At 40.0% G+C, this 126,441-nt stretch overlaps 1 protein-coding gene across 4 annotated transcripts; it reads left to right on the forward strand.

Moving 5' to 3' along the window:
* Nucleotides 1–16,432: 16,432 nt before the first annotated feature.
* TUBGCP3 (tubulin gamma complex associated protein 3) lies at nt 16,433–109,960 on the forward strand. 4 transcript variants are annotated; one of them, XM_036297521.1, is made up of 23 exons: nt 16,434–16,709; nt 26,565–26,672; nt 30,137–30,204; nt 33,749–33,826; nt 34,889–35,103; nt 37,471–37,643; nt 39,948–40,066; nt 41,128–41,253; nt 44,676–44,744; nt 45,375–45,507; nt 47,162–47,328; nt 65,460–65,570; nt 66,147–66,255; nt 73,730–73,919; nt 76,190–76,325; nt 77,399–77,467; nt 81,736–81,871; nt 92,335–92,423; nt 92,553–92,684; nt 94,107–94,247; nt 96,259–96,375; nt 100,081–100,151; nt 109,825–109,960. In XM_036297521.1, exons 1-23 carry the CDS (start codon nt 16,634–16,636, stop codon nt 109,853–109,855), a joined length of 2,664 nt encoding a protein of 887 aa, XP_036153414.1. In that variant the 5' UTR covers nt 16,434–16,633; the 3' UTR covers nt 109,856–109,960. The 4 variants fall into 4 exon arrangements, with proteins under 4 accessions (XP_036153416.1, XP_036153414.1, XP_036153412.1 ...); XM_036297519.1 differs by lacking the exon at nt 109,825–109,960 and having other exon boundaries at nt 100,081–101,203; XM_036297520.1 differs by lacking the exon at nt 109,825–109,960 and having other exon boundaries at nt 34,889–35,058; nt 100,081–101,203.
* The last annotated feature ends 16,481 nt before the right edge of the window (nt 109,961–126,441 follow it).

A 126,441-nucleotide genomic window follows, 5' to 3' on the forward strand; every position in this document is an offset into this window, starting at 1 on the left:
GCTGAATGTTTTCAGATTAAGATGGAAAATACATATGGCATCATGTAATAGAACTCTTGGACCCTAAAAAAATAGAGCACAACCCCTTTTTTTTAGTTTTTCTATCTATCTATCTATCTATCTATCTATCTATCTATCTATCTATCTATCTAGAACATTCATATTATAAAAGGATTTAGAAACCTTCTTAGGAATGGATCCATAATTCCAAGAAAGATCCATAACCTCTAAGGTACGAGGCATTGAATACCACCATGGACTTTAGACCCAGCTTGCCTGATTTGACCTCTCTAGCTGTCTGACTTTGGGCCCTCAATTAATTCTCTATGCCACAGTTACCTCATCTTTAAAATGGGGATAAAAATAGTTCTTACCTCCCAGAATTGTTGTGAGGATTAAATAAGTTAATATCTATAAAGCATTTAGAACAGTGCTTGGTACATAAAGACATGCCTAGATATTATAACTATCTATTCATCCTCTAAAATATAAGAATCTATATGTTTTACTTTTTAGTAATAAAGAATACAGAATCATTGATGCAAATTTATTTCTTAATATGACTCTCACTAAAATATGGAATGACAGAGAGCCCTATTCATTTCATTATCATATAAGTCAATTAATCTCAGCTACTTTATAAAGCAACCAGTCTAATAACCATACACCCAGAAGGTTTAGGAAAATCAGGGGCTGACAGTGAAGATATGTCCAGAAGGACAATTCCAGCATTCAGCTTAAAATGATCATGTCCACAGGGTGCTAACCACCATCAAAAGGACTCTTTGGAAGGATAATGGTAGAAACTATTAGAATTTGTCATAATCCTGTGACATCAAGCTTTAGAGCTGAGGACACTTAGTTCAGGCAGATAGGTAACTCACCCAAGATCAGACAACTTGGAAATAGTGGACTTGGACTTGAAACAAGCACAAGTCTGGCTCCAAGCCCTTTGCTCATTCATTCCCATGCTGTCTCCAGACCAAAGATGGCAGAGAAAGACTTTGGGAGTAGGTCAGGGGAACCACTCTGGTCTCCTGTTGCTAAGGCCAGCTCTGGTTGCTGGGGTAGCTTTAGAGAGAACAAGGGGAAATGAAGAGAGCTCTCAGCAAATCCTCCCATGCGCTCAGCACCATGCTGGATTTCTCATGGTGCTTAAGTCAACTCGGGGTGGGAACTCAGTCATTACTTATTGGCTGACTGTGTAGTTTGTGGGTTCACATCTGAATAGGAATGCATTGAGACTATACAACAAGCACAGTTTGCCATACGTTGTCATGAGGGGTAAAGACAACCATTGTGTTGGGGGATGAACCATTGTGTTGAGGGATGAGCTACCACTGTCCTGTCTTGAGATGGTCTTATGCAGTTCTTGTGAGAAAGGGCCCCTCTGTGGAATGTTTCCAGTGAGGAAATTCAGGCCCTGGGATACTTGTATTTGGAGAAGACAACAAACAGGCAACTGAGTGAAGTCCTCAGAGCTGCATCTTCACTTGGGGTGGGGGTGGAGTATTTCCAGATTCAAAGGCATGAATTCTCCATTTCCCAGCCCCAAGCTTGAGCATGTGGAGTCTGAGGGTGTAATGTTTGTTGAGCATGTTGTGGTTTGAGCTCCCATGGGACCTCTCCAGTACTTGGCCAGGCTGAGTCTTCTGTTCATTGCTTCTCCTCTAATCTTTTTCCCTCTGTAGGAAGGGTCATGCAGGCCCCCGCCCCGGTCTTTCTATTTCTGTCTGAATCTCAAGACCTGACAGAGGAGCACACATTTGAAGCAGGAGTGGTGTGCATACGTTCAGCCCTGTGGACCTTACAACAAAGACAGACAAGGCGGTTGGAATCTAGCCAATTGAAGTCAACTCCAGTCCCTGGGCTTGATAAAGCCACCTTACACAGAGGGTAGAAGTGAGCAGCTCTACACCTTGACTTAGCAAAGGACAAGAGGAAATAAACACATGGATTCAGGTTATAGTTGGAGAGAAGTTTCCTGGCAGAAATGATTCTTCAAGATAGGCTCGATGTATCCAGGTCGAAAGAAGGAGGTGTTCCAGTAAGAATTGATTGCTGGGTAAGGAAGTGGATTCACTTTCTCTGAAGGACTGTAAAGACAGCATTAATTTTCTCCTGTCTAGGATGGGTTAAATAGGTCCTTCTGAAGGGAAGAAAATGGATCAGAGTTGCTGTCAAAGTCCTTCTTAGCCCTAGTGATTCTGCAGTTTCTTCACCACTTGAAATAAGGATAGTTCAACTCTGAATGCATTTTGGAAAATTGAGAAGTCTGGATGGATTTTGCATATGAGGTGAGAAGTAATTCATATTATAGAATTATTTGGTATCTTATCAATAGCAGCTTATGAGTACAATGAGTACAACAAAATGCCTTAGGTCATCCAAAAAGGCATTAAAGATAAATGTAGCCTGGTCAGAGTGGCTCAGTTGGTTGAGGGGCATCCTGTGCACCAAAAGTTTGCCAGTTCAATTCCTGGTCAGGACACATACTTGGGTTATGGGTTTGATTCCTGGTCAATCAATTGATGTTTCTCTCTCACGCTGATATCTCTCTCTCTCTTTCTCCCTTCCTCTCCCTAAGCATCCCCTTGGGTGAGGATTTAAAAAAAAAGATAAATATTACACTTTAGCATATTTTAGGACAATATTCTAGTGTGAAATCCATTCCAGAAATACTAGGATAAGTTCCAGGCATGGAGGAAGCAAGAGAAATATCAAGGGACAATCAATTGCAATAGTCACTTCTTGGGGAAAAAAGCAGATTAGAAAGACAGTTATCAGTCTGGAAATAGGAAGCCTTCAAGGGCAACACTGAAGTCTGTAAAACCATGAAGATCAGAGGTAGAGTGCACTGACTGGTTGTTAAACTCAGGATCCCAGAACTGGGGAGAACCTCCTTTAATTTGGAAGAGGCAAATCTGCTACTTCTCAAAGAAGGTATTCGTTTTTCACAATTAGTAAATTCATGGAACTCCTTATCTGTAATTAGCAATAAGAAGATTTAAACAGCTTGAACAAAAAACAAAACAAAACAAAAAACAACTTAGCCTTGGTCAGCGTGGCTCAGTGGTTAGAGCGTTGGCCTGGGCACTGAAAGGTTGCAAGTTTGATACTCAGTCCAGGTCAGGACGTGTGCGGGAGGCAACTAATCGATGTGTCTCTTTCACATCAATGTTTCTCTCTCTCCCTTTCCCTCCCTCTCTCCTTCCCGCCCTTTCTCCCTCCTTTATACTCCCTCTAAAAATCAATGGAAAAATATCCTTGGGGGAGGATTAAAAAGAAAACAAGAAGATTTAAATGGCTTAAATGAATTGGGGGTCAAGTTACAAATTACCATGAAGGAAAGTGGGATATTTAACCATCTGATGTCAGCAGTGAGAACAATCACACCACTCACAATGCGCGCTTATACCACTATCCTAGGAGCAGGGAGCCCTGGGCTGGTGGACCTTGGGTCACTGCAATGATGACTTAAAAGCTCTCGCAGGTGGAGGCTGCCATCATCTCGGAGGAAACTGCGTGCATTTAAGGCAGGCTAAAGTCCTTGTCAATTCAAAGAAATAACTGTTTTCAAGTTATTGGTTTTATGCCAAACAAATGAATATCACACATCATTTATGTTATTTCACAAGGCCAAAATTAGGGGTAAAAGTATCTTTTCTTAGCCTCGTAAAGTGCTTAAGTCCACTTTGGTCGTTCCTCTAAATATTTATGATTCACAAATGGTCTTTCCCCTAAGTGCCTTTTGAATCGTATTTAATCAGCATTTATTTATTTATTCATAGCGAACACTTATTGAATGGCAATATATCGATATTGGGATATAGGTATTAATAAAATGTGGCCTCTGCCCTCCAGGAGTTCACAGTCAAACGGATAAATCACGGGATGACTGGTGAGGGCTGTGTCCAGAGGGTGCTCTCAGTGTCTGGCCCTCATCCCAGCCCTGACCGTTCCTGGGCACCTGAAACACCTTCCAGAGGTTGATGAAAGAAGGAACCATGGAAGGAGACAGAAACAATGATCAACTGGTTTTACAGGAAGATAGTAGTCTAATGCTGGGGAGAACTCCAATGGAATGAGCTCTGACCTGGGCAACTAGGAGATCATGGGTGACCTGGCGGACGTCGCAGAGTGGCTGTCTGTAAGGGTGAGAACAGGATGGAGTTGGGAAAGTATCTCACATGTGGGCATCATTGACTTTCCCGTGAGGTTTGTCCGTTGGAGTTAGTGCTACTGAGGCACAGAAAGAGTTAGGTAGATAGGGGCAGGACCACGGGAAGGGGAAGTAAAACCCAACGAGGTGGCGTTACTAAGACACCCCAACCTGGTGGGGAAGGAAGGGCCTGTGTGAGAGGCATGAGCTTTACAATGTTTGAACGTTAGTGGTGGAACCACAATGGATACCTGACATTCCTGTTGCAGGAAAGCACATCCTCCGCAGGCACACGGACTATTAGACTTTAATTAGCTTGGATGCTAAACTACTCTGCACGCTGGTAAATGGCACTTCCCATCGCCCACGTGGCTTATGGCCCTGTGGGACTCTACACATGGACTAATAGTCTTTAATTTGCATGAATGCGATCAATAAACTTTGCTCCCATTAATTGTTTTTGCCTTCATTCTTTGTTTTCGAGAGACAAGAATTCGGACTCAAACACCCACATTTTTGGCTCCACCACAACTTAACTACTCAGCATCTTTGCACTGACAAAACCATGTTGCATTTGTTGTACCGTATACTCATCACAGCCCCATGAAGTAGACAGGATAGGTATTTTATCCCCAGTTTCCATGGAGATAATTCACCATTAAAAAAAGAAAAGAAAAAGAGTGCTGAGTTAAAAATAAAATGACTAGCTGTTGTTTTCATCGCATTTTGGTAGAGGTCGGAAAGAAGAGTCAAAATCCAGAGGCAGTAAGAGCAAGGCCTTGTTATGAGGAAAAGCAGAGGGAGCCAGAAGCCTGAGGTTGGGAGAGGGGATGGAGGGCAGAGGGGTGGGAGCATCTCGTGCTATCCCCAAGGGATGAGGCCTAGGCTGCACATGAAAATCACTTGGGGAGATTTTCTTAAAAAAACACCCATCCTGGGCCCAACCCCAGAGATCCTGATGGAATTTTTGAAAGAATTCTTCCCACAATTTGTGCAGCCAGGATTGAGAACCATGGTTAAATGTGTCAGTAAGTACATTTTCAGGGATTGTTGTGAAGATAATTTATGTAATGTTCCTGGCACTTAGTAGGCACACAATAAATTTTGGTTTCCTCTCCATCTTTTTTACTACCATCTACATAATTTAAATATATGACAATAGCTTTGCCCCCACCCTCCAGCCACCTGCCACATATTCTGCAAGCCTTGCAAGAAATGTGTCCTTGCTTTCAAAATTGTGACCTATGAGATCATTGCAAAAAGAAAACCATTTTTTAACCATCATTTTCTTTATTTTGCCAAAATTGCACTTTTGAGTCTATTGCTGGCAGGGACCGCAGCATCATTTTTAAGCATTATCGCACAGTCGACGCTGGCATTGTGGAAACCTGACATAAAACACTCTTTCTATCCTGCTTTGATATTGATTTAATATCAGAAGACCATTTTCTCTTCATCTCGACCAGATGCTAAAAGGAACTTGAGGTGGATAAGAAGGACATTTCCTGAGCAAGATAGTGCTCGTTTAACCTACAATAGAAGTCAACTTTTTCCTTTCACTTGAAATATCTTGTTGCATTTTTATAGTTAGAAAGGGACATATAACTGTGTGTTAAGAGGCAACAGGATTCTGAATAATAAAGATAAATCTAAAGGACACATTTACCTATTTAATTTATATGTATCCTTCATTTTTCCAGTTTTATTGAGATATAGTTGATAAATAACATTGTGTAAGTATAAGGTGTACAGTATGATGATTTGATATGCATGTGTAGAGTGAAATAATGACCCCATCAAGGCTAATTAACAAATCCATTATTTTTTGTGTGTATGTATTATGGCAAGAACATTTACGATCTTAGCGTTTTTGTTATGGTTGCTTTAAAAATCTTGTCAGATAATGTTACTATCTGATTTGCTGTAGTGTTTATATGAATTCATTTCCTTATCAAGTTGTGCTTTTCCTGCTTCTTCTTTTTTTTTTAAAATATATTTTATTGATTTTTTACAGAGAGGAAGGGAGAGAGATAGAGAGTTAGAAACATCGATGAGAGAGAAACATCAATTAGCTGCCTCCTGCACATCTCCTACTGGGGATGTGCCCGCAACCCAGGTACATGCCCTTGACCGGAATCAAACCTGGGACCTTTCAGTCCGCAGGCTGACGCTCTATCCACTGAGCCAAACCGGTTTCGGCCTTTTCCTGCTTCTTATTATGGCAGGTGATTTTCCTTTGTATACTGTACATCTTAGATATTACATTAGAAGATTTTTGCTCCTATTCAAGTCTCTTATTTTATATCTTTTATTATTGATTTCAGAGAGGAAGGAAGAGGGAGAGAGATAGAAACAATGATGAGAGTGAATCATTGACTGGCTGCCTCCTGCATGCCTACATTAGGGATTGAGCTTGCAATCTGGGAATGGAACCACGTCCTCCTAGTTCATAGGTTGATGCTCAACCACTGAGCTATGCTGGCAGGGCAAATCTCCTATTTTATCAGGAAGTCATTCTTGGTTATGCTTAGTGCATAAGGTCTGGCTTATACTTACATTTGTGAGCTGTAATTACAATGACAATTTATTGTTCAGGGCCCTTTCAATGCTATTCTGGACTACTTCATATTTCACCAAGGTTCCAAATTTTACTAAGCATGCATTTACTTTCTACTTAGAAAAGTGAACCCTCAATATGGACATATATTTTATACCCCATGTGTTAGCATGGAAGACCAAATGATCACCAAAATAATGACCAGGATTCCTGGCTGGGAGGAGAAGAAGCAAATGAACAGTTCTGGAGTCAGAGGAGAAGCAGCAGTTGGACTTAATCCCAGGTAGCAGTTGTTTGCTGGTATGAGGTCTCTTGGTGCCTATGGGTTAAGATGTATCCATCTCAAAGATACTCTCCAGCATCTCAGAAGTGTTTGCCCAGTGGCCAAATGTGGATTCAAATGTAGGACTTCAGACTCTGGAGCCGGAATGCTCTTTCAGAAAGTAAGATATAAAACAACATGATCTGAATTCATTAATGAAATAGTTAACTTTACTCATTTAAAACATGGTTGCAGAAGTTTTCCCTCGTATATGTGATCTTGTTTGTGACTCATCTATTTCAAGTGGACGGTGATAGTTTAGAGACAGGTAGATAAACCTCTGTGCTTACAGAATCAATGAATCTCTACAGACCAGGCCTCTGATCATTGATTACTACTATTGAAATAATTTTACATGTTTAGGCTTTTTGCTACTTTTCAAATAATCTTTGATTAATTTTTAGGACATGAAATAATTCAATATTCACATGTGTGGAATGCTGAATTAGGTTTCATTTTTAAATAGATTCAGTGTGATAAAATGAATCTCTCTGTTGGTCTTTCTAATGTTTTCTTGAAAAAATTCATATATTGACATCTACTAATAGACCTTCCATAACCTCTGGTATATCTATGACTTCCTTTCTTTCTTTCTTTCTTTCTTCCTTTCTTTCTTTCTTTCTTTCTTTATTTCTTTCTTTCTTTCTTTCTTTCTTTCTTTCTTTCTTTCTTTCTTTCTTTCTTTCTTTCTTCTTCTTCCTTTCTTTCTAGCTATGATTTTTAAATACTCCCCCAGGTAAAAAAAGATGTTCATTTTATCTTAAGGATGAGAGAACTGGAATTTGAAGAAATAACTTGTTCAGAGTCACACAGGTAGTAGCAAGATTTGAACTGAAGGCTTTCTGAAGAACTTTGCAATATGCTTGGCTGCCTCTCACTTTTTCTTACTGACGGCAGAGTGGAGCAGTCTGGCAAGCATTCTGAAAATGAGATGGACTATTCCAACAATAGCTTTTTTCAGTAAAGCAAAGATTTAGGACTAGTATAGGAGAGACTTATTTGCAGAATTATGAAAATTGTGTTATTAACATAACACTTATTAGATTTGTTCTCTAAACCAATTGATCTGATTAAGCTCCAATTCCAGTGTCTCAGGGCTGCAATTCAGATCCTTTGGCCAGCAGAGGGCAGCACTAGGTTGGCTCATGGAGGCTGGTCCCAAGCAGGACCAACATCCTGACCGGACTCTACTAATCACCTGGTGAAGCTCATCTCAGGCCCCTGAGGGGCACTGGTGGCCTGGCTCTGTAAGTCATGAAGGGTCTAGTGGGCACGAGAATAGAAGAAGGGTGCCCTTTCTTCTTCTCCAGGCTTCCTCTCTGGTCCTGTGCATGTTTACAGAATGGAGAAAAAAGTTGGGACAATTCTGAACCAAATACACATTTTCTCAAGTAACTCATTCCACATAGTGATCCGGTCAGAAACTGATAGTGCAGGTTTTTTTTTTTTTTCTGCACCGAACACATTAATTGCTATCTTCAAAAGTATTTCTGACTGTATGTCCTGCAGCAAAAATTACAAATGCTTTCCTGGAAGCTAGATGAAATTACAGAAAAATCTTAAGTTTTTATGCAACACACCAGTGACTTTTGGGAAGAAAACAGTGCTCACCAGGGGAAAAAAATGCTGTGCTTTAAAAAAAACCACACATAAATAAATAGCAGCTTTGTGACATGGTAGAAGTCAATTGGTAAAGATTTTTTAATATACAATTTTATATTGAGTTTTTATCTCTTAATTTTTAATAGTATTAAAATAAGTATTAATATATTTATAGACCATTATTATTTAAATAGAGATTTTAAAATTAGATTTCAATTGGTAACATTTTCGATAAAGACATAGAGCGATTGTCTGCTCCAAATTCATGACTTTACAAATGGAATTTTGGAAATAGAGCTTAAGCAGTGACTTTTTTTTCCTGGAAATCTGTTAGTGCAGCGGTTCTCAACCTTCCTAATGCTGTGACCCTTTAATACAGTTCCTCATGTTGTGGTGACCCCCAACCATAAAATTATTTTCGTTGCTACTTCATAACTGTAATTTTGCTACTGTTATGAATCGTCATGTAAATATCTGATATGCAGGATGTATTCTCATTGTTACAAATTGAACATAATTAAAGCACAGTGATTAATCACAAAACAATATGTAATTATATATGTGTTTTCCGATGGTCTTAAGCGACCCCTGTGAAAGGGTTGTTCGACCCCCAAAGGGGTTGCGACCCACAGGTTGAGAAACGCTGTAGTAGAAGATTCTAGGGAGAAATGCTAATCTGAACAGAAAAGTTAGACAGTTTGACAGTTAAATAAGAGGGTTGGAGTGTACATCTGGAGCAGAGCAAGCAAACAAAATTCCCACCACGCAAGCAAAACCAATTTCTGTCCTTTCCTCCCTCCTTCTTGGGCTTCCTTCCTTACTCCTTCCTACCTGCTTTGCTTTCCTGAACATTACTTTTGACCCCATTCTTTTTTTTTTTTTTTTTTTTTCATAGGTCGATGATCAAGCACTGAGCCATGCCGGCCAGGCAAGACATCATTTTTATTTAGATGCTGCATCTGGTCCTTCCAATAAGGCTATTTATGGACACTGATATTTGAATTTCACATCATTTTCATGAGTTACAAAATACTATTCTTCCTTTGATAAATATTTTCAAATGGGGCATACTGCCTAATAAAATTCCAAATAAGGGTCTTTCCTCCATGTACATGAGTTGCATTCCTTGAACACTCAGTATAAATTGAACCAAAAAGGTACAGCCAGGTCTATGAACATGTTTTTTATCTATGTGAACATCTGGCATCAGACAGTTCACCAGATGTGTGAGCGATGGAAGACTTCTCTCCTGTGAGTGGCAGGACAGCAAGCATTTTCCCTGCTCACCAAATGTCAGCAGCCTCCCACCATCACTGTGAGGTGCAAGCAACCTCCCCAAATAGCCCGAAAGGGTGGACCCATCTCCAGAATTCCTGCAGCAGGAGACAGGTGTGGTTTAAACATATTGATGAGAATGCCTACCAGCCTCCCTACTCCGGTGCCAGTGGACATCGATGAGCTCTACAAACATTCACTCATTTCATCCTGCAACTATGCCGTGGGGCGAGTTCTATTACTATTCATTATTTTAGAAGTGAAATACTGAGGCTCTGAGCAGTTAATTACTGCCCCAAGGCCACAGAGTTCATGGCAGAACAGGGATTCCAACCCGGGCCGTCTGGCTCTACATCGGGCTCATAACCCCCACCCCATCCATAAGCTCCTCAGAGGGACATCCAGCATTGAGAGCATCCACCAGGGAGGCGTCCAGTTCTGTGCTGGGGTCCTGCCCCAGCATGTCCAGGGGTCCCCAAAGGTGTGGACGGAGTCGGCGAAGAAGGAATGACACGGAGACAGTGTTCAGTTGATCAGCAGCCTAGCCAGGATCTCCAGCCAAATTCTGGTCTGGATCTCCAGAGAGGTTCTGCTTAGGATCTCCTGCCAGGGTCTGTGTCCATGTTCTCTTGCTAGGTTCTCCAGGTTCTCCAGCCAGGCTCTGTAGCCATGTTCCCTCGCTAGGTTCTCCAGCCAGGTTCTGTCCAGGTTCTCCAGCCAGGTTCAGTCACCAGGTTCTAGTCAGGTTCTCTTGCCCATTTCTGTAGTCAGGTTCAGTCCAGGATCTTTTGCCATGCTCTCTCCAGCGAAGTTCCTCTGTCTCTAGAGAACGTTCTGTGTAGGTTCTGTGCCTAGGCTCTGTCTCTCTAGTTCTGCATTCTAAGTTCTGTATTCTAAGTTCTGGCTCTCTTGGTTCCGTATTCTAAGTTCTCAGACCCCATTCTTAAACCAAAGATGAAAAAGTTAAGTGTGATACATTTGTGAATGTGATTAACATTTTGGATGGTTATGTTGAACTCTTAGCAGCTTCTGAGCTTAAAACCAAAGCAAAATAAATTTGCAAAATAAATATAATTAGTAATTAAATAAAATGATCAGGAAAGAACAAGGACTAGCCCAGTTTGAGGTGAGGTACATTCCGAAACAACCTGCATATAAACACCAGGACAGCCTTGGAACCTGCAAAGACGAACATAGCTGTTACCTTGGAGTGTAAATCTGTGACTGCTGATGGAGGAGCCTGAAGTGTAACAAAATTAATAAAATACTAGTTTTGTTTTTCTGATTGGAAGGCAGGCCAGGAGAATTAAATGATTCCCCTTTGTAAGCAGCAGGGCCGCCCTGTCTTTGGTTTCAGTGTTCTGTCTGTCCTTTAAATCTGTTGCTTTGAAACTGCAAATTGAGTTTGGATACAATGGACTTTAGAATGCAGATCTTGCCTTGGGAATATCTACACAGTAATTTTATTTTATTTACGTTATATGCTGGCTGTTAATTTAGTAAGGGCTTGTCTAAGAGTGTAATTAGTGTAAGTTGAAGAGTGAACGTGTGAAACACAGGACAGAGGCACTTGGTTGTGATTCTGTACTTCATATGCTATAGACTTGCCTTTTCTATTCCTGCTGTATCTTTAAAAATACAGTAAATGAATTTTATGGAGAACGAACAAACAGTAGCGGTCGTGCATGATAGGGCTCTAGTCCATTCAGCTGTTTTGTGAGGCACAGCAAATATAAAAACGTGACAAAGGACGAATGTTGTTCTCTACTCTGCAGAGGTGCACTGAATTCTGCCGCTGCCAAGGTAATTTATAATAGATAATTATAGAAATAAATGAGCCGTCCAGTCACTCATGTGCTTCAAATTAATCACTGAGCACAAAGCTCCGTGCGCGGAGGGGACGGGGGCGTAAAGAGCCTCATTCAATGCCTGTGAGGACTCAGCTCACAGCGAGGGCTCCTGGAAGAGTTTGCAGCTGAAGGTTTTGTGGGCAAAAGAGGCTTCCTATCTCCTTCACATTATTAACTCGGTGAAGTATTTGCGAAGGGGGAATAAGCACTCTAATCATCCGTAAAACTAATTAACTTCTTTTTTTTTTTTCAAATGTCTTATCAGATTTCTCCTTTGTAGCTTTCCTCCAGTTCCTCAGGACTCAAGGACTCGAGACTCAAGGAATCAAAAAATGCATTAAGCAATCAGACATGTCTTCGAAGGAGAGGTGCCTTTGCAGCCCTGAAAAGCTCCAGTCTCAGAGGCTTGCACCAGGGATTTGAACCCTGGGTCTTCCCCCCGCTCTCATCTTGGATGGGCTGTTTATAACTTTAGCTTGAGTTTCCGCTTCTGTAAAATGGGGTGAACAGAAGTGACCTTGTGAAGTTGTTATGAAGATGAGAGATGTAAGTCTACTGTGCTTGACCCAAGAGCAGCTAGCACGACTGATGTAAAACAGCAATGGTGCACGAGGTGGTTCTAGTGGCCAAACAGAAGTGTGTGACCTGCAACATGGAGGACACAGAATTCCTGCAGATTTGGCCCCGAGAGGCCGGGGAGTCAGGAACTGGACAGAGATGGTCTGGGCCCCAGAATTTTATAAGGCTTATTTGGCACATGGTAAATACTTTTTTTTATTATTATTATTAGTTAAGGTATTACAAATGTGTCCTCATCCCCCCCCATTAACCCCCAACCTCCCCCCCACACACAAACTCATGCTCCCATCCCCCTGTTGTCCATGTCCATTGGTTTGGCTTATATACATGTATACAAGTCCTTCGGTTGATCTCTTCCCCTTACCCCCGCCCTCCCCTACTTTCCTTCTGGGGATTGATACTTTAATGGAAGTCAGGCATTGTTACGGGCAAGTCTGGTCCAGTGAGTGCTTCACCAAAGGTTTATAGGCCCTGGAAGGAGAAGACACGTAAGCCCACTGCATTTGCCTGGGGATGATGAGGTGAGGGTCGGGGGGCAGAGGAGCTAATCAGGAGGGTCTGCCCAACTGTAACTTCAGTGTGACTTCAAAGGTGTTGCCCTGTCCTTAATCTTGGAGGTAGGTTTAAACTTCCAACAAATTAGAACCTGGCCCGTGCCGACCTCAGAGCCCTACACGCTCGAAGCACGCAACAGCCTTCACTATTTGCTTTCAGCTCATTTCTTTTAGATAGAGAGTTCATTGATCCCTACCCCAACCCCAGACAAGAGCAAACGAACATTCAACCAGTTTATGAGTGAACTGGGAAGATAAAGTTCACAGTAAGTGCACTATTAAATGAGGGAAATATGAGAAGTGACAAGATAAGAGAAGGATTAAAATATTAGCCATAAAATCCTGTGTCCAAATGAAGATATTTCATCACCATTATGCAAAGCCATTTGTATTCTCTTTTTATAGTGTTTTAAAATTCATTAACATACTTTTAGAATTAAAGGAGCAATGTTGCCCTAGCCCAGGGGTGGGCAACCTTTTTGTGAGTGCGTGCCAAAACCAGCAAAATCTCTGACTCAAAATTTTTCTGCGTGCCAACCCTAATTTTTTGAGAACATGTTACGCCTACTTGATATCGCTTAACGTGTACATATGTGAAGAAGCTTGAAGAAATAATAAAATACATTTGAGTGACAAAAACAGTATATGATGATGAAAAATACATTTATTTTTTAATGTATACATGTACACTGATAGTCCGACAGAAAACTTAATGACTCTGTTTGATATTATCAGTGGGACTTTTGCTGCTGCATCACTGATGACAGAGATTTTACATCAGGTTTATATTTCGTGACCTTCAGAGATATGCACGAGCTACTACTTTCATCCGTCAGGCTACTCCTATTATGAGACTTAACAAAATTCATCACTGAGAACAAAGATTCACAAGCGTATGTGGATGAAACCAAAACACTGGACGGATCTAGGAAGGCAGGGAGAGTTAAGGCAGAGGCATAGAAATTGCTCTTCCCCTCTCTCGTCAATCATGTCTATGGTCTTTAAGAGAACTTGTTATGTAAAATTATTTATTTATCTAAGATGCACCTACACTGAATTGGTCTGAAAAATTAAAAAGTTGATATTAAGAAAAAAATTGTAAATGGAATATTATAAGAGAGGGTTTCACATGCCAGTAAAAGTTACTGGCGTGCCATATTTGGCATGCATGCCAGGGGTTGCCCACCCTTGCCCTAGCCAGTTTAGCTCCATGGATAGAGCGTCGGCCTGCAGACTGAAGGGTCCTGGGTTCGATTCCAGTCAAGGGCATGTGGCCAGGTTGTGGGCTCAATCCTCAGTAGGTGGTGTGCAGGAGGTAGCCAATCAATGATTCTCTCTCATTATTGATGTTTCTATCTCCCTCTCTCTCTCCCTTCCTCGCTGAAATCAATAAAAATATATATTAAATATAAAGAGGCAACGTTCCAGTTGAACACCATACTAAAAAATGTAATATGCTTCAAACATTCTAAGTATATAATTCTGAGCAGTAAAAACAATACAGGCAAAAACAATTATAGAAAAGAGGGGGGTAGTGGCTTTCCTTTGCTAATGTGGAGAGATAGGTGAAAGCAATATTTAACCCCAGTGATATTTAGAGGAAAGCCTTGTCCAAAGTTAACCTTGGAAAATCAATTTCAATTTTAAAAAAGAAGAAACACTACATACTCAAAACAAGATAACAGAAAGAACAGTGGTTCAAAAGACTTCTTGACTTCAAAGTAATTTATTCATCTACTTACAATGTTTAAATGACATTTTCCGGAAATATATGACTTTTCAAAGCCTAATTGAAGTTTCTTTCTGTTGATCTGATGTCAGAACAATAAATCATTATGATTGAGAAAAAGAAAAGTTAATCTTAATGTGTAAAATATTTGTAACTTGAAAGGTTGTCCACTAGTTTTAGTCAATCAATCAGAACATCTATACTAATAAAAAGGTAATATGCTAATTAGACCAGGAGACCTTCTGGGAGACCTTCCGGATGTCCTTTCAGACAAAGCCATGGTAGCAGGGCCAAGGCAGGGGCAGTTAGGGGTGATCAGGCCAGGAGGGGAAGGCAGTTGGGGGCAAGAAGGCCGGCAGGCAGAGTGGTTAGTGGCAATCAGGCAGGCAGGCAGGTGAGCGGTTAGGAGCCAGTGGTCCCGGATTGCGTGAGGGATGTCTGACTGCCGGTTTAGGCCTGATCAAATTTCGTGCACCGGGCCACTAGTCCTCCTTCCTATATTATAAAATCATAATATGCAAATTGGACGGTGGAATGACCAGTTGCTATGACTTGCACTGACCACCAGGGGGCAGACGCTCAACACAGGAGCTGCCCAGTGGTGGTCAGTGTGCTCCCACAGGGGGAGCACTGCTCCGCCAGAAGCCGGGCTCATGGCTGCCCAGCTCAGTGGGGCAGCAGCAGGGAGCCGGCCTAAGACATCAGTTGAACATCCCCTGAGGGCTCCCAGACCTCAAGAGGACACAGGCCAGGCTGAGGTACCCCCCCCCCCCCCCCCCCGGCCAGTGCACGAATTTCGTTTTAGTCAATCAGAACATCTTTACAATAACTGAGTTGGGTACTGATATACTCCCATGTCTTCTGAAGGCTGAGGCTTGGAATTAGAACAGATCTTCCACTACATCTCAAAAGGCCCCCTTTAAAGTACCATCTGACATCGCTGCGCTCCAGCAGGATGCCTCAGGGTGGTCCTGTTTGTAAGACTGGGCATTCTCCTCTCACCCTGGAAAGTGAGATGTAGACATTTTTCTCCTACTCAGCTCACTTAGTTGTTGAAAGGTGATTTTTTTTTTTTTTCTGTTATAGTTCAGGCCATGTAGAGATATAAGTTCTTTTTATCTTAATCCCCAAATCCCTGGAAAGAAATTTAGGTTGGTCCAAGGTGGGATAATCTACTGTAGCTTCCAGGATCCCACACCTTGATCAGTTAATGTGTGTATTGCGTCATTTGTTCCTGAATTGGGCAGTTCCCAGTACCTGTGGGTTTTCTCGCACTCACGTTTAAGTGTCTATAATTGTCTTTAAAATTACTTGCAATTGTCTGTTTATCCGTTTCTCTTTGGGCCTTTCCCTTCTCTTCATCTGACTGCCTCCAATGACTATACCCTAGTTACCTGGGATTAGGAGAGTGAGGAATGGGGCTGGGGATGGTGAGAAACCACATCCTGCTCTTGTGAAAAGTTGGATAGTATAGCAGGATAATGTCAGCGCCCAACCAAATGTTAAAATTATTCAATCCTATATATCTTTAAACAGACTTCTTACACCAAAAGTGTGACTCGAAACTTTTTTTTTTTTTTTAATTATGGACTATAAAAGCGCTCCTGGGCACCAACCAGTTTCACAGCAAGTCAGTGACCGCACCTTTTGGGGCCAGAGCACTTGGAGCAACACGTGCAGTCAGCAGCTGGGCGGTTGGTGCCGGAACTTTGCGCGCCAGGCGGCGGTCAGCGCGGGGAACCTTTAGGCTAGCGCACAGGCGGCCCCGCGCGCCCGGAAGAAGCGGGGCACTGTGGGAAGCGCCCGCAGTTTCGGCGGGTTCCGTTAAAATGGCGCCCTTGTCGCCGGCGGTTCCCGCGGGGCCTTAGGTTTTTGGGGACACCGGAAGCCCGTGGGGCACGTGGCGGGCACAGGCGGCGGGGCCTCCTGAGCGCGCCGGCCTCGAGGCTGGCGGGCTCGGGCCGGCGGCTCCGCGGGGCCCCCGTGGGCAGTCTCCGGCGAGGATGGCGACCCCCGACCAGAAGTCGCCGAACGTCCTGCTGCAGAACCTGTGCTGCCGGATTCTGGGCAAGAGCGAAGGTAGCGGGGCTGGGCCGGGCGGCTCGGGGTCCGAGGCGGGGCCTGGAGGCCGCTCCCTGCGAGTGCCGTTCGGAGGCGTCCCAGGGGCTGGCGGGGCGGCCCCAGGCTCTGCAGGCCGGCAGTGGCGGAGCGGGAGGGGCGCGGCCGGCCGCTGGGGTGCTGCTGCCTCCCGGCCGAGGGAGGGGAGGCCGGGGTCCCCGGGCAGAGGGAAGGAGGGCAGGGCCTGGCGTGGGCTGAGTCACCGCTCCCCCCGCGCCCAGATCCCGGGAGGGAAGCCTGGGAAGACGTCAGCGCGCGAACCGCGTCCACCTTCTCTGAAGCCCCAGGGCGGGCGGGCGGGCGGGCGGGAGAGCGGCGGGCTGGCCCCGCCACACGTCTGTGACCGCGCTGCGTGCGGCCGCGGAGGGGCTGTCAGGCGGTGCGGCCACGTCAGGTGCCCCTTCCCTTAGGAAAGGATCGCAGGTTTGAGTGTGATGCACAGTGGGTGCTTATGACCTGTCCCTGCCATGCGTTTCTATGAAGGGCTGAGGGCTGGATTTCATGCAAAGCTATTTCTGGAGAGCGCACAAAGCGAGCGAATACTGCTACCCGCACCCAGTTCTGTACAGTATGCAAAGCCATTCTGTGGTCGTGGTACTGTAAACAAAAAAGGGGGGGAGACTGTATGTCGTTTCTTGATATAATCTTTTTTTTTTTTTTTTGGCGGGAGGGAGTGGGGAGTGGGGATGCACCATGAAGGAATTTTCTGGGTAATCGTAGCAACTAGGTTACTTATTCCTTAAGCACCATAATGTGCAAAAGAAATCGTGCAGTGTTTTCGAGAAGACTTGAAGCAAAATTCCGTTTCAAATAGTAATTTATGATTGTGTACATACTTGTGTCACGATTTATGACAGTGCACATATTTTATTTGGTGTTCTGTGATAATGTTATGGGCAAAAGATGGCATTTTGGGGGGTCAGTCTGTTAAATGGCACTGACTTCACATATATCTTGCTACTTATGTGAAGGTTCACTCTGTCGAGAACTCTTTGGGCACCCCCACCCCCAGGCACTCCGCTAGGTGCTGGCGAGGCAGAGCTGCACAGACAAGGCTTCCCTCTTGCGCGCTAGTGGAGACCTGGTACAGTAGGTAAATGGATAATGTTAAGTAGTGATAAATGCTGTGATACAACTACAGTCGTGCAGAGGGGTGCTGGGGGAAAGCCTGTGAGGAGAGACTTAACGCAGACCTGAGTGGAGGGAGGGAGAGAGGGTGGGCCCCGGGAACACCTGGGGGGGGGGGTCTGGGTGGAGGGTGCAGTGGCCGTGTGATGGGTGTGAATGTGCGGTGTGGGCTGCGTGTCCTCCGAGTTCCCCGTCTGACTTGCTGTTTCTAATCGTGGAAGAAACCAGAGAGCGAACGGAGGCTGTTGGTTGTGATGCACTCACTTTAGCACCAGTGTTTGCCTTATGCCGTGGACCTTAACTTGTTCTCAGGGATAAACCCCACGTTCCCCGTGTTCACAGCTGGACTTTGGAGGCACTCAGGAGGTAGCATGATGTTTCTGAATTTTAAAAGAAGTTAACTTTGAGACTTCTTTTGGTTGACTTACTTTCTTCTCTTCAAGGAGGTTGAAACACCTTTAGCAGAGTGCTGCATCTCTATTTAGAATTGTGTCTAAGTTAAGAATAAATAGGCTCTCTAGGATATTCTGAGGGGATCCATTAACGATGATGGTCTCTTTGCTCTGGACAAGTAGGGTTGTCAGTCATTATATTTGTAATTCCAAATACTGCTATTAATAAAGAATTTACAAGTATTTATTAGCTTGCCTTGTCCTATTTTAATTCATCCTACCTTACCAAAGGAGCAATATTAATTGCTGCCTTTATTATTTTGACATTAAAATTTTTTTCTTTTCATTAGTGTGTATTTTATCTGGTAACTAAGTAGAATATTTGATTAATTTCTTCATTTTTTAATGACATTACAGTTTGCCTTATGCTTTTTTAATACTATGAAATTGGGGTATAATAGACACTTGTTACTTTTAATGTGAATTTTATGAGTCAATTTTTTATAGATAATTAAAAAAATTTTTTTACAGTTGGTTTCAAGAGATTCAGAAACAAACCACCTACCTTAAATAGTGCTTGACATTTTTATAAAGTTGTATAACCATTATTTCCTACCTTTCCCAGCTTACAACAGCTGTGAATTTGTTTGAAACAATTTTGCCAACCAGTGACAGGAAAATTCTCTCTCCACATCCCTGCCCCTTCCCCAGAGCACATTTTACTTATTATATCTTTGGAAACAATTTGCTTGATATTATAGTGTTTCAACTCTGTCAGAGGCAATACTCCTTTGCATACTTTGTAATTCACGTTCTAGCTGCAAGAAAAAGGAGAAATAAAGGAATTTTTATTAGATAAGTATTTCAACATAAATGCTTAAGTACGACTGTGGTACACTACATATTAAAGTAAGGTGATTGCCCTAATCTGTAACACCTCTGAGTGTACTATGAGCCATGGTTCAGACAGATAAAGGAAGGGTGTCATGTTGATTCATGGACCCACAGGAGAGGGAGAAAGAGATAGAAACATCAGTGATGAGGGAGAATCATTGATGGGCTGCCTCCTGCACGCCCCCTCACCGGGGATTGAGCCTGCAACCTGGGCATGTGCCCTGACCGGGAATTGAACTCCGAGTTGTAGTCCATGCTCAACCACTGAGGTACACCCAATGGGCTTAAACAAAAACTTTTAGGGTTCTTCAATCATAAGAGTATAAAGGGACCCCAAGACCAAAAAGTTTGAGGACTGCAAATCTAGAGCAATGTTTTTTATTTTGTTTCAGTTTTAGAGCATTGCTTTTCAACTGAAGCTGTGCATCAGAATCATCTGTGGTTACACAAGAAACTGGTAGCATTGATTGTGGCAAGGGGAACTGGTGACTAGACAGTAGTCCAGGAAAGAGGACGTTATTTTATTCTATCTTGGTGCCTTTGGGATTTGAATTCTCTAAATGTGATACTTATTCAACATTAATTTTATGGATCCCATCTCCAGAGATTTTGATCCTCTAGATCAGTGGTTCTGAACCTGTAGGTCGTGACCCCTTTGGCGGTCGAACGACCCTTTCACAGGGGTCGCCTAAGACCATCCTGCATATCAGATATTTACATTAGGATTCATAACAGTAGCAACATTACAGTTATGAAGTAGCAACGAAAATAATTTTATGGTTGGGTTACAACATGAGGAACTGTATTTAAAGGGCCAGAAGGTTGAGAACCACTGCTCTGGATCTTTTTGTAGCTTAGCATCTGAAACATTAAACACACAGTCATTCTGACCTTCGTCTGGCATGGGGAATTGCTGGTTTATGTGCTGGACAGTGTTAGTTGGCTTTCCTTTGCAACTCACTGTCCCTTTTCCTGTCCTTTAGAAAAACAGCATCATGTACAGAGGAGATGCAGGATGGCAGAAAGTTTTCTTGCCAAACAATTCAACTTTCCCCCCATCACTTTCTGAATCCCTAGAAAGCGTACAGTTGTAGAGTTTTTGTATTCACTTGAGCTGTGCTTACTTTTGTGCATTGAGCTCAGTTGTCTTCTTTTCCCTGGGATACCAAAGGCAACTGTCTTTCATTTACAAACTCTTGGGTCCATATCTAAATGTTGGAGCCTTCACATTTGGGACTGATCTGCAGTTCCATTGCATTTCTTGCCCTGGTTTTGCATTTCCTCTAGTTCAGTGGTTCCCAACATGGGGCACATGCCCCAAAGGGGGACAATTTAATTTTAAGGGGGGCAATTCCAGAACAGTGAATTTTTTGAATTTCTTATGATTCTAGGGGCCTCATATTCAGTATATAAATATATATTGTGACATATTTATGCATTATATGTTTTGAAACTTTATTTGCTACTTTTTCATATTACTTCATATTATTATTATTTTTTTAAACAATTTAGTGATTTCTTCCTCAGTACTTCAGCTGTCCTTATGTTCTTTTATTTTTCTCTTTCATGGATGCCATATTCTTAGGAAGCTTGTTTAGACCAAGTTAATGGCTTTTAGGCTTCCTCCACATGAATAGGAGTTTACTTTTTGAATAATAAGAATTACATGTCACAGGGGGGCATCAGGATTTTAGAGATGCTTAGGTGGGGCATGCCCCCCCCCCAAAAAAAAAAAAGTTGGGAATCACTGTTTTGTTCCTTTTCTGCTTTGCAGCCAGGGGTACTTTCTAGACAACAAATCTAATCAGATCTGTTAAAGAGACTTAATTTGTTCTCTATCTGTAATCTATAGGATGAAGACCAAATTATTTTGCTTACAGTTAAAAACTATGGGTGCTTTATTGAGTTGTGATTTTCATGGCTATAGTAGACAGCATGCACTTAAACAACATTTTCAGTTTAATAAAAATAACATTTATTGAGTATACTATATTATTACACTCTGAGATAGTGTATTTAATTTACAAATGACTCAGGGAGGTTGGAATAATTATTGTTAACCTCATTTTATTGGTGAGGAAACTGGGCCTTGGAGAAATTAAGTAGTTTGCTCACTGTCACCCAGCTAGTGAATTGTAGGGCCAAGATGGAACCCAGGTCTCTGATTCCAGAGCCTGTTATCTTGAATGAATTCATTCCTACTCTTCTGTGTAGAATCTGACTGCTTATTTCTCATTGTGCTGACTGAGGTGGGAAAGTCACAGCCCTGCCGGAGATGGCCTCTCTCCTCTGCCCTCATCAGCTTGTTTTGTGTTAGCAGCACATCTGCCTCTCTGGAACTTGTCACACAGTGTATCCTTGATTTCACTGGTGTCCAGTTCTTAAAGAAATGTTTTCAGAGGCTTGGCAGAGGACTATTACCTGCTTCCCTTTCTAGTCTCCTGATAATCACCCACCCTCACACATTCCAAGAGCAGATTGGAGGTGAAACTATAATACATTCCTTTGCTACTTTGTGGTCAAAACATTGAATACTTTAATTTTTAGTTTGGATTAAAGAGCTCCTCATTTGGAGCTCTTGTTGAAATGACTTCGGTTTTTATGGTTTAGATTTTAGAATCCAATGGCATTGGCCTCTTTTGAGGAACAGTGTACCAAGTAGCTCTGTGAGTCTTAATATTGTGTCCTTTTCACCGGTTTCTTTGGCTTTTCACAAGGCAGGCTCTACCTCTTTTAAAATTCACTTCCTTAGAGAGGCCTCCCCAACCAACCTATTTCATGAAGTCTTCCCTGTAATTTGCCACCGTGGTGTCCTGCTTGTTTCCTAAGTAGCTCTTATCACAATCTAATTACCTTCTGTATTTATTTGCCTCCCCCCCCCCCTTTTTTTTTGGTAGTCTCATTAAGGCCTTGTTGACCACTATTTCTCTTCTATTCTTTGGGCCTGTGTGGTATTTGGCATATAGTAGGTGCTTAGAAATTATCCATTGAATTACAGATTGAGTTTAGTTATACTTAAAAGCTGAACAATACTTTGGTAGTACTAAACTAGAAATTTGTAGTTGACATTGTTTGATATTTCACACTTTAATCTCTGATGAAGTCCAATTTATCAAAATTTTAATGGATCACAATTTTGCTGTCTTATGTAAGAATCTTTGTCTAACGAAGTCACAAAGATTTCTTTCATCTCCCCGCCCCCCCCAAGAGTGTTGTAGTCTTATGTTTTACAGTTATTATCATCTGAGAGTTTATTTTGTATATGGTGTGTGTTATAGGATGAGGTTCTTTTTTGAGTTTACCAAAGAAAGCATTTTTGTTTTTTAACATTTATGTAGTTTTTACCTTTTAGACTAAAGGTTTTTAAATTGGAGTTTTAAATTGATACCTTGGCTTCACTCCAGACCAAGAAAATCATGATTTGTGAAAGATGGGTTTTAGAATATTTTTAATGAACTTTTAATTTTAGAATTTCAGATTTACAGAAAAATTGTAACAATAATAAAGAGTTCCCATATACCCCACAACCTTTCCCCCATTATAAGCATCTTACATTAGTATGGTATAATCTATACCGGTGGTTCTCAACCTGTGGGTCGCGACCCCTTTGGGGGTCGAATGGCCCTTTCACAGGGGTCGCCTAAGACCATCGGAAAACACATATATAATTACATATTGTTTTTGTGATTAATCACTATGCTTTAATTATGTTCAATTTGTAACAATGAAATTGGGGGTCACCAGAACATGAGGAACTGTATTAAAGGGTTGCGGCATTAGGAAGGTTGAGAACCACTGATCTAGACTAATAAAAGGGTAATATGCTAATTAGACCCAATAGACCAGACATCTTCCGGATAACCTTCCTGACAAAGCTGGGGGTGTGGCCGGCCTGCAAACTGCCGGTGGCCCCTCACCCAGTCCCGCCCCGCCCCCCAATGGGGACTCCCATCCCGATCCGGGGTCCCTTTCAGGGCAGGCCAGCTGACCTCCACCCATGCACCAGGCCTCTATCCTCCTATATAATAAAAGCCTAATATGCTAAGTGTCCGGTCGTCTGGGCCTCCATTTAATCAATCAAAGCATAATATGCTAATGATATGCTAAGGCTGCTCAACCACTCACTATGACATGCACTGACCACCAGGAGGCAGATGCTCCAACTGATAGGTTAGCTTGCTGCTGGGGTCTGGCTGATAAATCAGGACTGAGCGAGATGGCTGGACACACCCTGGAGCCCTCCTGCAGTGTCTACCCAGCTGGCCCTTCCCAGCCCTGATAGTGCACCGGTGGGGTCCCTCGGCCTGGCCTGTGCCCTCTTGCAATCCGGGCTGAGGGACACTACCCCTGAGTGCACAAATTTTGTGCACTGGGCCTCTACTTGTATATAATAAAAGGGTAATATGCAAATTGACCCTAACAGCAGAATGACCACTGGACCACTCACTATGAGGTGCACTGACCACCTTTGGTCCCTTTCCCTGTCTGTCAGGTACCAATCACCTGATGGTGAACGGGGAACCGGGGGTGGGTGGTGGCAGGGTGCGGGGCCAGCTGTGGGCAGCTGGGGAAGATGGCCCTGATTGCAGGCCAGGTCTAGGAACCATATCCGTGCATGAATTTCGTGCTCCGGGCCTCTAGTTGTTATAATGATATATTTATATTAACTAAACTTCATACTTTACATATATTTCCTCAGTTATTACATAATGTCCCTTTACTATCCTAGGGTTTCATCCAGGATGTTATGTCACCTTTAGCTTTCATGTCTCATTGGGCTCCTGTGGCTCTGACAGTTTCTCAGACATTAACAATATTTTTTTGATGACCTTGACAGTTTTGAGGATTGAAAGTCAAGTATTTTGTGTCATGTCTCAATTGGGATTTGTCTGATGTTTTTCTCATGATTAGACTGGGTTTATGTGTGTTTGGGGGGAAGATCCCAGAGGTAAAGTGCCTTTCTCATCATATTGTATCCAGAGTACACACTATCAAGGTGGCTCATTGCCATGGATCTTGATCTTGATCACTTGGTTGAGGTGGTATTTGTCAGGTTACCCCACTGCGTAGCACTCTCTCCCCTTTTTATACTCTACTCTTGGGAAGGAAGCTACTGTGCAGCCAGTTATTAAGGAGGGCGTGTTAATATTTTATACACCTCCATGAGGGGCTAATATCTACAAAAATTTTTTTTTATATATATATTTTATTGATTTTTTACAGAGAGAAAGGGAGAGAGATAGAGAGTTAGAAACATCGATGAGAGAGAAACATCGATCAGCTGCCTCCTGCACATCTCCCACTGGGGATATGCCCGCAACCCAGTTACATGCCCTTGACCGGAATCGAACCTGGGACCCTTCAGTCCGCAGGCCGACGCTCTATCCACTGAGCCAAACCGGTTTTGGCTACAAAAATTTTTTAAGTTATGTGGGATCAATGGTAATATACCTCTTTCATTCCTAAGTTTGTTTCTTTTCTTATTTTTCTTGGTTACCAATTTATGTTTCTCAATTCTATTAATTTTTTTTTGGTTTCACTGATTTTTTTTCATATTTTTGTTTTAAATTTTATTGATTTTTGCTCTTATTTTTATTATTTCCTGATGCTTACTTTGAATTTAATTTGCTTTTCTTTTTCTAGACTTTATTGTATAAGCTAATATTATTGATTTGAGACCCATCTTCCTTTTTAATAAAAGCATTGTATATTATAAAGTTTCCTCTAAACACTATTTTAGCTGTATCCCACACATTTTAATGTGTTGTATTTTCATTCAATTAATGATATTTTCCAATTTCCCTTGAGACTTTCTCTGGCCAGTGTATTAAGTAGTAGTGGATTAATTGACTTTTAAATATTTGAGGATTTTTTTAGATAACATTCTTTTATAGATTTTTAAGTTAATTCTATTACTGATAGGTAACATATTTTGGATAATTTCAGTTATTTTATATTTAATATGGCTTATTTTGTGACCCCCCCCACCCCTGCCCCCCAAATGTAGTTTGCCTTGAGGAGTGTTCCATGTGCATCTGAAAAGAATGACCTTGACCTTTGTTGATGGATGGAGTGTTCTGTAACTTGGATGTAGTTGGGTGTTGTTGTTGAAGTCGATATGCTGGCTCACTTTCCCATCTATTTTTCTGACTACCAAGAACGGCACTTCTCATAGTGGAGTCTGTGGGCTGGGGATTTAGTTTTGTTACTGGTTTTTATTTGGTGTAGGATTTGGCAGCACTGCAGCGCCGTTGAGCTTTAGTGGAAAGGTGGAGCTGGATGTAGGAATTTTCACTCCCAGTGTGGAGGTGGGGGTGGGGAGGGAGCTGGATCCTTAACGTTCTGTCCTCTACTTTTATTTCATATTCTTTTCTCTCTTGGTGTTCCATTCAGACCCTGTTTGGTTTGCTTGGGTAGGGCAATCAAGCAGTTGTCAAGGATCCAGGAGTCAGTTTTCTATCCAGACTTTCAGCCAGTCCTCCTTCTGCCCTACTTCATCCACATCTTCTGAGGTACTGAGTTCCCTTTCTGGAGCCTCCCTGGGCTTCTTTGTTTCTTGGCCTTTGTCTCCCCTAACCCCCTTACCCCAGCAGGCATGGAGCTTCAGGTTTCACTGTCCCCCTGAATCAGCTCCCACCAGCCCATTTGCTTTCCAGCTTCTCACATTTTGTTGACTTCTCTTTTGCATTGTTTCTGCCTTGTTTTCTTTGCCCTTATTGATTTATGACTTAAAAAATACGAACAAACTTTGGCCCTGGCCTGTGTCACTCAGTTGATTGGAGTATTGTCCTGTGCAGGTGAAAGGTTGCTGGTTCAATTCATGGATTAGGGCACATACCTAGGTTTGGGTTCAGTCCCTGGTGGGGGCGCATATTGTGACTTTTCCTGTTCCTTTAAAAAAAAATGATTATCAGTCCAATTTGTTTTCTATCTCTTAGAAATTTTTCAGATTATCTGGCCTGCTGCTGTCTCCCTTTCTTATTTTATAGAACTGTTATTTAGTTTATTTATTCATTTTGATTTCTCAATAGCTCTTCCACCCTCTCATTTTAAAACCTTGGGAGGGTGGAAGGTAAGTACATGTGCCAGTCCACTATCTTGAACTAGAAGCTTCAGGTGATCAAAAGTGATTGGTATGCAACAGACCAAAGAATTTCTGAGGGAAGGGGGTGGGAAGATTAACCAAAGAATTTATATGCATTATGCGTAACCATGGACAGAGAATGGTGCAGTGAAGACCTGGAGAGGGGTAGGGAGTAGGATGGAGGGGATCAATGGGAGAAAAAAAGGATACATCTGAAATCCTTTCAACACCAAAGATAAATTTTTAAAAATTAAAAATAACCTTCAAGACAAAAAAAAAGTGATTGGCAGTAATTTGCATTCTTTTATTACCTTTCAGCTGATGTAGCTCAACAGTTCCAGTATGCTGTGCGAGTTATTGGCAGCAACTTCGCCCCAACTGTTGAAAGAGATGAATTTCTAGTTGCTGAAAAAATAAAGAAAGAACGTACGTATTCTTCCTAAATGTTAAAATGTGTTGGATTCATAAACTTGCCAAACCTTAACGTGCACGCACACACACACAGGGTGGGGCAAAAGTGGGTTTACAGTTGTTGGTATGGAAAATAATACATTAATAAATAATAATACAAAAATAAACTCTGTACTCACCACTGTTAACCTACCTTTGCCCCACCCTGTATGTAGTTCCTAAGGCACTATTATCTATTTATCTATATGTTTCTATGTATGTATATGTATATATGTGTGTGTGTGTATGTTAAAAATAAAGACAATTTAATTCTGTCTTTTGTTAGAACATAGTGTAAGAGAATTGTTTAAATACTATTATAACAACACTAGAGTCCTGATGCATGAAATTTGTGCACAGGGGCGGGGGGGGGGGGGGAGGGGTTCCCTCAGCCCGGCCTGTACCCTCTCCAATCCGGGACCCCTTGGATTTGAAATGGGCTTTGGCCTTATTTCTAAGTGTGCTGGCAAACCGGTAATGACATCTTCTAGATCTGTTCTTGGCACAGTTTCCCACCCTAGCTCTTGTATTATTAACTATTTGGCCACTGATCTGTGTGGATGTCCTTTTTCAGAACTGTGTAACTGAGCTGGATGGTGAGGTAGCAGGTGCTAGAGTTGAGGCTGGGGCATGTGAGTAACTGGATCTGGCCATGGCTACATTTACATGTTTAGAGGTTGATGAGCAATGCAGGTCTGAAATGATGATTCTGCTGATATGAGTCACTTAGTGTGTATGTCTTATTTAAGGTAGAGAGGTAAAAATGCAGTATTTATCCAGCTATCTATATATATAAAAGGCTTATTTGCAAAGTGTCCCCTCGGGAGTTCGACCGGGAGACCAGGAGTTCAATCGCTTGCTATGACGTGTGCTGACCACTAGGGGGCGGCATGAAATGAAGGAAGGCCCTGGCTGGCAGCCGGGGAAGGGAGGCCCCAGCTGGCAGCCGGAGGACGGCTCAGGCCAGCAGCTGGAAGACCCTGATCGGCCCGATAGCTGGCAAGGCCTAGGGACCCTACCCGTGCATGAATTTTGTTCAGCGGGCCTCTAGTTAACTTGTAAGAACTTATTTTTCTTTCTTATTATAAAGCTGATATACAAGAACACTGTACTCTGTTCTTAAACACTGATGATTATTACATTCTAGATTATTTTTACATTTTAGGTTATTTTATATTTTGTATTATTAATGAGAACTCCATCTGTTTATTGGATACTACTTTAACAGACCAATCCTTTTGCAAATTTACATTTCCAGGCCTCCTGGTGAGCATGCTACACATATGTGTAGTAGCTAAAAAAAAGTTTGAAATTCAGACTTAGAGAACTGGCAGCTACATTGTTGCAGTATATGGCAAGGAAGTGTTGGAATTTCTTTTTTTAATAAGAAAATACTAACCATGTACAGTCTTTTTCCTGTGTATCTTCTGTGTTTTTGAAATAAGACTTGCTGTATATTGACACAGTTTGCCTTTCTGCCCATTCCCACCAGGTGTTCACAGCTTCTGTTAGGTACCCCTGCCATTATCCTCCTGGAGTCCCCAACACTGATGTAGCCCAGCTATAGTTCATAGAATGTTATTGATGGCCCTCTAATGTAATGGTCATCATTGATCTATCATTTTTCAATAATTCTTACACATAGTTTTTATTTGATTAGTTTTTAAAAAAATATGTTTTTATTGATTTTAGAGCGAGAGGAAGGGAAGGGGAGAGAGAGATAGAAACATGGTTGAGAGAGAAACATCGATTGGCTGCCTCCTGCACAACCCTGCTCTGGGGATAGAGCCCGAAACCTGGGCATATGCCTTGACTGGGAATCAAACTGGTGAACTCTGGGTGCATGGGTCAACACTCAACCACTGGGCTACAACCAGTCAGGCTGAAATTTGGTTAGTTTTTATTGGATGATTGAGTTACAGTAGTTTTGTTCTCTGGAATAATACAAAAAAGTTAAATTTTCCATTTTATGTGGCTCATGTGAAGTATGAAACGCTAATATGTTTTATATTGAAACAAATTGCAAAACTTATCATGTGTGATAAAATTTAACACCTATTAGTTTCTTAATTTTTCACATTGGTGAGTGGAGTACATTGTAACTCAAGGTTCGTTTTGCTATGTTTAGCAATCTATTAGATGAAACTTTTCTTTTTTTGGTAAATATTCTGTGTTCATTTTTATTTGTATTGGTTTTGTTGTCCTGTGACTAATTTTATATCTGGAATTAGTGTCAGTCTCATTCTATAGAAATGCATTCTTTAATTTCATGGTAGTGTTTATTTGGAGTATTTTTTATATAAGCTTTAAGAGATAGTAAAGTATATTAAATTTTAGTTGCATTAGTTTTGTTGAATGCATTTTGTAAGAATGCATTTTAAAGATAGTTTTACCTTTTGGCATAGGAAGACTTGAAAGTGGAGATGAGATGAGGATGATGTAACCTCTGGTATGTGGTTCATATAATCAGTACATGATACCAGCACCATTTCCTAGCTAATAAATATGAGAAAGTGTTGAATGTAAAGTCAGTCATGGTCTTTCTAAAAATGAATTTGAACATTCAAAGCTCAGTGAGTTTAGCTGATGAAATTTAAGAAAGCAGTCCTACTAAATTGGGATAAATAAACACAAAGGTTACTTGGAGAAGCTCTTAGCTCTCTTTTAAAAATGGTGCCTTTTCTTGTGGGTGTAACAGGGCTTCTTAGAGAGAGATGGTGCATGAGTATTATAGATGTGGGTGAGCGGGGTCTCTTCCCTCAGGGATCCAAATCCTGTGTGTAGTCTTCTTCATGGAACAGAGTAGAGCATGGACTTCTCATTTGTAATCGGGAAATTTGTAAGTGTAGTGGCAAGCATCTGAAATGCTTACTAATAGAATGAATTAATGGGTGAAAATTAGCTAGTAAGCTGTTTTGATTTTGATTTTGAAACAGTAATTGGCTATTAATTTTGCTGTATGTGTTAACAAAAATGCTTTGAATGTATAGTTTTAAGTCAGACTATTATGAACGGTATATTTTTTTGTTACTACCCTTTGAATTTAGGGTTCCAAAGATGTTTTTACTTCACATCCCTCCCTCCAGATAGCAATTATTAACTATGGTAGTTAAACTGATGGTAAGAAGAACTACATTGTACTATTTATTCATATTTGTAGATAGAAACTAAAAGGTCTCATCATTTTTTTACTTGAGTTAATTTTTACATAAACTATTTGATTCCAAACTAAAGTTGTCCATATTTTCCAAATGTCATAGAGATTACATGAATTGACCAATTCACAGAGCTGAAATGTCACTCATTGTCTAGTTTTTTTTTGATTCTTAAGCTCAGGATTCTTTTCAGACTCGAGTTATTTGTTACTATAGGTGAAATAGTATAAAAATGAATTTTGCTGTATGTGATTAATATGCTTATTTTCTTTTCTAACTTTACAGTTATTCGACAAAGAAGAGAAGCAGATGCTGCATTGTTTTCAGAACTCCACAGAAAACTTCATTCACAGGTATTCACAAGTATTCTGAAAGCCATTCCAGTAATGGTGAGGCCGTGAGAGTGATCTGCAAACATCTGAACATTTTTCTGTGATATCATTAAACTTTCTGTATTGAATAATGGCTTTTAATTGTGGATGGAGTTTGCTTTTTAAAAGATTTTCAATGCTAGAAGTGAGTTTTAGCTGTATTTAGTGATACATTGCTTATAGAGTTGAAAAAGGCTACATTGGGAAAGTAATCAGACTTATATACACAATAAGTATGTTTTACAGAAGCCTTAAATCTGTTACTGGGAGGAAGCACATTGGTATAGCAGCAAAAGCTTATCTTGTTGATACACTTCATTGTTTATCCAATCCTAATTTGTACTGGTACAGTGAATAATTTAAAAATTGATTTTGAACATTTTGTGATTGGACGTTGATACTTGCACACAGTGGTTTTTCTAACCTATTTTTATAAAAGACTGCCAGCCTATACACCAATAAATTAATTGAATAATAGGGTGAGATTTTTGTGATCCTAGTTTATCTAGCTGTCTCTACTTTTTATGGAGAAGAGAGTTAAATCCAGAGAAGTTTAGTATTTTGCTTAACAAATATTAGGGTATTACAGCAATAAAAATCACTGAATTGCACCTAAGGCTGCTCATAATTAACTCATTATTTTTCAGGTCTTTTATTTATTTGTAAAAATAAGCTTAATTTATTTTGCTGACCACTTTGATTCCTTAATTCAACTTGATTTACCTAGATTCACTGTTTTAATTATGCTTTTTCATCTCTGATAATATTTACTTTGCTGGTAGTAATTCTTACCTACTTCACCACCTCTCGTTTCCCTTTCCCTGTGCAGTTGCATCTCAGTGTGCAATCCCTCTATCAAACGCTCTTCAGCAGACTGACCCTGGCTGTTGAATTACCTATTCTTCTATGTTAAAAAAAAAAGTTGACACCACCTTTAAATATGTTGCTTACTAATGCAGTTTTGGGGGTTTTTTGGTACTTTCTCCACTCTCCACCCCGTATATATCTTTGTTTTTCTGAAACAGCTGAGGATCTAACCCAGGACTGTTGCTGCACAGGTAGAACATCTGCCGTGTTCTTGATGCCTACTAGGCATTTTTATGTAGCCGCTCCGTAGGAAACACTCATAGGGGCTTGCAACTTGGCATCCTGGGAACTGAAAGGATCATACTTAAAGACTTCATACTCCTAGGAGTCCATTCACATCCACCCACATTAAACCTGCTTCTCTTTCCATGTTCTCCCTTTTGATGAATGATAACACCATTCATCGATTGCCAAAGACTAGAAATCTGGATGTCATTTTGACTCTACCTCTCTCCCCAAATTTGATCTGTTCCCAAGTCTTATTGATTGTTTCTCTTATCTGTTCCTATGGAGTCAGGCAGACCTGGGTTTGAATCCTGGCCTAAAGCTTTGTGGTTAAGTTATATAACTTTCACCTCCGCTTCATTTATTTATGGAATGAAGAGAATAAAGCTGTGTCTCAGTGTGGTTGTGATGATTATGGGATATGATGTCTGTAAGGACTTGTCCCAGCAGGTCTCCTTTAAATGACAGCTGCTGTTGACTAACTGCCCTCTAACGCTTAAAGGAAACGGGATTGGTAGAGAGAGCCCCAGAGGCTCAGCTTATGGGGTTTGTCACAGTTACCTTAGCAGATAGTCAGAGAATCCCAGCTGAGCCTCTGGTCATTTCCTAAGGAGGGCCTCTGTGTCTTGGTTTTATCTCCCCTGTAGTCCATTCTCCATGGGACTGTCAGTAAGTGCATCCTTCCTGCATGGAATCCTTCAAAGGCTGCCTATTGTCTTCCCTTAAAAATCCGAATTTCTTGGTACAGCATACAAGGCATCCTTTGATCTGATCCTTCATTCAGTTTTCAGTTTCTATTCTCATGTCTGGCTTCAGCCAAAATTATTTCTTTCAGTTCCGTGAAGAGGCCATGCCTGTCCCCCTTTTCTACCTTTGCATCACCCATCTTTCTTTTTTTAAAATTTTTATTAAATATATTTGTATTGAATTTAGAGTGAAAGGGAGAGGGAGAGAGGGAGAGAAACATCAATCATGAGAGAGAATCATTGATTGGCTGCCTTCTGCATGCCCCCTAACTGGGATCAAGCCCACAAACCAGGCATGTGCCCTTGACCAGAATTGAACCTGGGACTCTTCAGTCCGCAGGCAGTGGTCTATCCACTGAGCCGTTTTGGCTAGGGCTGCATCACCCATCTTTCTGAGAGATTCACATTTCCTCTGGGACTCCTTTCCTGAGCCTGGAGCACTTGAATGATCCTCCTATGCCAAAATGTAATTTGTCATACTGAAATAATTTGCCCATTGTCAACTTACCACTGGACTGAGGACTCTGTCAGAACTGGGCCTCTTTCTTCCTGTGCTGTCCCAGCTGGAGACTTCGTTGTTTCTGCAAAGTTCTGTGTAAATCAATTTTTAAAATTAGGCAATAATTTAAATACCCAGGTTGAGCTTATTCTTTAGAGAAACTTTCAAGGAACATTTTATATAATGAAGAACTTGCATAATGTAAGTAACCATCCCATAATTTGTTTTGTAAATAAATATATTGATATATTCTAGCCTGTGCATAAAAAAGGTAAGGCTATATGAATAAAGTAGAATGCTCTGGAAATTTGGATGAAACATATTGAGGGTGTGCTGCTGTTAATGGTTGTGAATCAGGGCAGAGGGATAGGTAATGGAAAATTAATGAAATCTGTCGGATAACCTTACATAGAAACCTAGGAGTTAATTATCCTGACAACTAAGATCTTGAGTTTGGGTATGTGTGATGCCGAGACTTATATCTTGCACTTTTGAATTCTTTAAAAGAATTTTTTTCAACTTACTACGTTTTTAATCCTCGCCTGAGGATATGTTTATTGATTTTAGAGAGGAAGGGGGAGAGAGAAAAAGAAAACATTGATGTGAGAGAGAAACATCCATCGGTTGCCTCCCATATGCATCCCAAATGGGGATTGGATCTGCAATCTAGGAATATGCCCTGACGGAATTAAGCCTCCATCCTTTCCATGTACAGGATGATGCTTCAACCAACTGAGCCGCACCAGCCAGGGCTAAAATAATTTTTTGTAACACTCTATTTTGTGGCCTAAATGGGACATTGATAAGGGTAGGAGCAACACGAATTTTATGATGGCATTTTTCTTATAATTACTATATTTGGAAAGTTGGTTATTATAAGAATTATTTCAGAGGGAAAATATTGTTATTTAGGAATAGGGTAATTTAAAAAACATGTTCTTATTAGGGACTTTAGAATTAGTTTTCAGGGGATTAAAGGTTCCAAAGATACTACCTCTTGAGAACATTATCTGTAGCCTTCTGATGGATAGTGCTATTTGCAGTGCTTGGAAAATAAATTTAGATTTGATGTTACTATGTGAATTTTAAAATATAATTCTATTTTGGAAATAAGGATAATTTAGAAGAAACAAGGGTAAAACTGGGGAGTAGTACAACATTGTCCTTTTAATGTTTTCTTTCTAAACAGGGAGTTTTGAAAAATAAATGGTCAATTCTCTACCTCTTGCTAAGCCTTAGTGAAGATCCACGCAGACAGCCAAACAAGGTGAGAAGCTATATTTTACCAGCTCAATACCTTTATAAAGGACACTTTCCATTTGTGGTTGGGACAGTTATGCCAAATTTTTATAGAAATTGGGCTGTTATACTTAAGAAAATAGTATGAGTAAAACAAGCTGATCTTGTATTTTGGGCAGTCATGGAAGGCTAAGAGATTTTTTTCCCCTTTTTTTTTAAAAGGATAATTTTAATCGTTCTGTTTTCTTAAGATGTTTTGCAAAATTGTTATTTGAATATAACAATGTTCAATTAAAATAGAGCATACACTAGCAGTTTTCAAATTTTTTACTGTTGTGACGTTATTAGTATCAGCATAGCTGCGTAATTCTTTGAGTTAGGAGACCTTTTATAACTTTTTTGTGTTTTTAGATATCATTATGAACATTAATTAGTTATACCAGTGAAAACTTTGTTGTCATACAGGTTCAATTTTTGACCTGTGCACTGTTTGAAAAAGCAATTTGGCTGCTCCATGTGCCAGCGTGCTTGTTACAATAAAATGCTCTACTACATTCTCTCTCTCTAAAAAAAAAAAAAAAAAATCAATGAAAAAAAATATTATGACTTCCTCCCTCATTGATGTTTCTATCTCTCTATCCCTAGCCCTTTGTCTCTCTCTCTAAAAAGAAAAAAAATCAATGAAAAAAATGCTCTACTACAGAAATTTGAGTGCTTAAAAGTTGAAGAGTATGGATGAAAGAGTCATATTTATATCTAAAATCTTATTCTGAGTAATGAGCATTCTTTCATTATAAAAGATTGCCAAACTTAAAAAATTTGAGTAATGAGAGTTTTAGTTTGCATGGATTCTGAATAAAGTGTTTAGTTCTCACATCGCATAGGAGTTTTATTGTTCAGAAAACTTGTAAAACGGTATCAGTTCTGGCATATTTCAAAAGTATAACAACTAATTTATTGTCTGATAAGTGCAAAATTCAGTTACAGAAATAGATCTAAAATCTAAACACACATTATCTTTGTTGATTTGGGAAAAGTGTTCTGTAATTTTATATCTCCATATACTTAATACATTTTAATTTATTTTCAGGTTTCTAGCTATGCCACGTTATTTGCCCAAGCATTACCAAGAGATGCTCACTCAACTCCGTACTACTATGCCCGGCCTCAGACTCTCCCATTGAACTACCAGGATCGCAGCACCCAGTCAGCACAGAGCTCTGGCAGTATGGGAAGCAGCGGCATCAGCAGTATCAGCATGTATGCCCTAAATGGCCCGACCCCTACACCACAATCTGTTCCAGGGTAAATCAAGTCTACATGATTGATCCCTGAAATAGTAGAAATAGGAAAGTCCTCAGGATTTAATCAGGCATTTTGTGTTCACTGAAACTACCTTTAGAAGCTTGTACGAGTATGTGTTGGAAATGTTGTAGGCACTGTGTCTGATATGTTTGGTATTTGGATATTACTCTCCCTAAATACTCAGTTTCAGATGGGAATTCTTTCCACTTCTAATCTTAGTTGACTGTAGATTTTTGGCCAACTCAAGCTATTAATGCAAATGCATATTAGTTCACAAGCATGATGTGCAGAGCCTTCCACTTTGAGGTAACTGATTGACATTTCTCTTGCTACATTCTCATATTTATCTATCAGTGAACATTGTCCCCTTAATTGATGTATGCGATTCTCTTCATTGAGTTATTTTGAGTAAATGTAAATTAAAATAAAGCTGTCTCCTCAGATTCGAGATCTTCAAACTAAGAATTATGGCATCTTAAAGTACAAGTGAATTAAGATGAGAAACTACGGAACACACAATACTTTGCAGCTTAACCTGCTGTTACATCTAATTACATTTTGCAGAAATATAGAATTTATGGTTGAGAATACAGCAGATACCAGAATTTCAAAGTGTACTAATGGACTTAGAACTTTGGTTGTTTATTTTTACATACACATTTCAATGCACAGTTCATTCCTGGAAATCGTATTAAAGTAGACTATTATAAAATACCAGAAGAATAGTGACCAAGGATTCACCATCAAATGATGTTTTCCACATGAGCATAATATAATTATAAATCATTGTTGACTTAATAAAATTATGTTCAAGTTATTAGAAAATAGAATGTACCATACACATGGATTATAAATGGAGTCTAGAGTTCTAGAAAGACAGCATTACACATTCTATAAGTTTAATCTCAAACTTGTATCCTGGTTAAAAGAGTAGACACTTTCTCATTTTTTCACCTTAAAATTTGAAATAATTATTGTCATGATATGAAAAAAAAAACTTTGTAGAGAACTTTGAACTAAAGTGGTTTTTTAGAATTTTTCTCTTAAATTTAGAACTGTATTCTAAGACATAGTTTTGGTAGTTATTTTCCCCATTGAAAATAGAAAAATGTAAGAGCTGTTTCGGTTTTTGCTTTTCTCTCTTACTTCATCAGTGGATTATAGATGGACCCACTAGTATTTTACCAGTAATAAATCAGCTCTGCCACTTAGAGGAAGCAGTGGCATTGTTGAAATTTTTGTTTTTGCATTTTTAGTCTCAGGAAGTGATAATTTTGTTGCAGTTTTCAAAACATATGTCATTGGAAATCAGCTGTCATGTTCTTAGATCTTCAAAGAGCATCTTTGACATAGTCTCCCAATTATTAAAAGTTAACTTTTAGACCTTGGATGTGTTTTTTCCTTAGATTTTGTTTGTACATTTAAAATGTATTTTTTTTAATATATTTTATTGATTTTTTACAGAGAGGAAGGGAGAGAGATAGAGAGTTAGAAACATGGATGAGAGAAACATCGATCAGCTGCCTCCTGCACATCTCCTACTGGAGGTGTGCTCGCAACCAAGGTACATGCCCTTGACCGGAATCGAACCTGGGACCTTTCAGTCCGCAGGCCGACGCTCTATCCACTGAGCCAAACCGGTTTCGGCTGTTTGTACATTTAAACAATTAATTATAAATTAGGTTTTTCTTTTCCTATTGAGCACCGTGAAGGCTGGGAGACAAATGAGGTCAGGGAAGAGAGACATAGTCCAAGTTTTATCACTCCTGTGCTCAATAAATGTTGAGTGGATGAAATGGTGTTAATATTGAAGTTAAGCCCAGCCGGTGTGGCTCAGTAGTTGAACATTGACCTATGAACCAGGAGATCATGGTTCGATTCCTGGTCAGGGTACATCCCAGGTTGTGGGTTGGATCCCCACTATGGGGTGTGCAGGAAGTAGCCGATAAATGATTCTCTCTCACCACTGATGTTTCTATCTATCTCTCTCTCCTTTCCTCTCTGAAATCAATAAAAATATATTTTTAAAAAATATTGAAGTTAAAATTAGTAATGAATTTCAAAGTGGTTTTAGAGGAGTAGTGTATGTTATATGTTTGTAAAGAAAAGTCAAATAGATTTTGGTTTTAATGGGAAATATGTGTGGAGGTGGCAGTAAGAGCTTGAATGCCAGCTAAGGATCCCAAGGAGACTTTGGATTGATCATTGTTGTTATATTTGGATATGGTTAAGTCATTCACCTGTCTCAGATTTATAAGATTATATAATTCAATGTAGTCATATAAGAACACTTTCTGGAAGTGTTTTTGTCTCTTCATTGACTAGCCTGGGTATTTGAAGATATAAAATGCGCTTTTCTTTTTTTAGACAGTCTCATCAAGCTCCAGGAGTAGGAGACTGTCTTCGACAACAGTTGGGGTCGCGCCTAGCATGGGCTTTAACTGGAAACCAGCCTTCTTTACAAACCACTACCTCAAAAGGTATACCCAACACTGTTTCTCGCAATGTGACAAGGCCAAGGAGAGATTGGGATGCAGGTGGTGAGTAAGGATATATTTTAATGTAGCTTTTTTTTGAACATTTAGAATTTATGCTTCACTTGTTTTAAAATACTGATCATAACTTCTGAGTGGTTTCTGGTTCTCATGATGAAATTCAGAATCATAAATATTGTCTGTGATACTTGGGAAGTTTGGTTTTGTCACCCCATGTTACCCTACCTTGTATTCACCAGCGTCATCCACTTTTTGGGTCATTGTCTTAGTGTTTTTCTCTGTCTGGACCTCTCTCCCCTTTCTTGTCACAGTCCCCTTATCTTTTTATTCTGATTTTCTTCCTGAGAAAGGGGGCTGGATTAGGCCCCCTGGTAAAAGTGACCACCTTCCACCACAAGTCCAAGTTCCATGAAGGAGGGGCATTTCTGTCTTGTTCACTGTGCTAGTAACTAGCATAGTGCCTAGAATGTTGAAGAACCTAGTTGAAGATTTATTTGGTGGGTTAATTAAATGCCTCATTGAATTTTAAAGTTCTGTTAGATTCCAAAGAAAGTTTGAATTTCTTACATGAGAACACACAAATAGCGATATTTGGAACATTATTATCCTAAAAAATAGAAGAATGGGTTTTATTATTGGTTCATAATCTACTGATTCTGAAATTCCTCTAGCTATTTTCTATCCTTGTGTAGGATGGGAGGATGAGCTGTGCCTTTTAGACTTGTGAGGACATTCATACACAGCTTGGCCTGTCCCCGTGTAGCTGCACTTACCAGCCTCTAGCTGTCCTGTGACATGTGACAGGTGTGTGCTCTTGGGTGCAGAAGCTAGTGCCTAGACCAGCGGTTCTGAACCTGTGGGGTCAAACGACCCTTTCACAGGGGTCGCCTAAGACCATCCTGTATATCAGATACTTACATTACGATTCATAACAGTAGCAACATTACAGTTATGAAGTAGCAACGAAAATAATTTTATGGTTGGGTCACAACATGAGGAACTGTATTTAAAGGGCCAGAAGGTTGAGAACCACTGGCCTAGACGGAGTCAGAGTGCCCTTCTCTGCTTCTTTATTTTTGTTTGCTATGACACCTGATCCCTAATCAGTGCCTTCAAATCTGTGTTCTATACAAAGCTAAGAGGTAAAAGGACTTAAAAATGTACTTGATTAATCCAAAAGAGCAGAAGAAGTACAAAGGAAGAAAACGGTGGGATAAATAAAAAACATACCAGAATAAGGTACATTTAAATGCAAGCATATTGGTAATTACATTAAACTCATGGGGATAGATACTTTTTTCAAAATATTTAAAGAAAAAAGAGACATTTTAAATATAGGGACACAAATAGGTTAAAAGTAAAGGGATGAAAAGAATACCTCTTATAAACACTAACTAGGAAAAAGATGGGTGACTATATTATTAAAGTCGATAGTGGCAGGAGTGTTAGAAAGGACAGGACATTTCATAACAATAAAAGAATCAGTTGTTTGGGAAGAAATAATGCTCCTAAATATATATATATATTCACCTACTGACAGAGCTTCAGATGCACAAAGAACAACTGAACGAACTGCAAAAAAACCAGACAAATCCATAATTACAGTTGGAAAGTTCAACCTGTCTCTCAGTAATTGATGGAAAAAGTAGATAAAAATGGTCAATAATGATAAGTAAGGGTTGAGCTATACTACTAGCAAATTGATGTAATTGATATTTACAGAATATTTTCCCTACGACTGAAATACAAACCTGTTCTGACTGTGCTTTCTGGGTTCTGAGAGTGCTGATCTCTGACTGTATATTCTGACTGTGCTGCCCTCGTTCTGAGAGTGTTGATCTCTGACTGTGTACTCTGATTAAGTTTCTCCTATCACTGATATAGTGGGTATCCGGGCATTGCTTTTGAGTAACACCTAAGTTCTGACTTAGCTTTTGTTCCAAGGTTTCTGGAAATTATAAATAACTTTCCTGCTGTATTGGGAATGGACAAACATTGGTACACTTGCTGTATAGTAAGCCAGTTTTTCCAAACACCATCTATGAAATAATTATTCATCCCTTTGTGATTGATTTGTGCTGCTCTTTGATTATATATTAAGTTTCCACATGTTGCATTGTCCTTTGAAAAGACTTCTGTATGAGGACTTTGTGATCTCCATATTTTTTTCAGAAAATTCTTGTTTCTAATAATTTCATGCTCTCTTTTCCATTTTAAGCTTGTTTACTTAGTTTTAAATTTTTGTCCTGAATGCAAATATATAATCTGGAACTAATTGTGTCATAAAATTCATTTCATTTAAAAAATGTGTTTTTCAGTAATTGCTCTCTTATAAAAATCATTTTACAGGTACTTCAGAAGTTACCGAGGCAGCCCTTGTCAGAGACATTTTGTACGTATTCCAGGGCATAGATGGCAAAATCATCAAGATGAACAACACTGAGAATTGTTACAAAGCAGAGGGAAAGGTACAGTAACTAAAACCCCTTCTAAGATATTAAAAAAAAAGAGAGAGAGATAAATGTGATTAAGACCAAATAGGAGCTATTAATTTGTGAGGTGTTATTGTGGTAATGAGGGCTGGACTTACAGAATTGTGTGTACCCCCTCCTCCCCCCCAGCTGGTTTTGCTCAGTGGATAGAGCATCGGCCTGCAGACCAAAGGGTCTTGGGTTTGATTCTGGTCAAGGGCATATACCTTGGTTGCAGGTTCTTACCCCTCCAGGTCCTTGTTGAGGCATGTGCAGGAGGCAACCAATTGATGTATTTTTCTCATATTGATCTTTCTCTCTGTCTTTCCCTCTCTCTTCCATTCTCCCTAAAAATCAAAGGAAAAATATCCAAGGGTCAGAATTAACAAAAAGACCAAAAAACAAAATTGTATGTACTAATCAAGTTGCACTATTAAATTCTTGTTTATATTTCCCTGTGCAGTTTGTGACTTAGGTAGTCTTGTTACAAGGCCCTTGGTCAGTCTTTCCTATCCTTTTGCATCCTTTCCCTTGCATTTCTGTCTTGTTTTCACTGATGCAGTCCCCCTAAGTTGATTTCTGTATCTCGTGATGGTGATGTCGGAGGTACCTGAGGGACAGGATATGGCTTGGCATCTCTGCTGCTGGATATTGGCTTCCAGATAAGGTGCCTTGGCTTGCTTTTCCTTCACATTCTAGAATCTGCCTTTTCCACAGCCCCTTCTTGTTGATGGTGTGTTCTTCTTGACTCTCAGCTATTTCACAAGGTGACTGACATCACAGACTGTCCCTGCCATGCTTGGGGACCCTGACCAGTCACTCCTTGGGGTGATGCTGCTCAATCTTAACATTTACTCAGAGGTGTTTTACTTCTCTGACTGTCACTTGAGGCTTTTGTTTTTCAGAATCTCATTGTTCTCACTTTAATGATGGCATATTAGTTATTTTTAAATTAAATATGTCGAAGCCCAAGAATCATATTAAAAGTACAAATGGTTGAGAAAAATAATAATTAAAATTCTAGTGTTAATTTTTAACTCTTGATATTTACTTTTTAGGCAAACCTGAATAAATCTTTGAGGGATACGACAGCCAGACTTGCTGAGCTGGGATGGTTACACAATAAAATCAGAAAGTACACGGACCAGAGGAGTCTAGACCGTTCATTTGGACTTGTAGGTCAGGTATGTTCATTATTACTAGAACGTTTGGAATGCCATTCACTTTGGGAAATGCTTAATCCACTTAAAATCTTATGAAAATAATTCTTAAGAGGGTTCTTCTTAAGTAAAGAAACTTTGGTAATGTCTACTGTATCAGTCATGATCCATTCAAGAAAATAGAAATCACAGTAGGTATTGACAAAGATAATCAAATATAGCACATTGTTTCCATAGCTATTGGAGGACTACAAAAGCAAAAGAATATAAACCAGTGATGGCGAACCTTTTGAGCTCGGCGTGTCAGCATTTTGAAAAGCCCTAACTTAACTCTGGTGCCGTGTCACATGTAGTAATTTTTTGATATTTGCAACCATAGTGAAACAAAGACTTATATTTTTGATATTTATTTTATATATTTAAATGCCATTTAACAAAGAAAAATCAACCAAAAAAATGAGTTCGCGTGTCACCTCTGACACGCGTGTCATAGGTTCGCCATCACTGATATAAACACTAGTTAAAACAGAGGTAAAACTTGGGAGCAGAGAGAACATGTTGGGGTTATCAGAATACAGTATGTTGGAAGAGGGGCTCCCAGTGGACACAGCTCTCTGAGGGGGTCCTGCTGGGACACAGGCCTGTGAACTGAGACACTCCCAGCTGCTGTGTGTGCCCTGGGCAGCACAGTGAGACTGGATTGGGAATGCTCCAGAAGTTAGAGGGAAACCAGCTGCTGCTGTTGACCTGAATGGTCACAGCTAGAGCAGTGTCTAATTGGTCCTCTGGATCCTGACAGGAGGCAGCCAACTCCTTTAATGGTTAAGCAGCATAGGATTTTGCCCTCAAATTGATTTTTGAGCAGTAATTATTTCTAATGAAGTCTCAAAAAATTATTGAGGGGGAGAGAGAGAGCTGAAGTAAACTGCAAGACAGCACAGCACAACACAGCGATGTGGCTGGTGATTAGGAGCGTGGCTTTAAAGTGAGACTGCCCAGGGGTCATGATGGCTTCACCTTTTAATAGTTATGTCATCTGGCACAAGTTACCTCCCCTTGGCCTTAATTTTTGTGTATGTAGAAGGGAGGTGATGATATTAGGTAAAATGAAGATAATCTCCAAGGTGGTTAGCATTAGGAGACAGTGCCTAGAAAGCTGTTTTCCCGAGGCTAGCACTGCTGTTAATACCATTCACCAGTGTAGAGAATTGGCGAGATGGGTCAGGGACCCTTTCCTCTCATTGTAACACAGATGAGTAGCAAGGCCTTCAGGACTCCTCCTGAAGGTTTTAATGATAAATGGAATTTGCAAGCCAGTTGAGCTCATTGGCCATCCCTCCCAGCTGCATGCTTTGATTTCTGTGAGTTGTTGCACTCTTTTCAGAAGGGACCATTTTATCATATCTTAATATCATTCTCTCATGAATGCAAATTCCACTGATATAGCCTAGTCAACTTATTAGATATGAAATAAAACAAACCCACAATGAATACAGGAAAGTTAAATAACTATTACATAGATGTTCTATTAAGCAAATTGCTAATCACTACAGTAATGTCATATAGTATTTTATATTGCTGTATTTAAAAGCCTTTTCTCTCATATTTACTTTGAATAACAGCCCTCTAAAATTAGCAGGGCAAATGTAATTGTCCCCATTTTACAGATATAAAAGTTGAATTTCAGAAAGTTTAATTGAGTTGTCCATGTTGTCTTGACTAGTAGAGGCAGATATGGGATCAGAATATGATATGTAATTTCTACTCTGTAGTTCTTTGCATTCCACTCTCAATTTCTGTACTACCTGGGCACTGAAGAAGTAGTGGTTTAGCTTATTAGAAGAATCATTGAGTGCTCTTTTGGAGTGGTCATTTGTTGCAGTTAGCATGGGTAATACTAATTTGTGCCTGTTGGTCCAGAGTAATTATTATTAGTCCCCTCTTACTCTCAGAAGTGTCCTGGCTCTAGACATTCTAAATAGAACAGATTTTATTTTTAAAGGAAGATATTGATTCCTAAGTATGCATCTTACATTTGCTCTATAATAAACCAAGATGAGAACAACTTCAGTCAAATCAAAACCTTTCGTGTTGAATACACAGGATTCTGAAATGCTCAGATTGTAATTCTTTTATTTTGGTGGGAGAGTTCTTATATGCTGATTTGTATACTCCTCTGTATATTTATGTTCTACATGATGAATTATGATTTATTTCTACTGATCAGCAGTTTGGTTTTTTACTTTTATGTGTTTGTGCACATGTCTTTCTGTCTTAGACACTGGGATGGGGTTTTTGGAAAAAGTGAGGTTATGCCTGAAAAGATGCCATGTTGTTTTATCTGTAAACGTCACTTAGCTGACTATTGAAGTATTCCTTTGAGTCTGCAAAATTTGTATATAAAGTTTTGTAAAATTTTTATAGTTTATAAGGGAGGAAATGTTTATAATAGATAAAAATCCACAAAAAATACAGTAAAAATAAACTTAATAGATGACTGATTATGTATTGCCTTAAAATAAGCAGAAAAGTGTAGAGAGTGATACTTAGAGAAAACAGGTTTTATCCTTTGCAAGTTCTGTTCTAGGCTGTCTCGGAAACCAGAGCTTCCCATTGAGTATCCCTGGGTTTACATCCCACAGGTCATTCCAAAAAGTTCTTGTCACAGGGCTATGTGAAGATCCTCCTTACAGCTTCTGATTTGAAACCTTTTTAGCATTTAAGATTGGAGAGATACAAAAACATTTTTAATAATATGGATGAGAAAAATGAGCAGTGCAAACCAAAAAACACTGGATGAAAATTGGCATTAAGTTGGCAATTAAAAATTTTTTTCAATTAAGAGCATAAAAGAATTACATTTTAATGCTATAAATTTAGAAGGGGCATAATTTAAAAATAAAGAATCATTATCTAAAGTGAATATACTTTTAGCTTTATGAAAAACATACTTTGTTGTTTTTATTTCTTTTCTCTTCTGTAAAGTTCATGCTAAGGGACAACACTTCCCTATCATTATTTAAATATTTAAATATACTATATATTGTGGAGGTTAAACCTGCCAAAAGACCGTTGATAGAAAGAGAATATAAGGCACGCAGAACACCTGAACTTTGTCTTAAAGCAGTGGTTCTCAACCTTGGCTGCACATTAAAATCACCTGAGAATCTTTTTAAAATTCTGATTTCTGGGCCCCATCCTCCAGAAATTCTGTTTCTTTGTTACTAATGTTGTGGCCCCACCCCATAACAAACAGAATTTCCGGAGGATGAGGCCCAGAAATCAGAATTTGAAAAAGATTCCCAGGTGATTCTAATGTGCAGCCAAGGTTGAGAACCACTGTCTTAAAGCATTGTGCTTGTGCAGTTCAAATGAGTTGATGTATAATGACTGTTGTGTGTAAAGATTATGTTGTGCTTTAATTATACTTACCCCTTTCTGCACAGAGCTTTTGTGCTGCCTTGCACCAAGAACTCAAAGAATACTACCGATTACTCTCAGTTTTACACTCCCAGGTAAATACCTTATTTTTACTTGAATTTCTTCATGATTTGAAGTGTTACAAAATGATAGTTACATAGAACTTTAAAGTTTTTTACATATTACTTTTATAAGATAAAAATCTGTTTGTTAATACTGTTTGTGAGGTCTGGATATCTATAAAGTTTCACTGTTTTCCTATAGGCAGTTAATTGCTAATTTTAGGGTCCTGTCTACCATTTAAACAAATCACTTGTAGTTTGAAGGAACTATTGTTCTTTTTTTTGAGTTTGAACACTTTTCTTTCTTTTTAATATATTTTATTGATTTTTCACAGAGTGGAAGGGAGAGGGATAGATAGCTGGAAACATCAGTGAGAGAGGAACATCAATCAGCTGCCTCCTGCACACCTCCCACTAGGGATGTGCCTGCAACCAAGGTACAAGCCCTTGACCGGAATCGAACCTGGGACCTTTCAGTCCGCAGGCCAACGCTCTACCCACCGAGCCAAACCGGTTAGGGCAAACTATTGTTCTTTCAGAGGGAAACTTTTGCTTCGTTTTTATGAGAATAAACCTCTCTCCATATTTACTTTACCTGGATTAAGAAATGGTTGACATATTTAGTGACCTGTACTTACACATTATATCTTTATTATTTTTTAGCTACAGTTAGAGGATGATCAGGGTGTGAATTTGGGCCTTGAAAGTAGCTTGACACTCCGTCGCCTCCTGGTTTGGACATATGATCCCAAGATAAGACTGAAGACTCTTGCGGCCCTGGTGGACCATTGCCAAGGTTGTTTTGCATCTGATGGACCTGCTTCATCTCAAAGCAGGATATAGGGAATGTCATCTGGGTTTATTTTTGTGCCTGTTCTTTTGTATCTGTTTTATAGCTGTTTATCTATATTTCTCTTTTACTTGACTCTTAGCCAGAAGGCTTTTCTAGAGTTTCATTCCTCCTGAGATTATGTAGGAATGTTTAGCTATATGTTACAAGTTCCCATGTTTGTATGTCTGGCTTAGTTCTCTCCTGGACTCTCGGTTTGTGTTTCTAGTTGCCTTCTGGACCTTTTTTCTTTTTTTTTTTTTTTAATATATTTTATTGATTTTTTACAGAGAGGAAGGGAGAGAGATAGAGAGTTAGAAACATCGATGAGAGAGAAACATCGATCAGCTGCCTCCTGCACATCTCCTACTGGGGATGTGCCCGCAACCCAGGTACATGCCCTTGACCGGAATCGAACCTGGGACCTTTCAGTCCGCAGGCCGACGCTCTATCCACCGAGCCAAACCGGTTTCGGCTGGACCTTTTTTCTTATTCTTTGTACTACCACGGCCAAAAATCTCTCTCTTTTTTTTTCTCATTTGTGACATTGGGGCACTAATAGTCTGTACCTCTTGAGATTATTACGACTGTGAGATGTGAGATGCCAGTCATCTGCTCGTAGTTCATGGATCAGTGTTCGACGCTGTTCTCCTATTGGATGATTCGTAAAGACCTTAACTTCAGCATGTCTAAGTCCAAGTTCATCATACCGTCAGTGCCCTGCCTCCTCTACCTTTATTCTCCTCCCAGTCCCCTCTCCCCCACATCTGTTTCAATATCCAGTTAGCCACTAAAATCCTGATACCTCTAACACCTTCATAGGTCTCAAATCACTGCCTCTCCCAAATCAGTGTCCTCAAACAGGATTCTGTTTGAATCCTGCTCTTTATTCTCTCTGTGCTATTGTAATAACCTGCTCACTGACTCTGTCCTCAGTCTCATCCACCTCCATTTTTGTGTATGCATGAAGAATCTTATTAAAATCAGATCACCTTAGTCCCTCTCTTAAAATCTTTCAACAGTCTAATAAATTCCTGAATTCTTAACATAAGAAATTCTTCACGTGCTTATATTTTTGGACTTGATTTTTGCCACTCCCAATTCATTATATTGAGCTATGCCCCCAGGATACAGGGGACTGTAATCTCAGTGTAGTGTAGTGTTTTTAGGAAGTTGAGATTAGCATATTATATCACAAGAGAAAAGGAAGAAAATAGAAACTGTTAATTAAAGTGTAAGTATTGTTTTGTAAACATATATATATTTATATTATTTGTATACTGGATTGCAGTATAAAGTGTGAATCTTAATATGTTTCTCAGTCAAAAACGTTGAAAAATCATGTTCTGAATCATATAACAAGTCAAGTTTTTACTACTAAAAAACTCTGTAGGGATCATGGAGAGTTGAGTGACTCGCTCTGACCCATGTAAAGCCAGGGGAAGACTCTTGCTCTCTTGGCTCTTGATCCATGACATGTTTATTGCTGCTTCTATGTCCAAAGTGGTATCAAGAAAACAAACATACTTTATCTTCATTACTTGACCATTTTGGTTAGTGTTAAGTTACTGGTTTCTACTCTGAGTCTAAATTTGGGTGTTTTTCATGTATTCCCCCTCAGGAAGGAAAGGAGGTGAGCTGGCCTCAGCTGTCCATGCTTACACGAAAACGGGAGATCCATACATGAGGTCCCTGGTGCAACACATTCTCAGCTTAGTGTCTCATCCTGTCCTGAGCTTCCTTTACCGTTGGATATACGATGGGGAGCTCGAGGACACCTACCATGAAGTAAGGAATGCTACTCGATTGTCAGACTTGGATTTATGAAGCATGAACACCCAATTACTGTTTTTCCCCTTGTGATTACTGTTTTCCCTTAACGGTAATGCTACCACACTTTATTCGAATGCTGTGGATATTTTGTACAGTGCTTAAAAACCAATTATCTCGTTTTTTGGCAGAACTGTATTTGGTTAATGGAAAATTGTTATCCCATTTTTAATAGTGTGAAACTCAGCAGGGTCAAATCACTTATTCAAATTTACTAGCAATATCAAGTTTACGGCAAAGTTAGGACTAGGTCTCCTAAGTCTTAGTCCAGTTTTCCTTGCAACACAGTATTATATGTTCTGTTGCTTTGCATGATTACATGAAACTAACTATGGTGCTAACAATTTTAATGAAACAAGTTACTTGTATATGTACCCATAGTACAGTTAGTTCTGCTATAATGCAATGTGTGTTCCTAAAACAATCACCATGCTAAAACCACAGAGTAAAAACCATAGAACTTTTGACAAAAGGTAGAATGAAGGGGGCATCACACTAAAAATTCTTATCAGTGGTGTTAAATAAAAAAGTGTATAAGAACTTCATTGAAGTTGTAGCACAGTTTTAAACACATATTAAATTGTCAAATAATATATAAATTCTAGAATAAATGTGGTATTTGCCTTGAAAGACCCCTAATGTAGGCTTGTGGACATGGGCCAAAGGAGGCTTGTCTGAAGTGGAACAGAAAGTTGTGGTTGCTGACACGCATGATGATGGATTAAGGCAGCTGGTGGTTTGAGATGTGTCTCTGTGTGCAATTTGTGGATTCCTGTGTGGCTGGGTTACTATTTTCACCTAGTTTCTCATGGAAGAAATTGCCCTTAAAATAATCATGAAATTTGTGTTAACACTCAAAGTTTCCTAATTATCAATGATGCCGTAATAAGTTTTAAAAACACGCACAATAGCAGAACCAACCGTATGTGGTATTTTGTGGTGCTTTTGGAACACATAAGGGGTGTTCTGTGTTCTCTGTGCATATGTATTGTGCAAATCACTCAGTATGTCTTGTGGCTCTTTCCATGGCAGTATTATAGTTGTACTTTATTACTGCATGTTATTTCACTGTATGGACTTAATATTTTACTTAGCAGCCCTCCTATTGATGGTGATTGTGTTCTTTGTAGTTTTAAACCTTACGAATATTATTAAAATCAACCTCCTTACATGTGCCTCTCTGTGCATATTTGTGAGTTTCTCTCAGGTAAGTATTAGGAGGTGGGATTGCTGGGTGTGGGGAATGCATACTTTAAATTTTGATTCTGCCATTTGAGCTCTGGAGTGGCTCAACCAGTTTTCCTGACAGTCATCAGTTTCCTGCTAAGGTTCTTGTTCCTCCATCTTCATTAGCATTTCATATTACCTAACTTTAACAAAAGTGTTTTTAACCTTAAGTATGAGATGTAGCATCTCCAGTGGTATTTATTTGCATTTTACTGGTTACTAGTGAGATTGACCAGCTTATCATGTTTATTCATTATTTTTATTTCCTCTACTAATTGCTATTTATATTCTTGCCCAGTTTTCCTGTGGATTTGTCTGTCTTTTTAGAGTTGAGTCATGGAATAATTTTATACATTTGGGTAACTCATTTGTAGTGGTATTTTTTCCCTTTAATTATTTTTCTTTTAACTTTATTTTCACATTATTCAGATTGAGAGAAGAGTTGTTAGATAGTACAAAGAATCATAGTCTTGACCAAAACTCCCTGAATGTTTTGCCACATTTTATATAGTAAATTCCCATATACACTTGAATCTGCTTCTGGACTGTTTTTATATTGTTGGCTATTTGTCAGTATTATTTAAATAACTATAGTTTTATGGTTTCATATCTGATAGGAACAGTTTGTGCTTTTTATAGCTTTCCTGTCTGTTTTTGCACATTTCTACTTAGATGTGAATTTAGAATCAGCTTGTCAATTCTGCCAAATTAAAAAATATATAGGGATTACACACTGATTTATAGATTAATAAGAAATATTTTCATGCTTTTTGTGTTCTTTTTGTTAAATGAGCTGTATTTTTAAACTATGAATTGAAAACTTTGAAAGGTCTGATATATATGTTTTCATTTGACTAATGATTACCTTTCAATTTTTCAGAACTTTCTTTAACCTATATTTTTCTAAATGCTAATGTTAAGAATAAAAATCTGTTCCTACTTTTAAGGTAAGGAATTTTGTGTTGCCTTAGATTCTTTTCTGCCATGCAATTAATTTCTATAGCTTTTGCTGTGCTGTATTATTTTCAACATTTTTGTATTCAATTTGTAAAAATTTCCTGCTCTTTTAAGGTTTTAATTTATTTTACTTTGCCTTTAGATTTGTGTCACTTATTTAGACTTACATGTTTTCTGTTTAACTGGTCTTATTCCTTACCACTAAGCTCAATTATAATTTCCTTTATTGAGATCTACATACAGAGGAGTACACAAATTATAAGAGTAAAGCTTGATACCTTATTACAAAATGAGCTACCATCCAGATCAGGACAGTATCTTATCGGCACCCTCATTGTATGCTCTCCTTCCCACTGCCACCCACTCGCTGCCCCTTTCCTTATTCCTAAAGGTAAACACTTTCCTCACTTCTAATAGCATAGTTTTGTCTTATGTTAAATTTTACATAAGTGGAGTCAGATTTGGTATATGCTAAAATACATTTTACATGCCATTTGAAGGGAAGCATCTTTGTATTCATCATCGTTAAATATGAATCTTGAAGTTTAAATTTCTGGAAAGTGCTATATAATTGTTTTTTAATTAAAACTTTAAATCAAACAAATATTCAAGGTGAAATGGAGACTTTAATTCTTGTGCAGTTAAGTTTTTATCACTTTTGTGATAAGAAAACTTAGGGAGTGCTTTCATTTTGATAAGAGTGAAACATCATTTTCGATTAATTTGAGGTCTGTTAGTCTGTAATTACAGGATGAGGTGAATTTTGGAAGCTGTTTTTACAATGCATATTTTACTTTTGAGGTTTATCGATTTATCACCCATTAAAATTATACCTATATAACTAAAAAATAATCTTTTAAGGCAGCCTTCTAAAATTAAATTGTTAAAGGATGAAAATTTATTTGTTTATTTATTTTTATTATTAGATAGGATCTTTATTGTTCAGATTATTACAGTTGTTCCTCTTTTTTCCCCCCATAGCTCCCCTCCACCCGGTTCCCACCCCACCCTCTGCCCTTACCCCACCCCCACCCCCCCACTGTCCTCATCCATAGGTGTACGATTTTTGTCCAGTCTTTTCCCGCACCCCCCACACCCCATTCCCCCCTGAGAATAGTCAGTCTACTCCCTTTCTATGCCCCCAATTCTATTATATTCACCAGTTTATTCTGTTCATCAGATTATTTATTCACGACTTTTAGATTCACTTGTTCATAGATGTGTATTTGTTGTTCATAATTTGTATCTTTACCTTTTTCTTCTTCTTCCTCTTCTTAAAGGATACTTTTCAGCATTTCATATAATGCTGGTTTGGTGGAAATGAACTCCTTTAGCTTTTTCTTATCTGTGAAGCTCTTTATCTAACCTTCAATTCTGAATGATAGCTTTGCTGGGTAAAGTAATCTTGGTTGTAGGTTCTTGGTATTCATCACTTTGAATATTTCTTGCCACTCCCTTCTGGCCTGCAAAGTTTCTGTTGAGAAATCAGCTGACAGTCGTATGGGTACTCCCTTGTAGGTAATTGACTGTCTTTCTCTTGCTGCTTTTAAGATTCCCTCTTTGTCTTTTGCTCTTGGCATTTTAATTATGATGTGTCTTGGTGTGATCCTCTTTGGATTCCTTTTGTTTGGGGTTGTCTGCGCTTCTTGGACTTGTAAGTCTATTTCTTTCACCAGGTGGGGGAAGTTTTCTGTCATTATTTCTTCAAATAGGTTTTCAATATCTTGCTCTCTCTCTTCTTCTGGCACCCCTATAATTCGGATGTTGATACGCTTGAAGTTGTCCAAGAGGCTTCTTACACTGTCTTCATACTTTTGGATTCTTTTTTCTTTTTGTTTGTCCGGTTGGGCGTTTTTTGCTTCTTCTTATTTCAAATCTTTGACTTGATTTTTGCGATCCTCTAATCTGCTGTTGGAGCTTTGTATAATATTCTTTATTTCAGTCAGTGTATGCTTAATTTCTAGTTGGTCCTTTTTCATATCCTCGAGAGTCTTACTAGATTTCTTGAGGGTCTCACTAAATTTATTGGCGGTTTCTAGAAAATTCTTGAAAAACCTTATGTGTGGTTTTGAACTTTATATCCAGTCGTTTGCTTTCCTCCATTTCTGTCATTTGTGACCTGTTTCTTTGTCTCCACATTTTCTATGCTTCCCTGTGTTGATAGAGTGGCTTTCTGTGCTAGGTGTCCTATAGGGCCCAGTGGCTCAGCCTCCCCAATTACCTGAGTTGGACACTCTTGATGCACCCCTTTGTGGACTTTGTGCACAGTCTTGTTGTAGTTAAGCCTTGATTGTTGTAGGTATCACTGGGAGGAATTGACCTCCAGGACAATTGGCTGTGAGAATCAGCTGTGTCTACAGTGGGAGAACTTCTGTGCTGGAGACACCCTTCAGGAGCAAGACTTGCTTCAGTGGGGCTTTGGTGCTCACTGAGTCTGCCCCCTGGGTGTGTCCCTTATGGATCTGAGGAGTTGTAATCTGGATGGTCCCACTCTGACCACTGGGTAAACTGGCTCTTGGATCTCTAAGGAGGTGCTAATCTAGCCTTTGCCTGAGGCTACCCAGCAGTAGCTATGGAGAGATCTGCAGATTCCTCTTGTTTGTTTGTGGTTTGGAAGTGCCCAGATGAGGCCCAGCTGTGAAGCAATGCAAGCTGCTGTGGGGTCTTGGGCCTTCTTTTGGAAGTTCTGGGTCTCTCTGACTCAGCTGCAGTTTGTTAGGTAATTTTCAGATTGCAAAGGGCCAGGCCTTTCATATGCAAAAGCCTCTGCACACAGCTTGGGTAGGGCGGAGTCTCAGGGAATCAACAGGGTTTAGCAAACAGCTATGGCTGATCCTCAGTCCTACCCCAAGAGGCCCCACGTCTCAGTGTCCCAGTCATCGCCGCAAGCACCTCTGAGAGAAAGCTGCTCTCGAGTTCCGAACGATGCCAGACAGTCCAGTTTCTCCCCGTATGAGTTTGGGTCCCCAGAGACTTGCCCGGAACTGGAGTTCAGAGCAGTTGGGAGCTTGAGACTCCCTCCGGATTGAAAAAGACAACCACGTCCTCAGTTGTCAGCCCTTTCCACATGTGCCTCCGTACCTCTGCACTTACTTCTGCAACTCCTCTGAGTCTTAGTGTGCTTTTCTCTTTCCTTCTAGTTGTAGAATTTCCACTGAGCCAGACTTCCTGTGGTTCTGGATGATGTCCGTTTTGTCTTTTAGTTGTATTTTTGAAGTGGTTGTGCGAGGCAGCAATTTCCGGTGTTTACCTATGCTGCCATCTTGGGTTTCCCTGAAAATCTTTTATTTAATAAAAAATATATTCTAATCCCTCCCTCATCCAGTAATTATAATATGTTACTTATAATATGAATTTGTTTACTGCTATGAACTTCTTAAATAGCTGCTGGTCAGTTAACTTGATGAACCTGGTTTTCCTCAGAGGTTGGCTTGGGAATTGCCTGATATATATAGTGCTACCAATTAAAACAAAAATTAAAGCCACAACTGGGTTATTATCTTTTTAAAGTTCGGTGCCTAATTTCTACTTTTGTCTTTTTTCTTGAGAGTAATTTAATTCGTATTGTCTAGCAACCAGATTTTTAAAGTAGTCCTTAATTATATTACTAATTCGTTATGGACATCTGTGTTTTTTAAAAGAGTTTTAAAAGTACCACCAGTTTTTTATTGATTGTATGCCTTGTGGGTTATTCAGCCTTATTTATTCACTTATTTTATTGATAGTAATTATAGGACTTGAATTGATGTAAAATGTAGAGAATTGGACACAAACTTCCAAAATTGATTTTCTTTTGGACTTTTTCTTTACTATTTCTGAACATTGGTTCACTGAGGTAAAACAAACTTTTTAAGACTAGTATAGCTTAAATTTGGTGTACTTTTTTTTTTAAGAAGTCTTGTTTCATAGAACATGTATAAGGCAAAGTTCCAGGTTTTATTTATTTAAAGATAAAATACAAAATAAGTATTTATGACTGTTGAATACAATATTAGCATTAGTAGCTCAAATGATCAATCACTTAAACTTATCTCAGCTTGCCTCATTGGTAAAGTTATTTATTTTTAGATGTCTTTATTTAACTGTAGACTTCTGGAAATGTTGGAAGAATTATAAAAAATATTCCCAGGTACCCTTTCCTCAGATTACCTGAATGCTAACATTTTACTGCAATAAATTTATCTTTTTAAAAAGATTCTATATTTAGTGGTATTCATACTTAGGATCTGAGTTTAAATGGGACTTTAGGAAATTAAAGATTTGTAAATTTTTATTTTTTAAAATATATTTTTATTGATTTCATGGGGAAGGGAGAGGAAGAGAGAGGTAGAAACATCAATGATGACAGAGAATCATTGATCAGCTGCTTCCTGCACACCCTCTACTGGGGATCGAGCTTGCAACCTGGGCATGTGCCCTTGATTGGAATCAAACCTGGGAACCCTCAGTCCACAGGCTGATGCTCTAAACAATGAGCCAAACCTAAAAGCTAGAGCTAAAGATTTGTAAATTTTTAATTTGCTAGTATTATACCTCAGATGTTACTGCTTACTAGTTTTGCTTGTGGGATTTTAAAAAATTCATTGTGATTGATAGAGCTAAAGTTAATCCTTCTTGACAATATATTTTATGTTCTTTGTGATGGGCTTGCATTGTTTAGTTCTGCTATGCCATTGGCTTTATCACTTAACAGTGTCTTGTTATAACTCATCTGCTTTATTGCTGTGGGGTAGAGCTTAAGAGCTCAGGTTCTGGAATCATATAACTTGGTTTTGACTTTCACCTTCAGTTTCTAATGGCTCTGTATCCTGAGTGAGTAATTTAGCTTCTCTTGGCTTTACCTTCTGCATTTTTATATGTGCAGAATAGTAGTGCCTATTACATGGGATTTGGTGTGTGTATGAAGATTCAGTCAGGCAAATAGTAAGCATGCAATGTGTTATCTGCTGATAATATAAGAAAAACATTGCATACAATTTGAATATCCAGTAGCCCTAAGATGTCGGTGGCCTTTCTTTTATTTTCATTGTTCTCTGACTTGTGTGTTTTCTGTTGAACCCTAAATTTATAAATATTCATTTAAGTCTCTTTAATTTATTCTGGGTTCTCTTTAATTTATTTTAAATCATATGTTTACCATAATAATTTGGTAGTTTAGACAATTGTATTCTGTGTTTGATCCTTAAATAATTAAAATTTGGGAATTATTTTTTTCTTCGGTTTCTACATGGGCTAATTTTTTCTTAATTTGCACAATGAGTTATAACTTGGTTGTAAAATCAGTTGTCTTCAAGTGTATGTATAGTTAACTCTAAACTGGTATACATGAGCTTTATAACAACCCATTTAATAGTAATTTATTTAATATTTGCATAAAATTGCTACTTTCTAGAACAAAGAAAGCACAGAATATGAATAAGCAGATAGTAAAAAAGGAACCAAATAGAAATTTTAGAGTTGAAAAGTACAATAACTGAAATGAAAAAAATTATTCTATTCATGGGGCTCAACAGCAGGATTCATGGGATTCAAACAGAAAGAACAAAATAAGCAATTTGAAAATAGACCAGTTAAGATTATCCCGTCTGTGGAACCGAAAAAAAAAGGTGGCAAGATGAAAAGAGCCTAGGAAAACTCCTGTGCTACTGAAATTTGATGAAAAAACATAAATCTCTACATTCTGGGAGCTCAACAAACTCAAAGTAGGATAAACTAAAAAAGATCCATAGTCCCAAGTTCGATTCCAGTCAAGGGCACATGCCAGGGTTGTGGGCTCAGTCCCCTAGTAGGGGGAGTTCAGGAGGCAGCCGATCAGTGATTCTCTCTCATTATTGATGTTTCTATCTCTCTCCCTCTCCCTTCTCTGAAATCAATAAAAATATATTTAAAATAAAATAAAATAAAAAAGATCCACAGTAAGACACTTTATAGGCAAACTAGGAAGACAAAGAGAAAAATCTTGAAAAACCTCAAGTGAGGAAAACTCATCATATAGAAAGGATCCTCTGTTATATTTAACAGCTGATTTCTCGTAGAATCCACAGAGGCTAGAAGGCAATAGTATGACATATTCAAAATGCTGAGAGAAAAGGGCTGTTATTTAGGAATTTTGTAGTCTATAAAAACTCTCTTTCAAAAATGGTAAAGGAGATATGAAGATATTTCCAGGTAAATAAAGCCTGAGAGAATTTCTAGAAATTAGCTCTCAAATGAAGAAATAGAAATTGTGAATAGATCTATATAACAAGTAAAGAGATTGAGCCAATCTAAAAAAACTTTGCAATAAAGAAGAGCCCAGAATCCGATGGCTTCTCTAGTGAATTCTACTAAATATCTAAAGACCTAACATTAATCCTTCTCAAACTCTTCCGCAAAATAGAAATAAAAGCCAATAAAATACTAAGCATAAATTTAACCAAGGAAGTATAAGACTTGTATGCTGAAAACTACAAAACATCATTGAAAGAAATGAAAGAAGACCTAAATAAATGGGAAAACTTTTTGACTTCATTACTTTTGATTTAATGTAATCTGTCAAAATTCCAATGGCCTTTATTGCAGAAATGGAAAAGCTGATTGTCAAATTGGCATGGGAGGTCACAGAGCCCCAAATAGCCAAAATGCTCTTGAAAAAAAAGAACTAAGTTGAAGGACTCATACTTTGTGGTTTCAAACATATTAATAATGCAAACTAATCAAAACAGTATGGTACTGGCATAACTATAGTCTGGTAGATGAAGTAGAATTGATTCTAGAAATAAACTCATTCATTTTTGTGGACTTGGTTTTTAATAAATGTCCAAGATTACTTAATGGAGAAAGAATTCTTTTCAACAAATGGTGCTGGGACAACTGGATGTCCACATTAAAAGAATGAATTAGGACCTCAATTGCATTCCACATATAAAATTAACTCAAAATCAATCACACACCTAAAGCTATAAAACTTTTAGAAATAAATATACATATAAATCTTTGTGACTGTGGATTAGGCAATAGTTTTTTTTAAATATATCACCAAAAACATGAGCAACAACAGAAAATAAATTTTATAATTAAAAATGTATGTACATCAAAGTACATGATTGAGAAAGTACAAAAGAACCCACAGAATAGGAGGAAATATTTATAAATCATATATCTGATAAAGGCCTAGTATCCAGAATATGTAAAGAACTATTATTACTTGACAACAAAAAGATAACCCAATTAAAAAATAGGCAAAGTACTTACAGATATTTTTCCAAAGAAGATAGACAAGTGGCCAGTAAACACCAGAAAAAATTCTGATCATTATTAGTCCTCAGGGAAATGTAAATCAAAAACTACAGTTAGATACCACATCACACTCACTGGGATGGTATTGAAAATATAAAGCAAAATAATAGTTCATGAGGATTTGGAGAAATTGGAATCCTCATACATTGCTGGGGGGGAATATAAAATGGTATAGTCATTGAAGAAAACATTTTGGCAGTTTTCAAAAGTAAATAAATGAAAACATACATTCATATAAAAACTTATGCATGAATATTCACAGTATTATTTATAGTAGTCAGGAAGTAGAAACAACACCAGTACTCGTCAACTGATAAATGAGTAAGCAAAATGTATATCTATACAGTGCAATATTCTTCAGCCTCAAAAAGGAATGAAATTTCAATACGTTCTTCAACATGGATGAATCCTGAAAATATTAGGCCAAGTTAAATAAGCCAGGTTCCCTTGTATAATTTCATTGATAGGAAATGTGCAGAACAGGCAGATTCTTAGAGACAAAGCAGATTGTGTTGTCAGGGTTGTAGGGGAGACAGGTAGGGGAAATCACAGCCTAGTGAATATGGAGTTTCTCTTTGGGTGGTGAAAATGTTCTGGAATTAGTGGTTGCACAAGCATATTGTGAATAATACTAAAAAGTATTGAATTAACACACGTTAAAATGGTGGCCTTTATATTATGTGATGGGTGCTAGCTACATCTGGCTCCTAAGATTTAACTTTCTGGCTCATTTGCTTAGTCTTCTGCCTCATTGCTGGTTAAAGGAGTTCCTTGCTATCCACCATGTAGTCTCTGTGCCTAAGTAGAGCTCAGTGGTTCTGAATCTGCATGTCCCTTTGACCCACACTTGAGAAACTCGTAGGGAGTTTAAGAATTTCCAAATCTCCGTGGTGTTTGTGATATGTGGCAATGCTTGACCTGGTATGCCCACCTTCTGAACCCCCGCAGTACCAGCCAGACTTGAGTGGGACATCTGCAGAATTTGCCCCAGAGATTGGGGGTTACAAAAGGGAGAGGAATTCAGAGTTCCTCCTTATTCCACAGCAGCAATCATTTATAGAAACTTTCCTTGGGAGTTTTTCTGTGAGGAAAAAAAAATGTTTATAGTCAATTAAGAATAGGAAACAATGCATACTAGAGAAATTCTATAGTAAAGAACTTTTATCTAGTGTTTCTAAACTTAATATTAAATTAGTAACATAGTAATAATGGATGTGTGTTTTTTTTTTTTAAATGTATTTTGTTGATTTCAGAGAGGAAGGGAGAGGGAGAGATAGAAACATCAGTGATGAGAGAGAATCATTGATCAGCTGCCTCCTGCATGCCCCCAAGTCCGCAGGCCTACACTCTATTCATTGAGCCAAACCAGCTAGGACTGGATGTGTGTTTTTATTAACATTCAATGAGAATGCTTAGTGGCTATTTTAAAGTATGTGCAACGACTTAACGTGCAATGTGGAAATACATGTTTTCTATTGGTGACAGAGTCACAGGAACTGTTGCTTGTTATTTGAAGGAAAAGCCACATTTCAGATAGAGGATAATGCAAATAAGGTGTAATAAACTTCCTAGTCACAGACCTCTCTGCATTCTGTGTTTGTGGACTCCCAAGTCCAGAAACCCTTAGTTAGAACAGAACTTAAATAACGCCTCGAACTGGCCCTGACACCATGGAATGGAGCTAGCTTTAAAATATATATATATATTGATTTCAGAGAGGAAGGGAGAGGGAGAGTTATATAGAAACATCAGTGGTGAGAGAGAATAATTTTTTGGCTGCCTCCTGCACGCCCCCTACTGGGGATCAAACCCGCAACCCTGGCATGTACCCTTGACTGGAATCGAACCTGGGACCCTTCAGACTGCAGGCCAACACTCTATCTACTGAGCCAAACTGGTTAGACTGAATGGAGCTAGTTTTCTGCAGAATTATCACAGGGGTGAATGTGAACATCCATCTCTAGGTTTCCTGCCTTGGAACTGGTGGAATGCCAGTCACATGTGGATCAGGGAACCCTTGTCTGTTTTTGTTGGGCTTCTTGGACCTTCTTTTTCTGTGGCCCAGCTGTGCACTCCTCAGTAACTTTCCTGCGTTAGGCTCTCTATGATGGCTATTCAGAGTTCACTTTAGGTGTAAGTAGCTTTGTTGCTATTGGCCTGGGAAGCTCTTTCAAATGCCCAAGGTTACCTGTTTCCAGGAAAGGCTTTCTCTTCCCTTCCTGCTGCTGAGTGATGCTCGGTGTCCTGCCTTAACTGCTTCCGGGTTTGGCTGATTTGCAACCCAAGGATGAGTTTTTGCTCTTTTTACCTGAAATAAAAACTTCCAGGTGGCCTCTGAGCATTGCTCTTTCTGGTTTGGCATCATTAAAATTGGCCTCTCGGTCCACTAGTTAGGATTTTACTTTTAATTGTTAAAAATATATTATTCCCTAGCCCAGTGGAACAGGGACTGGTGTCCAACTTTTATTTATTTTTTTGTATAAAATGCAAAGGCAGGCAAAAATAGAAGGCTATAATAATTTACAGATGTTCTGAACGATTAGTGTAGAAAGTACTTTCAGCATTTGGGGAGAGGTTTCTATTTGGCTTTTTAAGGGTAGCACTGTAGAAGAAAACCAGTCTTTTTTTTTGTTTTTGTTAGTCTTTTTAGTAGCTTATCTGGATTCTCTCCATGATAATATGAATGAGGTAAATAAATATGCCAATATGTTCAAGGTAAAAACAAGATAGCTTAGTGTTAGTTATTATTATTATCATTACTACTACTAGAGGCCCGGTGCACGAAATTCATGCAGGGGGTGGGGGCGGTTGTGTCCCTCAGCCCAGTCTGCACTCTCTCTAATCTGGGATCCCTCTCACACTCCAGGACTGCTGGCTCCCAACCGCTCGCCTGCCTGATTGCCCCTAACTGCGTCTGCCTGCCAGCCTGATCACCCCCTAACCACTCCCCTGCCAGCCCGGTCACTCCTAACTGCCCTCCCCTGCAGGCCTGGTCCCCCCTAACTGCCTTCCCCTGCAGACCTGGTTCCCCCCAGATGCCCTCCCCTGCAGACCTGGTTCCCCCCAAATGCCCTCCCCTGTAGGCCTGGGTCCCCCCAACTGTCCTCCCCTGCCGGCCTGGTCACTCCTAACTGCCCTCTCTTTCAGGCCTGTTCCCTCCCAACTGCCCTCCCCTGCAGGCCTGATCACCCACAACTGCCCTTCCCTGCTGGCCATCTTGTGTCCACATCGGGGCAGCCATCTTTGACCACATGGGGGTGGCCATCTTGTGTGTTGGAGTGATGGTCAATTTGCATATTACTCTTTTATTAGATAGGATGATGATGATGATGATGATGATGATTGGCCTGGTGCAAGAAATTCACGCACTGGTAGGGTCCCTAGGCCTGGCCGGTGATCAGGGCCAATCTTTGGGGTGACTGGTCAGGGTGATTGGGCCCCCGCTCACACCGGCCTTGGTGCTGCCCGCTTGCTGGTCCTGTCCCCTGCTGCTGCCACTGGTCACCTCCTTCTGCAGGGTGACCTGCGGGGCGTTTGGGGGGCCCCACTTGCACCTGCCTTGGATGGCCTGGCGCCATCAGTTCAGATGTGCTGGTGGTTCTGATGTTCGGTCGATTTGCATATTAGGGTTTTGTATAGATAGATTATTGCCTTTTGAATAAACTTGGCAGAGCTGTATAGGATAAGCGCCTCAACTAGGAGCAGGAAAAGAAGAGAATATTAGAAGTACGATCTCTTGCTTTCAAAATTAGAAAATTTTCTATTTTGCTTCAAATGTTTAAATGCTCTAATAATCTCCATCCTTGAATTAGAAGGTCAGTGAACTATAGATAATGTAGGGACTGCTTTTGGGATTATCTGTCTCTGTGGATCCATTAAGCTTTCATTATTTTGTTCCTTTTATACTTTTGCTGATAATTATTGAAATTTAAAGGTTTCCCATATACATATTTTATTGTTTTGGTCCTTTTATGCTCCACCACTGAACTAGTGTAATTTATCAGTTTACCTTGTCAATTCCCTTTTCAGGCTTCCTCTGACTCAGAGCCTTTTTAGCTTCTCTAGGTGTGGATCTCTTGGTATTGCCTGCAGGATTGACAGGTTGAAGTTGGGTCTTTTGTGGTCTGTATTAATGGATCTGGTTCTTAGAAACTAAGTTCCTTGCTAAGAAAATTACCCTTTTCACTTCTGTTTCTAGTAGGGAGGCCTTGGCATTTGTCCAACAGTTAATGAGAAATCGTGGTACAATTATGTTTTATTTTTCCCCTCAGTTCTTTCTGTGGTTGACATAATGCTGAAAATTAAAGAACCTTGAGTGGAAAATGCATCAATAAAATAAAAGCATATTGCAATTATATTCTGACCTTGATTTTTTCTCTATAACTATATATTTTTCACAGGATTAATTAAATTCTAAGATGTGCCCATTCCTCTCAGTGTTTGCTACTAGATGTTTGCTAGTAAAGTAATTGCATGCTACTTTGCCCTCAGATGAAGTGATGCTTTCATAACTTCTAAAGAAGACAGAATTGTCTGAGGTTCTTATCTTTGAAATTAAATTTTCTTATTGTTCATACTGATAAAAATCCTGCTGCACTCCAACTCTCAGGATAAATTGGTGTGTTGTCTGGAGAAACTAGCTCTTCTAACTGAATAACAGATAAATGCACTTTATATGCAATTAATCTGTGAATGGCAAGCTACAGAGCAGTCATAGCATGGTGATTGAGTAACCTTTTAGATTAGTACTCCTGGTGGATTATAACATGTTTTTATTTCTATCAGGGATAAATGAAGTATATGTTAAAGTGATGATGGTCTCATTATAGTAGTATTGTTTATCCCGTAGAAACATCATTAGTTATGTGTTTAAAATTAGAAAGGGAATATAAATTAAAAATTAAAAGATAAAAGATCAATAAATACTTTAGTAATTTAAATTAGTGCCTAATGATAGAAATTTGAATTGAAAATAAATATAGCGATCTCATTGTGGTCATAAAAATGTTGGCATTTATTCAAATGCCTACTTATAACGGAGACTGTACAAAATTGATGCCATCTAGCCCTAACTTACAAGGGTCAAATATAAGATTTTGACATTAAAAATTCTGTTTCCTTAAATATTTGCCCTTGGTATTACATTTGTGTCAACAGAAGAAACATCTTTTTTAGTTGGTTGCCCTGGGAAAATGTAGTTGCTAAAACAATTCCTGCTGGTATTATATATTTACTCACTGGCTTGAATTACTCAGTTTTTTTTAACAATATTTTTTCTAATTTAAAAGTATTTGTGTAATTACAAAATTTTTGAGCATTTAAACAGTAGAAAAGTAAAATTTATTAGTAATCTCACGATAAACAGATAACCTGTGTTAATATATATTCCTTTTTTTAGTTTTAGTTATACATTTCTGTATGTATCATACCATGCATAGCATTTTGTAAACTTTTTTACATGAAGTCAATAATGAAATTAATTTCTTGCCATTAAATATTATTCTTTTATACCAAGTCTTCAAATATAATCTCTGAAACTCCTGAGTAGTACATAGGGTTATATGTTTTTGTGGATATATGCATTTTTCCTGGGAAAAAGATATGTACTTGTTATATGGTTCTCAGAAGGGTTTGTGATAGTTAAGAACAAACTTTAGTTGGGCTGGCGTGGCTCAGTGGTTGAGCATTGACCTATAAACCAGGATTGATCCCCAGTAGGGGGCACACAGGAGGCAGCCGGTCAATGATTCTCTCTCATCATTGGTGTTTCTATCTTTTTCTCCCTTCCTCTCTGAAATAAATAAAAATATATTTTAAAAAAGAACAAATTTTATTTTAAATGACTACATAATAATGTTTTATAATTCATTATATATTTCCTTGCTTGTGCCCTGACCAAAAATATTTTATCCCAGTAATGCAAGGGTAATATTTTATTCAGAATTTCATCTATATTCGTAAATGAAACTGACTTATAATTCCATTTTGGATATTTTATCAGATTTTGCTAGTGTTATACTGGATTCATAACTAGCATTCTGTACATTTTTCTGTGATTTAGAATACTTTAAAATAACAAGAACGATAACTTAAAAAGTAAGCTCTTAATTTGTTTTTATTATACTTCAGTTTAAAAGTCTGGGTTTTAAATGCCTTAGTGATAACATCTAAACATATTGCTCTTTTTAGAGTCTCCCCTCTCCTTTTTCTTGGGTTAATTTTGGTTATTTAAATTTTGCAAGGAAACCATTAATTTTGTATTGCTATGAAAATAATAAAAACATTTTTAAAATTATTTAAATCCATTTAGTATCTGTGGACACACCTTCCTAGTCAGGTTTGTGTGTTTACCTGTTTGTGATTTGGAATTTATTAAGTATCACCAAAAAGGCACTTTAGGTATTTATGACTTAAATGGACTTTACAGTCTGCTTGGGGAATCAGGCCGCCATATATAGCAGAGCCAGTGCTGAGCCTCACACTATCCAGCTTCCAACTGAAACACCTGTCAGGTACTGAGGTTGTGGTCCAAATGCCATTTCTCCGTAAAAGGAACTAGAGCTCTTTGGAAAATTGACTGGATGTAGGTCTGGTATAGAAACAAACAAGATGAGCCAGGAGCACCTGCTAAACCAGAAACAAGGAGGACAACTCAGGTGAAGTCTGAACAACTCAGGAACCTGCTTGAAGATGCTCCCACATCCCAATCAGGATAATAACTCATGGATCGAAACTCCAATATATGTAAATTCATGTTCATGATGATAAAAAGCTAATTAGTCACCACTGGAGGATGGTAAATAACATCAAATATCTCCTCTTGATCTCTTGATATAGTCAAATTTCCCCCCTTTCAATCTATTGATATAGTTATAATGGTAATTTCTGATGAGACATCCCTAGCTCAGAGGAAAGGATGATGTGTATTAAGTAAAAGTTGCTGACCTGGCCATTAAAGAGAAAATTCTGTAGAAGGAAACACAGTTCCCTTTATCTTATTTTATCTAAGATAAAGTTTGAAGGAAAGAAAGATCTAAATAATAAAAACACAATTGGAATACTAAAAGAAAATAAGGGAGAATATACTGTAATCTGGGAATGGGAAGGTTTTAGGAAGATAGGAGACTCAGAAGCTATAAAGGAAGGCATTTACCTACAAAACACAAAAGTAGAACAAAACATAAACAGTGGCAAATCATTAACTTGGAAAAATTAAATTTGTAATACTTAATGATTCACAAACGGTCACCATACCTAATTAACAGTCTGTTGCTAAGAAAAAGACAATAGCCAGTGATGGCGAACTTATGACACGCGTGTCAGAGGTGACACGTGAACTCATTTTTTTGGTTGATTTTTCTTTGTTAAATGGCATTTAAATATATAAAATAAATATCAAAAATATAAATCTTTGTTTTACTATGGTTGCAAACATCAAAAAATTTCTATATGTGACACGGCACCAGAGTTAAGTTAGGGTTTTTCAAAATGCTGACAATGCTGAACTCAAAAGGTTCGTCATCACTGCAATAGGTCAAGGACCTAAAAAGAGTTCACAAGAGAAGAAAAGCAAATGGCAATCAGCATTGTGAAACATGCCCAACTCCCTTTGTTGTCAGTAAAATTGCAGTATAAGCAACCATGATTTTGCTTAACTGACTGGCAAAATCTAAATGAGCAAGGATGCAGAATATCGAGTATCCTGCTGGTAGGAATATTAATCGACAGCTATTTGGAAGAGAAATTGGCATAAAAAAATAAACATTTGACTCACCAGTTCTGCTATTAGAAATTGAGTTTATAGAAATAAAAGCACAAGTCTATTAGTATATATGACTAAAAAATGAGAATGGCCTCATTGGAATAGCAAGCGAACTGGAAACAATAGCAATTTAGTTTTCTCCTTATCATTCCTTGTTTTTTCTGATGTCAACTATCAGGCTGGTTGGTGGGGAAAGCAAATGTGAGAAGCGTAGTAGACAGGGGACAAGCTTCTGAGTATGGGTGGTTCTTGGGCAGAGCTACAGTAGAAAGTCACTTCCTGTTGTGCCATTAGGTACACTGGTGCTGGCCATTCCCCTATGTCATGGTCGACCTGTAGCCGGCAGTCTGAGCGGAGTATGTTAGCCTAGGCACCTCTTGTTCCTGACTCCGGGCTCTGCAAGAGAGCCACAGAGGGCTGGCACACTGGTAGAAGAAGACACAGCTGAGTAGATGGAAGTAACAGACGGAAAGCTATGAAGCAGGCTTGAATTTAATATTCAAACAGCTCTAGAAGTCGGTATGTTTTTACGAAAGTCCAAAGCAGATTCAGTAGTCCTCATACTTAGATCTTTGCTGATACATGGTAGAGGCCATAATTGATACTCATAATGAAAACCATGAGTCTTCAAGAGAGCTTAACTTGTTCTCCTTATACTTTGGTTTTAAAAGTCTGGGAAATATGTGATTTCATTTGGAGAGATCTATCCAAAATGCTTTTTAAAACAAATTTTAGTATATAAACGGTAAGTTTCCCTGTATTTAGAGAACTTTGCTTTCTAGAATAACATTCTTCGATATTGCTGTTAGATAATATTTTGCCATGCATATAGCTTATTAATGTTTCAATGCCTCTTTGTTTTCAGTTTTTTGTAGCATCAGATCCTACAGTTAAAACAGATCGACTGTGGCATGACAAGTATACTTTAAGGAAGTCGATGATTCCTTCATTTATTACGATGGATCAATCTAGGAAGGTAGGATTAGAAGAGATTTTTGGGATTTTGATATTTTAATGCTATCTCAACCTGGATCATGTGACAAAATTGATCTTCAGTTAAAATTTTGTTGCATTTTAGGATTAGCATTCTTTTTTTAAAAAATTTTATCTTTATTGTTGAAAGTATTACAGATGCCAGGACTTCATCACACTATTATCTGGGTCCATGGATTATGCATATATGCATATAAGTTCTTTGGCTAATCTCTCCCCACCCACCCACCCCAGCCTTCCCTCTGAGATTCATCAGTCTGTTCCATGTTTCTATATGTCTCTGGATCTATTTTGTTCATCAGTTTATTTTGTTCATTAGATTAGATTAGGATTAGCATTCTTGAGGCGAAGTATATATTAATTGGATACATCAACATATTAATATGTGTTTGTTAATAACATCTTTTCAGTTCCTAGAATTCACTTTATACCATCCCACATGTTCTTGTTATTTAATTTTTAATCAGTTAATTTGTTTCTTATGAATATTTGTTATAGTTGGATGATTGACCATTTTAATTTTATATAAAGGTGACTCTAGGATATTTTCCTTTTTTAGGTTCTTTTGATAGGAAAATCAATAAATTTCCTGCACCAGGTTTGTCATGACCAGACACCCACTACAAAGATGATAGCTGTGACCAAGTCTGCAGAATCACCCCAAGATGGTAGGATGATGGTCGTTGTGGTGATGGTGGTGGGACTGTGATGATGGCGGTGGTGATGATGGTGATAACGATAATATATATTGCTTGAAGTATTTTTTGTTCAACAGGACTAACACATTTTCTAAATTATTATCTAAAAATACCTTAATACAGGTACAATGTGTATAAAATGTTTATTACTATTTAAATGTTGCTCGCCTTTTTATACGGTTAAACAATAAGTGGTGGAATAGGTGTAAACTGTTTTACTCTCATTATTTTTTAATCCTCACCAGAGGGCATGGTTAGAGAGGGGAAGGGAGAAAGAGGAGGGGGGGGGTTGGAGGGGGAGAGAGAGAGGGAGGGAGGGAGGGAGGGAGGGAGGGAGGGAGGGAAAAACCACCGATTTGAGAAATATTGAGAAACACTCATCAGTTGCCTTTAATTGGGGATCGGCCCTACAACCCAGAAATGTGCCATGATTGACAGTTGAACCGGCATCCTTTCGGTGCACAGGACATTGAGTCAACCGACACTCCGGCCGGGCATGTATTGCTTTTTTTATGTAGTGACAGTATGCCAAAATAAGAACATAAAGAAAAAATGTTGCTAATGCTAGCCACACTTTGAAACTCAGAGGCTTGTCCAGAAATCAGCAAGGATTTACAAGTGTTTATTGTATTGAAAATGCTAAGTATCTTTCTGCCTGCATTAAATGACTTATGGTTATTCCTCATTCACTGCTATTTTCTATTTTTTCCATTTGCTGCCTGCCTCAGCCTCAACAGTTTCATGGTATTTTGTGTCTTGTCTGTATTTGCTCTTTAGATTGTCATCTTGGTTCATTCAAGTTTACTTTTCATATGACATTGTGGTAGCTATAGGGGAAATAATATAAATTCTCCATGGCTGTGACTTTCATTAGCTTTTAATCTAAATGTGTAATAGAGGCTGTTTGGACCTGAGTCTCGTTTTCTTGCCTTCCTCCCTTAACAACATGAGCTTCAGCAGCCGCTCCAGCTTCTCCACCAACTGCTGGACCCTGGGCTCCATGCAGTTGTTCAGCCACTGGGCCCAGCGAGCCAGCAGAGGGTTCAGCATCTATGCAGGTGCCAGGGACTTGGGCTCCCAGATCTCTGTGTCTCACTCCACCAGCGTGTGGGGCAATTGGGGGTCCTAGGGCCTGGCTGCAGGGATAGCTAGGGGTCTGCCAGGCATTGGGGGCATCCAGAGCAAGAAGGAGGTTATGAAATGCCTGAATGACCACCTGGCCTCCTACCTGGAGAAGGTGAGAGGCCTGGAGGCTGACAGTCGGAGACTGCAGAGCAAAATCCAGGAACACCTAGAGAACGAGCGACCCAGGTCAGAGACTGGAGCATTATTTCAAGACCATGGAGGACCTGAGGGCTCAGATCTTTGCAAGTTCTGTGGACAATGCCTGCATCTGGGTGACATCCTAGACAACAGCAACTCTATACAATCCATCCAAAAGATCGTCACCTGCAGGATTGTGGATGGCAAAATGGTGTCTGAGGTCAATGACACCAAAGTTCTAAGGCACTAAAGGCAGCAGAAGTGGGGTACTCCTTGGGGGAGGGGGCAGGAGGCCATTAAAAAGTTAAGAAATTAAAAAAAGTGTGCAGTGAAGTAATAAATAAAAGAAAGAAAGTGATAAATGAATTGAGATGTACAGATAAAGTGTTTTAAGTATATAATACAGTAGAGAAGAATATCCTTAATTGTAGACACCATATAGATCACTGTATAGACTTGCTATATAGGTCACCAGATCTTATAACCAATGTGCTACTGTTTGCTTCTCTGAGTTTAACTATTTCAGATTTTGCATATAAGTGATATTGTTCAGTATTTGTCTTTCTGTGTTTGGCTTATTCACTTAGCATAATGTCCTTCAGGTCCAACCATGTCACAAATGGCAATTGCCTTTTTTAAGGCTAAATAATATTCCATTATATCTATAGATTACATTTTCTCTACCCATTCATCTGTCACTAGATATTTAAGTTGTAATTGTAAATACCTTGACTATTGTGAATAAGGTTGCAGTGAACATGGGAGTGCAGCTATCTCTTTGAGATTCTGATTTCAATGCCTTTGGATAAATATCCAGACATGGAATTAATATATCATATGGTAGTTCTTTTTTTTTTTTTTTTTTTTTGAGGAACCTCCATACGGTTTTCCATAGTGACTGAATTAACTTACATTTCCACCAATAGTGTACAAGGATTCCTTTTTCTCCACATCTTCACCAACATTTGTTACTTTGTGTCTTTTTGATAACAGCCATTCTAACAGGTGTGAAGTGGTATCTCATTGTGGTTTAATTTGCCTTTTCTTGATGATGAGTCATATTGAACATCAATTCATGTACTTGTTAGTCCAGTGTGATTTTCAGTATCTTAGAGAACTCACTAGGGCAGACTTTCAGAATGTATTGAAAATGTAAACTTTTACAAATGGAAGCATAAGATATGCCTGAATCATCCTATATAATAAAAGCCTAATATGCTAAGTGTCCGGTTGTCCATTCAACCAACCAAAGCGTAATATGCTAATGATATGCTAAGGCCACTCAACCACTCACTATGATGTGCACTGACCACTAGGGGGCAGACAGTCAACTGGTTGACCAGTCGCTATGACGTGCACTAACCACCAGGGGGCAGACACTCCAACCGGTAAATTAGCTTACTGTTGGGGTCCAGCCAATCGGGACTGAGTGAGATGGGTTGGACACACCTTGGAGCCCTCCTGCGGTCCCTCCCCAGCTGGCCAACCTCCCACATCCCTCCCTGGCCCAGATCGTGCACTGGTGGGGTCCCTTGGCCTGGCCTGCCCCCTCTCGCAATCAGAGACCCCTTGGGTTTCAGCCTGATCCCTCTCAATGCAGGAGCGCGCCACTCAGCCAGAAGTTGGGTTCACGGCTGGCGAGCGCAGCAGCAGTGGCGGGAACCTCTCCTGCCTCCGAGGCAGTCGGACATTCCCTGAGGGCTCCCGAACTGTGAGAGGGCACAGGCCAGGCTGAGGGCCCCCCGCCCCCTGAGTGCATGAATTTCATGCATTGGGCCTCTAGTTAAGGAATAAGAATGTACAGGGAAGCTCTGGATGGTATGTCTTCTGCTAGGCCACTTTGGACTAAAAGTTTTAAACTTTTTCTTTGTAATGAAAATCTTTAGTGATTCAAACAATGGTATAGTAAAAACATTTCTGGGAGAAAACATCTGGATTTTTTTGTTTTGTTTGTTTTTTTTAAAAAAAATATTTTTTTATTGATTAAGATATTACATATGTGTCCTTATCCCCACGTTACCCCCACCCCCCCTGTTGTCTGTGTCCATTGGTTAGGCCTATATGCTTGCATATAAGTCCTTTGGTTGATCTTTCCCCCTTACCCCCCACCCTCCCCTACCTTCCCTCCAAGGCCCAACAGTCCAATCAATGCCTCTCTGTCTCTGGATCAGTCCTTGTTCATCAGTTTATGTTGTTCATTATATTCCACAAATGAGTGAGATCATGTGGTATTTATCTGCTCTCCAGTTCCATCCATGCTGTAGCAAATGGTAAGAGTTCCTTTTTCTTCTTCCTCTTCTTAAAGAATACCTTTTAGCATTTCATATAATACTGGTTTGGTGGTGATGAACTCCTTTAGCTTTTTCTTATCTGTGAAGCTCTTTAGCTTTGCTGGATAAAGTAATCTTGGTTGTAGGTTCTTGGCATTCATCACTTTGAATATTTCGTGCCACTCCCTTCTGGCCTGCAAAGTTTCTGTTGAGAAATCAGCTGACAGTCGTATGGGTACTCCCTTGTAGGTAACTGACTATCTTTCTCTTGCTGCTTTTAGGATACTCTCTTTGTCTTTTGCTCTTGGCATTTTAATTATGATGTGTCTTGGTGTGGTCCTCTTTGTATTCCTTTTGTTTGGGGTTCTCTGCGCTTCCTGGACTTGTAAGTCTATTTCTTTCACCAGGTAGGGGAAGTTTTCTGTCATTATTTCTTCAAATAGTTTTTCAATATCTTGCTCTCTCCATTCTTCTGGCACCCCTGTAATTCGAATGTTGGTACGCTTGAAGTTGTCCCAGAGGCTCCTTACACTATCTTCGTATTTTTGGATTCTTTTTTCATTTTGCTTTTCTGGTTGGGTGTTTTTTGCTTTTTCAAAATTTCAAATCTTTGACTTGATTCTTGCGATCCTCTGGTCTGCTATTGGGAGTCTGTATAATATTCTTTATTTCAGTCAGTGTATGCTTAATTTCTAGTTGGTCCTTTATCACAATCCTTGAAGATCTCACAACATTTATCGGCGGTCTTACCAGTCTTTTCGAGGATCTCACTACATTTATCGGCGGTCTCACCAGTCTTTTTGAGGGCCTTACTCAATTTATCGGTGGCTTCTAAACAGTTCTTTAAAGACCTTAAAAGTGTGGTTTTGAACTCTATATCCAGCATTTTGCTTTCCTCCATTTCTTTCATTTGTGTCCTGTTTCTTTGTCTCAGCATTTTTTATCCTTCTCTGTGTCGATAGAGTGCCTTTCTGTACTAAGTGTCCCAATTACCTGAGGTAGACACTCTTGGTGCACCCCCTTGTGGGCTTTGTGCACAGTCTGGTTGTAGTTAAGCCTTGATTGTTGTAGTTATCACTGGGAGGAATTGAACTCCAGGCCAATTGGCTGTGAGAATCAGCTGTGTCTGCAGTGGGAGAACTTCTGTGCTGGAGACACTCCTCTGGGGCAAGACTTGCTTCAGTGGGGCTTTGGTGCTCACTGAGTCTGCCCCCTGAGTATGTCTTTTATGGTTCCACAGACCTACAAACTGGATGGTCCCACTCTGACCTCTGGGCTTCCTGGCTCCTGGATCTCTAGGGAGGTGTTAATCCAGCTTTTGCCTGAGGCTATCCAGCAAAAGTCTCCTTGCAGGGCTTGGGCGGGGTGGGTCCCATGGGATCAACAGGGTGGGGCTAGCAGTTATGGCTGCTCTCAGACTTGCCCTCAGAGGCTCTGCTTCTCAGTGTCCCGGTAATCGCTGCAAGCCCCTTGGAGAGAAAGCTGCCCTCGGGTTCCGACCGATGCCAGACAGTCCTGCCTCTCCCGTATGAGTCTGGGTCCCTAGAGACTCGCCCGGAACTGGAGCTCAGAGCCTGAGACTCCCTCCGGATTGAAAACGATAACCACACCCTCAGCTGCCAGCCCATTCCGCATGCAACCTCCGCACCTTAGTATTTTACTTCCGTACTGCGCCTCCTCTGAGTCTCGGTATGCTTTTCTCTTTCCTTCTAGTTGTAGGATTTCCACTCAGCCAGCCTTCCTGTGGTTCTGAATGATGTCCGTTCTGTCTTTTAGTTCTCATCTGGATTTTTAAAACTACATAGATCAGTGATGGCGAACCTTTTGAGCTCGGCGTGTCAGCATTTTGAAAAACCCTAACTTAACTCTGGTGCCATGTCACATATAGAAATTTTTTGATATTTGCAACCATAGTAAAACAAAGACTTATATTTTTGATATTTATTTTATATATTTAAATGCCATTTAACAAAGGAAAATCAACCAAAACAATGAGTTCGCGTGTCTCCTCTGACACGCGTCATAGCTTCGCCATCACTGACATAAATCAACAGAAATATTCACTTTCTCCTTAAACTAGGTACACAGCTCACTGAGTAGTGTCCTCATGTTATTGCATCATCGTACTTCCCCTTCTACAGAAAATAGGTTCTGTTTTCCTCAGTGTGGGCACCCTGCTTTTCCCATATTAATGTGTAATTGGAATAGTGGCAATGCTAAAATAGGTCCTTTTTTCTCTCTCTCTCTTTCCAATTTATTATGCATCCATTTAGAAATATTTGCCTATACAATTTTTTATGTTTATAGTTCCCTCTTTCTGGCACATAATTATACATATTTACATATATGCACACATGGACTTTGTACTTTGAATTTTCTCATTTAATTGTATAGCTTGTAGTTTGTTCCACATTGCACAAAAAAATCTATCCTACTCTTTTTAATGGATGTGTAATAGTCTATTGTATATTTGTATTTTTCTTTTGTTCTCGCTCTTTTTTTTTTTAGTAATTGTTGTTGAAAGTATTACATATGTCCCTCCCCCCCCCCCCCATTAACTTCCTTCAGCACCCCCACCCCAGGCTTTCACCACCCTATTATGTGTGTCCATGGTTCATGCATATATGCATACAAGGTTGTTGGTTGTTTGCCTCCCACCCACCCACCCATCCTCCCCTGCCTTCCCTCTGAGGTTTTGCATTCTGTTCCATGCTTCCTAAAATAGGTTCTTCTTAATGGGTCTATTATTTTGAAGAACAAATAAAAACAATTCTAAAGTCTTCTGGTATTTTCAAATTGATAACAGGTAGTGAGGGAGACTTAACCTGAACTCTGCGGACCTTGCCTCTTCTTGTTTAACTTTGAAAAGTAGTGTTCTACCTTTTTATTTTTTTAATGTATTTTATTGATTTTTTACAGAGAGGAAGGGAGAGGGATAGAGAGTTGGAAACATCCATGAGAGAGAAACATCGATCAGCTGCCTCCTGCGCACCCCCTACTGGGGATGTGCCCGCAACCAAGGTACATGCCCTTGACCGAAATCGAATCTGGGGCTCTTCAGTCCACAGGCTGACGCTCTAGCCACTGAGCCAAACTGGTCAGGGCTGTTCTACCTTTTTTGAAGCTTAGATTGTTTCTCGACATTGGGATTATTTGCTAGCTCAAGTGTTAATTATAGTTTTTATATAAAAGTAAGTATATAGATATAAATGGTTTTGTGATATACATTAGCATTAAAAAGCATTGCTAATCTTTACCTGTGATTTCTTTTCAATTTAAAACTGTGGAAATGATGGGTTTTTGTTGGTTGTTGTTGTTTTTTACATTACTGCTTACAGTTTGACTTCTTTGTTGGTGACAATCTGCTCTTATTACATGTCCCCTGGAAAATCTTCAGGTCTTTCCTTAGTTTACTCTCTGATACTCTGCTAATGGCTTTATGACAACAGCACCTAACCTTTACACTGAGTTGCACAATCCACAAAGCTCATTACATGTGCCATTTTGTTTATTCTTCAAACTAGTTTTGAAATGTCTTATAGGCATTTGTAGGTGTTCAACTTTGACCCGCCATGTTCTCTTTGCACTTTTCAACAAAGTGAGATTTTTGAGTTAGTTCCATTGTAAAAGGTAATTTGAACTTTTTAAAAAATCTGTGATGAACGGTGCTGTTAGGGGTTCTCCCGTAGGTCACAATGCAAATGTCTGCTATAAATCCAGCCAGACATTAGTATTTTCAGTTTCTTGGGCTCGGGACTCTAGTTTGCCTCCCAGCCCATGACCTGTTTGGGCTGCCACCAATGCCATTTGCAGGCATTGGCAATGACTTGTACGTGTGTGTGCCTTCAGTTTTTCCTTTGTTAAAATACAAATTACGTATGTATGTGTACTTTTCCTTTTGTTCTTTACAGCTGCAGACTTATTCACAGATTTGGAAAATGCATTTCAGGGGAAAATCGATGCGGCTTATTTTGAGACCAGCAAATACCTATTGGATGTTCTCAATAAAAAGTATAGCTTACTGGACCACATGCAGGCCATGAGGCGGTACTTGCTTCTCGGTCAAGGAGACTTCATAAGGCACTTAATGGATTTGCTCAAGTATGAAAACCATTTTGATTTTCATAAATATACAGTAGATTTCAACATAAGAGTCTTACAATTTTTGTTTAAAGAATAAATGACATTAGAGGGAAATTTGTTGCATTTCTATACAACATGGTAAGATAAAATCAGGAAAAGAAAATTGTCACATTGTCGTGTGAAAGTGTCTTTATTTTTGCTTGTTCTGTGCTTTGTCTCAGGAGAAGCCTGTGCACTTCACGAACACTGTGGCCCTGGCAGTCTAGTGTATGAGGAGCACACAGCATAGTCACAATTTGCTTAGCCTAACTTTGAAAGTAGTCGTAAAAAGAAAATGTATTTTAAGACTGAACTTTTTAAATTGCTTCTTGTCCTAAAAGTAACTCAGGAAAACAGCGATTACTACTCTTTTTGTTTTGTTCCATTAATTAAATGTGCCCTTCCCCTCTGTCCATCGAGATGCAGACAGCTCTGTACCAGAGCCCGTCATGCTCCTGGCTCTAGAGTAGACAATTAGACCCTCCGGATGCAAGCCGGGGCTCCCAGGCAGCACTGGTGAGAGTGAGCATGCGCGTGTGGGCCACAGCATGGGACTAGTGATTTTCCCAGGCATGTAAGGATGGAAATTACTATTATTTTTTTGGTGTTCCCTTTAGGACACTTAAAAAAGTATACTACTTCTCAATCATATCTGTGCTAATCAAGCAGTTGTTTCAGAGTCCCTTAAGGGGCTTGTTGAAATGGATCGCTGGACCCACTTATAGAGTCTGGTTCTGTAGATCTGGGGGAGAGCCCAAAAATGTGCATTTCTAACAAGGGCCCAGCTGAAGGTGATGCTGCTATGTGAGAACCCCTATTTCAGTCACATAAGCTCCTGTAGCCCCACCTCTAACTAGAAATCAGTCTAGTTATGAAAAATAATCTAGATTTTGGGGGCATGTATGACAATAACTGACCTGCATGCTCATGGGTAATGTTTGATTGATTAGCTCATGAAAGAGTTGATTATCTGCTAAACATGAACTCTTTGTGATTATACTTACTCAAATAGCATGTCTGCACTGTAAGTAGAGAAGGGGTTGCTTGTTAGTTAAATACTGGTCACGAGGCCACTGCCTGTTGGAAGGGTGAGTGGTGGTGAGTGTTTTAAGGGGAAATGTTCTTTAAATGCCAGAAGGGTAAAATGGGAGTACATGTGAGGATGTGGGATGAGCAGACCCATTGGTGTAGCTGTGCACGTTGACATAGAGGTAGAGATTAGCAAGGTGTTTCTTACAGTTTAAAGTTAAAGCAACATTTAGAGGATGGCAATAATACAGATCAGATCATTTAGCTGATTAACATATTAAAACTATGGTAGGTTTTAATATTTAGAACAGGGGTGGGGAACGTCTGGCCCAAGGGCTGTATAAGGCCTGCAAAATCATTTGGTCTGGCCCTTCCAAGGCATTAGGGGAGACTTAATTAAATGTTTCACCAAATATAGCAGGCTAACTTTTAAGTTGGTAATTTTGTGTGACCCACAAATGATGTTATGAATATCCAAATGGCCCTTGGCAGAAAAAAGGTTCCCCACCCTTGATTTAGAGCATCTCATTTTTGGTATTAAATGAAAAATTTATTTCTTCTCAACGGCATGTTTTAAGTCTAGGGGAATGCCATCAATGTCTCACTTGCCTCATATTTATTTGAGTGAAGCTAAGGCCCCTTTTCACCTGTCCTGCCTGGTCTTTTAGTGCCGTGAAGGCCTGCAGTGGATAGGGTTAAATGCACACGTGGGGATGACAGGCTGCATTCTTAACTTGATCAGCTCTCGGTCACAGTTTCATACTTGGAAACTGAGATATTAATACCCTTTCACGAATGTTTACTGATGATGAAGTAGTTTTTAGCCTTTAGAATCATGACACCTACCTCTATCTGATTGTTTTGATTTAATGAAGACCCTTCCTCCCAGTGGACCCATGTAGGAAATTTTACACTAGTTCATGCTACTATTGGCCAGCCTCTAGTTGGAAAACTTTATTTGTTAACATGGATGGCACTTTTAAATATTTTTCATTTAAGCTGAATAAAAATTAATTTTTTTTTGAAATTTTAAGGAAATTTATTTCCCCAAATACTTGGTGAAATCCTATTTACAGTTAATTCTGGGAAAGTTTTGTTACCATGTCATATTGGTTCCATTTGTCTTTGTTTTTATAACTTGAACTCTTTTTATAATTTTAAGTTTCTACATAGCTCATTAAGAATTCAAGTAACATTTTCTTTTTAAAAAATCTGTTAAGACCAGAACTTGTCCGTCCAGCTACGACTTTATATCAACACAATTTGACTGGAATTCTCGAAACTGCTGTCAGAGCCACCAACGCCCAGTTTGACAGTCCTGAGATCCTCAAAAGACTGGATGTGAGGCTGCTGGAGGTACTGTAGCTTCAGGGTCTGTACAGTCTGCACAAAGCAATGAGCTCTCCCCTACCAGCAACTTTCCCCTGATGTTTTCCATGTTGTTTAAGGCGCGGCTAGTCTAGTGGGGAAGAGCCATTACTGAAAGACTGGGCAACCTGAGTTTGAATCCCCAGTATGTCGTCTGTTATGGCGTTATCTTAGATAAGTCACTGCCTGTCTACACCACACTAGGTTTCAGTTCTCACCTTACAAAGGGCTCTTGGGCAGAGAACATGCAACACTTAACACAGTGCTTGGCGGCCGTCATGGATGCCCAGTAAATTGAGGTATGGTTAATGGTAACGTTGATAGGAGGCACAGTGATGAGGTAGAATTATAATAATAATATTTATCAAAAATAGATGTTTTTAGCCCAGCCGGCATGGCTCAGTGGTTGAGCATCAACCTATGAACCAGGAGGTCACAATTTGATTCCCCGTCAGGGCACATGCCCAGGTTGCAGGCTCAATACTAGTGGGGGACATGCAGGAGGCAGCCAATCAATGATTCTCATCATTGATGTTTCTGTCTCTCTCTCCTCTCCCTTTCTCTCTGAAATCAATAAAAATATACTTAAAAAAAGATGTTTTAGTTTTAGTTTGATAGAAGATAACATTTCTTAAGGAAATGAGTATCATAAACATCAGATACTGTTTGTTTAGCTATGGTAAAGGACCATTAGCAGGACCTGTTGGGTTTTTAAAAATATATTGATTTTTAAGGATTTGGAACATATAAGGCAGTAGGTTTTGTCATAAAGAAATGGTGATGAATTTTAAATACATTTTATATATTCATTTAAAAATATTCCATTCCAAAAATATTTGTAGAGCACCTACTGTGCACCTATCATTGTCTAAATGCTGAGGATCCAGGAGGTACAAAGAAATGCAGTTCTCTGCTGTCATGCAGCTAACACTCAAAACTGTTGAGCAGTTTTTAAAAATTGGGTTTTATTTTATTACCTTTACTTTGAGGATTTGACAAGTTCTTTGGCATTAAGCTTAACACTGGTGGCAAGTCCTGCAGTTGTTTGTTTTTGCTCTTAGGTGTCTCCAGGTGACACTGGGTGGGATGTCTTCAGCCTGGACTACCATGTTGATGGACCGATTGCAACTGTAAGATCATTCTGGGTATTTTTATAATAGTCACAGCTATTTAGCTTGCTAAGCATTTTGCTGTTTTAGAATTGGCTTTCTTCTATAAGAACTTCTAATTAAACTAATCACTTGACATCTACGATATACTCAAGTGAATGAATATTTAAGCCCAAATTGTGTGTGTGTTTTAAATAACCATTAATGAGTGCTGAAATGGTGTATTATTTTAAGAATTCTTAAAAATATCAGTTGTTCCATCACAGGTTTCACCAAGTATTTAATAAATGGATATTCATTTTGTTCCGTTATTCTTAGACTGTAGTAACTAATTTAGGATAACTTGAAAGGAACTATAAAATGTATTTTAGGGAAGTTGTATTTTTATTTAGATAAAGTTTGATATTTAGTATTCATTTCAACTGATGAGGAAATAACAGCACTATTGTTCATAGTGCTTTTACCATGCTTAAAGGAAAGTACTGTTTCTTTTAACAGTTACCAGATCATGAAAGATTGACCAGCAGAGTTGCCTTTCTTGGGCCTGCAATTTAAATGCCCCTTCTTAAGTGCTCATTCTTTCTTTATTCAGACTGGCATGGAATCTCCTTGGCTGAGATACCTCTTTAAACTTATTTCAGCCATTTTTATATCTGAAATATTGAGAAAGGACATTCATTTTTTTAATTATTAGGAAAAGTATTCTGTTTAGAAGTAATATATTTTGGGTCTAAAATTTCTCCTTAGTGGTTCTTGCAGAGTTTTGACTCCATGGCTGTTCTGTCTCTCAAGGTATAAGCCACATATGCTGCTAAAATACTTCCATCAAAGCCATACCCTCCCTCTTTTCACTTCCAAGTTAACAGATTTGCCACTGGCAAATGGCTCTATCATGTCTACTGTGAAAGGTAGCTACTGGTGCAGTTCTTTTTACAAATAAGTTACTAATGTTTAAACTTTACCAGATCAAATCTATCAGATTTTAAATGCGTAACTGCTCGCAAATTTAATTTTTGGTCATATTCAAGTTAGTTTTTAAATTTTTTTTATTATCAACCTCATACAACAATTTTTCTAGTTTATCAACACATACATGTTTAAAAGTGATATCTTTACCTAGCAAATGCTAATTTGGTCATTTTGAAGGTCAATCTTCATATTTTAAGAATTCAAACTTGTCTTAGCAGAGTAAACAATAAGCTAAGTTAGTAAAATATTTAAAAGATAAATACCTTGACCAAAACTATAAATCAGTAGTTAAACAGGTTTCTGCAACTGATCATAAATCTCAAACTCCATATTTTAAACACACTTATTTTTTTAGAGGCATGGAACAGGCCAAGGATAGAAATAAATGTTTTCATGTTTGACTTATATCCTAAACAGTTTTAAATAATTTTAATATCCGAAACAGGATATTTTAACAAATTATTTAAATTAGAAATTTTCATATTATCTAATTTATTAATATTGTATACATTGCATATTTTTTCATAGTATAAAAGATGCCATAGTAAAAACAGTTGTATCAATTACTTCACAAAATGTAAGTGCCTTGAGTGATAAAGTGAAAATGGTCTATAAAACTGAAATGGTTATTTCATAATATTGCAGCTCTTACTAGTGAGTATCAAAGTTCATGCATTGCAAACTGTGTATACACTATTAAGCGTGCAATATTTAAAAATTTTTTAGAGTTTTGAAAACTCTAGTAGAGTCGAAGGAAGTTTATATAATATTTATTAAAAAAAACAAATTAAGGATATATTCCTTTCTATGCCCAATAGTTACCAACTCCAGTGGGTTGAATTGGGAAGGAGAAAAGGATCTCATAATTTGATTAGCAAGGCCTTCCAGAGATATCTTATGGGAAATGATCCCTGGAATGTCTGGTCTTTGCTGTTCCAGTCTTAGGGTTAGTTTATGTCCTGGGTTAGTATATTTTCAGCTAAATGCTTTACCTATAGTCATATTATTGTACAACTGCAGGTATTCAGACTAATACTAGAAATTGAAATAATTTTTAACTATCAGATTAAATTTTATGCAGTGGTATGCAGAAATTACAGGAAAGGTAAGAGAGGACGATTGCATTTAAAAGTATACTCTTAGAGTCAAATTTTGAGAGAGAATGGTTTTCTGCTTTTTCCCTGTTAAATTAAATTACAATATTATCCATTCCCTTTCTATTCTCATTAATTGAGATTGTCATTTTTGTACAGTTAGTTATAATAGGTACATATCTTATATTAGCTATATAATTACATCTTATATAACATATAATTTTAGCTTCTTATTAACTCTGAAAAGGGATGTGGAAAGATTATCTTTAATCTTCTCTTTTTGATAATGGGCAGGATAAAATCCAGTTATTTCTGTCATTGGTCTCCAGGGTATTAGATAAGGTATCAGAAGCATATTTGTTTACTTTTATCTAAACTTTATTTTACAAATAGGCGATGAACTGAAAAAATATATACCTAGCAAAACTAAAATGTGAAGGATGTTTTCCCCTGTGTAAATGCAGTGGAACATGAATTGTTATTAAACAGAATTTCTGTAAATCAGGTCATGTTAAATGTGCTCGGGAAGTTTGGTACTTAAGGGAGCCCTGTAAGATATTATTTGTATAGCAAGGAATCCTTTAATTTATTTGTAAAATTATTTAATTTGGTCACCCTTCATTTAAGTAATTGCAAGAATATTAATAGTGTAAGCAGCACATTAAAATGGGTAATTTCTAAAACATTCATAGTTGGTGTTGGAGTCTCTCAAAGCAGCTCCTAATCACTCCTATTTAGACATGTCATCATTAGTATTGAGCATCTACCAAATACTGGCACAGAAAAGCATACAGAAGAATAAACAGATAGTCTTTGTAAAAGGTAAAAAGTGCCAAGAACATACCAAATAAGACAAGGTAAAACATTCTATAATTAAGTGCTAAAATTGTAAGGGTCAAGCAGTAAAGAGGGGAAATGGTGAGACCAGGGAAAGGTATGGCCTTTGTCCTTGAGGCACAGGTGGGGTTTGGGCAGAAGAGAATGATGGGCTAGGTCAGTGATGGCGAACCTTTTGAGCTCGGCGTGTCAGCATTTTGAAAAACCCTAACTTAACTCTGGTGCCATGTCACATATAGAAATTTTTTGATATTTGCAGCCATAGTAAAACAAAGATTTATATTTTTGATATTTATTTTATATATTTAAATGCCATTTAACAAAGAAAAATAAACCAAAAATATGAGTTCGCGTGTCACCTCTGACATGTGTGTCATAGGTTCGCCATCACTGGGCTAGGTCATAGGGCAGTGATGTGAGTCAAGACCCAAGGACGTGAATGTACAAAGCTGGGCACAAGAGTGAGACGCAGACTTTAGGAGAAGAGCGCGCACTCCTGAATGCTCAGCCTTGACCTGCTGCTGAGTGCCAGGCCCTGCTCAGACCAGTTACTTTCAGTAACACATGTAAATGGGTTCTCTGTAAATCAGGTCATGTTCAATGTGCTGGAGGCATTAGAAAGGGATGAAAATGTGCCCATGTCGGTGCTGCACACATATGTGTGTCAGAAAAGTGTTGGACTGAAATCTGCAGAAAACCCTGTTACCTTTATGCATGGGACATACTTACACTAGAAAATTACTTATGGTTTATCTGACATTCAAATTTAACAGGGTGTTCTGTGTTTTTATTTGCTAAATCTGGCCACTATAGGAGGGAGGTCGGCATAGAAAGCAGGCCTGGCCCTATCCCTACCCACAGAGCTTATTCTCCCTGGTTGTGAAACTACTGTCTTCAAAAGCAATAAGTACATGTGTTCAAATAACCTGGAGGCCTCTTTTCAGACGAGAAGATTCTTCTTGGTCCTCCTTCCATGAGATTCACCACCCTCACCTATCCTTCAGGTGGGTGGGGGTAGAAAACACTGCTATGCATTTGGATTTGCTATGAAGATGAGGGTTAGGCCAGGTTTAAAAATCTCACTAGACCATTTACTAGCTGTGTGACCTTGCTTAGGTCTCTATTTCCCATCTGTAAAATTGGCATATTATTGTGAGTTTACTTGGCATGCTGCTTAGCATGTAAATAATTAATGTCGTTGTTATATAATGATACTTTCTTAAAATGTACTATATTAGTTGCTTACATACTATTTTGCATCTATTAGAGTTGATTGTGTGTTCTCTGCTCTGGTTTTTTTGTTAAAAAAGAAAAAATTATTGAGACCTGTACTGGGAGAGTCCTTATGTCACAGAATACTATCATCCTGTCTTCTGCTGTTCTTTTTAGGTGTTTACCCGAGAATGCATGAGCCACTATCTAAGAGTGTTTAACTTCCTTTGGCGGGCCAAGCGGATGGAATATATCCTCACTGACATACGGAAGGGGCATATGTGTAACGCGAAGCTCCTGAGAAATATGCCAGGTAACTTCCATCAGAAGGCAGTCAGGTGAACTTTGCATCCCACCTGGTGCATGCATACCAGCAACTTCACCCTCTGTGTTGTGTCCAGCAGTTTAGCAAAAATGAAAGTTGTCTTAAAAGTAATTGAACTGAAAAGTGCTTCGTTATTGTGCTTTTGAATTGGGCTTTTGTGATAAGGTTCACTTGTAATACTGCTTATCTTGATCTCAGTGCAAATCAGACAAACAACAACATTGAGTCAAGTTAGATTTTTTTTAGACCATGAAATTTATTTTAGAATCACATTTGTTTTTCACTGTAGTATTCATATGTGTACTTTAATTTAAAAATAATTACTTTTAAGGAAAGAAAGTTGTTTAATAAATCACTGACTCATTTAACATTCACTTAGTGTTTTAATTAAAGTCTATTTGTGTATTGCCTTGATGTTTTGTTTTGGTTCATAAACCAGAAGATGGACATATTTTATAATATTATTTTGCAATTAATAGCTATAGTAAAAATTCTCATGTCAGATAGTCAAAGTTTTAATGTTATAAATACTGAATGATTTCAATTATGAATAATTTTGAAATCTTTATATTGAATTTGAACAAAGCCTTTGAGAAAATATTTCAACAAGTATGTCTTTAAAGAAGAAATAAGCTATTATATTCTTAATCTTTTAATTGGTAAAAGTAATTATTTAAAAAGAAGCAGTTGTTTAAAGGAAGGCGGACATGACCTCTGCTTGTTATTTAGGTCAAGGCTGGTCCTTGAGCCAGCTCCAAAGCTCCAGGATAATGGCATCCCAGAAGCCTGAGGTCTAGAGGGCACCTGTCCACATGCTGACATATGGAATAGGCAGTTTTTACTGTGTCCGTGTTTTCTCTGTTGCCAGCAGGTCTTTTCCAATGGATCATGATATTCCTGCTCTTGGCCTAGCTTCCTCTGGACTCATTTTATAGAAAATTAATCATAGGGATCCTCTGAAATAGCTGAGAAGGAAGTGAGGGGGACATTTTCTTTTAAATGCTGTAATGGTTGTGCACAGTAAATACTGCCTTCAGCAGGCACTTTCTAGTAAATGTGGAGTGACTGGCACGTGGGTGCCTCTTGAAAGGAGGCAGAAGGAGGAATCAGTTGAGGAGAGAACCTCGCACTGTCTCCCGGCTCTGCATCTCAGGAGCCTCTCGTGGTGTGTCACAGGATTACTCACGTATTTCCTGGGTGTGCACTCGCCAGTTACTCAGTTTACCTGCAGTGCTCCTTCTCTGCGTTCTTTTTAATACTGTTGAGTAGAGCGGTTCTTAACTGTCACTTCTCTGTGCCAGCATCTTTCTTGTCTGATTTAGATCAATCCCAGGTGAAGCAAATACTTTGTCATTGTATCACTCTTCTCCTTTCAAATAAGCATTAGTATTATGTTTAGCCCTGGGAAATCTAAGCTCTATAACAATTTTAAATATTAGCTGGTTCTGATATATTTTTCTGATTTGAATATCAGCTTAACAATGTCTGTATAAATTTGCTTTTCTCTTGTATTGAGTAATCAGCTATGAGTTTTGTTTTCTTTCAAAGATAACTAATACATTTGTTTGATCAGTTTTCTATGTATGGGAAAAATATATTTATCTTTTATAAAATCAATAACTTTAATTTTACTTGATCTTATTATGTGTAGTTTAGTTTCAGCTTCTTTCACTAATCCCTTTTCCTTAATAAAACTTCTAGCTGGGCCAGGGTGACTCAGTTTGGTTGAGCATTGTCCTGTGCACCAAAAGGCTGCTGGTTCAATTCCTGGTCAGGGCACATACCTGGGTTGCGGGTTTGATCCCCAGCCTGGGAGTGTACGGAAGGCAACTGATCGATGTTTCTCTCATATGTGATGTTTCTCTCCCCTGCCCCAACTCCTCTTCCTCCTATCTAAAAATCAGTAAAAACATATCTTTGGGTGAGGATTAAGAAAAAATAGAACTTCTAAAATATTTTTAATAGTATAATACTTTCTTTTTAGTTGAATGTGTAGTCCTTTTATTTAATCTTTTCCCCCCACTAATATAAATAATGCCATAAGCTTTTTTTTTTTTGATAAGTGTATATTTATATAAGCCTCTGAATATTTCTTTAGAATAGATAAATTGGAAATGGAGAATTGGGAGGTTAACAGGCATGAATTTTAGTTTTACTTTATACCTGCTAATACTTAGTGTTTCTATTTTCACTTTATTGGTACGTATTGTCTGTTTACATTCAGGAAAGTTACAATTAATTTACTTCCCCATAAGCACAGCTCTCCCTGCTTGAAAGTTGTCTGCATTGCTATTTTTGTGGCTAACATTGGATTATTATATTCAAACAAATTATCAGTTTGATAGGTGAAAATGGAAGTTCATTTTAATTTTAAAAATGCCTTTAAAATTATTGATCAGTGTCAACACTTCTTTTTCTCCTCCCCTCCCCTCCTCTCCACTCCCCTCCCCTTCCCTTTCCCCTTCCCGTTCCCCTTCTCCTCTTTCTCTTGTCATTTGTGTTTCTTGAGGGAAGTTGTGTGGTTTTTGACCTTGTTTCTCTTGGGGTGTAATGTTCTTACCTTTAGTTTATAAGGAAGTGTTTTAAAGTTGTTAGTGGCCAGGCAAGTTAATGCACAGAAATCAGCCAGGTAGTTAGGCTTGTTAATGCAGCAAATTTAGGAATGTCCCGCCAACCATAAATCTGAGGCAAAAATATAAAAAGATTCTATAAAGTACTTCTGTAAACATCCTTTGGAATTCTACATGCATGCACAGTGTGTGTAGGTGGTTTGATCATATGTATAGTATCAGTAATCATCACTCTAGGAATCATTTTAATAATGTTCATCAACATAAATGGGTTGGAGTAAATAGTTACCCTTGAAAATGATGTGTTTAGGACAAGCGTTTTTGATAATGGTCTACCCAGATATTTATACCCATTTTTATCTATTTCCCATTCAACTGAACAAAAAATTGTTGTTGTTGTTGTTGTTGTTTTAAATTAAATCTTTATTGTTCAGATTATTACAATTGTTCCTCTTTTTTCCCCCCTTAGCTCCCCTCAACCCGGTGTCCCTCCCGCCCTCTGCCCTCCCCCCTCCCTCCCCCACTGTCTTCATCCATAGGTGCACGATTTTTGTCCAGTCTCTTCCTGCATCCCCCACACCCTTTCCCCCCCAAGAATAGTCAGTCCACTCCCTTTCTATGCACCTGATTCTATCATAATCACCAGTTTATTCTTTTCATCAGATTATTTATTCACTTGATTTTTAGATTCACTTGTTGATAGATGTGTATTTGTTGTTCATAATTTGTATCTTTACCTTTTTCTTCTTCTTCCTCCTCTTAAAGGATACCTTTCAGCATTTCATATAATACTGGTTTAGCGGTGATGAACCCCTTTAGCTTTTTCTTATCTGTGAAGCTCTTTATCTGACCTTCAGTTCTGAATGATAGCTTTGCTGGATAAAGTAATCTTGGTTGTAGGTTCTTGGCATTCATCACTTTGAATATTTCTTGCCACTCCCTTCTGGCCTGCAAAGTTTCTGTTGAGAAATCAGCTGACAGTCGTATGGGTACTCCCTTGTAGGTAACTGATTGTCTTTCTCTTGCTGCTTTTAAGATTCTCTCTTTGTCTTTTGCTCCTGGCATTTTAATTATGATGTGTCTTGGTGTGGTCCTCTTTGGATTCCTTTTGTTTGGGGTTGTCTGCGCTTCCTGGACTTGTAAGTCTATTTGTTTCACCAGGTAGGGGAAATTTTCTGTCATTATTTCTTCAAATAGGTTTTTAATATTTTGCTCTCTCTCATCTTCTGGCACCCCTATAATTCTGATGTTGGTACACTTGAAGCTGTCCCAGAGGCTCCTTACACTATCTTCGTATTTTTGGATTCTTTTTTCATTTTGCTTTTCCGGTTGGGTGTTTTTTGCTTCTTCGTATTTTAAATCTTTGCCTTGATTCTTGCTCTCCTCTGGTCTGCTTTTAGGAGTCTGTATAATGTTCTTTATTTCAGTCAGTGTATGCTTAATTTCTAGTTGGTCCTTTATCACAACCTCGAGGGTCTCACTAGATTTCTTGAGGGTCTCATTAAGTTTATCTGCGGTTTCTAGAAAATTCTTGAAAAACCTTAAAAGTGTGGTTTTGAACTCTATATCCAGTAGTTTGCTTTCCTCCATTTCTGTCATTTTGTGTCCTGTTTCTTTGTCTCACCATTTTTTATCCTTCGCTGTGTCGATAGAGTGGTTTTCTGTGCTAAGTGTCCTATAGGGCCCAGTGGCTCAGCCTCCCCAAGTACCTGAGGTAGACACTCTTGGCGTACCCCCTTGTGGGCTTTGTGTACAGTCTTGTTGTAGTTAAGCCTTGATTGTTGTAGTTATCACTGGGAGGAATTGACCTCCAGGCCAATTGGCTGTGAGAATCAGCTGTTTCTGCAGTGGGAGAACTCCTGTGCTGGCGACACCCCTCCGGCACAAGACTTGCTTCAGTGGGGCTTTGGTGCTCACTGAGTCTGCCCCCTGAGTGTGTCCCTTATGGATCTCAGGAGTTGTAATTGGATGGTCCCACTCTGACCACTGGGTATACTAGCTCTTGGATCTAAGGAGGTGCTAATTTAGCCTCTGCCTGAGCCTACCCAGTAGGAGCTACGAGGAGATCTGCAGATTCCCCTTCCTTGTTTGGGGTTTGGAGGTGCCCAAATGAGGTGCAGCTGTGAAGCAATGCAAGCTGCTGTGGGGCCTTGGGCCTTCTTTTGGAAGTGCTGTGCCTGTCTGGCCCAGCTGCAGTTTGTTAGGTAATATTTAGATTGCAAAGGGCCAGGGCATTCATATGCAAAAGCCTCTGCCGAAGCTTGGGTGGGGTGGGGTCTCAGGGAATCAACAGGGTGGAGCAAACAGCTACAGAGGATCCTCAGCCCTGCCCTTAGGGGCCCCGCATCTCAGTGTCCTGTAATTGCTGCAAACACCTTTGAGAGAAAGCCGCCTTCAGGTTCCGAGTTCTGCCCGCTGCCAGACAGTCCAGTTTCTCCCTATATGAGTCTAGGTTCCCAGAGACTCACCCGGAACTGGAATTCAGAGCAGTCGGGGGCTTGTGACTCCCTCCCTATTCAAAAAGACAGCTGCGTCCTCAGTTGCCAGCCCTTGCTGCATGCGCCTCCATACCTCTGCACTTCCGCACCTCCTCTGAGTCTCAGTGTGCTTTTCTCTGTCCTTCTAGTTGTAGAATTTTCACTCAGCCAGCCTTCCTGTGGTTCTGGATGATGTCTGTTTTGTCTTTTAGTTGTATTTTTGAATTTGTTGTGGGAGGCAGCAATTTCCGGTGTTTACCTATACCACCATCTTGGTTTTCCTCAAAAAATAGTTGTTGGTACTAAAATAGTTTAAAGATTTTTTTCCAGTGGTATGGAATTTTGTTTTTGGTTATATTCAGTTAATCTAAAAAGTATCTCTATTAATGGCAACTAAACTTGTATTTCAAATAACATTTAACAAAATGAAGTAGACAGATGTAGGTAAATAAGTTTATATTCTTTCTCAGCCTTCTATATTGGGAGGGTGTAAATGAAGGATCACGTTCCCAAAAGATTGGTATTAAAATAATCTCTTTTTGTGGTCTTTATTAAAAATAAAATTGCACATGGTAGGGGCGAGAGAGGTGGTCAACTCCCTTATAGGTGACATGTTGCCATGGAAGTGTTATGGCATTTTGTTAGTTTAATTGACAGCTATTTTTCTTTCTTGGTAGTTAATATAATAATGACGCATTTTACACTTGACAGTGTTCCAGACTGAGTGAAATAGCTTAAAGATGAACAGACATTTTCTCTTTAAAAGTTTATTTTTGTCTCACTTTTGTATGTATGGATGAGTCAGTAGTCCTGACTAATGATACATTCATAAGAAGTTCTCTCTGCTGGACATTAAGCTGAGTGCTTGGTTTGTTAGCACAGATGCTGGGCTGCATTGTCCGGCTCAGTCCCCACAACACCAGCATCGGGCTGTGCTGTCAGACTGTGACCTCAGGCTGATTTTCTCGTCTTCTGCCTCACTTTCCTCATTTGGGTTATCAGGATTAAATCTGTGTAAAGTAAATAGGCTAGCACTGCCTCGGGCGAGCACTCTGTGCAGTTGTTGCAACGTGCCTGATGATACAGTGGATGGATGATGTCTGCAGGAGGACCTTAACCAGGATTAGAGATACTGAATATAAGAGCTGTGGAGAATGCTACCAAGTCCTTTGAATCCTTAGCCTTGAGAAATAAATCAGATGGGTAATTTGATGAAGTCACTTTTTAAAATATGGTAGCATCAATTATAAATATAGGTTGGAGGAGGTGATTATGAAATTGTGAAGAAAATGACTTAGGGTATTTTAAAACAAGAAACATTTTTAATTTTTAGCAACACGCAGCTCTGTTTATGGTGCATCTCCACATGAGTAGGTGCTTCTCATTGAAAATGCCAAAACCATATGGTCAAGTCCTTTATCTTTTCAGAGCCATTTGTGTTTTTTAATCGAAGTTGAAGTTCTTTCAACAACCTTTAGAGGGCAGTAAAGAATTACAAATGAATCTAATACCTCTTAAACTAGAGAATGATCATTCTGGATTTTGTATATACTACTGTCTACTGTTAGTTAGTCTAGTGGGAGATATATTGTATTTATTGGACTCAGTGCAAATGTTGCTTTGTTTTTGGGAGTCTTAGAATTATATAGTTCTTTGTGGGTCAACTATAAAAACACAAGTACTTATATTTTAACCTTGTTTTAAATGTATTTTCAAGGTGCCGGGTAAAGAGATTCAAGGGATGTTTCAGGTGTGAGTTGTTAAATTGTAAGTTTTAGGAATTAAGGAACCAAATTATGCATTGTGAATTTAATCTTATGAATAGGGTTCAGAATCAATGAGAAATTATGAAATACAGCATATATAGTGTTTGATTACTCACATGGGGAAGAGAAAGAATTGTAGTGCTGCAGGGATTTTAGACTTTTATTATGTGGACTCTTTTATCAGATTTCTTTTTAGCAGGCAGTATCCTGAGAGCAGCAGCCATAGGTCTACTCATTCTCAGAGGTTTTCTTTTAAGAGAGTGCCATTAAGATGCATTTTCACACAAGAAAATGTGATTTTTCAAGAAAGAAAACATTATTTGGTAGTACTTTAAGACTGTAAAAGAAAAGAACACATTTTAACATTGTTGTTAAATTTGCCTTGTTCATGGAAACCTTTGAAAAGGATATGCGTTTAAATAGTCATCTGTTTAAATAGAAGAATACAGACTATCTGCTTTAATTTTGAGGATCTAAGTCCCTCATTCAGTCAATAATAGTGAGGGCCTACTTTGTGCCCCTCTCCTTGGTATCCAGTGATGGATATGACAAACAAGGTGCCTGTGGTCACAAGGTGCTTATGGTCTTCACGTTTATTGCCCCTTAGGGCCAGATGCACACTTAAACAAGAGCTTATAATACACTGTGATAAGTTGTTTGACATGGAAAGACCAGATGCTATAGAAATACAAAAAGACACTTGTGCACAAAAACTGGTTGCTGAAGAGTTTTGTTTGTTTAAAGGGCAGTTTTAAATGTTGATGGGAAGAAGGAAGTAGAGGTTGATGAATCCTAGAGTGAAAGAAAGAGGACATTTAGGGCACAGGTGGTTCTGGGTTAGCTTTGGAGCTGTGCTGCTGCCACATGAGTGTGTGGGTTCCGTGGCCAGTGGTGGGGGCAGTTCCCACCTGGTGGCTGCTTTTCCACATGACCTAGGAGGGGGAGTGGAGAGAAGGAGGTGGATCAAAGCGTTCAGGATTGAGAGGGCTAAACAGCTGCTTTAGAGTAAGGGAAAATAATGGATTTCTCCACACCATGGAGATTAGCTGAGCTCGGATGCCATGAATTTTGGGTTGACACCAACATTACATGGTGATTGTTTCTGTAAATGTTTTTGTTTTATGGCCATTCAGTTGCATTTTCATTTCCAAATGTGGGTGACATTAAAGATTCTAGAAGATGAATCAGTAGTGGAGAAATTGTACACTCAAGTAAATCAGAGATTATCAACCAAATTAATGAGTTAATTACTACAGGTCTACTTATCAAACTGTCTCAATGCCAGAAAAAATATTTCTGGTTTACCAAGGAGCTCAAAAATGAAATGTGAAAATGTTAGCAAAAATGTGCCACCTGCTACTAAAAACCAATGCAATGAAATATCTAAGTACTGCAGGTTTGATTGTCAGTGCGACTCCAGTGAAAAAAACTCCAGAGGAGACCCCAAGAAATACAGACTAAAAGAAACAATAAAAACTTGAGCTTTCCTGTAATTGAGCTCTTTTTATTATGCATAGAAAATTGATTTGGAGCTAGATGGTGAAAAGTAGCCATGAAAAAAATATTTTATGCTTCTGTAGTAAGTAAAGGGTTGCCCAGAGATAGCAGTGAGAGTAATCTACTTAATACTTTCATAAGAAATCTACAGGAGTATATGAAGAAATTACAGCTTTGTCAGTGATGTTAAACTTTCTCTGGGAGAAAAATGTCAAGGTGGATAAGCATAAACTACAGTATTCACAAGGCTGGAAAACAAGTTGATGGCGTTCACTGTGAATACATGCAAAGCAGTGCATTTTAGGAAATACTCATTTAGGAAATGGAGGGTAGATTCAGAGACATTGGATATCACAATGAGACCTGAGTGTCATTATGTTTGATTTGTGAAGACATTACTCAATTTGTTTCCCTGTGAAAAAGTCCACCAGAATTCTGTGATAAAATGAAGAGCATTAAAAAAAAAAAACTTCCATAAATGATATCTAGATTTATATAACTTTGTGTCACTAAAAGAAATCACACGCTAGAAAGGTCTTGCGGACCAGTATGTGCTGTGCACGCCTGCACAAATGTTGCATGTTTACATATAACAGACAGTGTTTCAGGTAAGGCTGCCTGGCTCCAGGGGGGAAGATCCAGTCTTTCATCCCAGCTCAGGGTTAAAATCCAAAATGGAAATGGTAGTCACCATTGAAATGGCAGTAAATGGGAGTTACTTCTCTAGAAGCTTACTTAAACCGTAATACGGATGAATACCACTTAAAACAGCATTTTATTATGCTCTTTACATTGAAAAGTAATTTTGGTTAAATAGGCTATGAGTATTAGACTAGAAATCTTAGCCCCACTTGATAGTTTCAGTGAAAAATAAAGTACATTCTTCATTCTAGGCTTACAAATGAAATGCGAAGCTTATACCCTGTTCTTTAGAGGAATATTTGCCATATTCACGGAGTACGGATTCCTAATGGTGTGGAAGAGATCAGGTGTATTTGGAGCACGTGCTGATCTTCTGAGGTGGCTGTGCTATTTCTTCACTGGCCAGATAGTACATGTTAGACCAGGCCAGCAAAATCCCCAGTGCCACTTAATTCTGGAGTATTTGTAAAAGTATATATTGTGACTGTTATTTTTTTCACACCTGTTCATATATTTTATTCCACATTATTGTCTGAAGAAGGGACAAGAATGATATTTCAAATAACTGCATACAGCAACAAATTATTTATCCAGGGAGCTGATTAAAGGTATATGGAGTTATAACAATATGTCAGGTCTGACCCCTATTTAAATCTATGTAGTCGTCCTCTGAGGGCCCCATCTCTGATTGAATCCTCATGTACAATAGTGCCCCACCATACTTGGGTAGTTTTTGAGCAAAAATTAAAAGTGCAAGCAGAGAGCGGCTGCTCCGTGGTGACCTTCAAGCCTTTTGATGGTCTTATAATCTCATAAAGAATAGAAGCAGGGTCGGCTCCCTCCAAGGCTCATTTTTCTCTCAGGTGACAAGGTCACATTCGGGTCCTTAAGGAAATGTCACTTTTGTCTCCAAATAGCTAGGGAATAGTAACTGTTTCATGCACAGTAGGGAGATTAATTGTAAAGAAGCCATAAAATTGAGCTTGCATTTATTCAAGATCCTGCACAATTATTTTGTTTTATGCCATTCTTTATTAGCTCCTTATATTCTGTAAAGTAATATAGTGCTACTTGAATAGATAGCTGAATCCTTTTTTTAGCTTGAATGGCACAGACATTGATTATGAAAGGGTTGTTTCTCAACGGGTGAGGAATTAAAGCTAGTGATTTTTTTTTTTAATATTTTATTGATTTTTTACAGAGAGGAAGGGAGAGAGATAGAGAGTTAGAAACATCGATGAGAGAGAAACATCGATCAGCTGCCTCCTGCACACTCCCTACTGGGGATGTGCCCGCAACCCAGGTACATGCCCTTGACCGGATTCGAGCCTGGGACCTTTCAGTCCGCAGGCCGATGCTCTATCCACTGAGCCAAACCGGTTTCAGCAAGAATTTTTTTTTTTTTAAGATATATTGTAGATACACAGGACGGAGAGCATGGGGTTGATTTTCAGTGCTTTTCCCTGTGGCCTCTAACATCAGTCCTTTGACTCTTGCAGAGTTCTCTGGCGTGCTGCATCACTGTCACATTCTGGCATCTGAGATGGTCCATTTCATTCACCAGATGCAGTATTACATTACATTTGAGGTACATTTGAGTCATTCCTTGATTTTAGTTTAAATAAGTCATGTCTTATGACTTTGCATGGTATTATTTATGGAAGATACTATACTGGGAAGAACACAGTCTTACCCTAAGTATCATATCATTTCCTAGGTGCTTGAATGTTCTTGGGATGAACTTTGGAACAAAGTGCAGCAGGCCCAAGATTTGGACCACATCATTGCAGCCCACGAGGTGTTCTTGGATACCATCATCTCCCGGTGTCTGCTGGACACCGACTCCCGAGTAAGGCTGATGTGTGGTTTAGAAACAAGAAACAGAAAAGATCATAATCTCCTTTTCTTGAGTTCCTGTCTAATGGAGAATCTTAGTTGCCTGATGCCCACAGTAGTGATTAAGACAATCTTATCAGTAGTTAAATGTTCACAGCGCACGGTTTGTAAATACAATTGGAACAATAGTGCTGGAACAAGCATGCGCTCTAAAGTGGATGTGAAGATGGCAAAGAGTGGGATAATGTCCATTCATTTCCTAGGTGTAATAATATTCTCTTGTGGTTGTTCAAAAGAGAAAAACTAATCATGAGTGATGGCTTTGATGTGTGGAGGGATAATATCTGAACGAAGTAAACCCAGCAAGGCATGTGAGAACAAAACAAACAGGCACCTGTCTGAAAGTCCAGAAGAACGGTGTGAGAAAATGCAGGGCTCTCCAGGCTCCGTGCTCATTTTCTTTTTTTAAAATATATTTTTATTGATGTCAGGGAGGAAGGGAGAGGGCGAGAGAGTTAGAAACAACAATGAGAGAGAATCATTGGCTCCCTCCTGCATGCCTCACACTAGGGTTTGAGCCCGCAACCCGACCATGTGCCCTTACCCAAAATCGAACCCAGGACCCTTCAGTCCGCAGTCCAGCGTTCTATCCACTGAGCCAAACCAGCTAGGGCAAGTGGTGGTTAAATTTTAACACACAATTTTTTCTCCTTGACTATTGAAGTTGATCTTTTTCCTCCTCAAATTATTAATGGTTTTTTAAAAAAGTCTGAGATGGCCAAGGATAGAATTGATTCTCTTTAGTTGTGGCACATGGTGCTGTCAGTCCAGGAAAGAGCACTCATGTTCGTTAGGTTCCCCTGACCCATTCACACCATTGGCACCCGTGTCAGTGTGTTTGCTATATAACCTTGTGCATATATATATGTATATATAATTTTGCATGGACATAGTGTTTATTTACGTAAATGATTTTGTGCTGTAGGTCTCATTCTATCTCTTCTTCCGTGCTGCCCTAGGAGAAAGAATAACCCTTGAAGTATTTTCCATCCCTTTCCTTTCTGAACTGTAGAATAGTCCAGCTCCTAACTCAACCACTTACTAGTAATTTTGACACTCGGGTTAGCACTTCAAGTTTGTAAGGTTTTTGTGGGAATGGAGGTAATTTGCATAGAGAGCTTGGGGTATGTCATACTGGTGTTGCTATGATGATACAGAACTACTATGGGATTTTGCCAGGACCTGGTATGGTGCTGCTACATAGTAGGTGTTCAGTAAATGTTTGATAATGAATGAATGAACAACTAATGAGCATTTTGAGAATGTGAGTTGGTACCTTGTTTTATAGTATCTTATTACTAATTATCAATATTTTATTTGGAAAACTTAGTATGTTGGGGCTGTATTCATAAAAAAAAAAATGTCATCTCTTTAGGCACTTTTAAACCAGCTTAGAGCCGTGTTTGATCAAATCATTGAACTTCAGAATACTCAGGATGCGATATACAGAGCTGCCCTGGAAGAGCTGCAGAGACGGTTACAGTTTGAAGAGAAAAAGAAGCAGCGTGAAGCTGAGGTATGGTTTTTATACTAGTGGATTTATTAGTTTAAATAATGAACGTATTGCCATTATAATAACAAATAAAACAAATAGTTTTCATGCTGAAATGCTCCTAAAGCTGAGACTGTGCTCACATCCACATTTGGAGTCCTGAGGAAGAGCTGTTTTAAAGGAAGAGGTCACCATCACTACCATCATGCTTTAAGAAATAAAGGTGACAGTTTTCACAAGAATCACAAATCTCTTGCCACTTTTCATTAGTAAGTGTCGAGGTGCTGATATCTATATGTTGCTGCCGTATCAGAGTGGTACCTGACTCTGCATTGTTTTCTGTTTGAAGCTGTGGATTCATATATACTTATGGGAACCAAATTTCTATACATTGGCTCTTTTCAGTGACCTCACTAAAGTATTTTGTGTCCTCCATGACCTTGAATTATGAAGATTTATTGATCAAGTTTGGCTGTTTATGAGATTTTTTGTATTTGACATAATTTGTATAATCTTTTATTTTTTAAAGATGCTTATTCTTGGGTTGGTGACAGAATTATTTTGGTTAATATATCTTGATTAGTTTTATTTTGAGTATTTGTTGCCTTAAAATTAGTGATAGAGGATCATGTTTACCTTGAAAATTTTACAACTTTATAATTTTACACAAATTATTTCTTCTGGATATTTTAGAAACAGAGTAGTTGCTTCATTGTTTTTTTGCCAGGTGTGGTTGTCTGTGATTATGAAATGTCAGTGTTTGCATGCACTGAGAGCCACACCTAGACACCAGACAGACTGAAGTTCAACCCCAACTCCAAATCACGGGCTCTGTGCCTTGTGGTGACTTGACTGACTTCTCTAAGACATAGCTTCCTTTTTGTAAAATAGGAGTGAGTTACTTATTTACATGTGGTAATAATATGTCAATTATTTAGTGTTTAATAGTTATTCAGTAAATGCTAGCCACTACTGTGATGTTTAAAACTGCCCAGATGCTCCAGAGAATTTGCTCTTCTGGAAAATTACTAAACTATGTAAATCTACAAAAACCAGTCTTTAGGATTTTCATACTCTGATAATAGGATGGCTGCCAGTTGTGTGGGGAGTGACGATTCTCTCTCCAGACTGTTAACCATCAGTGCTGGAGTAGAACAAGATCTACATAATAAGATTTATTCAATGTATTTTATTCAGATATGCTTAGGGATGGATACAAGAGAAGATCTAAAAGCTGAGAATTTATTTAAATTCATTAGGCAAAGTAACTTATGAAGCAATCATTTAGACCTAAGGTCCAATGACGTTTTAAAGAGATTATGCAAGACGACTCATAACAAGATCTCAGAACCCTGTGATTGCTGAGAGTAATAAATCCTGAGTCTGATGGAAGCTGGTTCTGCCTGCTTCACTCTCAGCAAGGTCTAAGGCAGTGGTTCTCAACCTTCTGGCCCTTTAAATACAGTTCCTCATGTTGTGACCCAACCATAAAATTATTTTCGTTGCTACTTCATAACTGTAATATTGCTAACTATTATGAATTGTAATGTAAACATCTGATATGCAGGATGGTCTTAGGCGACCGCCAAAGGGGTCGTGACCCACAGGTTGAGAACTGCTGGTCTAAGGGGTGCCAGTCTTTGAACCATCTGGTTCCACTTTTATGTATATGCAAAGTGATGGAAAGATACAAGGCTGTTTATTACAGTATTGTTAGTAATAGCAAAAGATTTGTTTGTGACAAATTATCTAAATTGTTACATGTTCTAAAGTATAATACTGTAGTTATTTAAAACAATGAAGGAATTCTGTATTTGCTCATATGTATTGATATATTTCCAAGGTACATTATTAATTGGGGATAAAGTAAGCAAAAGAATAATTTGGCATCAGAAAATTATTATAGAAGTTTTTAGTAGTACAGAGGGACGTAGAAAGCACCCCCCCACCCCACTCCTGACATTTCTTCTCAGCCCTACACTAACAATATCTTCCATCTAGATTTCAATTTAATTTGGTACTTCTGACTCTTCAGGGTCAGTGGGGAGTGACAGCAGCAGAGGAAGAGGAGGAGAACAAGAGGATTCAAGAATTTCAAGAGTCTATACCAAAAATGTGTTCCCAGTTGCGAATATTGACGCATTTCTACCAGGTACATATTAGAGCAGTGATGGCGAACCTATGACACGCATGTCAGAGGTGACACATGAACTCATTTTTTTGGTTGATTTTTCTTTGTTAAATGGCATTTAAGTATATAAAATAAATATCAGAAATATAAATCTTTGTTTTACTATGGTTGCAAATATAAAAAAATTTCTATATGTGACACGGCACCAGAGTTAAGTCAGGGTTTTTCAAAATGCTGACACGCCGAGCTCAAAAGGTTCGCCATCACTGTATTAGAGTAACAAAATGCTGTCCAAATCACATTGCTCATTTTCTGTAATGGACAGTTGGCTGTCAAAATGACTAGGAAGGAATTATTTCAATCAATGTAGTAGTGAGTAGCACCCACAGTGGTTCCCAACCTTGGCTGTGACCTTTGGTGCAGCCAGGTCTGAGAACCCCTGTCTGGGTGGTTCTAGTGTTATCAGTGTCGGGGGGCAGGAAAGGGTGGCTGCTCTGAGAAGACCAGCATGCATCTCTGCAGCTCAGACCTGGAGAGAAGTGCACAGGGAGGTACATCAGGATCGTAAGTGCAAGGAGCTGCCAGGCAGCCAGGGGGCTGAGCTCAGGGAGAACAGGTCTGAAGTTGCTGATGAGGGAAGCTGGTCTACAGAGTCCATATTTCTATTTTGTGGGTTTGGTTTCTAATTTCATCTGTTTTTCAGTGTGATTTTCATGTTGAAAATACAGAGGAAAAGATTTTCATGAAGAATTTTTCCATTTGGTTGCTAATAACTAATTAGAAAGGCAAATCAAACTTTTAAAAATTACATTTTTGTGTGCTATGATAGTCATGTGGTTCAAAACTTAAAATGAAGCATCACCACATTGTACCATAGGCATATAGTGTGCTTCCTGCGATCTTCATAGCTTTGAGTTTTATATTTTTCTTGAGTATATCTAAGGGGAAAATGTGTCCCTTTTGCAAGTGCTCTTACTCTGGCGTTAGCCTACTATTGCATTTTGTTGGAAACATGTTTCATAAGTGGTAGTAATGACTGGTTTATGTTCATACAGACATTTTTGTTGGGTAGTGTTTTGATAATTAAATGCTTTCTTTACCCAGTGTATTGTACATATAGTATGTATTCATGGTTCTTAAAAATGGATTCCTAATTATTAGTTCTACTAGAGGCCTGTTGCATGAAGAGATTCGTGCAATAGGCCTTCCCTTCTCCTGGCTGCTGGCACCGGTTTTCCTCCGGCACCCGGGACCCAGGCCTTTGCTCCGGCTGGAGCCGCCTTCCGTCTTCCGTCTTCGTGGCTCCAGCCCACCTTCAGTCTTCACTCTGCCGCTTGGAGCCTACGTATGCAAATTAACTGCCATCTTTGTTGGCAGTTAATTTGCATATCACGCTGATTAGCCAGTGGGAGGTGTAGCGAAGGTACGGTCAATTACCCTGTTTGTCTATTAGTAGGTAGGATACTATTAATTGAGAGAGTTGTACAGTTGCAAAGGAGTAGTATATAACTTAAAAATGTGTCCATGTGCTCATTTCTAAAAGGGACAGTGATGGTTACACATTTTCCTGATAGAGTTTGTACATTTTTAAAAAAAGTAATCTTCATCAGTATAATCCCTAGTGTTACCCCTATTACAGACTTAATCTCTGTAAATCATTACCATTCACATGATTGCTTTTCTTTATCAGAAAAAAAGTCCTTTTCTTTTCTCTTTGTATAGGTATGAAATGGTAGGGCATTAACAGTCATTATGAATAAACTGCTTATGAATAAACATGCAGAGCCTCAAACCTGTAGAAAGAAATATTCCTCAGGATCCCTTTAGTGACCTTCACACACCATCATAATTCATCACTCAACAAGAAATCACTGTATATTGTTAAGATTTTTATTTTTCACTTACAGTGGACATACAATATTATGTTGTTAATTTCAGGTGTACAATATAGTGATTAGACATTTATTATCCTATCTAATAAAAGCCTAATATGCTAAGTGTCTGGTCGTCTGGTCATCTGTTCAAACAATTAAAGTGTAATATGCTAATGATATGCTAAGGCCGCTCAACTGCTTGCTATGACGTGCACTGACTACCAGGGGGCAGACAATCAACAGGTCGCCCAGTCACTATGATGTGCACTGACCACCAGGGGGCAGACAGTCGACCAGTAGCTATGATGTGCACTGACCACCAGGGGACAGACACTCCGACCAGGAGGTTAGCTTGCTGCTGGGGTCCGGCTGATCAGGACTGAGCGAGAGGGGCCAATCACTTCCTAGGGCCCTCCTGCGGCCCCTCCCTGGTGGCCAGCCTATCGCATCTCTTCCAGGCCCTGATCATGCACTGATAGGTTCCCTCGGCCTGACCTGTGCCCTCTCGCAATCCGGGACCCCTCAGGGGATGTCAGAGAGCCGGTTTCGGCCTGATCCCACAGGCTAGGCCAAGGGACCCCACTGGTGCACAAATTCGGGCACTGGGCCTCTAGTTTTTTAATTATATACTTTTAAAAATACTTTTTTATTGATTTTAGAGGTAGGAAGGGAGAAGGAGAAAGGGAAACATCAATGATGAGAGAGAATTAGTGATTGGCTGCCTCCTACATGCCCCCTACTGGCAATCGAGCCACAACCCGGGCATATATCCTGACATCCTGACAGGGAATCAAACCATGATCTCCTGGTTCATAGGTCGACACTCAACCACTAAGCCACACCAGCTGGACAGACGTTTTTATATTTTTAGCAGTATAATCCCTTAAGAACTTTCTTGTAAGTCTTCAGTCATCTAAAAAGACAAAGTGATATTCACACACATGCACACTATATGCTTGTTCAAATATAAAATTACTTTGCATAATATATATGAGTCTCCACACATATAGCTCTCCAGAAGCAAGGAGAGGGAAAGTGGCAGCTGTTAGAGTTTAGGAAGGATTGACAAGTATGGGGGTGTTTCAGTGACTTTTTCTCTGCAGACAAGTACTTTCCCAAACCTGAAAGTATGGAGACAAAACAGCACATACCTTGATAAATAAATGTCTGCTAGCTGTGCCACACGTTGTGCAACTTGATGGGTGGAGTTTGTACTTATTAAGTAACTCCTTCAACCCTAGTAGAAGCAGCGGGTCAGTTTGTTGTATTTAAGTCTGAGTAAACTCTGACATACATTGTCTTTACTGAGCCGCCTTGGAAAGGAGGTGATACAGCCACATTCTGCCCTACCCTTTAGGATGGAACCCTAAAAATATGGTTGAGAGCATGTATCCATTTTTTATATTCTCAATTTGTTTTCTCAGCAGGGCTTTGTGATTAAATGCTCTTACTAGTATAACTCATATGAAAGATGAAAAGTTTAACACTAAGTTTTTAAGGTAAAAAGAATAGGATGTTTTAACATCATTTGCTTTGCTCTTTTGATTGTTCTTGTAGAACTTGGGGCAAAATGGAAAAATCTGTTGGTTAGTTCTTTTAGATAAAATTTATTGGTTGCTAATTTGTATTTGTAAAATGGACATCTCTTCCTAATGTGGGTGCCATTAGGTGGGTAAACCGCAAGGTTCTGGAGCAATTCCCATTACTCAGGACACTTGCCATCGTGGTGTTTATGTTTGGAAGGAAAAATTGACCCCATGTGGGAATACATTGGGGGGTGCGGAGGCGGGGGCGTGTTTTGTGGATAGTTCCTTTCTGAAAAGAATATTTTACTCTTTTTGTTTCTTTTTAGGGGATTGTGCAGCAGTTTTTGGTGTTGCTGATGACCAGTTCTGATGAAAGTCTGCGGTTTCTTAGCTTCAGGTTGGACTTTAATGAGCATTATAAAGCCAGAGAGCCAAGACTTCGCGTGTCCCTGGGCACCAGGGGGCGGCGCAGTTCCCACACCTGACTGTTTCCTACCGGGTTAGGGAGCTGCAAATGCTATTAACTGCATTATTTGACATTAATATTCACATTTAAATTCTCAAGGCAACTGGCATGCTGCGGGCACCCACCATTTCTGCCCACAAATTCTTCAGTGTTTTAAAGGCATGGCATCTGGTAGAATCAAAGTCATGTTTTTTATACAATGGAGTTGAAGATGTTTGTAATAGCACTAAATTAAATAGGCTGGTTTGCACTATTCACATTTATTTTTTAAAGTCTTCATACTTCAAGGATACCACACTTTGTTGAGGCTTCTTAAGCTCTTCATGATATAATTTATATTTGTCACTTTTTAAAAAGGTCACAGTTTCTTTTAGAGAACATTAGGGCAATGGATATAATCAGTTAAGATGGTAATGTCATTGGTATTTTTTTAACATCCTCTTTAGAGGCAATTTTTGTTAATATAATCAAATTAAATCTAAACAAAATGTCCCTACTAAGAAAATATATAGAGCATTTTATTTTGTTTCTTAGTGTTGTAAAATATTAACCTCTGTAAGAACCTTTATATCTTAGTGCATTTACATGTTTATTCTTTACAAAGTTTACATTTTTTATATTTAATTTGCGCTTTCGGATGACTGCTAAAATAGTGTAGAACAAAGTAAGAGTGATGTGGAACAAAAACATCCTTAAACCTAGATTTTTTGAAACCATTGGCTGAAGTGTAAATATGGATGACTAGAAGGTTAATGAAGTATTTTATTTTCAAAATTCTGATAAGCATTGGGAAGAAATTGACTTGAATAATGAAGGTTTCCTTTTTCCTTGCCTATTTTTTCATTGTAAATATTTATATACTACTGATCAGATGTTGGAGGGAAATGTTTTTGTAAAAATGTCATATTAAGTCACATAAATCTGCCTTTATTATGTTGCATAAGTGAAAACTTAGAAAATTAAAAGCAATTATCTTTCACACATATTGGTTCTTTCTTGAGGAGTCTATGGGACACAGTCCACTTGCCAAGTTTTGGGGGCAGGGATTGACAGAGTTCGATTTGATTGCTTCAGTATATGAATTATTTTGTCAGCAAAACTAACAAATTAGACAATGTGTAAGTTTCAGTGTAGAGTCAAAGGGAATATTACCCACCCAGTATTTACATGATATAGGTGACCTTTCATAGCTGTGAGTTCTGCATCTGCAGGTTCAACAAATCACAGATCAAAAATATCAAAAATAAAAAAAGTCATGCTGTTGCTGATGTGTAGTTAGGCCTCCATGGTTGTGTCTGCACTGAACATGTACAGATTTTTCTTGTCATTCCCTACACAATACAGTATAAGTTATTTACATAACATTTATGTTAGGTATTCTAAGTAATCTAGAGCTGATTAAAAGTGTACAGGGAATGTGCGTAGATATATGCAAATATTACGCCATTTTATGTATGCAACTTAAGCGTCCTCGGATTTGGGTATGAGTGTGGGGTCTAGAACCAATCTCCCACAGATACTGGGGATGACTATATACCCTTTTAGTTATCTGATATCCGCATCTGATTCCTGTGGAGTCCTGGCTATTTAGAAAGGAATCCGTGGTGAAGGTCAGAACTTCTTAGGATATACATTTTATTTAGTTAAGAAATTCGTAAAAGCAGAAACTTGAAGCAGCTTTCCCGATGCAAAGCTTCTCAGAAATGGAATGTGTACTACAGTCTTCAAGAGAAATTGCCCAAAGTGTTTTGACCGTGGAGCTTGCTTGTATTTGAAGTTTTTTTCAGAGATTAATTCTCAGTAGAAACCATTCTAGACAATTCTACTTTGGGGATTAAAACTCCATCTGAACTTAGGGGCCATCAAGCAATCAGGCCAGATTTGTGGGTTATACAGGAGCTTCTGAGAAGGGGACCCCCTCTGTGGAACCAGGACAGTCCTGGCAGGGCCAGGATGCAGGTCTCACTCAGAACAGAACTGTGGGTCTGGGAGATGGAGATGTGGACACAGAGGTCAGGGCAGTCCAGGGATGATGGTGACATGAGGCTTTGGAAGAACTCATTGCAGACTCACTGGAGAAGTCACTAATGGACAGGCAGGCCTGTCACAGAGCAGGGTCCCATCATCCAGAATCAGCAAAGGGTTTGGTGAGTGGGAGATGTGAAGACCCACCACAGTGGGTGAAGCAGCCCTGGAGGGTCACTTCATCCAAAGAAAGGTAATCATTCTTACCTTTCAGGGTTGTAAAGATTACTAGGTGTACTGGTTAATTACGCGGATTTTGTAATCAAAGAAAACACGATAATTTCAAGAGAAACATCAAAAGTGCTTTATTCAAAGTAATGTCCATCGCTAGCTACACATCTTTAGGTAATTTGTGGATACCGTCCCAATAGAACTTTTCTTGTTTTGAGGCAAACAATTCAGAGACCCAAGTGCTTTATTCAAAGTAATGTCCATCGCTAGCTACACATCTTTAGGTAATTTGTGGATACCGTCCCAATAGAACTTTTCTTGTTTTGAGGCAAACAATTCAGAGACCCAATTCATACATTTTGAAGTGCTGCTCAGAAAGTGCGTGTGCCATCCATCAGAACAAGTGGTAATCTGAAGGCGCAAGGTCTAGTGAATACGGCGGGTGGGTTAATACTTCCCAGGCAAGATCTTTTAATGTGTCTTTAACTGGTTTTAAAGTGTGTGATGGTGGTGCGTTATCATGAAGGGAAAATTACTGTGCTGTGTCTTCTGGCACATTCTGGTTGTTTCATGTTCAAAGCATGGTTCAAATTATTTGTTGTTGGTAACGATCAATATTAACGGTTTCACCTGGTTTTAGAAGCTCATACCTTCTAACACCACACCTTCCTGATCCCACCAAATGCAGAGCATTGTCTTCTTTCCGAAGCGATTTGGCCTTGCAGTCGATGTTGATGGTTGACCTCGATCAACCCATGATTTTGTGCATTTGGGATTCTCAATATAAATCCACTTTTCATCACCAGTCACAATTCGATGCAAAAAAGACTTTTGTGCCGTTGAAGCAACATTTTACTGATGACTTTTCAGTTTTCCATTTGTCTTTCGTTCAGTTGATGTGGCACTTATTTTCCTTCCTTTAAAACAGCAGTTCTCAACCTGTGGGTCGCTACCCCTTTGGGGGTCGAACGACCCTTTCACCGGGGTCACCTAACACCATCGGAAAACACATATATAATTACATATTGTTTTTGTGATTAATCACTATGCTTTAATTATGTTCAATTTGTAACAATGAATTTGGGGGTCACCCCAACATGAGGAACTGTATTAAAGGGTCGCGGCATTAGGAAGGTTGAGAACCACTGCTTTAAAATCTTTCCCATTGCTTGTAAATGATCAGAAATTGTTTGCTGAGCAACAGTCTTTCTGCAAGTTGTTTTTGAGTTTGACATGCATCTTCATCCAGTAATGCTTGTAATTGTTGGTCTTCAAACTTTTTCGGTTGACCTGAACGTTCTTTGTCTTTCACATTGAAATCATCACTTTTAAAGTGTTTAAACCAGTGTTCACAAGTATCTTGAGATGGAGCATGTTTACCATAAGCTTCCCGAAGTATACAATAGCTTTCAGCAGCACTTTTCTTCAAAATAAAGTAGTGAATTAAACCTTCCTGCAAATGCACTTTTTTGGGCACGAAATTTGATATTTTTAAGTGTAAAAATATCTATGATGTTAACACCTTCAGAAAATTTGACATATGAAGTTTTGAAGCTTAGCAATACAAAATATCATACATATCAACTCGCATATATATCAACATATGTGTAACTCCATCTATTGAAAAAAATTCGCATTATTAACTGGTACACCTAGTAGAGCTAATGCACGCATAGGGTCTGGCTCATGATTGTACACCATAAGCGTATGTAGACGTAAGCGGTGGACCTTCCCCACACGCCACGTGCGTCTATTAAAAAAATATGTTTTCCCTAAGTGGCAGCCCTGACCAACTTTAAAATCATTTTTGTTGAGAATTTTCAGCTGAAAATATTCGAGAACACCTGAATTGTGAGTAATATATTAATTTTTATAATACTCATTGCAAATTGATTTTTTTAATTAAATTCAAAATATTGTGACGTGGGGGATGGTTTCTGTCTTGGACACGTGGCAGTTAACTGGATAAATGGTGCTCTTATGGTCTGGTAGAGTGAAGGCTCTTGTCCTGGGCAGCTCAGGTAAGCTTCAGCCTAGATTTTCTGTCATGGAGGATGCCTCTTGCCCAGGAAGTTCAGTTACTGTGGCCGAGGGCACAGTTATCCTCAGGGTGGAAGGACTTGCCTCTCTCATGTCCTGCTGCGTTAATAGGTGTGGCTGAAGAGGGGAGTAGGCCTTCCTTTTCTCCTCGAGTATCCACACCAGGAGAATTCATGGCGTTGTGATTTCCCTATTCCTTTGGAGAATGTGTCCTCCAGACTTGAACATACAGACAGAAGGGTACAGCCAACTTGAAAATGCCACTTATTAGGAAAAGAGCATTTCATCAAATAGCCATAGTCACATTCCAACCGAATCAGGAGGCACAAAGTCTATGTAAAAGGTCAGGTGTTGCCAGAAACTGCCCCACCTGTGGGCCGTGTGGACAGCTGAAGCTGTGGGCTGGGCTGTGGGCCACGGTGAACACGGGCTGCTTGTGGCTGTAGCTACAAGTAGCGTTGAGAGGCCTCCTATCCCGGTCTTCCCAGAAGAGTGCTGTAGACCTGAGGGTGGCTGGCCGCCCAGGTGAGCAAGAGGAACAGATTTATGAGTCCAGGATTTTAGGGGAGAGGCTAGGGCTAGAGATACTCGTTTGGGAATCATCAGCATAGGTAGTATTTGAAGGCATGGGATTCAATGAGATTGACCCTGAAGAAACTACAGAGAAGAGGATTCAGGACCAGGTTTGAAGTTCCTCCAACATTTAGAGGCTGAGCAGGCATGTGGTGTCACAGGTGACCAAGAGAACAGTGTTGCAAGAAATCAATGGTCAACTCTTTAGCTTGCTGAAAGCCAGAGTTCGATTATGATAAGAGAACTGATCATTGCATTTGGTGAGAAGATGATTTTGACAAGAGCTATTTCATTGGGGTTCTAGTTGGTAAGTTTTATTGGTGTTTTGTTTTTTTATTTTTTAAAGAAACAACTTTGGGTTCCATGGATATTTCCTACATAATTAAATTTTGAATGTATTTAAGACATGTAGAGTTGAAAGATTAAATATAAAGCCAGAAGCCATCCAATGTTCTACCTGCTGGTATGAAATGTAGAATATGACCAGTAACCTAGAGCTCCCTTTTGACTCTTCCTGATTCTATTTCCTGCTCCCTCTGTGCAGGTAAGTCACCTGGCTTTTGTGGCGTCACTCTCTTGCTTAAAAAAAAAAAATTATCACCTATGTATGCACTCCTAACAATAGATTATTAGTGAAATATTTATTTCAACATTTTATATGGGGATCCTGTTGATCCTTATAATTTAAGTGTGTTAATAACTAACTGATAGATAGCTCCAGCTGTAACTGAAGTTCACTCATTGCTGTTAACTACAGGCACACCTCCTTTATTGTGCTTTGCTTTATTGCACTCAACTGATACTGCGTTTTTCACAAATTGAAGGTAAGACCCTCACCAGCAAAAAAGATTATGACTTGCTGAAGGCTCAGATGCTGGTTAGCATTTTTTGGCAAAGTATTTTTTAAGGTATGTACATTGTTTTATTAGACATAAGGCCATTGCACACTTAATAGACTACAGTATAAACAACTTTTACATGCAGTAGGAAATAAAAAAAAATTCATGTGACTCGCTTTATTACACTGTTTGCTTAATTGTGGTTGTTCTGGAAACGAACCCGCAATATCTTTGAGGTATGCCTGTATCAAATGTTTTTATCATACCACATTTTACTCAGCCAATCTATATTAATGGATGTTTGGATTATTTGCAATTTTTAGTTATTACAAACAATGCTGATGTGAACATTCTTGAATATGTTTCTTTGGGCTCATATGCAGGAGTTTTTCTAGCGTAAATACCAGGAGTGGAGTTGCTAGGTCATAGGATAACTTCAACTTTACTGCATAGTGCCAAACTACTTTACAAAATGTGCCAAATGTCATTCCTACCCCTAGTGCTTGAAAGTTCTTGCACAGTGTCCTGGAACACTTGGCATTGCCAAAGGTTGGCCAAATCTGGCTGCTATATGATGGTATGTTGTGGCTTTAATTTATATTTATTAAATATTGATGAGGTTGGATATTTTTAAATATTTTACTGGTTATTTGAATATTCTCATTTTTTGATTACGGTTTCTATCTTTTGTACTTTTTGAAGGGTTCTTTGCCATCTTGTTACTGGTTTGTAAGAGTTCTTTATATGTCTGGGAGACTGTTTTGTGAGCTTCTTTGCAAGTCAGTGAGGCCTGAGTGTGGCCCATCTGGGCTAGGTCAGTTTCACTGGGAGCCTGCACCCTGGCTCTGGGATCTAAGAACCTGTTGGATCAATGCCCATAACTACGGTTCTGAAGACCTCTAAGGTCACCTGGCAGGTGTGTCCCTTGGGGCCCTAGCCTCACCTGAGACCTTTGCCCCATGGTTTCCCAGCATGCTTGCCTCACCCTTGTTTTGTTGTAGCGGTCTCTCGGCAGGAGGGACTGTTATCATAATAGTCACAGCACCTGATGCTCACCAGGTACCTCCTACAGTTTACCTTTACCTGCACAGCCACCCAGCAGGGTGTTTTTGGGCCTGTGTAATTTGAGGAGATCCAGGTCCAGGAGGAAAAGTGGCCTGAGGTCACCTGGCCCAGTGAGGGCAGGCCACCAAAGCCTGTTTGGCCCTACACCAGCCATTAAGGCCAGCCTCAATGGGGCTGTTCCTCCCACCAGCCCAGCTCCTCCCACCATGCTGGCAGGCTGCCTGGAGGAGGTGTTAGGAAGGCACTGCCACTCCAGCCTCCTCCTGCTTTGCTGGGGAAGAGAGTAGGGGTTCAGCACCCTGGGCCACCCAGCCTAGCCTCTGCCCTGTTCAGAAGCACATCTCCAAGCTCAGTGAGGGTGGTGCGGGCTCTAGGAGGAGAGGAAGGAGAGTGGCGTGAATTGTACATGTCTCTTTGCACTCTGGAAATACACCTCTGCTTTCCAGAAAATTGAGTCAAATGGTATGGAAATTTGGCTAAGTGATTATAGATATTGTTTTGTAGACATGTTACCAGGTGTCTCTTCAAGAAGAGAAATAAATTTGTATTTATCTGCCTTTATTACGGGCTTAAGATTTTAATAAAAATGCTGCAAGGGAATATCACAAAGCAACTTGCCTGGGGCAGAGATGAATGTTGCTGACAAAAGTTTCAGACTGTCTTGTCTCATGTGAGGTTTCCATTGCTAATCTGACCCTGTCACCCCGAGGGACACTGGAGAGACTGATAGCCTGCATTTTTCCCCAACAGGTGATGCAGGACCCAGCCCCCCCAATGGAACACCCTGCTCCTTCTAGTCTGGAACTTGTATTATTTTTCAACTTAAAAAAAAAAAAATGGAAGGCATACTTTATTATTATTTAAAATACAGAGGGATGCTGGTGATGTGACGCAGTCTGTTAGGACACAAGTCATACACTGTCATGAGTTGTCCCAAGAGAAAAGAGGTGTGGGGGCCAGGGAGGGTTCCATGACTCTTGGAGGGACAGTGGCTGCTCTTTGATGTGCTTTCATTTTTTGAAGAATGTTTTAGCTAAGTATAGAAATCTAGGTTGACACGTTCATCACTGAACATCATGTTTCCTCATCTTCTGTCCTCCTTTATTTCAGATAAGAAGTCAGTGGTTATTTTTATCTTTGTTCTCCTATATATACTATGTTTTTTGGTGTGTGTCAGGGGAGGGAGCTGTTTCCAGATTTACTCTTTATCTCTGATTTTTAACAGTTTGATTGATGTGCCTTGGAGGGTTTTCTTTGTATTTTTCCTACTTTGGGTTTACAAGCTTCTTGGATTCAGGTTCTCTATTATTTTGTCATTATTTCTTCAGACATTTTTATTATGCTCCAATTTCTCTCTTACTGGAATTCCAGTTACATTACATGTATGTTGGGCTGTTAATATTTACCCAGAAGTCTTAGAATCTCCAACCTCTGTCCCTACTCTATTTTCCCCTTATGCTTCTGCTTGGATAATTTCTATTCACATGTCTTCAAGTTCACGGATTGTTTGCTCTGTTGCTTCCAGTCTGCAAATAAGCCCAGAAGGAGGGTTCTTCTCTGATATCATATTTTTTATTTCTAGCATTTCTATTTGGTTCTGTTCATGGATAATATCCTCCTGTTTTTCTAGTTGTTGTTTTTTTTTTTAACATATTTGTCATAAAGTTTTTCTCTGAAATTCCAATATCTGATTCATTTTCTTGTTTGGTTCTATGGACTATTTTTTCTCCTGTTGGTGGGGTAATATTCTTGCTTTTTGATGTGTCTTGTAAATTTTTATTGACTTCCACAGTCATTTTTTCTGTGTAAAAGAACAGTAGACATTAAAAATGATAAATATGTAAGGTGATGGATGTGTAAGTGAACTAGATGGGGGAATTCTTTCATGATGCTTATATGTATCAAGTGATTACAATGTACGCTTTAAATATCCTATACTTTCATTGTCAATTATACCTCAATAAAGCGGAAAAAATAAAATAATTGTAGAAACGGGAGTAAATGATATTCTCACCGTGTACAGGGCCTTTTCCTCTCTCAGTCTGTGTTGCAGTGGGTTGAGTCAACTTACTCTGTAGTTGAGCTAGATTTGGGCTTCCTGGTTAATTTAGTTAGATTCAGTCTACAGAGGCTTACAGTTATCTGAGGGCTAGGTCAGAGCTTTCTCCTTCATCGAAGTGGCTGTGGGGTTAATCTCAGTTCTGCTGCCTTATCCTCAGATTTTATCTTGTTCCTGTACCTACCTGTACCTTCACCTGCCCCTGCACTGGGGAGCTGCCAATCTCCCCTTCCCCCCCATAGAAAATGCCTCTACTTTGTACTCAGGACAGGGTGTTTGCTCCCTGCCCTCAGACCTCAGCAGGCCCCACATGGCTGCACCTGAGGGCTGGGGGTCCCTCAGCTCTCCTGCCCCTAAAGAAGGTGCGGGGGTCCTCACGATTTTATGGCCTCTGCTGCTACACTCTCAATCTCAGCAGGCCATTGTTCCTGTCTGGGGGCAACCTCTTTGCTAGCTGTCCTGCGCTTTCCTAATCTTCCTCCCATCACAGATCGCTGGAGCAGGGGCTGCAGGTTCTCCTTGCGTCCTGGACACACAGGTGCTATGGACTCTCGTCCCACCCCCACACGGCCTTTACACATTGTCTCCTTCTTTTGCTTGGAGGTTTCCACCCCACTGCTCCACCGAGGGCAACATCTGCGTGGGCACCCCTTGCCTATGACTGTGTAGAGGATCTGGGTTGTTCTCACTTCCAGGTGGGAGTAACATTTCTGCGTGGCCTTCCGCAGTCTGAGTGGAAGCAAAGGTGTCAATTTAGTATTGTAGCTCGTGAAATATTTATACTTTGTAAGGAGATGGGAAGTGACCCTGAAACTCTTTTTGTAACACACAGATTTGCCAGTTACCTCAGGGCCAAGCACTAAAGAGATGCCAAGGTTTTCTAAGAGATTAGTTTTACAAAATGTGTGGATCTTCTCTGTGAGAAGAAATGGCCTTCAATAGTATGCTACTGAGCAGATCTTTTCAACAGTGTTAAGACAGTCAGCCCCTTGCAAGGTAAAACCTCACTAATAATTTTTAAATTTATATTTTTATTCACTAATGATATTTTGACATTGAGTGAGGAAGCAGCTACCTTTCCAAAGGAATGTGTCTGAAGAAAAAACATTTCACAAATGAATGTTCAGAAATGTTATTTTATTATGCAGTTTTGTTGCTAAGAATGATGTGTCATTTATTTTTAAAAAAAGAAGTTTGACTTAAAAATTAACTTGGAAATATAGTTTTTAAATACTCCATGCAGCCTAGCTGGCATGGCTCAGTGGTTGAGCGTCGACCTATGAACCAGGAAGTCACTGTTCGATTTCCAGTCAGGGCACATGCCCAGGCTGTAGGCTTGATCCCCAGTATGGGGTGTGCAGGAGGCAGCCAATCAATGATTCCCATCATTGATATTCTATCTCTTTCTCTCCCTCTGCCTTCCTCTCTGAAATTAATAAAAATATGCTAAAAAAAAACAAACAAAAAAACAAAACTCCACGCAAAGGGTTTCAGTTGGTTAGACCAGTGGTCGGCAAACTCATTAGTGAACAGAGCCAAATATCAACAGTACAACGATTGAAATTTCTTTTGAGAGCCAAAGTTTTTAAACTTAAACTATATAGGTGGGTACATTGTTATTAACTTAATTAGGGTACTCCTAAGGCTTAGGAAGAGCCACACTCAAGGGGCCAAAGAGCTGCATGTGGCTCGCGAGCCACAGTTTGCCGACCACGGGGTTAGACCATTTGTTAAAATTCTTCAAATTCAACACAGTTTAATGAGTCTGGAGCAAAAACTGATTTTCTCATGAGTATAGAAATTTGCTGCCTCCATTGAGACAGAATGCAGAGTTGGTCAATGGGGTTGAATACAGGCAGTCCTCGGGTTAACGTCAGAGTCGATGTACGTCGTTTCATGGTTATGTCGCCATCTCCCATTTATTTATAAAAAAAAAAGTTCTGTCATTTCAACGTCTGCACATATGTGCTTTATGCTTTTTATTATTTATTTACCACAAGTAAAGGTCAGGAATTGTTTTTTAATTTTTTTTTTACTGTTTCACTTCATTCCTGCTGTGTGTGTGCTCCATGTGAGTGATGTAGGTAGGTGCTTATGTAGGTGGGTTCCGACTTATGGCGAAAATCGCGTTACGTCGCACTGTAGGAACAGATCTCTGACATAACCCGAGGACCTACTGTAATGTGCAACATGGATTAGAAGTGCAGCCAATTAGGCACTTCTTCATTGAGTCCGTGTATCCTCATGAGGATTCTTTTTTTCAGACATGTAGTCATTGAAACAATTGAAATATCATGTCAAATGGTTGTACAGCAAAGTGCCAAGCCTAATATTCCATAACTAAGGAAGTATATTTAAACATAGGACTCCCTGAAACCATTATTATTTATACCATGTGTTAGCAGAAGCAAAGAAGTTGACTGATAAATTTAAAATTATTTAAAAATATTTCATTCTATATCATTCTTCTAAAAGTTCTATGTCTGTATCAAATTTTTGTTTTATATGCACAATGTACTAATACTTCTTGTATATATATATATAATTTGTAAATAACTGTACTGGCTTGTGGGAATTCATGCTTGAATTTTTATATACTAGTTCTAATTTTAAAAAGATTACTATTTTAGTGCACTCTCAAAGAACACTGGTGTAGTTAGGATTTGGGGAGATGTTGCAGATAATTTCTTTAAAAAAAAATCTTTTTAGTTCAGTTGCAGTGGTTCAGAGTTTGAGCATCAGCCTGTGAACCAGGAGGTCACGGTTCAATTCCCTGTCAGGGCATATGTCTGAGTTGTGAGCTCGACTCTCAGTAGGGGGCGTGCAGGAGGCAACCAATCAATGATTCTCTCATTATTGATGTTTCTATCTCTCTCTCCCTCTCCCTTCCTCTCTGAAATCAATAAAAATATTTTATTTATGCCCACAACCCAGGCATGTGCCCTGACCGGGAATCAAACCATGACCTCCTGGTTCATAGGTCGACGCTCAAACTCTGAGCCATACTGGCCAGGCACAGATAATTTCTTAATAACAAAGTGTCAAAGGTAGCATGTGATTCATTTTCTTTTTCTTTTTTAAAAATATATTTCTTTATTGATTTCAGAGAGGAAGGGAGGAGAGAGAGATAGAAACATCAATGATGAGAGAGAATCATTTATCGGCTGCCTGTACACACCCCCTACTGGGGATCAAGCCCACAACCCAGGCATGTACCCTTGGCCTGAATCAAACCTGGTACCCTTCAGTCCGCAGGCCAACGCTCCACTCCATCCACTGAGACAAGCCGGCTAGGGCGTGATTCATTTTCTTAATAAAGAAAGAACACATTCAAAGTTATCCCCATGGCTGAATTTCATTGGCTTGCAGCTCAGAAGTTTCTTGGGTGGAGAGGAGGAGGAGAGGTAGGGGGTACAGCATTCGTCCTGTCGCTGCTAGAAAAGCGAGAAGTCAGAGTAGCATGGCCATGGTCCCACTTCCACGAGGCCACCACAGCTCCATTACATGTTCTTTGCCGTCTCCACATGGCCATGGACCCACTTCCACGAGGCCACCACAGCTCCATTACATGTTCTTTGCCGTCTCCACATGGCCATGGACCCACTTCCACGAGGCCACCACAGCTCCATTACATGTTCTTTGCCGTCTCCACATGGCCATGGACCCACTTCCACGAGGCCACCACAGCTCCATTACATGTTCTTTGCCGTCTCCACATGGCCATGGACCCACTTCCACGAGGCCACCACAGCTCCATTACATGTCCTTTGCCATCTCCACACAGCCTTCGTCGTTTTTCTAATGGTCCCGGTGCAGTGCAGGTTGCTTTATTTTGCACCCTGCAGATTGTAGGGGAGAGGGGCCATTCTGTTCATGCAGAGGCTGTGATAGGGGCAGGAGTTTCTAGCCCAGAGTACAGGTTTCTTTCCTTCAGTGTACAAGAAAAGGTTCTTGGATCCTTCTTTGTGTCTCTGTCAGCTTTTGTATGATTTTATTTCTGGGATTCAAGACGTGGAGGAAAGGCCACAGAACAACAGCGTGTCTTGGTCACCAGTGACACACTTCTCATTGGATCTGTGTGTCCTCATGAGGAATCTTTTTTCAGACACGACAGTCATTAAAACCTAGTATCAAATTGCATTGTGGACTGGGGTCGGCAGGCACTGTTGCCTGGGCTGCGTCTGGGGCCACGTGATGACAGAAGGTCACAGCTGAGGCTCAACTGCTCCTTGGGGCTCTCAGCGTGGCACCCTGAGCTCCACCCAACTCTGCAGATCTGGTGATGGTCATGAGCACAAATTGGGGCCCAACAGCATACACACATAACTTTAGATTAACATTCTATCCCTCAAGAGCCCATTTTTGTTTTAGTTGTTTTTTAATTTAAAGATTAGGTGACAGGATAAGGCAAGTTTACTCCTCAAGTTAAGCTCCCTGTAGCCTGCCCCTTTGCGTCACCATTTGGGATGAATGCAGAACTGTGACATGTGCTGACTGTCTCATCGGGGCTCCCCGCCCCTGCCGTCCCTCCGCCCAGGTCCCCATCAGCATCAGGGGCAGCTCCATCTGGATGTGCTGTGTCAACTGAGTTCTCACACATAACATTTTAAAGCATCACTCCAGGAGCTAATATATATTTTTATAATAATCTGCAAATATTTTTATTAATTTCCTCTGAAGAAGGAAGGGAAACCTTGCCTCACTTCCAAGGAAGGATATAGCTCCTGCCTTGCCCAAGCTGATGTGTTATCAACCATATCATTAGCTTGCCTGCTTTGTCTGCATGTCCTTGCTTAATATTTCATGTCACTCTGTGGCCTTTTGTGCCAGGATCCAGGCGGCTCTGAAATATCCATTCATTATGTCCCGGGAAACTCATTGTTGATGTTGTTACTACTCAGCAGTTTATAGATGTTGACAACCGGAGACATTGGTTAAGTGACCTGCTTGTAACCAGCCACCTGGCCAAGAAGGGAGGTCAGCACCGAGCCGTGGGGTTGCTGGCTCCTACTCTTTCTTGCTGCTGTGGGCTCATTATTCGGGGCCTCTGTGTGCTTGTCTTCGATGGCCATGAGCTGGATTCTCTGGAAAACATGCTGACCCAGGAGGGCAAACATTGCATTGAGGGGAGAGGCTGGGAGAGAACTGGGCAGGTGCAGGGCTGGACCAGGAGCCGCCCCGTGGAGAGCTCTGGCCAAGCCTGCTTGTTGGTGAATCTGGCATCAGGAAGAAAGGGCCAGGCTCTGTGCCATCACCTTGCTTGATCAGTGACAGGTCATCCTAACACCTAAGGCTGATATGAAGGCACTGAGAGCTGAAGCCATGGCTGCTTCGGGGTACTCTACCCCATACAATGCAAGGAACACTTGCAGAGAAGGGAGTGGGAGGAACCAGGCCTGTCCAAGCAGGTAGTCCTGGCACCACGCTGGTCCTCATCTCTGTCCTGCAGCATCCTTCCTAAACGCCCCCTCTCAGCATCGCCTTTGCTGGATCTGGCAGCTTACCTGGTGGTGGTGTGATGCAAACCCACATTCCTGAGGGGCTGAGGCCCAGCTACCCACACCCTTCTCAGGCTGCTGTCCCTGTCCATTCCAACTGCTCTAGGGGCACCCACCGTGGGCCATTGGGTCCCACATGCTCCTCCCACAGCCCTGCCTCCTCTGCAGTCCAGGCTGGTTCTTCTGGAGGATGGTGATCTCCTTGTCTGCTCCTCCCTGCACACTGAGCTCAAAGGGGCGGCTACTCCTTGTAGTTCAGTGCTGCAGGTGGGAGTAGGATCGAGTTGACATCACCTGGCAATGGTGCCCTAACTGATGGGAATTTGTATGTCCTTTATGTTGGGATTGTGGTGGGTTGAACGGTAGCCCCCCAAAAGATACATCTGCAGAAAATCCCTAGAACCTGCCAGTGTTACCTTATTTGGAAAAAAGGTCTCTGAAGATGTCATTAAGTTGAGGTCCTGAGATGAAATCATTATGGATTATCAGGGCGTGGCCTGAATCTAGTAGTGTCCTCCTGACAGACCCACAGATGGAGGAGGTGGAGGCCATGTGAACACAGAGGCAGAAATTGTGGTGATGCAGCCACAAGCCAAGGAATGCCTGGGGCCACCAGAAGCTGGAAGGGGCAGGAAGGATCCTCTCCAAGAGCCTCCAGAGGGAGCATATCCTGAGACACCTGGATTTCAAACTTCTGGTCTCCAGAACAGTGAGAGAGTAAAGTGCTCCTTTGTGATCACTTATTGTGGCAGCCCCAGGACCCTGACATGGAGACACACAGTTCTTGTCCGTTAAAGGACTGTGTGAGTGCCGAGGGACAGAAGAAATGGACTCTACTGAATATCTTCTGTTTGCCTCTCCAGACACGCTGTCCACCCTTGTCCACCAGCCCCGGCCCAGGAACACTAACCTCGATGAATCAGTCACATTAACAGACTCTCGTACCTCCTTCCTACCAAGTGTCTCCCTGTGGATGGTGGTTCTCCACCGCGGCCACACCTTCTCCCAGGTGTCTTCACTGGCATCTGGAGCCATGTGGGTCCTGCCCTGGGTCCCTGTCCCTCACTGAAGGGTGCTTCTCCATCCCTGTTGCTTTCCAATCTGGCCTCTGCAGCCCCCTGTCATCTCACTCTTGGGTACCCACATTGGGTTCCCACTTTCTATTTCCTGATGCGGTCCCGACAGGCTCAACTATCTTGACTGCTCAAGATTAAACGGCACCTAGACTTTTGGACACACCGAATGTAATTCTAGACTCAGTTGCATCTTCTTTTCTGCCTTTTATTTTAACCATCATTCTAGGTGGTGAATAAAAACTGCCACAGCATTAACTGATACATGAAATAGGAAGTCTTTAATTGATTTGTCCTAGTCCTGTGGGAAGGCTGGCATGAGCTGTGTGTGGCTGCCCATTCACTCTGCCTGGCTTCCATGGCGGTGTTGGAGCTCTCTGGTGATTGAGGGTGGTCAGGCAATTCTTCAGAACCATGTGAGGCTGCGAGCACCTGTAAAGATGCTAGTGGTCCAGAGCAACTTGCTTTGAAAGTCTCTTTGCCTATTCTGCCCTTTCAGGGATCAAACTCTCCCTGCCTCAGAGGAGAGAGGGGCAGTCGTACTGGAAGGGACAGCAAAGCCACTCCCCTAGTGGCATCTAAATCCCGCAGTGCCCAAGCCGGAGGTGTTTGTGGGCGGGTAGTGGGCACTCCAACCCTCGTTGTACACGTCTGTCCATCTGTAGACGAGCTGGGCACAATGTCAAGTCGACTCCAGGTTCTGAGAGCTGTGAGGGGAGCTGCCCTTCTGCCTGCCTCCAAGAGTGCGCGTGCCCAAGGGTGGAGAGCAGGAAGAGCTGCATAGTTTCCAGCTGTGATTACAGCACATGACTTCTGTGCCATTTGGATTTGATGGCTGCTCTACGCCTGAGCCCTCACACTGACCAATGAGAATAGCCATGCGAGGCATGAGCACCTCTGTTATTTTCACAGAGGAGGTTGGGGCCTGGGGGTGGTCTAGGGTCGCTAGGGCTGTGAGGCTAGGGAGGCTCAGGGAGGTGGTGACCTGACAATAGAGGCAGCCCCAATGGCCACATCCTCTTACTCTTAGCTGTACTTTCCCTTGTCTTCACATCAGTACGCCCACCCAACCATTCCACCAGATGGCCTCCCATTGCTTCTTCCATTGGCCAGTCTTCTTCAGAGGCTACCCTATGGGAACAGGGAGAAATATGGGGCCTGGTTTTCATTTGCCTTCTCTCTGAACATCTGTGCCATTTCTAGGGGTGCATCAAGCAGCTCTGGGGCTCTGATGGGATAATTTAGCATCCTGTGGTCGCCCTGTCAGTCCAGACCTTGTGGAACTTTCTGCCTTAGGGGCTCTTCCCCACCTCCTTCCTTCCGTTTGGGTTGCCGTATTATGACAGGCCAGGGCAGGCGTGGTCTGATGGCTGCTGCTCTTATTTTTATTTTCACCTCTTCCTCGACCTGCACACACTTTGCTTTCATCCAGGGTTTAGGAGGTTTGCTGCAATTTAAATAGGATGTTCTTGCTTGTTGAATGCTAAACCTGAAGCCACACAGCTGATTGGTAAATCAAACTTAGCAAATAAATCAACCATTCTCTTTTAGTATTGTCTTTAGGTCTTATTACTCATATCTCCCTTCATTAGAGGTTTTTATTGTCTTCTCTTCGGCTCAACAAAGACAACAAAATCTGCCCTGTTAATTTTGTAATTGAGGTCTATGCAAACATATTGCCATTGCCGTGGAAAAATGTTTACTCTCTCTCAGCTGAACACACAGTACATTTTTAGTTGAATAAGATCCAACTGAAAGGCATAAATCAGGGGTTTAAAAATAGATTGAGGATTGCAAACGCTTAGTACGTCAGTATACTAGTCGAGTATTAAATGGCAGCAAAACGTAGATCAGACTGCCTGGCGTTGCTGGTAGAATTCAATTTAACCTCCTTAATATGTCCCTGTATTTCAGTTCATTTCTCATAAAAACCTACAGAAGGGCTCCTGACAGGAAGAGTCCGCATTGGGAGGGATAGAATAGCAAAGGAAATAAGATGGTAAAATAGTTACCCTTTTCTTTATTCAAAAGCTGAAATCTGCTGTTATTGTGTTGTTGTTTTTTCACATTTGTGAGAGGAAACAGAAATACTTATTTATGTAGTGAGGCTTCAGGCAGAGTTCAAAGATGGAGCCTGTTGGACACATCTTGGCCAGGATGATGTACCTGTCCATGGAAACTAAGACACTTGAGGAGAGAGAGAAAAACACACAGATGGCTCCCCTAAAACACTGTGATGAGCTCCTGCTCACTGAATTACTCCCATATCTGGAGACAAGGTGGAAGTCAGTGCAGACAGGATTGGCTAAACACGACTAAAGGCAGGAATCAGAAACAATAGGGAGCTTGAAGGGGCTTTGGGATGGGTGGCCTTTTCCAAGGTACTAGCGCAGAATCGCTTTTGAGAAAACCCACCACCTTTAATCAACACATCAACAGTATCTATTGTTATAACTACAAATGTTCACTTTCAGAATTTTATTTTGCATACAAAGAAACTGAAGCTTGCAGACATTTAATAACTTAGCCCTCAAATCACAAAACTATCCAAAATTCAAATTCAGGTCTCAATCTGGGCTTGTTGGGGTACAAAGATGACTTAGACCTAGTCCCAGATGGGCGGGACTTCAACCTAACTGAAGAGATGGCAAGCGTGAGCAATAATTGTAATGAGGAGGAGTAGATGATAACAGCCAAGTGACTCAAAGTGAAATAAAGCTTCAGAGGAGTGAGGTTTAACTAAGTGCGGGGGAGACTGGATCAGACCGGGTTTGGAAGGATAGGACTGGCGTGGCTGGAGAGAGGGGAGGGCATGAATAGAGGTGAGGGCACATGAGGGTCTTTTTTTTTTTTTTTTTCAGAGTTTCTAATGCTCTGCCTTATGACTGTTATATCTTGACTGACAGCATCAGAGTCCAGAATCATGAATAATAGCTCTCATTTGCTGAGCATGTTTTCTGGGCTCCAATCACATGCAAAGGCTTTAAATTCATTGACTCATTTCCCAGCAATCCTATTGCTTGCCCATTTTGCAGGAGGAGCACAAGGCTTGGGTAGGGAAATCACCTTGTGTATGGTCACTTGGATCCCAAGGGTTGGGGCAGGGTCTCACAGCCTAATCTATCTGACTCCAACCCCAGGGACTTTGTCCCTGCATCAAACCACCGCCAGTCTCCCCAGACCCTCAGGGTGAGCTCTGCCTGGTGTACCTGCCACTCTGGTGCAACCTAGTGTCTTGGTGCCTGGAGGGCTGATTGTCCAGACTGACACACCCATGTATAAAGAGGTCTCCTCCTTGGTCCCACCCTTGGGGAGGAGGTCACAATGATCTGAGAAGCCTCATTTTCCAGTGGAGGTGGAGGGTTGCTGGGGGTGCGGGCTCTCAAGTGGCAGATGCATATCTGGGACGAGCTCTTGACCACCATTATCCACTATGTGACCAAGTCGGAAGCTAGAGGTGACACCTAATAATCTAGCCTGAACTTTCCCAGGGGCCAAGCATGATGGTTGTTATTCTTGGATGAGCCATGGAGAGGCAGAGTAGGACGGTGCTGGAGGCTCTGGACCCAGGAGCCAAGCCCAGGCTCTGCCTCTGGCTCCATCCTTCCTCAGCCTGCGCCTCTGCACCTCCAGACCCCAGTTGATCATGGAGTGAGCCAGTGAGGCGTGGGGCAGTTGATTTTACATGTCATCTCAGCCAGGCCATGCGCCCCCATGCTTGGTCAAACACTAGTTGGGATGTCACTGTGAAGGCATTTTTCTCACATGAGAATAACACTTAGCTCAGTAGAATCCAAGTAAAGCAGGTCGCTCTCCTTGATGTGGGTGGGCTGCAGCCTTTCATTGAACCCTTAAGAAAGACACTGAATGTCCTGCATAGGATTCTGCCTCCAGATGGGTTTCAGAATGGAATGTCCCACCCTCTTCCTGGGTTTCACCAAACTCACCAGCCCCTCGACTGGGTGAGACAATTTTTTAAATCTTTCTCTCTCTCTCTCAAGCACACACATATTCTATTGATTCTTTTTCTGTGGAGAATCCCGACTAAATCAGTTAATGAGAGTGTGATAGTGTGTGCCGCTTTCAGGGCTACAGAGAGGAATGGGTGATGGCACGGGGGTGATGACAGTGGGTGATGGTAGTAGCTGATGGGAGTGTGTGCCGGGAGGTCTGTTGGATGGAATGTGCTAATCTAAATAAAGACCCTTCGGACAGGGCCTGGCACGTAGTTAGTTCTTGATGGTGGCCAGAGGAGAGTCACTTTTCTTGTTAATGAGGACTGTTATTTTCTCAAACTTGTTTTTTTTTCATTTTTCATAGGGCCTAAACTAATCTTAGAACCACCCATGAGCTGAGTGCCACTGTTTCCTACTTTGAGTTAAAAAACCTGGAATCAGCCCAGCTGGTGTGGCTCAGTGGTTGATCATAGACCCAGAAACCAAGAGGTTTTGGCTCGATTCTGAGCTAAGGCACATACCCTGGTTGCAGGCTTGATCCCCAGTAGGGGGCATGCAGGAGGCAGCTGATCAATGATGTTCCTCTCTCATCAGTGTTTCTATTTCTCTATCCCTCTCTCTTCTGACTCTCTCCAAAAATCAATAAAAACATATTAAAAAACAACACTTGATATCAACCCTGGGGATGTGGTGTTGCTAAGGACATGGGTGGTCCAGATGGAGTTAGGTCCATCCAGCTGTTCGTCCCTCTGGGCGGCCCGACGTGGTGGCAGGCTTCCCTGCCGGGTGCTGCCTGCCAGGCCTCTGCTGTGCAGGGCTGTCAGACTGCCTTTATGGAGCTCTATTATCAGCGATTTAGAATCAAGCAGGTAAAGTGCGTTCTCAGTTGAAAAACATCATGTGGGATCTTTAGCTGAAACACATTTTCTAACAAATATTTCTAAAGTCTATTTGGCCACTTAAAAAGTAATGTATTTCTTCAAGAGTGTTTGGACTTGCCACTTTTAGCCTCTTAAAGGTTCAAATGAAATTTTTCCTTTTTCATATAAAACTATGCAGCAATTTAGTCTGCCACAAGAAGCAAACCTTTTCTGGGTCTTAAAGGGGTGATTAAGGATAGAAGGGGTAATGCTGGCGAAAGAGCCCCTCTGCACACACAGAAAGGGTTCTAATGGAAGTCGCAAAAGAGCTCTGAACTCCCAAAGCAGATTTCAGTCACGGGAATCTCAGAGCCTCACTCGCTCAGAGCTGGGCTGTGCCAGGGGGGAACCAGCAGCCACATTGGCCATTTACATTTAAATTACTTCACGTTAAATACGCTTTAAAATTCAGCTCTTCAGTCACACAAGCTACATTTTGAGTGCTCCTGGGCCCCAAGCCGCTGGTGGTTCCTGCACTGGGTAGTGCCCACAGAGCATTTTCTTCACTGAGAAATTCTGCTGGACGGTGCTGCTCTGAGCAGGCCAGCTGTGCCCGTGGGCCAAATCCGGCTCCCCACCTGTTTTTGTGAATAAAGTTTTATTGGGACACAGCCACACCCACTTTTATGGACTGTCTGGCTGCTTTTGCACTACTGTTTCTGAATTGAGTTGCAGCAGAGACCATATGACCTGCAAAGCCTGAAGTATTTTCTATCTGGCCCTTTAAAGAAAGTGATTGCTGAGTCTGCTCTAGACCACAGATTTGAGGTCAAGCTGGGCACATCTGTGAGGGTGGCGTGATGGCCTGCCTTACGCTGGCCACATGGAGCTCATGAGCACTGGCCTCGCCTGTGGTACAACTGAGTGGTCAGGTCCAAGACGTGCCAGGCAGGGACATGATGGTTTCTGTGCATAGCAGCTCCAGCACATGCCACAGAATTGCTGAGTGGTAGGTGTAAGGACACATGGCCTCATGTGTGCACGTTTTGCATGCATGTTCACATGTATGGTGTGTTCACATGTGCACACATGTGATGTGAATGTGTGTGCGTGAGCGCACATGTGTGTGGGTGTTATGGGGTATGCATCCAGCCAGCTTGTAAGCAATGCTTCTGTGGATGATGGCCATGGGGCTGTCTGACACTTTCCATTTTCAAGGCAGAACAAGAGAGAGGACCACACAGAGCAGAAACTACCCCCCCCCCCTTTTTTTTTAAATAAGGAAAAGGCCACCAGATTATTTTTCAGAGAGACTGTGGGAATAATAGGCCTGCTGGTTCACTACCCTCTCCTGCCCCCCCGCCCCCTGGGGAAAGAAACACTTTATTCCCGATCACACCAGGAGACATATTTCTCTCTGCAGGGCTGCTTCTAGAAAATGCAGTTCCCTGTAGCAGCACAATCTCTGGAAGAAGAGAAAGCTGACTCTTAGAATCAAAGTGATGATGATGGTGCCCAACGCTGATAGCAAAGTCCTCCAGACCAATGGACACACACAGAGACATGCTGGGCTTGGGGCCAACATGGGGCAGTGAAGGGCTGGTGTTAGTCGCTTGGAGGCTGGACTGGAGAGAGAAGCTGCCAGGCCAGTGAGAGACAAGGTGGACCATCGCATTCAATCCTCCTCCTTGCAGGAAAGCGTTCGTGAGGGGTATACCGAGGAGTTCACAAGCAGCAACTGGGTCCTGCAAGGCTCTGGTGTGGGAATTACACAAAAGCAGCATCTTTTGTAAGAATGAGTGAAATTCCTGGAGCGGGCTTAGCTGCAGAGCATATGCTTTTGTGAATACATTGCAGGGTGTGCTGATGGATATCCAGTTAAAATACTAGTGAAGACAGAGACTCTAGAGTCAACTACATGTAAGCATATTATCTAGATTCTTTAAATGACTACTTGAACTACTTACCTTTTCTAGTTTTGTTTTTTCATTTGGAGTTTTAAGTTTCTCGGTAATATCACGACAGGTGGGAAGATGCTTTGGGTCCCTTGGCCTCAGAAGATGCAGGATTGAAATCAGTTCTTTTTTTTAAAATTAAATCTTTATTGTTCAGATTATTACAATTGTTTCCCCTTTCCCCCCCTATAGCTCCCCTCCACCTGGTTCCTACCCCACCCTCTGCCCTTACCCCCTCACTGTCCTCATCCATAGGTGTATGATTTTTGTCCAGTCTCTTCCCGCAACCCCCACACCCTCCCCCCCCCCGAGAATTGTCAGTCCACTCCCTTTCTATGCCCCTGATTCTATCATATTCACCAGTTTATTCTGTTCGTCAGATTATTTATTCACTTGATTTTTAGATTTACTTGATGATAGATATGTATGAAATCAGTTCTTTTAAGCACAACCATTGGCTTGTGGTGCTAACTTACTGATGTAGGTAACTTTATTTGGAATTAAAGTGAAAAGTAGGGGAGATGTCGGGGGAAAGTTCAAATGTATGACTGTCTATCAACATTTCCGCTTGTTTTACGATTTAGAACAAGCATGTCAAACTCGCGGCCTATGGGCCGCATGCCTCATTTTCTTGGCCCGTGTTAGCCTTTGAGTTTAACACGCTTTGTTTAGAATATAACCGCCAGAGACAGTAGCTCGCAACTTATGCAGGCGCCAGAATTGCTTGGAGTAATGTTGCAGAGCAGGGCCCTAGTAATTTTGCTTCTAACAAGTTCTCTGGAGTTGTGGACGCTACTCATCCAGGAACCTTATTTTGAGAGCCACCAATCTGAGAGACAGAGCTGCAAGCTACATCCTGACACCTGCAGAGGAGGCAGGGTTTTTCAGAAAACAAATCCAGAGCTTCTGCATTTGGAGCTAGGGAGGCTATAGATAAGAACAAACTCAAAGGGAAATGTGTTTGCGCATGGCAAGGAGTACGCAACAACATAGGAAGAGCAGAGGTGGCTCGGAGGCGTTTGCGGCCATTCCAGCACATTGGTGGGGACTTACACTTCACTGTCTCACCATCCACAGGTCTGACACTGCATGGTGCCAACTAGGAGCCAAAGTAGCAAGAGTAATGATTAGCCATATCTTGAACTCTGTGTAAAGGGATGAGTGTTCATTTGTTGCACCAATACCAGTCAATGACTAGAAGCACATGTGCCAGGAAGAGAACAATAGAGCTGGGTGATGGAAGAAGTGAGAGAGCAGGCTCAAGATCAGGACAAGACTAGTACCCAAATAACCTTGGCAAGGTATTTGCAGAAAGAAACTTCTTGATATGTATGTGGTGCATGAGTGCATATGTGCATGAAAGAACTACTGGCTAAAGGCTTCCCCAATGGGGAGGAATTGGAACTTAATAACAGAATCACACATATTTGTACTGGTATATTATCTGAATTTTTTTCTTTGGTGTTTATGGGTTAAGTTACCTAGTAAACTACACATTGTTCATTCTTTCATTTGGGTTTCTCAGTCGTTTTGTTGTACTTATAAAGAGCTTATTTAGAATCCATTCCCATACTACTAAAAATAGATACTTCAGTGTAAAATTATGTGACATTGCATTTTGATCAGATGTTCCTGGGGATCCACTTATATTTTCACATAACAGGAGACAAAAGGCTCCTTACCTGTTTCCTCATAGTTCCCTTTATAATTCTTAGGGAATGTTGCTTAGATAACAATATTTTTTTGTATATCAAATTAAAATAGATATTTAATGTCTTTATTTTTTAATTTTTTTAATAGAGGCCTGGTGTACAAATTCAGGGCCAACTGGGGGGCAGGGCTGGCCAGGGGGATGGGCCATGGGTGGTTGGCCAGTCAGCCCCGCCCCCTGGTCGAACTCCCAGTTGAACTCCTAGTTGAGGGGACAATTTGCATATTAGCCTTTTATTATATAGGATTCCTCTCTTTTCAATCTTCTTCACATCTTTACTTGGCACATAGTAGCAAAGGTGACAGCCTTTACTTGTTTCTTTGGGACACATGCTTGAGCAGATACTGACACACATTTGGATTAGAGTTTAACAATTATACAACTTTCAAACTCTTAAGGGATGATGCCCAGTCTGACAGGGGGTTCTTGAACAGACTGATCTATGGTTAATAGGGAACAGTGGATGGTGAAGGGGAAATCTCTCCCCTATTCTGGGAAATAATTCAAGCATTCCCTCATGATAGCCAATAGCATCATTTTTATTTATATTTATTTATTTTTGTTAATCCTCATCTAAGGTTATTTTTTCCATTGATTTTTAGAGAGAGTGGGAGGGATGGGGAGACACACAGGGAGGGAAATATCAATGTGAGAAGGACACATTGATTGGTTGCCTCCTTCATACACTGTTACTGGAGCGGAGGCCAATCCTGAAATCAAGATACATGCCCTTGACTGGAATCGAACCCACAATCCTTTAATCTGTGGGCCAATGCTCTAACCACTGAGAAAAACCAGCTAGGACTATAGCATCATTTTTAGATCAGAAAATACAAAGAGGGAATACTGTTTTGTGCTCTTTTTCTAAATATTAAAATAGACTAGTCTTATAAACACTCCCCATAATATTTTTCTTTTCATTACCTATTCTTACTGCCCAGGATAGATTAGTGTTTCTCAGAGTTTCACTTCTGTAAGTAGTGAACTAGTTTGTAGCAGACCAATTATCCCACTGAAAATAACTAGGAAATCTAGATAAAAACAAATGTGTACATTAAAAAGCTACCATGAACACAAGGGTTCAGGATTCTAGAAAGACGGTAGATTCATTGATGTAAGCTTTGTACTTTAAGCCCATCATCCCCTTATGGCATTTGTTAATTCTTATGCAATCAGAGAGAGGGTGAGAAAAATAGCATAAAGCAGATACTCAGAAGGTTTTCAGTAATTTCCCAGGAGTGGGAAGACAAAATTGTGAGTTCAGGGTTTCTGAAACAGCCAGGACTTGAGGTGCCAGAGAGAAGGCATGTGAGTTATAGTGAGTCTAACCTTCTGATCTGCTTGTCCCCTCAAAGCATTCTCTAAGTTCTTAATGTGCAGGCTTAGATAAGATGAGCAAAATGTGGTAGCCATATGACCTTGGCTAAGCAGCTTAAAGAGAGTTTTCAAACGGTCTAATGGTGTAAAAATAAAAATGAAATTTAAGGGCCCAGGTAAACTTTATGAGATTTAAATAGGAACTTTTTTTAGAAATAAAAAATAAAAGAAGCTGAAAATAGATTTTACAAAGACTGAAACCTGGTGTCAAAATAATTCAATATGATCTTCCCTTATTCGAGTTGGATGACAGAACTATAGACTCCCTAGGGTTTCTGCAGTTTTTCATAATTTAGTGTCCAGCATTCAGTCAAAAGCACCAATCACACTGATGGCCAGACAGATTCTGAGGTACTCCAGATAGTGGAGTTATTGAATACAGCTGAAAAACAAACAAACAAACTACAACTAATACAATTCAATAAAACAGATGACAAGATGGTGAGTTCACAGAAAAGTGGAATCCATAAAATAGAATCAAATGGAAAATTTAGGATTAAAAAGCACAATGATTGAAATTTAGTACAAAACAGAGGAATAACAATAGCTGAATAAAATAGGCATTTTTAGACAAAGAAAAACCCAATAACATATCTACCAGATGCTTCATGAACTTCTCCAGATCTGCCTTTCTGAAAAAAAATGGGACAACCACATTTTGTTCTCAGTAATTCTTTCCAACCTGGTCACCTCATGAGTCAAGCAGAGGAATAACCTGTCCACAATCTGAATGAGTTTGGATTAAAATAATTTGCTGAGAATGTGTTTTGGTCTCTCCCCTCCCTCTGAAAATGCTGTAGGTTGGATACCCCATTTGGAGCATACTTTTACCTCTCATATTATAGAGACCCAATATTTGTTTTCCCAAGCCTAGTAAGCATTATGGTGCAATTATGGTGTGTTTTGTACATGTATGTGTATGCTTTGCAGGTGCTGTAGAGGCAGGGAGATGTGGGAGGGCTGACTATCAGGCTTCATGGACAGAATTCTCAGACTATCTGAGATTAAGTTTCCTTAAA

Source organism: Myotis myotis, unplaced genomic scaffold (genome assembly GCF_014108235.1).
Source record: "Myotis myotis isolate mMyoMyo1 unplaced genomic scaffold, mMyoMyo1.p scaffold_m19_p_3, whole genome shotgun sequence".
Taxonomy (NCBI): domain Eukaryota; kingdom Metazoa; phylum Chordata; class Mammalia; order Chiroptera; family Vespertilionidae; genus Myotis; species Myotis myotis.

Bases quoted from the DNA above. Each gene is read 5' to 3' on its own strand.
- TUBGCP3 (XM_036297519.1), top strand. From the start codon at position 16,634: ATGGCGACCCCCGACCAGAAGTCGCCGAACGTCCTGCTGCAGAACCTG. The intron at 33,827-34,888 runs GTGAGAAGCTAT...ATTTATTTTCAG, and splicing joins CACGCAGACAGCCAAACAAG to GTTTCTAGCTATGCCACGTT. The intron at 44,745-45,374 runs GTAAATACCTTA...ATTATTTTTTAG, and splicing joins TCTCAGTTTTACACTCCCAG to CTACAGTTAGAGGATGATCA.